General features: G+C 44.7%; 6 protein-coding genes and 1 long non-coding RNA gene across 12 annotated transcripts in view; 3 read left to right on the forward strand and 4 right to left on the reverse strand.

Annotated features, from left to right (window-relative positions):
• ndufs5 (NADH:ubiquinone oxidoreductase subunit S5) overlaps positions 1-351 on the reverse strand; it is a 1807-nt gene extending 1456 nt beyond the window's left edge. The window contains exon 1 of one of the 2 annotated variants that reach the window (XM_015974130.3): positions 224-351. The gene's annotated coding sequence lies outside the window, so the exon portion shown is untranslated. The remainder of the gene's footprint in view (positions 1-223) is intronic. The other variant, XM_015974128.3, reaches the window with a different exon arrangement.
• A 4259-nt stretch (positions 352-4610) lies between these two features.
• Positions 4611-21710, reverse strand: rnf19b (ring finger protein 19B). The gene is made up of 9 exons (XM_070547283.1): positions 20856-21710; positions 9266-9456; positions 7755-7899; positions 7498-7660; positions 6300-6414; positions 6081-6221; positions 5808-5997; positions 5337-5471; positions 4611-5244 (listed from the first exon to the last, which is right to left on the reverse strand). Exons 1-9 carry the CDS (start codon positions 21482-21484, stop codon positions 4812-4814), a joined length of 2142 nt encoding a protein of 713 aa, XP_070403384.1. The 5' UTR covers positions 21485-21710; the 3' UTR covers positions 4611-4811.
• A 16520-nt stretch (positions 21711-38230) lies between these two features.
• Positions 38231-47457, reverse strand: ak2 (adenylate kinase 2). Of its 3 annotated transcripts, XM_015974134.3 has the most exons (7): positions 47247-47456; positions 46480-46605; positions 44755-44865; positions 42915-43009; positions 41375-41447; positions 40549-40768; positions 38231-38401 (listed from the first exon to the last, which is right to left on the reverse strand). In XM_015974134.3, the coding sequence occupies exons 1-7, from the start codon at positions 47343-47345 to the stop codon at positions 38394-38396; spliced, it is 732 nt and encodes a 243-aa protein (XP_015829620.1). In that variant the 5' UTR covers positions 47346-47456; the 3' UTR covers positions 38231-38393. The 3 variants fall into 3 exon arrangements, with proteins under 3 accessions (XP_015829620.1, XP_015829621.1, XP_054601496.1); XM_015974135.3 differs by lacking the exon at positions 44755-44865 and having other exon boundaries at positions 47247-47457; XM_054745521.2 differs by lacking the exon at positions 38231-38401 and having other exon boundaries at positions 40296-40768.
• Positions 47458-52131: 4674 nt separating this feature from the next.
• On the forward strand, positions 52132-57935 carry LOC107394921 (C-type lectin domain family 4 member E). Its single transcript, XM_015974136.3, has 9 exons — positions 52132-52457; positions 52544-52603; positions 52713-52778; positions 53628-53753; positions 55240-55299; positions 55516-55599; positions 55707-55849; positions 55953-56077; positions 56153-57935. The coding sequence occupies exons 1-9, from the start codon at positions 52400-52402 to the stop codon at positions 56340-56342; spliced, it is 912 nt and encodes a 303-aa protein (XP_015829622.1). The 5' UTR covers positions 52132-52399; the 3' UTR covers positions 56343-57935.
• On the reverse strand, positions 53697-121449 carry LOC139064228 (uncharacterized). 2 transcript variants are annotated; one of them, XR_011517307.1, is made up of 5 exons: positions 121259-121449; positions 113018-113068; positions 112792-112910; positions 112546-112638; positions 53697-53950 (listed from the first exon to the last, which is right to left on the reverse strand). It is a non-coding gene; the product is annotated as an uncharacterized lncRNA (long non-coding RNA). The 2 variants fall into 2 exon arrangements; XR_011517306.1 differs by lacking the exon at positions 53697-53950 and adding an exon at positions 57621-58914.
• Positions 72030-77667, forward strand: LOC129164630 (hepatic lectin-like). Of its 2 annotated transcripts, XM_054745520.2 has the most exons (7): positions 72030-72100; positions 72405-72445; positions 74552-74650; positions 74757-74918; positions 75393-75544; positions 75650-75777; positions 75891-77667. In XM_054745520.2, exons 2-7 carry the CDS (start codon positions 72418-72420, stop codon positions 76081-76083), a joined length of 762 nt encoding a protein of 253 aa, XP_054601495.1. In that variant the 5' UTR covers positions 72030-72100; positions 72405-72417; the 3' UTR covers positions 76084-77667. The 2 variants fall into 2 exon arrangements, with proteins under 2 accessions (XP_054601495.1, XP_054601494.2); XM_054745519.2 differs by lacking the exons at positions 72030-72100; positions 72405-72445 and having other exon boundaries at positions 74386-74650.
• LOC129164541 (golgin subfamily A member 6B-like) lies at positions 113163-118582 on the forward strand. Its single transcript, XM_054744957.2, has 6 exons — positions 113163-113233; positions 113561-113604; positions 117780-117878; positions 117975-118079; positions 118184-118267; positions 118362-118582. The coding sequence occupies exons 2-6, from the start codon at positions 113574-113576 to the stop codon at positions 118580-118582; spliced, it is 540 nt and encodes a 179-aa protein (XP_054600932.2). The 5' UTR covers positions 113163-113233; positions 113561-113573.
• Positions 121450-143298: the final 21849 nt, after the last annotated feature.

Here is a 143298-nt window from a genome sequence, read left to right on the forward strand (position 1 = left end):
TGAAAATGTTATTAACTCTACTTTTTTGTCCGAATCTGACTTTAGATCAGATCTTTGGTCTGATTCTCCTTCAATGACAGTCAGCTAACGCTAGCTGTTAGCCTCTCTGTCCTCGCAGTACGCACACACATCTCTGACAGTAAATAAACTCCACGTTGTTGTTGTTGGGATTAAATGTTTTCTAAAACAGCCAAATTAAATCAACCACATTGTTTGTTTTTACCGGATTTTGTTGCTTTCTTCGAACTGCTGTAACCTTCTTTAGCTCCGCGTTTTACGACAGAAAACACGACCGTAAAGTAAAGCGTCTTCTTCTGGCATTAATGGCGTTCGTGAAACGGGCTTTGAATTGAAACAGCGCCACCTAACGAGAATAAAAAATATGCCAGCCAACCAAGAAGAAGGACCAATTCCCAGCTGAAGCGTTAAAATTTAAAATTCAAGCAGTTGGTTCTGTCTGCTGTTAAAAAATATGTAAAATAAAATAAACACAATTTTAGTGCCCTGAGGTCATAAAACTGTAACACAATGAAGAGGTCAGGAACTGGACCACAAATCTCATAAAAGTGAAACAGGTTTGCTGTAAAATAAACACATAATCAGAAAAGTGGGCTACGCAAATCCAACAACAACAGAGACGAAATCACTCAAGTGGGAAATTTTAATTTACATTTTAATTTTTAAACAAAAAAACAAACAAACAAAAAAGGGGTGGTGGGGGGGGGGGGGGATCAACATACAATATAATAAAAGAAATATTAAAGGCCAATTTAAAAACTATGAAGAGGGGGTGCTCAAAGACTCTACCTTTAGGAATGAGTTGTTCCTTGGAGAAACCTCTTAAATATTCCGATGTGATCATGTAAGTTATATTTTCTTACATAGCAAACAACCAAAATATAAAGGCAGTTACCATAAAAAATAAAAGGTCAGTTTTTGTTATTTGAAACAGTCACAGAGTCACAAGTTGGTGGTTTATTAAACAACAGGTCAATAATCTGAAAATTAGAACATGTTTTAAGAAAAGTTCACAAAACTTATTAATTCATTTTTTATTATAAGAACTTTTTCTTTAACCCTCTACTGCATGACTTTTTAATTTTTGGGGAAAAAAAAAAACACTTCACCCAACGAAGGGGAGCTTTGGGGTTCCTAAAAATGCATCAATAAAAAAATTTGACCCCAACCCCCCAAAAAACTCATTTTGATTCGTTGCTTCAAGGCAACGTTGTGCAACAAGGGTCGTAAAACACCAAGATGTTCTATGATAACATTTTATTAACACAACCAGCATAAACAGACAAACAAACAACAAATGATCAACGCTAACATTTAATTGAACAGTAAAACATCAGAATACAGTACTACTAAAATTTGATCAAGGCTCTCTTGGGGATTCGTTTTGTTCATTCAGTGTGAAATATCAGAAAGCAGTTGCGGTCGGGAGTGAAGCAAATGTGCGCATTGTTGAATGAAAATGAACACTTTTACTGTATAAACAAAACTAAAAATGTATAAAAAAATGTAATATTCTTCTTCACGTATTCATGCACCAGCAACTATTTTTATATGTATATATTTCAACATATGTACACAATAAAGTGATTTTTGTCTTACCTTCTGCTTTTAACGGAGATGGGAATCCCGTACCCCAAATAAAAGACACACAACCTTAAACTCATCATTTTATTGGCCAGAAATATCCCTGGTAGCATTATTTGAAGAAAAAAAAAATTTTTTTTTAAAGGGCCAGTGTGAGGTATGAAAATGTAGTTTGTTGCCTCAAGGCAACACTATGCTGTAGGGTTAACCTAAATATATAGTGCGAAACAGTTCAAAGAGGCAACATTAATTTGCCAACATTCGCACATGTTCTGCACTCTCGGTAAAACCTGAGCTGTTAATCTGGATCAGGCCCTGCTGAGTGCAAATCCTCCTAAGATGCTGGTCTGAATGGAACATCAGAAGGTAAACAAAACCATTTGTTCATGAGACAAAGTGGGACGGCTAAAAGAAAAGAAGTTTGGCTGCTTGGAAGACACGAAGACCAGATGAGGACTTCTGAGTTATTTTTAGGGATGGGACTCGATAAAAATGAATTAATTAGAGGCTTTGTAATTAATTAATCTTGATTAATCACAATTTAATAATTTTAATCAGTTAGCGATTTATTAAAATAAAAAATAATGTTAATAAGTCACAGATGACTAACCCACGCTTTAGTTTATTTCTGTGACCACAAGGTCTATGTGATTCCTTTGGTCTCGTTATAAAGGGAACCACCGTGGGATTATTTGTGATATGTAAATATTGGTGTTATTGATGAAGTGGACATGGAACATTGTAAATGTTGTGTAGTGACCTGAACACCAGGTGGCAGCCGAGCCCTGCTAATACATATACTGTAGAGGTGTAGCGTAGAGTTCAGGGGAAGTTCTGCTGAGGGTTTCTACCTGCCTGCTTTCTACCAACTACAACACCTAACAGAAAAATATTAGACTTTTTCTTCCTGTCTTTTCTTCATGAAGAGCGATGTGTCATGGTTCATTTAATTGTAGTTTTATGTGTTTGGAGCACGTAAAAAATGTCCAGTTTGGTATTTATCAACGTTTAGGTGAAACATTTTGATGCTAGACTGATCCGCCAGGGCCCAAGGGGAAATTTTTTTCAAACGTTACACAATGCGTTAAATTCCCACCCCCAGTAATTTCATTAAACTCTAAAGTTGTCTTCATTTGGCTTTTTCTGATAAGAAGGCCGAGGGTCAAATGTATCTACCATCCTAACCACTTCATCCTCATCAGGGTCTCAGGGAGCTGGCGTCCAACTCCGGCAGTCATCAGGCGCGGGACACCCTGGACAGGTCTCCAGTCCATCACAGGGACACCTGGAGATGGTCTACAGTAAACCAGGCTACAGGCGGGATTCAAACCTGCAACCTTCTTGCTACGAGGCAACTGAACTACCAATGCTCCACCATGCATAATTAAAAAGAGGCATTAACCTCTAGTTAATCTGAATAAATGATCACCGCTGACCCACAGACTTGGTGCAACATCAGTTGTGTTTATTATTTATTTGTTGTCCCCAAAAGCTTCCAGTCCTGCGTGAAGAGGCCCTTTGGGCCTTTACCGCAGACAGGAAAACACACGCCACATCGTCAAAACAACAATAACAACACTTAGATATTGCTGTCTACGGAACCACTGGCGCTCCTACCAGGCCGTAACACTCACACTCTTTCAGGAAGTTCCTGTCTGTGGTACATTCACGTGGTGTCGCACAGAAAGGTGTGGAAAAGCAGCGGCAAGCCACGTCAGCAGCGATATAAAGCTACTCCGAGATGAAAAAAGGCTCCCGATTTTGATCCCTTGGAGGTGAAAGGGAAACCTTTCCAACAGAAGCACAGAGGTGATCAAAGCTAAGAGGAAAAGCTTATCGGTGTCAGTGTTCGACTCCAAAACCAAAAACGTCACACCGGCGTAAAAATCACAACACTCAGGAAAACAAACAATAAATTAAGTCTTTGCATCGCAGCACAGGTAAAAACTTCACGTAACTGAAGTCAAAATACTGATTAAGTGGATGTTTTGAAGGCTTGTTTCAGAACAGGAGGGTTGATTTGGTACCACAGACTTTCGTTTGCAACTCGAGTGAACTGGGTCACAGCGAGAACCCAAAATAAAAAACATAAATACGATTCGCTCAGATAAAGTGCAAAAGTGCTCAGTCAAAACAAAAACATTCGCTCCCACGTAAACAACACCAAAGCCAGTCGAGGAGGGCGGGGTCAGCCCGCTGTCAGTCCACCACCTGGTCACATGACCCGCATCACGACCAAACCGAGAGTCCCGACGGCAGCCGGATTTACCGAATTCCAGGTCCGAATGTTCACAGCCGTTCCCCACACCGAGCTGGCCAGCAGGCACTAATCAGCAGAGTTCGACACGAGACCGATGCGATGGTTGTTCACCGTAATCACAATTATCACGGTCTGTGTGATAGTGTTGAATTAAACATTAATTCAATGGCCAAAAGAAAACTTTCACAACATATCGCGATAAATCCCTACAATGTCGCAATTTTATTTTTAAACAATATCGTCCAGCCGATCATCAGAGGACCTCGCGATAAAAACGTAATAAAAATAATACAGACCTCTCCTTTTAGATTCTGTCAAGTTTTTTTTTACGACAAAATCTGATAAATGCAGAATAAATACATCTTTCCCATCTTTATCAGAACTCTCGGACACTCCTGTTCCCGACGTTCCGACCGCCTTCCTCATTGTGCAGGACGGCGAGTTTCCAGTGCTGCTTTGTAAACGTGAAACAAACTCGCTGCTGTTTCAAACCAAACAGGCAAGAAAACGGCGCACTCTCGCTCACGAACGCACGTTCGTGCACGCCGCAGAACAAAAACGTTACGGCTTCCGAGCGTCTGGAGGAAAACCAAAGCCTCATCCAATCCCACGTCGTCACAAACGCCGGCTCTCATCTCCGTAGACACGGCTGCTGTCTGCTTTGACTTTGTCATCCTTTCATTTTGCACATTTTCTTACAATTTTGTACTGTTTTTGCTTAAGTAGCCAAGGCATTTTGCACCAAGAAGTAAACATTAGTCATCATCTTACAAATCTCAGAGGTAGAACCCTGACCATGACCCTGGCAGGTAGATCGATAAGACAGAATGGGAGTAAACAAACGCCGTCCGAGGTCCCGACGAGACGAGAAAGCTGCTGACGAGGAGGAAAGCTCTGAATGTGAATGTTCGGGTTTTAGTTCTTGTGCACTCCGAGAGCCGCCGCTCTCTCAGACGTAGAGGATGACGCTGCTGTCAGCGGGACAGAGGAGGCCGTCGGCGGGGGGGTTCAGGGCTCGGCAGGACGGGGCCTGCGACGCCTGACAGCTCTTCGGGTGCGGCGAGTCGCAGTCGTCCGACGTCAGCTCAGCGATGTCGTCCGACTGCGTGTCCGACATCTCCAGGTCGCTGCGGATGCTCTCCGGCTGAGCCAGAGTCACGTCTCTGAGCCCCTCCCTAATGGACGCTCCCTGGGACAGTCCCAACACTGAGCCGCACAAAGCTCCGCCCCTTCTGGAGCTGCAGTCCTGAGGCTCCTCCCCTCCTGAGGCGGTTGCCATAGCAGCAGAGCCCGGCTGTGGGGCGAGGTCCTCTTCGCTGGTCAGGCAGAGATGGCTGGGTTTGGTCTCGATGTCCACCTGGATCTCCAGGTTGGTGCACTCCCTGTGGGACGACACCAGAGACACCCAGGTCTTCTAAAACTTCATCTGGACTCAGAGGTGAAAAGTAAAACCAAACGAAGACTTCTTCCTCACCTGTCAGGTAAGGTGTAGGAGGAGATGATGGATCCAGCCATCCCTCTGGTGCTGGCACAGTCGCTTCCCGCTCCCAGGCTTCCCGTCTCTCTCTGGGACGATTCCTTATTGAGTTCTCCTGGTTGGACCTCCAACCTGGAGCAACAAAACACGGCGTCATCTCTCACTCTGAATATAGTTACAGACCCATCCGTCCCCAGACGATCCGCATCAGAGAAACATCCAATCACGTCACCAAAAAGTCGGCTTGCTGGAGACGCACCGACTGAGGGTCGACACCGATTTCTGATTCTTGAAGTAAAACTTCCTCATGGATCATTTTTCTTAGGCTGATTCCGATCAGCCAATTCTTTTAGTGCGTAACTTAGTTTAGCTTCAAATCAGCCGACTTTCTGATTGCTACCATTGGCTAGCTGTGGTGGCCATCTTCGCCCAGGTGTTTCGGAGGAATTTTAACGACAAACCACCAACCTGCTGTATTTGCTGGTGCGAGACCCCAGGGCACCGCCCGCCAGCGTGTTGAAGTGTGGCGTGTCGCCCAGATTTCCGGGCATCCCGGAGAGCCCTTCACTGGGAGAGGTGGTGCTCAGACCGCTCACCGCTCCGTCCAGGCTGCTCTCTCCGAGGCTCGGCGACTTGAGGGCTCGCCACGCGTCGGCCACTGCGGAATCAGACGGAGAGAACTTCCTTTAGAGTTCTGGAAAAGCATCAAAGTCAGGAGCGTCTTTGTTTCCAAGCTCTCACCCGTGATTGGACCATCATCCTCATCGAAGTCGATCCGTACGCCACGCCCCTTCCCTCTGCTCACGCCGCAGCCGCCTCCTCTACACAAAGAAATGGGAACGACGCCGTAGACGTACGCCAGCATGATGGGAACGCCGATTCCTGGAAACGACAGAAGCGTTTTAAAAGATCGGATTCAACAAATTAAACAAAAAAAAAACCAAAAGCTGTGTTTCTAACCGACGCTGACGGCCGCGATGACGGGAGCCGTGATAATGGACAAGGCCACGCCCCCTGTGATGGCCAGATTCCTTTTATGGTGAGAAGTTTTCTTCAGTTCGTAGTGGGCGTAAATCTGGAGAGGATTCAAAAACAGAAAACTTTATTTAAATTAAAACATTTCCAGTTTCTTGGATGTTTCACTTTCAGCCACACGTGGGCGCTAGAGGGCCCTAAACAGCACACGCTCTTCTCTTCCAACAAGGAACCAACAGCAGGACGAAGCAGATTTATCATTCCATCAAATCTGTGATGACAGTTTCTGACAATAAATCAGGAAATTAACTCTAATAAAGCAAAATCTTTACATAATTAAGGATATTTTAGACAAAATTATTGCGATAAAAACAGGAAAATGGAGAATTTTAGACTGTTTTTTATCTGCAGGATTGATGTTTGTAAACTTTGTTTTTTCATCTTCAGATCTAAACGAACAAAAACTAAAGATGACGACCGGATTGTTTCCATTCAGCGGTCTTTCTCTTTCTGCAGCTGAAAATGGGAATGTCCAGCAGACGGACCGCCAACACGGAAACGGCCTTCCGGGTGTCCGCGTCTGCTTTTAATGTTGGCACACAAATCCGAGATAAGGAGCAAATGCAGGCTCCGGGCACACGGACAACGCTTCACAACCAGCCTCATCACTTCCTCCATCCACGTTCAGACTTCCGGTTCCTTCCGACAACGTCTCAGAGAATAAAGAACAAACGAGTAAAAACAAACAAAAAGTCCCAACAACCATTTAAATTCCCTCTGATCAGCTTTTGGGTTTTAAGAAAAGAGTAAAAAGTCAAAAACGGAGACGGACAGCCGTAAATGGAATATTACACGATGTGTTTGAATACGCGTTTCTTTCACGTGACCGTGAGAAAAGAACCCGTCTAATTCCTGGGAAGGCTGAGACGTTCCACGGCGTTCCAGCCAGAACCGTTAGAAACTATTTCCTGGAAATGTTTACGTGACTCCTCATTTTATTAAACAGGAAACAGGTTTTCTCAACTTCCTCTTTACTCTCCGCATCACTTCCTGTCTCCTTCCTTTGCTCCCAGCATCAGTTTACATCGACTTTCACGTCCTGCAGGTTTTCAGCTCTAAATTATTATTTTTAAAAACTCCAAGGAAAGTGTTTAATTTGTTGTTTCGTGCCGCTGCTTCCTACCTTGCGTCCGACATAAACCGGAATTCCGATGACCATGGCGGGAACTGCGATGCCTGCGATGAGGGTGATGCCGACCGGAGCTCCGATCAGAGTTCCTAGTTGCCACAAGATCTTCTTCTTCCTGCTCCAAGGCTTCTTGCCCCAGAACGTGCAGCCAGATGGACTGATGGAGGCAAGGAAGACAAGAAGATGGATGAATGAATGAATGAATGAATGAATGAATGAATGACAGGTGTGCTGCAGGTGTGGACGTGAACCTGAGGTAGTGCAGGTCGGAGATCTCCTTCATGCAGAGCCAGCAGAACTCGCAGCCACAGACGGCGCAGGTCATGTGATTACAGCTCCCATCATTCATCTTGATGATGTAAGCGCCACAGCGAGGGCACGGCTTGATGTCATCAGCTGGAGACAAAATAATGATGAGATTGTTTACTTCACTATCGGGGTAATTACTGTCCTCTCAGCCAAATCCACAGAAATCCCAAATGCTAATCCCAACAGGTTTTCCTGTCATCGACCTTCACGAATGTCTGACTTCCTCAAACTAAACAAAGAGCGACGGGTCTTCCGTAAAACCGGCAGCATGTAGAGAAGCTCACACCGAAGCCCCGCCGGGCTTCCTCTTCTACCTCGGCTGTTTTACGTACGAGGATAAATGATCACAGCCAAGTTCAACAAGTTCATTAAATATTCCCAAAATCAGAATTCAGACCCAAAAAAGCCGAATCCAGAAAGTTTTTATGGTAGTTAAAAACCCCACAAAATAAGTCAGAATAAAACATGGTGGAACTTTTTATTCCTTATTTGTTTAGCAGGAATTTTTTCCTGTTAAAGGATCAAAACAGCAGTCCTAGCACCTTCTCTCTGGAACCAGCTGCCACCCTCAGTTAGGCTGTCCCCATCTCTGCCAGCCTTTAAGAGTCGCCTAAAAACCCGCCTCCTCCGCTTGGCGTTTCCTGAACATGTCTGATTCGGCCCTCTTTTATGTTGAATTTATTTCACAGTTGTCATTGGTTCACTCTCTCCCTCGTTTTACACATCTGTCCTGGACCAGAATGTTTCACCTTTTTTTGTAATTTGTAATTTGAATTGCTTTTATTTTTGATTTATTCACTACATTTGTACTTCTACTGAACCGTGTTCAGCGCCTTGGGCTTCCTGACAGGGTTGCGGAAGGAGCTTTATAAATAAAGCTTTGATTGATTGATTTGAACACCTTCTGCTGTTTAAGAGAGAGAGAGAGAGTGTGTGTGTGTGTGTGTGTGTGTGTGTGTGTGTGTGTGTGTGTGTGTACGTCACCGGTTCCTTTACCAACGCAGGAAGTTGTGAGGAAAGGAACTTTTTACCGTGACGATAAAAGGGAAGTGACTGAAGAAGTCTGACACCGTTCATAAGGAGGTACGTTCGGAGAACACGCTGCGGTTAAACGGCTGGTTTAAACCGGATCGTGCTGCTTTTCCTACAGTCTGAACTAAAGTTTGGGTGAGACCTGAGACGTCTGACAGGAAGCGGAGTTCTGTTGTTCTGAAACACCTGAGAGGAGATTCTGAGCTATAAATATCCTCTGATGATTGATTTAAAGGCTTCCCACTTCCTCCTGAGACGAGAATGCCGCAGCCCGACGGGCTTCCGACTCCGACAGACTGCTGATGAAGGAAACTTTCAGAAAGGTGTGAAAGCTGACTTTTTTAGGCCCTCTGCTCTCACACAGCATCAGTCAGACGGTTCTGCTCGAGTCACCGCCCGTCTGACGGCCTTCGGGACTCACCGGGGCCCTGGTCCTGGGTGTAGCTGGGGGAGTGGGTGTGCAGGGACTGGGCCCTCTGCTGCCGGGCCGAGTCGCAGGTCTGGTTGGGGTGCCACGCCTGTTTGCAGTGGTAGCAGAACTCCGCGCCGCAGCCCTCTCTGCGACAAACCAGCCGTGGACAGCTGGCACAGCCCGAGGCGATGACTGCAAACCTGAACGGGAAAACACGGAGGAGGCGACAATGAACGAGTGAGGAAAAAACAAACATTTTCCAGATGAAGAGGAAGCACCGTGCAGACGCCTCATCCTGAGCTGAGCGGAGCCGTTTCCTACAGAGCAAACACCTCCGGGTTTACGATGCAGCACAGCCGGACACCATCAGGGCTCTACGTGCTCCTTTTGGACAGGAAGTGCTTTGTCATCTCAGACCTCGCCCTGCAGCTGATCTCCCTCCCTGGAGATAAAACCTGTTGTCTGCTGTTTTCATGCGTTCATCTAAAGAAGTTTGTACCGACCGTCTCTGCTGAGAGACAAAGTCCGGTGTCCCACTTAGGACATCCGTGGGTCTCAGGATGAGATCTTCTTTAGAGTTCTGGGGCTTCTTCACCCATGGACGTAATTTTCACTTTAGAAGTGGGGGGGACACGGGGGGGGGGGACTTTACAGTATGCTCTAATGGGAAACAGTTTTCAACACAAACGTCTGTTTTCCGCTTTGTCTTAGAGCTCAACCAGTGTCCATTTAATATAGCGTAATATTGTTTTTGGATGGTAAAAAGTGCAGGGGTCAAAACTTGATTTTGGAAAAAGTGGGGGGGACATGTCCCCCCTGTCCCCCCCCAAAATTACGTCCATGTCTTCTCCTGAAAACAAACAGCTGATGCTTTTGAGGAAGACTTTCGTGAGACCTAAAACTCCACTTCTGTTTAATGAGACGACACTGGTCCACCCCTTGAGTTATGGAGGAAAATTCTTCTGGAAATGCTCAGGTTCCAGGACAGAAGTCCAAATGAAAACGTCATGAACTCCGGAGAACAGCTGATCGAGACTTTAACGCCTTTAATTCGGCAGAAATTCAAAATGGCATCCGCGTCACAGTTACTGACGTAGAAGACAGAAGCATTCTGGGAACATTGGAACAAGGAAGGAAGCGAACAGAAGCGTGAGAAGCTGAGCGTTGGCCAAAGACGTGGAATGAAAGACGGTGGGCGAGGGTTAGGCTGAAAGGGAATAACAACAGAACAGACGCCGAGACCGGCAAAGAAGGGTCGACCCGCAGCAACAGGCTGAAGCTGATGACCGAGACCGTACCAACAAAAGGTCGTCAGGGTCAAACATCTCCAGCGAGCGCTTCGTCAGATCCTTCAACCTCCCGCTAAACGGCGAGCCCATCAGACTCCCTCTCATCCGTGGCAACGAGCAAAGACGCAAACATGTAAACAACGTTAATGCGTGCTTTTGTAACCGCTTGCTACAAACCAGTAAACGTCTTTGTCCTCGCGGGCTCCCGTAGTACGAAACATAGCGTCTAAAACGGCGTAGACCCGCTCCACCGTCTCGTAGAACGGATTTTTACGGTTACGTGAACAACTACTGGACGCCGTTTAATTCACTTTCAACATTTCGATGGATTTTTCCAGAGATTAACGGTAAAAAATACACACTGTCTCTTTAATAGAACAGAGAAAAGCTGCAGCGGAAGTTCGGACATCTAAACAGGAAGTAACACAGAAAACCAGGAGCGCTGACGCCCGGAAGAGAACCACGTTTCTGGAGAGAAAACAGAAGTAAACGTTTAAAAAGATCGTTTTTATGATCGCTGGGAGCTGAAACACATGAAACGATCAACACGTTTAGATGCACGCTAGCATGAAGAGAAACACGAACTCCGTCGTGTTTCTGAGCTGTGATGACACAACGATGGTCGCCAACTCCCCATGGCGTTCCAGTGGGAAAACTCCGGAACAAGGTGACTCCATACCCGTCAAAGACAGAGACTCGGACACGTGGAGCCAAAAGTGTGACGACCAGAGGAAGTAAAACAGGAAACAAAAGCTTCGGGGGGGGGGGGGGGGGGGGGGGGGGTCATGAACAGGAAGCTAGTTTTGTGTTTTTAGCATCGAAGCTTTTGAATCGAACTTTCTCTGAGCTGAGAAACGTTTGCAGCTCAGAGGAGAGAAGCTGCGACACGACACACCCACTATCACCCCATCGCCGCGCCAGAGTCGTACGGAAAGCCGTTCTGCACAATTTCATCTCTTAGAAACCAGAGGATTCACTTCCACCTGCCCAAAAAGTAAACGCACCACGGCCAGTCCCGTTTGTGAGGAGTCGGGTCCTCAGCGAGACACCAAACTGTGAGAAAACGTGAAAATCTTCTGAAAGAATCGAACGGTTAAAAAATGTTGACGCCGAAAAGAATTAGCAAAAATTTCCGTTGCAACTTTGACCCAAATTGTTCCTTTAAGGTCTCGGTGCGTTCTCCGCCTCCCGCCAAGGTCGTCTTGTGTTGTTTTCTAACTCGTGGGAATCAAACTGAAACTCGTATTCCGGACAAAAACCAGCTGAGCTGAAGCTACAATCACTGACTCGACACTTCTCCAGCAGGTCGTATCGGACCGCCGAGTCGTCTGCCGTGTCTCAAAACAAAACTCAAATTGTGTCTCTTCATTATGTCTCAATTATTTGTGTTTTTACAATTTAGTGTCCAGATCCTCTTTCTGACACCAGGAAACTAAACTTAGGAAAGTTCCAGATGGCTTCCAGATTCCTCAGAGATTCCTGTGAAACTGTGAACTCTTGTATGTTTGTTGAACCCTTTAATTATGACCTCTGATCTTTGAGTCAGTTAAGCAAAACTCAAGGGCTGAGCCAGGTTTTACTACACCTTAACGGCACGGATGTTAACCCGGATGAAAGGATTATTGTGTTTTTCCATCACTAAAATGTTTTTAAAAGAAGTTTTAAGGCATGAAAATGAAACAGAAAAGGTTTGATCTAATTTTAATAAAGACTTCAGGGACTAAAACGCATCTGGGAACTTGAAGCACCATCTTTTGTTTTAGCGTGCTCACACAGCTTCCTAACAGGTTAAAGGGGACGATTTATTCGCTCAGACAAGATGAGACAAGAGGTGAAATTCCTGAAAAGAATCCGTCATTCCCTCCGTCTCCAAACAAACATCTAAAAAACTCCACAGAACACAAATGATTCAGCAGAACTTCAGACGGAGCAAATAAAACTTTTCTCCTGCTTCAGCAGTTCCGAACAGCGGGAGGAGCTCCTCCGTTAGGGAGTAAAATCCCAGTTTACTCTCCGGATCTGACTCTTGGAACATTTAGGAGTTTGTTCGGTGATGACGGAGCAGAAACAAAAACAGAATCATGTTTCTAACCCGTCCTCTAGCTTGTGTGCAAACGTTATGGATATTTAAGCGAAACTCATCTTCTGACATCATGAGTGACTCCTGGTCTGATCCAGGTGGTCCTGGGAGAGGAGGAGGAACGTTTAAGATCCGAGATGAAAAACACACGATGACAGAGACGGAGGAAGAGGAGGAAGCGTTAGAGCCAGAGGGAAGGCTCAGACAGTTCTGTCAGCGCTCGTCTCCTCTGAGAGTCACCAGGGAGCTGAAACGTTACGCTCCACGCTCTCCAGCACACTCTGACATGTACCAAAACACACACACACACACACACACACACACACACACACACACACACACACACACACACACACACACACACACACACACACACACACCCTACAATTCTCCACCAGGACGCTCACATAACTTTGTATCGATCGGTGTAATTAAGTCACGTTACCATGGCAACGCTCCCTCCTCAGCATTGATAGTTGCCATGGCAACTGTCAGCCAGACAGAGAGAGGAAAGCCTTTGTTCTCACTGGATCCTCGGTTCTGACGGTCAGACAGACTGGATGCTGATTGGTCGGGTCAAAGGTGAACCAGAACAAGGAGCTGACGCCATCGGCTCCTTATCTGAATGGCTCCGGGATGACCCGGACCACCAGGACCATCTGGAACATCCAGTCCAGAGTTCTCTCCGCTGTTGTGTTTAAAAGCTGTAAACATCTAATTCCAAGATGAGCTTTGATGCTTCAGAACAAACGTAGAAGCTTCATAAACACCAGCAACATTAACGTCTGGACCACCTCACCAGTAACGGATTCAGAACCGGGCTCATAAAACCCGTTTGGACCCAGTGACAGGAAACAGTCCAAACAGAAGCTCTTCCGTCGTTTCCTGTTGATGGTTGAAGCAACCTTTGGTCTCTAACGGAAATCAGAAGGTTCAACAGAACAGCTGATGTTATCAGTGGAAAACATGGAGATATCAGCTGATCACGACCCGGCGTCGGTCTCAGGAACCGAAAAACAACATCAGTGACCTCTAGTTAGAACAGTTCAAAGCATCCATCCATCCATCCATCCAACATCCATCCATCCATCATCCATCCATCCATCCATCCATCCATCCAACCAACATCCATCCATCCATCCAACCAACATCCATCCATCATCCATCCATCCATCCAACCAACATCCATCCATCCATCCATCCATCCATCCAACCAACATCCATCCATCCATCCAACATCCATCCATCCATCCAACCAACATCCATCCATCATCCATCCATCCATCCATCCAACATCCATCCATCCATCATCCATCCATCCATCCATCCATCCAACCAACATCCATCCATCCATCCAACCAACATCCATCCATCATCCATCCATCCATCCATCCAACATCCATCCATCCATCATCCATCCATCCATCCATCCATCCAACCAACATCCATCCATCCATCCAACCAACATCCATCCATCATCCATCCATCCATCCAACCAACATCCATCCATCCATCCATCCATCCATCCATCCAACCAACATCCATCCATCCATCCAACATCCATCCATCCATCCAACCAACATCCATCCATCATCCATCCATCCATCCATCCAACATCCATCCATCCATCCATCCAACCAACATCCATCCATCAAACATCCATCCTTCCATCCAACATCCATCCATCCATCCAACCAACATCCATCCATCCATCCAACATCCATCCAACATCCATCCAACATCCATCCATCCAACATCCATCCATCCATCCATTCATCCAACCAACATCCATCCATCATCCATCCATCAAACATCCATCCTTCCATCCAACATCCATCCATCCATCCAACCAACATCCATCCATCCATCCAACATCCATCCATCCATCCAACCAACATCCATCCATCCAACATCCATCCATCCATCCATTCATCCAACCAACATCCATCCATCATCCATCCATCCAACATCCATCCATCCATCCATCCATCCATCCATCTAACATCCATCTATCCATCCAACCATCCAACATCCATCCATCATCCATCCATCCATCCAACATCCATCCATCCATCCATCATCCATCCATCCATCCAACATCCATCCATCATCCATCCATCTATCTAACATCCATTCATCCATCCATCCAACATCCATCCAACATCCATCTAACATCCATCCATCCATCAAACATCCATCCATCCATCTAACATCCATCCATCCATCAAACATCCATCCATCCATCCATCCATCTAACATCCATTCATCCATCCATCCAACATCCATCCAACATCCATCTAACATCCATCCATCCATCAAACATCCATCCATCCATCTAACATCCATTCATCCATCAAACATCCATTCATCCATCAAACATCCATCCATCCATCCATCCATCTAACATCCATTCATCCATCCATCCAACATCCATCCAACATCCATCTAACATCCATCCATCCATCAAACATCCATCCATCCATCTAACATCCATTCATCCATCAAACATCCATCCATCCATCCATCCATCAAACATCCATCCATCATCCATCTAGGGCTGCAACAAACGATTATTTGGATAATCGATTAATCGGATGGGGTCTCGACACGATTAATCGATTAATCGGATTACATGGGGAAATTTTTAAAAACTGCTAGGGAAACGTTATTTCTCTCCTTCCTTCACTTTATTTAACACAACATTATTAGAAAACAGTTCAATAGCAGAAAAACAACATGCCATCACCTAAATTGTCTTATAAGGTGTATAGACAGAGACCCTAAGCTACATCTATCTGTGACCTAAAATGCTTGGTCCAAGTTAAACAGCTTAAGGGCAATTCTCATCTGTTTTGTTTGATCTCATCTGTTGACATTTATTTTAAATGTAATTAAACATAGGCCGTGAATTAATCAAAATTGATCACTATTTCCAAAAATGACTGAAAAAATACCAAATAAAACAAAAGTAAATGAATGCCATCCTCCTTGCGATGATGCCCTGGGCAACTGCCATAAAGTCACATCAAGAAATGCTGCTGATCATTCCAATGATCCCAAATAGACTCACATTAGGCCACATGAAAGCAACTGAACCCAAAAATATATTAACCAGTATATAACTGCACTCTCACACAACACGCCTGCAGCAACAGTTAGGACTCCTCCCTCCCTTTTAAAAGCGTTTTTGCTTCTGAGGACATTGTGGTTGTAAAACCACATGCTAGTAGTCTGGCCCCGGTGTGATCAACCAGTTTCTGCGGGAATGTGACGGCGGAACCAGGGCCAGATTAACACTTTGTTGTACCCTGGGCAACAATATTCAAGGGCTCCATCATCACGACCCAAGGATCACCATAATGTGGTCACATACAGAATATTTTACTGTAATATGCAGTAAATATACTCAATACTTGAATGCCTGACAACACGTAACCCGCCCAAAGTAACCTTTGACCCACCTCAAGTGGACTGACCAATGAGGAGAGGGTCTTAACTTGAGGCCCTCTCTTCATTGGTCAGTCTGCATGAGACTGACTCTCAACTGACGTTCAGTCATAGGCAGCGAAGCGTCTCTGTGCAGCGCAAAAGCCCGGGTGGACAGTTTGTTTAATATAGGGTGATCATATTTCCATTTCCAAACAAGAGGACAGGGATCTGTGCCTATGACGTCACACTATGGCAACGCCACACAAACCATGTTGGGACCCATTTTTTGTAAGAACTAAATTAATATCAGATTCTGCCAATAAAAGGGCTCTAAAACTATTCATATGTAAATATTTTGCATATTTAATGCAAAATCTAATTTTTCTGCTTTAGTGCTGCAACAAGGTTTTATTAATAATAAATTATTATACCTTTTGTTTTACTACAGCATCGGTAAGCTTCCTGTGCACAGATTATTAAGGATGCTTGTTTCAGCTGTGAGATTAGACGATAGGATCAATGATAAAATAAGTTGTCACACACTCCATGGAAACTTTCAGAGAATCCACAAATAGTGGCTTTCAAATGGTTTTGTTACTTTTTGCAAGTTTAGAAAAGCAGCAGATGAGACAGCATGTCTGATAATTTAGTTTTTCATCTGATAATATTAGAACATGTCAGTAATGTCTGAGGGGCTTTTATAAACACCATATAACTAACACTACTGGAGAGGGCATGAATTACACAGAGGCTTCTGGGGAGCCCAGTTATTGGGGGGGGGGGGGGGGGGGCATTTTGCCTTGGCCCCCAAAATGTCTTGAAACGGCCCTGGGTGTGTGACTGAGTTTTGAAGGTGATCTGAATTGTATCAGATGTATAAATATGACATGTGTATAACTTATTGTTTTATACAGGTAAAAACGTGTAGTGGAGATAAATCTACCTACATTTTACTTTTCAACACTTTGTTTTGTTTTCTTGTTTTTATTGAACTATTTTCCTGTCCTGTCTGTCTCTCATCTTCCTGCATCTCCTCTTAATTCTCCAGAAAAACTGCTGCCTGGATTCTTACTTTTTCACCTCATCAGTTACTTTTAAACAGATCAAAGGGATCTCCTGACCGAAAAGCGCAGAGCGCGTTTTCGATGCTGCGTGAGGTGAAATCACCGCAGCACAGGTGATGAGCTCCGCAGTAGCGCGCTTCAGGCACAAATAAGACAGAAAATAGAGAACATGTGCGGACATGAACGATCGTGTGCTAATTATAGTTTTTTGGTTGCGCCACTTTGAGAATGGACCGTGCGCTGGAAGCAGCTGCCTGGATCGCTGTGCAACAATGCGGAACCGGTTCGCAGCAGCGCAAGTCTGCCGGCTCTCCCTCGCGCTGATCTGACTTGCTCTGGTCTGCGCGCAACGGCGGGCGGGAAGGGGGGGCGCTTTTGGAAGAGTTGTGCGACACAACGAATCGATGACGCAATTCGTTGCCAACGCTTTTAGTAATCGATTTTCATCGAATTTATCGATTCGTTGTTGCAGCCCTACATCCATCCATCCAACATCCATCCATCCATCCATCCATCTAACATCCATCTATCCATCCAACCATCCAACATCCATCCATCATCCATCCATCCATCCATCCAACATCCATCCATCCATCCATCCATCCATCCATCATCCATCCATCCATCCAACATCCATCCATCCATCTAACATCCATCTATCCATCCAACCATCCAACATCCATCCATCATCCATCCATCCATCCAACATCCATCCATCCATCCATCCATCCATCCATCCATCCATCCATCATCCATCCATCCATCCAACATCCATCCATCATCCATCCATCTATCTAACATCCATTCATCCATCCATCCAACATCCATCCAACATCCATCAAACATCCATCCATCCATCTAACATCCATTCATCCATCAAACATCCATCCATCCATCCATCCATCTAACATCCATTCATCCATCCATCCAACATCTATCCAACATCCATCTAACATCCATCCATCCATCAAACATCCATCCATCCATCCATCCATCATCCATCTATCCATCCAACATCCATCCATCCATCTAACATCCATCATCCATCCATCCATCCAACATCCATCCATCCATCCATCCAACATCCATCCATCATCCATCCATCTATCTAACATCCATTCATCCATCCATCCAACATCCATCCAACATCCATCTAACATCCATCCATCCATCAAACATCCATCCATCCATCTAACATCCATTCATCCATCAAACATCCATCCATCCATCCATCTATCTAACATCCATTCATCCATCCATCCAACATCCATCCAACATCCATCTAACATCCATCCATCCATCAAACATCCATCCATCCATCTAACATCCATTCATCCATCAAACATCCATCCATCCATCCATCTATCTAACATCCATTCATCCATCCATCCAACATCCATCCAACATCCATCTAACATCCATCCATCCATCAAACATCCATCCATCCATCTAACATCCATTCATCCATCAAACATCCATCCATCCATCCATCCATCTAACATCCATCCATCCATCCATCCATCCATCCATCCATCCATCCATGCAGTCTCTTTCTAGTAAACATAAAAACCATGAAATGCTCTAATATTAAACCAGTTTACTTTCGTGTGTTCCAGTAAACCTACAATCCTGGAGGGTAAATTTAAAAACAAACATTTCCTGTTTCTCTCAGAAGGGATCAGATCTTCCTACCTAGCTGCAGCAGTTTCTGGTTTTCCTACAAATCAGCTTTAAAAACAGGCAAACGTTAGAAATCTGATCAAACGCATCACCAGTTTCCTCCTAGTTTGGTTTTAAACGCTTCTTTTATTTGGAAAGCCCCCCCCCCCACACACACACACACACACCCGTTATCTGTCTGGATGTTCGTGGTGAATAAAAACTCAAACTGAGTCTGAGTTAAGGAGGGCTGAGTCACAGCTGGCGTCACACAGGACCGTCCCGTTACATATTCAGGTCAGCTCTGCTCGCCCGTCCCTCCCATCACACTGCTCTCTCTCTCTTTCACACACACACACACACACATTTGGGTTTATTTTCTACAGGAAATTGCTCTAACTTACGTCTTTCCTCGGCTTATCTCTTCTTACAGGCTGAAGCGGTCCGTGACGACAGGCCAGAACGTCCTCACCAAACAAACGGAGGTTTTAACCCCGATAACACTCGGATACACGCGATACACACATCTGAACTCAGACTAGATCAGAAAAACAAAACACCAGAAGTCTGTAGGGAACCGAGGCGGCTCCACTACTGTTAATATTTACACACATGGGAGAAAAATGTCGCTCATTTCCATCCCGACTCGTAGATGACTCACAAAATACACAATCAGAGACAAAGAACAGAACAAGTGACGCGGAGCTGTAGGTGGAAACTTCAGATGTTTTCTGTGAAACTGATACGAAGCGGGATTACGGTTCAGCTGTGATTCGTAACAGCTTTTGTTTAGATTTGGGTCACTCCAACATGTGGAAAGATAAACAAATAAATCCAAAAATAAAACGGGAGTTTTTTATCTTTCAGGTTTAAAACTGTCTTTAAAATCCAAATAAGTCAAACTTCTGTGATTTAAAAGCAACAAATACTCATAAATTGTGTTTTTATTAGTGTAGAAATCCACCGATTTAGGTTTTCAGGGCTGATACCAATTTTGATTCTGATTCACATTCATTCTCCACTTTTAGTGACATTAAAGTTATGATTCTAGTAAAAACATACAATTATTTTTTTTACATCTGTAACTGCGAAGGTGACCTCGCTCCTGTTAATAAGCCATTTCTGATCATCAGCTGATTTTATTTGGACTAATTCTACCTTTTAAAAACAAAACGTGTTGCATCCAACTACAGCAGCCCCAAAGGGACAATTTTATGATTTTAAGCCACATTTAAGCAGAACTAAAAATGATGGGAATCAATTTAGTTGCAATACCGAGCTTTTGCCACTAGAGGTCACCACAGTGGGAAAATTTAAACGTTCTAATATTTTTTGAGCATAAATGAAAAAAAAATGGAAATTTTAAAACTAAAACGTAAACATTTATTATTGATTTAAATAGTTTTGATTTTAAAAACCAGACATTTAGTTTCCTGTGGCTGACGAAAAGCTGAATATTAATGATTAAAAACAGAAACTAAACACATCAAAGCAGCGACCACACATGGTTCCAGACAGCCCCCCCCCCCCCCCCCACACACACACACACACACACACCACACACGTTTCCACCAAACCAGGAGGGTTTCCCCTCCCCACCACACAGGAACTCAAACAGAACGAATCACTCCTGCTCCTCACGTCGACACAAACGCCTCTCATTTGTTCCACAAACAGAACGTTTACGGCTTTTCGCTCCCCAGCTTTTATCTGATCGGGTCGCGGCGTCTCCCGCTGATCAGAGCATTGGTCCTAAAAGGCCTAGAGGGCTGTTTGATTCAGGAGAGCTTCGCCTCCTCTCAGATTACGTGACGTTATTTCAGGAGAAGGCGGGGAGGCGAAGCTGAAAGTGGCACGAACGGGCTCAGACGAGCAGCTTCTTGCAAATTATTTATGTGATGTCATAAAAGCTCGTCCCAGCCCTCCAGCTGTTCCAGCGGGAAGAGCGGATTCATCACACCCATCCCAAAACTCCTCTGTGAATCATCTGCTCTGACTTCGTTGGAATATAATAAAAGAATTTTGTTTTTTTCTGACATTTTTGACGATAAAACAGCAAACACGTGAAGGGTTCTCACCCGCAGTCCGGCGCCGGGCACCATCTGCAGTCCGGGTCCGAGGCGAGGCACCTCCTCAGCAGGAACTCCTCGTACTTCTCCAGCAGGGCCGCGTCGTCCAGGATGTCGGCCACCTGCCGGGGGGCCAGCCTCTCGGCGCACTCGGGGCAGCTGAGCTGGACCCGGCTCTCCGTGATCTCGATGCGGAGGTACTGGCGCAGGCAGCAGAGGCAGGAGCGGTGGCTGCAGCCCAGCAGCTCGGGCAGCTGCTCGGGGGGCTGACGCACCAGGCACAGCGGGCACTCCAGGAGGTGGGACTCCCCTCCCCCGAGGGACGGCTGGCTGGAGGACAGCGGTCTGGACGGCGTGCTGGAGGCTGCTTCCTTACTGGTGGTGGTCGTGGGCGTAGCAGAAGCAGCGGTGGGTGTAGAAGTCAAGGCGGACGGCTGCAGCTGCTGGGTGTGTTGGTGGAGAGTTAAAGGGGGGGCCGCTCCTCCCTTGGGGCCCTTGCTACCCCGAGACCCCCGTTTCCTGTGGAAGAGGCTGTGGAAGGAGATCCTGCTCTGGTGTTTGCTGGCAGCGTGGCACTTCGGGTTCGGAACGCCGCTAACCGACGAGTGAGACGACTCCGAGTCCTTTTCTGATCCCATTTTCCTGACTGGTGTATTCCTTAAGATCCTCACTGATCCGTTTAAAAACCTCCAGACCGGGACTCTTCAGAAACCGGCTTCTGTTCCTTTTTACAGGAAACCAAACATGACGAGGAAAGGCAGAGCGAGATAAAACAAGCAGAAACTGAAAGAGGTGACGCAAGTGGAGAAAAAAATCCCCCTCGACTGTCGGGAGTTTCTCTCTGACTCGGTTCAGAAAGAGAGAAGAAAGAAGGAATTTGAGTCAGACTGAGGCGGAAGTCGGCTCCGGTCAGGCGCCCGATGATGAAACCCGGAGAATCCACAGCCTGATTACTGGAAGTCCTCCGCTTTTCTCCTCCTCACGGCTCCGCTTCCTCTGGCTGAGTGCCGGCCTCTCTGAACGCTGCTTTCTGTCAGGAAGGAGAGGGCAGGAAGTTAACACACAGAGCATGCTCAGTATGACTACCCCCCCCCCCCCCCCCCCCACCCGCCTCTCTGCTCTACTCCTCCCAGGTTGGTTTTAACCTCTGAACTGATTATCTGGCTGCATTTAAACACGTCCAGCCCCACCTCGGCCTGAGCGGCCATAGCTGGGGGGGGGGGGGGGGGGGGGGGAATGAAGCCGATTCTTCACGATTAGACACGTTACATGTATGACATCATCCTCTTATCCCACCAGTTTCCCTCTCCATCACGCTGAGCTCCACAAGCTCTTCCTCCACTTCACACGGCGCTGATGGTGCTGTTGCCATGGTGACCCTCACTATGAGCGAGGCGGACAGAGACTGAATCTGGCAGTCATGTAGACACACACACACACACACCTTGAAGTATTGGATAACAGTCACACTGCTGCAAATAAACAAAAACAATCAAAACAAACAAACAGACATATTCTCTCTCTCTCTCTCTCTCTCTCTCTCTCTCTCTCTCTCTCTCTCTCTCTCTCTCTCTCTCTCTCTCTCTCTCTCTCTCTCTCTCTCTCTCTCTCTCTCTCTCTCTCTCTCTCTCTCTCTCTCTCTCTCTCTCTCTCTCTCTCTCTCTCTCTCTCTCTCTCTCTCTCTCTCTCTCTCTCTCTCTCTCTCTCTCTCTCTCTCTCTCTCTCTCTCTCTCTCTCTCTCTCTCTCTCTCTCTCTCTCTCTCTCTCTCTCTCTCTCTCTCTCTCTCTCTCTCTCTCTCTCTCATTAAATATTACAGATCATTTGTTCGTGCATGTGCTAATGCTAGTTAGCTAACTGAAACTGCTGCAACATTAGCTTCACTTGCACTTTCTTGTTCTACAGTTTGTAATTCAAAACAGGTTAAATACAAATGTTTATTTATTTAAAATCTGTTAAGCTCATGGCTCCAGCACAAGCTAGCTGGTTAGATGGTATTTGATTATCACTGTAGTGTTTTACAGCCCCCCAGTGATTCACCACACAATCAGTCATTCACCCATTCACGCGCTGATGGCGATGAGCTACACTCGAACCTGCAACCTTCTGATTACTGGACATCCCGCTCTACCTCCAGAGCTACTGCTGTCCCAAGCTAGCCACAGAATTGATTGGAGAACATGCGTTAGCATTTAGTTTTAACAGGACTTTGCACAGATTAGTTACTGACTGACAGACTGTTTAATATTATCCGTGCTAAAGCCACCAAACAGGAAGTGGATGTGGATAGTTTGTTAAACACACAAAGTGTTTGTAGCATAGCTGGACTACAGTGAGCACCAGTTTGGTTTGTAGTGATACTTTTGTATGTAATAAAGTATCTTTGCACTCTAACGTCTGATTTAATGGATAATCTGCTGATGAATCAACATTAATTATATTTTATTACACTGAACAAAAATATAAACGCAACACTTTTGTTTTTGCTCCCATTTTTCACGAGATGGACTTAAAGATCTGAAATTAATTCCAGATACACAATATCACCATTTCTCTCAAACAGTGTTCACAAATCAGTCTATATGTGTGATAGTGAGCACCTCACAGGTGTGCCACATCAAGATGCTGATCTGACATCATAAGTAGTGCACAGGTGTACCTTATACTGCCCACAATAAAAGGCCACCCTGGAATGTGCAGTTTTGTCTCACAGCAAAATGCCACAGATGACACAAGCATTGAGGGAGTGTGCAATTGGCATGCTGACAGCAGGAATGTCAACCAGATCTGTTGCTCGTGCATTGAATGTTCATTTATCCACCATAAGTCGTCTCCAAAGGCATTTCAGAGAATATGGCAGTACATCCAACTGGCCTCACAACCGCAGACGACGTGTAACCACACCAGCCCAGGACCTCCACTTCCAGCAGGTTCACCTCCAAGATCATCTGAGACCAGCCACTCAGACAGCTGCTGAAACAATTGGTTTGCATAACCAAACAATTGCTGCTCAAACGGTCGGAAACCATCTCAGGGAAGCTCAATTGCATGCTCGTCATCCTCATCGGGGTCTTGACCTGACTCCAGCTCGTCGCCGTAACAGTCTTGAGTGGGCAAATGCTCACATTCGATGCCGTCTGGCACGTTGGAGAGATGTTCTTTTCATGGATGAATCTCGGTTTACATTGTTCAGGGCAGATGGCAGACAGCGTGTGTGGCGTCGTGTGGGTGAGCGCTTTGCTGATGTCAATGTTGTGGACCGAGTGCCCCATGGTGGTGGTGGGGTTATGGTATGGGCAGGCATCTGTTATGGACAAATAACACAGGTGCATTTTATTGATGGCATTTTGAATGCACAGAGATACCGTGATGAGATCCTGAGACCCGTTGTTGTGCCGTACATCCATGAACATCACCTCATGTTTCAGCAAGATAATGCACGGCCCCATGTTGCAAGGATCTGTACACAATTCTTGGAAGCTGAAAATGTCCCAGTTCTTGCATGGCCAGCATACTCACCGGACATGTCACCCGTTGAGCATGTTTGGGATGTGCTTGACCGGCGTATACGACAGAGTGTACCAGTTCCCACTAATATCCAACAACTTCGCACAGCCATTGAAGAGGAGTGGGCCAACATTCCACAGGCCACGAGTGACAATCTGATAAACTCTATGCGAAGAAGATGTGTTGCACTGCATGAGGCAAATGGTGGTCACACCAGATACTGACCGGTTCTGAGTCCCCAGACCCCCAATAAAGCAAAAAACCGCACATTCCAGGGTGGCCTTTTATTGTGGGCAGTATAAGGTACACCTGTGCACTACTCATGATGTCGGATCAGCATCTTGATGTGGCACACCTGTGAGGTGCTCACTATCACACATTTAGACTGATTTGTGAACAATGTTTGAGAGAAATGGTGATATTGTGTATCTGGAATGAATTTTAGATCTTTAAGTCCATCTCATGAAAAATGGGAGCAAAAACAAAAGTGTTGCATTTATATTTTTGTTCAGTGTATATTAAGCTATAATCCTGTGGCAGTTTATTTTTACCGTTTAAAAACTTTTGACTCAAAAGAATAAAAATCACAAACCTCCACATGAGGTCACATAAACAACACAAATAAACCTGACAACAAGCTGCAAACACACACGCATGAACAGAGCATTGCATTCATTCCCTGTGCTGTACGTGCACACACACACACACACACACACACACACACACACACACACACACACACACACACAGACACGCACGCATGCACGCACACACATGAAAAGTAGTAGTTACTCAAACACACACATGCTAATTATGAGCTGCTGCTAAATTACAGGCTGAAGTTCGCGGTTCATGAGCAGCTGGAGTTAGAATGTTCCTCTCACAAATAACATCTACAACAAATGAAGCTGCTGTGTTTCATGTCCTTAAATAACACCACACACACCCACACCCACACACACACACCCGCCCACACCCACACACACACACACAGCTGTGCAGCACTATGTTGTTGCTGATAGAGAAAAACCCACGATACACAACCGAGTTAAAAACGACAGACTCACTCACTCAGCCGTGCAGATGTTTTCTGTTTTCTCTCTCCGAGCAGCAAATAACCCACCAAGCCTCTGATTGACTTAACGTTCACTAATCTGATTACAGCCGCATGTCCAAAGGCCCCACACACACACACACACACACACGCACGCACACGCACACACACACGCACGCACGCACACACACACACACACACACACACACACAAGGTGAAGCTGACCCAGTAAGCGTCAGACTAATCATATGACTGTGATCTGTGGGGATTGTGTGTGTGTGTGTGTGTGTGTGTGTGTGTGTGTGTAAGGGGGGTGGGGGTGGGGGGTCATGGTCATGACGCACAGAAAAAAAAGAGATAATCTGACCAATCAGAGAGCAGCAAACAGATCTAAAATCTAATCTAGTCTGACTTCACATTTTTTGTGTTTCTAACTCGTCTGTTTAGTCCGCAGACCTGCGCCCTCTAGTGGTCACATGTATTTAAAGTAAACAATGAAACCTGCTAATTAAACTAATCTCATGGACGTAAACAGGCTAAAGCTGAGAGCTTATTTACTTTGTTCAGCTTTTAAATCTGTTCTCTTTATGGACGAGTTAATTTGTGTTTGATTATAAACGTAACTCCTGTAAAATATCATTTAAGAGGATTTTTCAAACACATTTAAATCCGTTACGACTCTGAATCTTTTACAGTGAATCTCGTGTTTTCATTTAGATGTTAGCAAGAAAATCCATCAAGGTCAGCAGGTATGGTGTCCCTTAGAGGACATCCTCGGTTCTCTGCAGGAAAACAAAATCACACTTTTAATCCACGCGGCTGCAGGCGTCGGACGGAAGCCTGCGTGCAGTCCTGGGACATGAATGTGGTGCACTCACGTAAACATCTAGCTGAAATAACTAAAGTCTGATGAATCAGGATCATTTCTCAACTCAGCATTTCCCATCTTCAGAATCAGGATTGATCGAACTAAAAGCTTCTGACTGGAAACTTTCTGATGACTCAGACTGAAGGTGAGTCGAGACAAAGAGGAAGTAATCCGATACTTCAAATATGAGAGGAAGATAAGATTCATCAGAACTCCAACACGCAGCAGGAGGAAGACGAGTAAATTACCTCAGGTGTTTTCACTCATGCAAATCATTAACCGGGGCGACGCGCTGAGGGTGACACAAGGTCAAACGTCAGCGAACTCACAAACGGGGACAGAGGACGTTCACTGCTTCTTCATCTGCGGTGGTCTCTGTGGGGAAACAAAGCTCTGGTGCTCCTGTTTCAGGAAGTAGCAGGAAGCCATCTCAAGAGAGCTGAGAGCTGGATCCAGCCTGGAGCCCACAAAAGTGCTGGCCTGGATCTGCTAAGCAAACCCGGGCCATTGTCCCTTACCGGGCCAACACCAGTGTCTGTTTTTCTGAATCTGGGCTAAAACTGGACCGGCACTGACCTGGATGCCGATCCGGCCCCACTGTGGCCCATTTCCAGGCCAAATCTGGACCACATCTGGCCTGAATCAGGCCCAGGTCTGTTCCAGATATCAGAGGTGAGCAAATCACACCAGGATCTGGAGTCTTACTTCCTGATATGTGGACATCTCTCCTCTGATTGGCTAACAGCAACACAACTCTACCACTGACTGTCTGCTCTGCAACGTTGAAGTTTTATCTCCACAAACAACACAAGCCTGGAGGAGTTCTGCTGTAAGGTGAAGTAGCTAATGCTAATGTTAGCTTCTACTAGCCGAGACGTTCTCTGCGGTTTCCTGGACGCTAAACCAACAACAGCTTCCCCGTCGTGAGTCCAGATGTTTATGTTTATGTTAATTCATTTAGCAGACGCTTTTATCCAAAGCCACTTACAATTTATAACCTATAGGGCGTGTTGTGATCTGTGGGGGAAACCGGAGTACCCGGAGGAAACGCAGGCATGCATGGGGAGAACACGCAACTCCACGCAGAAAGGCCGCAGCCGAGTTTCGAACCTGCGACCTTCGTGCTGCGAGGCAACAGTGCTAACCACTGCGCCACCATGCAGCCCAGATGGGTGATTCCATGAATGCTAGTGTCAGGGTGACGTAGATCTGTCAGGATTTTCTATCCTAGAGTTTCACCGTCTGTTTTCTATCAGAAGCTACTGCAGGAGGTAGGTGTAGGAGACTATTTCATGTTCAGCCTGCATGTGAAACTCAGTGACTGGTCCGAGATAAAAAAAAAAAGGTTTCTCAGTGAACTTGATCTTTAACCTCTAAACACATCCGCTGTTTTAAAATAAGTAAAATCTACTTTTAGATTTCTAGCTCTTGTCATGATTGTTGATTCGAGAGGAGGTTTTATCGAGCGTGTGGACGAGATAAACATCTAAAGCAACCTCAGGATGTTTCAGTCCTCCATCAGAACGTTTGGGTCTTTCACCTCCCTGAGTCTGAAGATGTAAAACAACCCTGAAACAAAAGATGTTGTGTGTTAACTCGTTACCATAAAACAACAACAACAACAACAACCAACTCATTTTGCTCTAAAGCTGCAGGAACAAGACGTTTCTCCAGAACCAGCCAGGAACCAACACCATCATCAGAGGATCGGATCCGTTTGGTTCCTGAAGACGTTTCCCCACATTCAGACGATGGAAGGATAATCATCTGAGAGCAGGAGTGTGTGTGTGTGTGTGTGTGTGTGTGTGTGTGTGTGTGTGTGTTATTTGGCAGATGGACCCGAACAGCCTCAGAACATGATTTGTTATCCACATGCTCACACCTTGTTCCACACTCCTCCTCCTACTTCTCTGCTGCTCTCAGACCAAACAGGAGAACCAAGAATTTGACCAGAAATCGGTTTTCTGCACTAAAGAATGTCGTCTTGGTTCAGTTGGAATCAGATGAAACCAACATGCAGCTCGTCTCTGAGCTTCCTGGCCTTCTCATCAAAGATGGCCGCTGGGTTTTAGCTTTTAACCCTCTGGAGGCAGGCGTTGCAGATGTGCAACGTTAAAACCTTCCTCCCTGGTTACTCCACGTAAGTATTTCATGAGCATTTTAACTCAGAAGTTCCCCTGAAGGACTTAGTTGTTCGTCCTTTTTGAGCCTGAGAGGGTGAAGCGGCTGCATGTGCCGCTGGGACGGTGACGCAGCAGGTCGTGTTCAAGCGACGGCCTCTAGAGGGCGCCAGTCAGACTTAAATCAGGCTTCTTCTCGCTTGAATGTTGAAAAGTGTCATAATGAGTTCTGCTGGTCCGAGTTCAGGTCCTCCTTAGAGGAGGAAAACAGATGAGCTCAGAGACTTCTACAGGTACCTGAACACACCTGTCCTGAGACAGATCGTTCTGTTTGATGTGAAGTTGCTGCAGGGCAAGGCTAACCGACATGTAGCAGCTAGCAGACACACGCACGCACACACACACGCACACAGCAGTTGTTGCCTCTTTGAGTGACTCTTCCCTCTCATTGGCTGCCTCTGATCGGCAGCCTCTCCTCTGTCAGCGGCTGCAGGACAGCTGAGGCGTTGTGTGTGAACGTATGAACAAACGGTTGTGTTGTAAAGGGCTTTGGGGGGTTGTAGAACTCTAGAAGGTGCAGTACAGATACAGGCCATTTACCATAATGAAACAGGTGATGTCTAGCATAAATGAATGCCTTTGAGTGAATCTCTGAGGAAAAGCCTCTGGCGCTCCTGTTTCAGGAACTAGAAGTTAGCCAGATCAGAGGTGGGCTGAACACGGCAGTATTGGCCTCTGATTGGCTAACAGCAACATGACTCTACCACTGGCTGTCTGCTCTGCAACATTGATGTTCTATCTCCACAAACAACACAAGCTTGGAGGAGTTCTGCTGTGTGGTGGAGTTGCTAATGCTAATGGTTGTTAGCTTCTGCTAGCTGAGCCGTTCTCTGCCGCTTCCTGGATGCTAAACCAACAACAGCTCAGAATTGTGTGTACTGAAACTAATTTCCCTCTGGGATTAATAAAGCATCTTTGAATTGAATTGAGTGATTTATGACATTAGTCTAAAGTAAACATTAAAGCACCCTGGGGGCTCCAGGACTCTAGAAGGCGCTATATCAAATACATAGGATGTGTAGGGTCGAGTAACATCCACCAGGTGTGGTACGCAGCAACATTATCAAATGCCAGATGTACCAAATATGCACAAAATTAAGTGCGTCTCTCACATGAATAGTGCACGTGAACGAGTAGTCGCCAGTAAATAAAAAACAACAAGGAATTGGTTCGGCCAGCCACCCCTTTTTCCTGATGCATTGGTTTAACCCAAGGTCTTGGCAGCCTATCAGCAGCGAGGTGAGCTAAACGGTGCTAGCTTAGCCTTAGCCAAAAGCACCGACATCACAAAAACTACATTTGAAATGACACGTGAACAGCATATTAACGACGTGTAGTTTACTTGGTATTTTCGTGTTGTTTGCTGGTTGAATTCTCACAAATTTTTCTAATTTAATTTGCGTTCCGCGTTCTAGATGCATTGGTGATGGCCTGTTGATGCGTTGGTGACGCGTAGCTGACACGTTATTGACGCGTTGGTGATGCCTTGTTGGTGCGTTGGTGATGAGCGGCAGCCTCAATGATTCCAAGACTGAACTGATCCTGTTTAATCCGGTCAGATCTAGCTCATTCCAAACCCCAGATCTTTCATCTATTTCTCAAAATCCGTAAAATCTTGTATTTTCCAACTCCGCCATCCGTCTAAATTAAGAGCTGTTTTGTCTAGAAAAAATTTGGAATCAGTTGTTCATGCCTTCATCACATCTAGGCTCGACTACTCAAATGCATTTTTGCTGGGTGTCAATCATCGGCATATACATATTGGACAATGGGTTTCCATAGGCTCCAATAACACGTTTTTGAGGCTAAATGGGAGGTGGCCACCACCGCCATTTTGACCGTGTCACAGGTTCCGTCAAGCCCAGACAATTCCACAAAAGGGAAGAGAGGAGGAGCTGAGGGTGGGGCTGTAAGGCTGGCATCAACTGACGACACCCGGTCGAACTAGCTACAAGCTAACCCAAAGCTAACGTGGAGGTGGGAGCTAAGCTAACGGAGGTGGCAACCTAGCTACAACCGGAGTTAACTGTGCACAACACCAGAGCTTCTGAGTCAGAGATACGCCGGGCTGACCGCTGGGTAAAACCGGGTGGAACACAGAGGTCTCCCGAGAGCTCCTCAAGCCGATAGTGGGAACCCAGCTCCACCAACATGTTATATTTCAACCCATTTTCTAAAGTGCAGCATTATGTTAAATGCACTGGGTTTACCCTATTACATTTACATTTCATGGTTAAACAGTACATGTTAAAATCTAAGCTCAGCTCGGCAGTGACCTAAAATACATAAATATAATTTTACTTACCGAAAAAAATGAAGTGGAGACTCCTTGGACGCTCTATTAGTGCAATTAATGCCACAGCAAGTCATTTTGTCCAACAATTGCACAAATAATATCCAAACAAGAATACACACACACAGAGACTCTAAATCCCGGAGCAGTTTCCAGGCCAGGCCGAGGCTCTACTGAGGCCTTTCCACGGAGCTAGCTCTGTGGTCACGTGGGTCGGATGCTCATTAATTATACAGAATTTTAGGCTTTTAATACACTTAAACAGAAGAGTGAGAAAACAATTCACCCCCCTCAGAGTTGTCATGAGTGTAAACTAGATCATTTAAACCTAAAACATGTTCTGGTACCAGGCTGTAAACATGTTTATTTCTGCTGTGAAATTGGTATTTTTAACATGGGAGTCAATGAGGATTTGCTCGCTTCTGACACCAGCCCCTAGTGGATGAGGGTGGAACTGCAATTTTTGAGCCGCATTGTGGGGGCTTGGTGTCAATAAGTCAACCCTTGCCCGACTTCAACTCGTTCAAAACGCAGCTGCTAGATTCCTAACGCGTACCGACAGGCGCCAGCATATAACACCAGTTCTCAAATCCCTTCGCTGGTTGCCCGTCACTCTCAGGGTCCAATATAAAATGCTACTGTTTGTTTTCAAATCCCTTCATGGTCTTGCCCCCCGTGTACTTATCTGACCTTCTTTTAATTTATACTCCTGGTCGCACACTCAGGTCCTCCAGCCTGTTGCTCCTCGAGGTCCCGAAAGCGTGTTACAAATCATGCGGACAAAGAGCTTTCTCTGTCGCGGGTCCTAAACTGTGGAACGAACTTCCAGTCACAGTTCGACCGGCATCAACCGTGGCAGGTTTTAAGTCTAGACTAAAGACAGACTATTTTACCCTTTCTTGTAACAGTTAGCTGTTAGTTTGGCTTTTACTGCTCTTATCTTATCTTCCACAGTAAGGTTTTATTGGTACTTTTTATCGGCTTGTCCTTTTTATTATCGTTGGCTGTATTTTATAGTACTGTTTTATGTTTTTATCTCTGTTATTGTGCGACTGTTCAGTACTTTGGTCAGCCGTATGGCTGTGTTTTTAAAGTGCTACATAAATAAAGGTGGTATGTAATGAGTTGATGATGCGTTGGTGATGCGTTGTTTGCTCGTTAACAATGTGCACTTTTCGTATGAGAGACGCACGTCATTTTGCACGTTTGTGGCACACCCGGCGTTTCATACAACATGAACACCTTTGCTGCTTCTTTGCACCTGAAACACTCCTGTGGAGTAGGAAGTTTGCTCGTGAAACTCGTCTATTGCGTTACACACCGCTTACGTTAAATTATTTATGAAGACTTTTTTCTCTGTAACAGTTTTCCATTCTAGTTACGCAGCAGGTTCAGGTTCGTTCTTCAGCTGCAACCATAAACATCCAGAGTTCACCTTTTCAAGGAGACTGCAGTTTTCTGTTTATGTCAGCAGGTGGCAGAGTTGAGCCGTTTAGCGGTGCAGAGGGCGGGGCCAGGCGGCGGACAGGGGTGGAGGGCTGATGGTTGAGCATCTGGGGCCTCCTGACAGAACAGGTGCTCCGCCACTAAACAAACAGCTGGTCCCTTCCAGCGTTTGTGCTTTAGAGCTCAGCTGATTGGAGACAATCGACTGAAAGCCGAGCCGAGGTAAACAAACCTGTTCAGAAACCGACGGGAATCAGCTCAGAGTTTAATAAACAAGCAGCTGTTTAATAAAAGTTAGTTTCTGGTGAATAACTTCCACCATCCTCTTGCTTTATTAAGTTTAACATCAGAGTTTGTAGAGTTTTTTAAACATTTTGTTTTTTACTTTTTTCCACGTTTCCCTTTTCCAAACTCATAAAGTCGGATTTATTTTCTGGTTGTTTAATTTCATTTCCAACCAAGACTCAGAAACAGCTCAGACTTCCCATTTTCCAGGGACAGTGAAGGCATCATGACATAAAGCTGGAGTGATTTCTCCTCCATTGAATAAATACCTAAACGAACCAGAACCAGAACCAGACACTTTAGATCTTTAGACACCTAAGGGGTTAAAGCCAGACTTCCCATCAGCTGTTAATCCAAGTCAGCATCAGGATCGTGTCCAAACACGAACAGATTCAGAACATCCTCTGGTTCTGACAGCAGAAAAAACAAGCATTGACCCGGTTGTTCTGGGCTTTGATGTTCCCGGTTAAAACCACTGAAGCTGCCGTTGTTCTGTTGTCAGGAAACGACGGTTTCACAAACAACAAACAAACAAACAACAGCTCCTTCTTGGATATTTCAGAGTTAAGTAAATGAAAACGGACTCGACTGGAACTCTATTTTCCCTTCGTGTCTGAAGGCCAACAGGAACATTTATGATCTAATAAAAGACTCGTCTGCTGATTCTGATTATTTGTGTCATCAGATCAGAAAGAGTTAGTTTCTGTTTTATTTCTTTGTGTCGTAAACAAAAGCAGAAACAACCGAGGAGGAAAGAACAAACAAACACGACGGTAAGAAGCTCTTTGATGGTTCTGAGGAAACACTCCATGGTGGAAGGAATTCTGTGGAAGGGTCAGCCGGGTGGAGTAGTTTTCCCTGGAAACCAGATCTGTGTGTGTGTGTGTGTGTGTGTGTGTGTGTGTTGCAGCCAAACATTGTATTGGCTGAATAATTTAGCTTCGCTTCCACTCCCCGTTCCCTGGAACCCGGCGCCGAGGGACCAGCTCTATTCCTCCCAGAAACATAAATCTTTTATTATCGTTTTATTTAAACTCGTTCTAAAACTGAAGCCGACGTGTTGTTTGGGATTTTTTGAGGTTTTGTGTGAAATGAACCCAAATGTATTTTATCTTTAACCTGATGAACCAGTCTGACCCTCAAACATGATGAAACCTATCTGGTACCTCTATTTCTATGTTCCTCTACCTCTGTAACAGAATTAGTACTTTCATCAGAAACTAGATCGACATGTCTGGCGGGTGTAGATAATCTAGGAGGTGTCTGACGTGTGATGTGAGGTTATGTTATAACGAGGAAATGTTAATTATATTATAAATAAATGTGTGCCAGCTTTAGGAGCAGCAGCAGTGCTTTCTGTGTTCTAGTATTTTAGCCCTTGAACCTCACGCCCCCTGCTGGGCAGAGCCGGTACTACAGCACTGGTAATGTTCTGCTGAGAAAGAGGAATCGCGTCAAGCGAAGAGGAAACTTCGGTTAAATAATAGAAATCCTGATCCAGGTCTTAAATATTCCAACATTTTTCCCCTTTCTTTGAACTCACCACCGCTACGTGCTATGCTAATGTTTTATCTTCCAGAATCAGAATTTAACTTATCAGAATAATTTTTTAAGTATGGTTTTCTTATAAAGATCATATTCACTAGTTTTCTCACCACATCTGCAGAGGTCTCTAGTGTAAATGAAAAAGCTCTGGAGCTCCTGTTTCAGGAACCAGAAGTTAGCCAGATCAGAGAGGGGCTGAACACACCCAGATCTGGAGTCTTACTTCCTGATATCAGGACATCTCTCCTCTGATTGGCTAACAGCAACACAACTCTACTGCTGGTTCTGCTTTGCACAATGATGCTCTATCTCCACATATAACACAAGCCTGGAGGAGTTCTGCTCAGAGGTGGAGTAGCTAATGCTAACGGTTAGCTTCTACTAGCTGAGACGTTCTCTGCTGTTTCCTGGACGCTAAACCAATAACAGCCTTCCCCGTCGTGAGTCCAGACGGGTGAATCCATGAATGTTAGTGACAGGGTGACGTAGATCTGTCAGGATTTTCTATCCTAGAGTTTCACCATCTGTTTTCTATCAGAAGCTAAAGCAGGAGGTAGGTGTAGGAGACTATTTTCATGTTCAGCCTGCATGAAACCCTCAGAGTGACTGACTATATTTCAAAAATACCAAGTCTGGTTTTTCAGTGAACTTGGTCTTTAATTTTAGTTGTTTGTGATGAATCAGTATCAGCAGATCAGAGGTGTACACAACCACTATTTAGCTCTTTATCTAAATATCTGGACACACACACACACACACACACACACACACACACACACACACACATACACACACACACACACACACACACACACACACACACACACACTGGGGCTGGGAGCTGCTATAAAAATAGAGGAGCGTTCAGGAGCTGCACTGCTGAGCTGCAGAATGTTTAATGTCCTGCCTGCAGGAGCCACGAAGGCTCGGAGCTTCATCCCTCCTCCTCCTCCTCCTCACAGAGACGAAGGCCCGACTGGTAACAGTGGTGAAGTGGACAAGAGGACTTGGGTTTCTGGGAGGAAACAGCGGCACAAAGCCACAAGTCAGGGTCAGAACGCAAGAGAACAGAGGCGGTGATTCACAGGAACCTGAAGCTCAGAGCTTCAACAGGAAACCTAAACCTGGTCTGGACCGGGCCCAGGTCTAGCACAACCAGAACCTGGAAAAACTCCAAAGTACGGCTTCAAGGTTCTGGATCTGTAACCTGGTCAGGAACGGTGTTTAAAGTGAGGGTCAAGGCATGGGTGGCGACGTGTTTCATCCACACTTCCTGTTGGGAAAACGCTTCTGAAAGAGGCGTCTCCTGGCGGACCGAGAGAGCGGCACTGAGGCAGCCGTAGACCGCACCCCCCCCCCCCTCGCGTGCTGTCGGAGACTCGGTCTAAAAACTAGTTAACGAGCGCGTGCTCACAGTAGACTTACCACTCAGGAGAAGAGCAGACAGATTCTGCAGCATTTCCTGTTAACCACCATTAGATGGAAAGGAGAGGAGGGCGTTTGAGCGGCTCCGAGCGCTAACGTGTCGTATCAGCAGGTGAGCGGCTGAGCCAGGTGGAGGCGTGGCTGCCTCACCTGGAGACCAGTGCAGTGCAGCCATTTGCTGACGACGTCACGTTTTTCAGCTCAGCCATCAGCCACAGCTGGTCCTACATGAATGTGGAGCCGTTTTAACCTGAAGATGGAGATGGAATAATGGTTTTGGGCTGAAGTATTACATTTAGAGTAAGCGGCCACGCTAATGATTACACACGTGTACAGCACCGTTAGACACTCGTCTGTGCAGGTCAGCAGCTAAAACAGTTAATGTAGGCGTTACTTGCTCTTTAAGGCCAGGAAGAAAACCACTCAACTTAAAATGATGTTTTTGGATTTGATACAGCGCCTTCTAGAGTCCTGGAGCCCCCCAAGGTGCTTTACAACACAATCAGTCATTCACACATTCACACGCTGGTGGGGATGAGCTACGATGTAGCCACAGCTGCCCTGGAGCGCGCCGACAGAGGCGAGGCTGCCGAGCACTGGTGCCACCGGTCCCTCCGACCACCACCAGCAGGTGGGTTAGGTGTCTTGCCCAAGGACACAACAGTACTAAGCCGAGTGGGGCTCGAACCCGCAACCTTCCAAAAGGATGATTATTATACATTTACTTTTATATTATAGACAGAAAAAGCAAAGTGACGACAGTATTTATGTAGAACGGATCTTCACCGGCTGGAGCAGATCATGGTGTGTGTAGATCTAATCTGAGAACGGCGAGCCGATACCAGATACCACCTAACCAGAGGTGTTCAGGGTCGAGTCGCAGGGGGACCAGACTTCCCTCTCCCTACATTTCTACATCTGGCCGCAGTAACACGGCATCTGGGTGTCCTAATCTCCATTTGTGCTAATCTTAATCCCATTTTGGTCTCCAACACTTCCCAAAGTTACATTTCTTGCACGTTCTCACCGTCAGTCAGAAACTAAACTCAGACAAGTAACAGAAAGTTTATTTAATGTTCCAGAGACGCGAGGGCGAGGCCCCGCTGGGACTCACGGGTGGAGCGGAGAACCCGGAAGAACATCTGAGAACCTACAGAAACTCCTTACTGCTCCACAGCCCGGTGAAGAGCTGGGCTTACTGGAACCTGGTTAAACCAGCGCAGAACGCCGGTATCGGCCCTAAAACCAGAACCAGTTCATTTTCATGGTCAGGTGGTTTCATACATTATTGTGAGACAATAATTTCATTAGAATAAACCTCAGCCTTAAGGGGAAATGTGTGATTCCGTTTAAAGCTGGGCCAAAACAATATGACCACTGGTTAAACAGGCCTGAAACGTCACTGATGAGATCAGAACCAGACGGTCTGGGCTCAAACTGCTGATTTAAGGTTAGAACTTTTCCTGAAGCGCTACATCGTTTATATGATGATGATGATGATGGCGGAGGCAACACCACACCCACATCAGAACTCTCAGCTGGCTGGACTTTTACTTCCTGCTGCAGCATCAGATCAGCTGGTCTACATTTCCGGTTTCTGAGGAGAATCACAGCACGTCCGCTTCTGGAGCGGTTTAACGGAGAACCGGAACTGGTTCTGGTCCATTATGAGTATTTGTAGTTCTGGGTTGTTTTCAGACAGCTGATTCTCCCGAACTGCCTGATACCGGACCGGTAACCATCAAACAGCTGACCCGGTCCTACGCGGCCTCGGCCCGGTGCTTTGGGTAGTTCTGACCCGGACGGATGCAGTAGACCGGTGACGTCAGTGGAAGCGGGTAACTCACCGGTCCGGACGGTGCCATCCCGGTCCTCGGAGGCCGGGTCCCTGCTGTGCGGTTCCGGGAGCTGCTGGAGGAAACAGCGGCCTCTGCTCGCCCCGAGCTCCGGTAGAAACTCTGCAGCGCGCTCCGCTGACGTCAAGGATGTAAACCCAGGCGGTGACGTCATGACGTCAGATGAAAACTCCACCCACTGGCATTTAAATTCGTAGAAATAACATTTGAGCTAAAATGAACCAAAAAGCTCAAAGAAAGGATAAAATATAAAGTTTTACTGTGAATCAAAAACAAACCAGAAATACATTAAAATTAGTCATTTTTACAAACTCAAGTTTTTCTGTAACTCAAGGGGTGAGCCGGGTTGTGTTGGCTAACCGATGACATAGAACAGCGCTTAACTGTATTTAATACATTTTGTCTCGTTATTCCGATTTATTTAGGTGAATGTTTGAAAATGTGAATAACAGTTTTCTGTCCTTTAAAGTGATAAAATTGTAAAACATTAAAGGTGTTTACTTGAACCAGAACACTAGGGCTTCCCTTAGCCATGTCACATTCAAGCACTCGTAAGGTAAAAAAAAAAGTTTTCCAGGATCTCAGATAGTTGATTAACATCAAAAATAACCCTCATTTCATTTCCTTGTTCCATAAGTTATATGGAGATATATCAGATACTGATCTGACCCACCAACACCAAAATCAACATTTTCCTATTTCATTCTAATTATTTACATTTTCCATATGTTGTTTGTAGAAAACATCACGATGGAAATCATGAACCGTTTTAAATTCATAGCTTTTTGTAATGAACAGATTTGTAAAGACTGAACCAGGATCAGCATCAGGTATCCAACTCACGTACGGAGGATGTGGTTCCTACGTTTTCATAAAAAGCTGAGATGTGCATCAACACATTAATAACCAGAAACACTTTAGTCACGGTCGTGGAAAAGCCAGGTGTTTATTGGTGGTTTCACTCATTTTCATCATAATCTGACGGAAATAAAAAGGTTTGGACCGAAGATAAAGTTCAACAGCACGACTAACTTTCATCTGCCTTTTCCCTCCGTTCGCTCGGCTCAGAGGAAGAGGTTCGGCTCGGGATTCAACCAGCTGCAAGAAAACGGGAAGAGAAGGTTCTGAGTCAGTGTCGTCAACAATCCAGAACAATAAACGGTTCTGTTGGGTCCAGTCAGCCTCCTCAGGTGGGGAAAGGCTTCAAACGTCAAAGAATTTTTTTTTAAATCAGGAAATAAAAACTTCAGAGGAGGCAGAAGGAAGTAGGAGGGTCAGCGAGGGGTCAAAGTTCACACCAAAACAAATCAGTTGGATTAAAGCGTTGGTCTTTTCTCAGTCGGAACCCTTTGATCCTGATCAAGGTGCCGCTGACCTCCAACAGTAGATGAAAACCACACGGAAACGCGCTTTTCACCATTTCCTGTTTCACTTCCTGTTCCGTTGAAGCAGGACAAAGGAAAGCATTAGCAGTTACCCTAGCATAAGCCGTCTTCCACGTGGAAGTTTCAACTTTCAGAATTAGATTTGTTTACATTAGATTATATTCTGGGAATTTTGGTTTGAGATTAGCTGGAATCGGCTACGGTGGTGCTGGAAGTCCCGCAGCAGCAGAATCACACACACCTAAACACACACACACACACACACACACACACATCTAAACACACACATCTAAACACACACACGTGTGTTCACCCCGATCAGCTAAAACCACGGGACAGCAGAAGAAATAAAACATTCAAATCTGAGATTAACTCTGGAGGTTCAAGCTGAAAAATGACTCAAATTCTACTAATTATGTAGAAGCCAAAAATCTTTAATCTGAACCAACCAGAGGCTGAAGAGCACAATAAACATCTGGAGCGCTGAGATTAACAGCCGTTTATGTTAGCATCAGCAGGCGTCGGGGGCCAAAACCAACAAGCAGGAATCGTTGGTTTTAAAAACGCTAAAGTGATTTAATCTGGTTTATTTATTTAATCTGCTCAGCAAAACAAGGTTTTGGTGATTTTCTATTAAAGCCAGTAAACGTTTGCCGCTGTGAGGCCTTAAAGGCCCCGGCGGAGGACGTCCGGATTAAAACAACCTGTTCAGGTTGCTATAGGCGAGCCAGATTATAATCTACCGCTGAAACGAACCTCCACTCAGACTACGAATCTATAAACACACGTTTCACACCAGTTTTTATAAACAGGAAGTGAGCAGCAGGAAATCACCGATGTGACGTCGTTTCTCAGGAAACAGAAGAAGATGAGGTCCGTTTCCTAGAAAGGCTCACGGACCTGAACATGAGGAGGGGTCACCTGAGGGCAGAGCGGGCAGCAGCAGACGGTGGACTACTCTGATCACTGCGCTGGTGGACGAACAGGTGGGACTCGTCAGAAAGGTTTTCACGTGCAGACGCGTCACAGCTCTGAACACCGCTCTCCAGCAGAACCAGCAGTTGAACCGGGCCAGAGTAACGCATCTGGGGCGGCGGCGATGTGACGTCGTTAACGAGGGGAAGGCGAGAGACGGCAAATCCACCAAAGAGCAGAAATCTACATTTTTAACTGTTTAGAAACGCAGCAACAACCTTTAGGGAGGTTTTAAATCCAGCAGCGGCTGTTTAAAGATCTAAAGGACTGTCTGGAAGGGCAGAATCGGGTCAGAACCGGCATAACTAACCTGCCTTAGTAGCAGAGCACAAACTCCGTTCAGCTACCGGTGTCCTTACTAAACTATAGCTTTAAGTTTTACTTTGATGTATTAAATACAAGTCTGACGTCGGGATCTAAAGTTTGCTTCTGTTGGATTTGGAGCAAAAACGAGTTTTAAACACATTCCGGTTCAAACCGGAGCCGACTAAAAGGGAAGGAAACTACTTATTTTTAGATTTCTAATGAAAACAGCTCCTGTTCAAGCTATCAGGAGCCTCACGAGTCACATGAGCGGGTGTAAACAAGTCACAGGTCACTGAAAACCGCTGCTGATGCATTCGAGTCTGCAGGAAAACACGGAGGACGGATCCAAACCCAGAGTCACCACGCTAAAGAAGACGACGTGGAAAAACCTTGTGAAGATGGTCAGAACCGTTAATCTGGACTACTGCCATCGCGCTGATCGATCGGGTCGACTTTCGCTCCTCCGCCGTTTTTAAAACAGGAAGCAAAAACACCACACCTCCATCCCAGAGGGAAAAGAGCCGGCGGAACAGGAAAGAGGAAGGGAAAAGGTTTAAACGAAGATCACACGGTCTTTACAGGCGGAGGCGCGAGCCGGGGCTTCTGCGGCGGCGCTGAAGGCGGCGACGATGGAGGCGAAGACGACGTTGGGGTTCTGCGAGGCGTCCACGGCGGTGTGCAGACCCCGGGCGCTGTAGTACGACACCAGAGGGGAGGTCTGCCGGTGGTAGGCGGACAGGCGGGAGCGCAGCGTCGTCTCGTTGTCGTCGCTGCGCCGGATGAGCGGCTCCCCCGTCACCTGAGAGCAAAACCAAAACACAAACGGGTGAAAAGACGCTTTAAAAACTCTAATCTAGCTCTTAACCGAGGCAAGTTTTAGTTTGATCTCACCCCTATCCAGATTAGTCATGAAGCACAGATTAAAGCGGCGTAATCTGAACCCGTGGGATGAACAGAACGAGATGAAAGGCCCTGAGGAGCAGCTCGAACCTCTAAAAGCTCTTACCGCTAACACAAATGCAGAGATCAACCAGCTGACCCGAAACGGCTCTTTAGAGTTGAGATCCAGTAAACTCAACCAGAACGGTTCTTCTAGAGACCTGCTGGGCTCCATCAGAACATCTCGCTGGTGGACCAGGACCTCGTCTAAACTAGAGAGCACCTACTGAAGTCTCGCTACATAAAACGTTCGGTGTTCGCGTCTCTCCAGGAGGCCCACAGAGTCCTGGACTCCCCGTGGGAAGGTCATCTCTAAGCTTGGAGTTAAACGAGGAGCAAAAGGACGAGTCGTGGCTCATGTTGTCCTGTTCTAACTGAACGCGGGTCAGCTGGGTGGAAGAACCTCCTAAACTCTAGAGGGGTTAGTCGACATGTCTCCAGGTGGGCTGATGCTGGGAGGACTTACGTCGTCCTTCATGGGCTGTTTGGGGGGGTTGAACTCCTCGTGGTAGGAGCGGCCGCTGGGCTGATGTATTAGTCTGAGGAGACACAGGGAGCAGGGTCAGGGTTAGATAACCAGCAGTGACTCACCAACTACTTCACTGTCCTCCCGCGTCCCACATGATGTCCTACTGAGACCTGAAGCAGCCGCTGACGTCGGCAGAGAGACGGAGCGCCGTTCTAACTGGGCTCAGATTGTGGAACGTGGTTGAGGAGGAGGACGGCGGCAGATTTCACATCGTCTAAAGAATCCGTTCCAGGAAACCGTCGGCCAGCCTCCAGTCAGGGACGGAGGCAGAGAGACGTAGACGAGGACAGAGATGGAGACAGGGACAGAGACGGACAAAAAGAAGGAGACGAGGACAGAGACAGACGAGGACAGAGACAGAGACGAGGACAGAGACAGAGACGAGGACAGAGAAGGAGACGAGGACAGAGAGAGACGAGGACAGAGAGAGACGAGGACAGAGAGACGAAAAGCAGCACCTGGTGGTTTGGCGTGAACCGTGCTGCTGAAACTGGACCAGAGCTGAAGCATGGAGGCGTGTCCCAGTGTGGGCGGAGCTACAGCTACAGGTGATGGGGTCTGATAAACGTCTGAAGATACGACCAGATCAGAATAAAACGAGCCGACTCTGGAGCTTTCTGTTCATCGGTTTGAGTCACCAAGTTAAAGTTGAGATTAAATAATCCAAACGTTATTGAGCAGCTTAACCAGACCGCTACCAGGAAAACCTGGAACCGGACCGCTGCCAGGAAAACCTGGAACCGGACCACTGCCAGGAAAACCTGGAACCGGACCGCTGCCAGGAAAACCTGGTTGGTACTAAACAAGGACAGATCTGGGTTTCAACCACTTCTGATTCCAAGTAATAAAAACATAAAAACCGTTTTTCTACTTTAATCTTCAGAACAAAGTCGAGTTCATTTTAGAGAAATTAAAGTATAAAATAGAGTAAATTCTGCCTCTTTGATGATTAAACCCATTTCATCATCAAAAACCAAACAAACATCTGACTCTCCACATCTCTGAAGCCTCACGAGTCACCAGCAGAACCAGAAGAGCAGCTGTGATGTTCTGATGGTGTCACCGAGGATCTGACGTTCACGCCTGGCTCGTCTCGTCTGCTATCGTTCCGTCCCAGACGCGTCCGCCCACATCAGCTCATCTAACGCACCAGTGAGTTGTCACTGACCTGGCCAGGTGTTGCTGGTTTTCCAGGTAAATCGTGATTGGTGCACACGCGCTGAGGTTCTGCCGATGGGAATAAAACTCAAACCTCCTCCAGAAATCTCCACAAAGTCACACAAAGGCAACATCAGCTGGGAACAGCCGTTTCTGAATCGGCTCCCATCTTCATTTTAACACGACGGCGACACCTGCTGGCCAGGTTAGAAACAGCACATAACTTAGTCCAACCAACAGCCGGTTTAAACACCGACTCTGGGACAGATCTAATGGAAAAGGCCCCGGAGCCGTGGAAACCTTCTCTGGTGCCTCCTACCTGCCACAGATCCTACGGACCAGCAGAGAGTCGTCCACAGAAAACTCGATCACAGAGTCCAGCTTCTCCTGTCTTTTGTCCAACATGTCGTCCAGCTGAGGGACAGAAACGTAAACAGGAAGTCAGACGGATCAGAAAACCGAAGAACTGAAATCTGTTCTGGTGTGTAGGGCTGCAACTAACGATTATTTTCATAATCGATTAATCTGTCGATTATTTTTTCGATTAATCGATTAATCGGTTTGTTATTGTTTAGCTATTTAACCTATACAAGTGATGGATGCATTTCAGTTAAGAACAAAAAAACATAAGAGAATTGTGCAGTTGACTGCAATCTATTTTATTGCACATGAACACAGTCAGCAGTATAAAATGAGCTAAACAGTGCAAAATATCAGTCCAGAATAATTTTTAGCATTAGCTGGAAGCCTGCTCCTTCCACCATGGATAGTGGCCTCATGTCTTTTACCAGCATGTTTAGAATAGAGTTTGTAAGTGGTATGAATTGCTGGGGGGTGAGTGTCTTCTTCCCCATGTAGTTGTCCATCGTTGCTTGTTTTTTTCTGCATAAGAAACACAAATAGACTGAAATAAGTACACATATAAAATAAAGCAGCACACACACTACAACACTAAATCAATATTATATTATTTGAATTAATTAACAATATACAGTGATCATTTATTTTGAGGGTTACGTTCTACAAAATAGCCCGCAACAGGAGATATTCAGAAAAAAAGTAAAACATTTTTACTATTAAAAAGCTCTAAGTAAGAAGCTCATGAGGTTTTTACTTTGAGTCGGGAGTGTTTAAATTAGCCAGAGAAATGTGAAAAATGTTTATTTTGTGTAATACTGTTTAAGAAACATGATAAAAATGTGTTGTGAGGCGTTTTACAGCGTTAGATAGTAAAACAGCCTTTTAATAGTAAAAAAATGACTTTTTCTGAATTTCTCCTGTATTTAAAAATTGAAAGTGTACAACTATGCCGCGTTATATTCACCTGGACACAGCTTGTCTGTATATTTTTCTCCGCGGAGTTGTCCTTTTTTGAATGAGGAACATAGTTATGGGTTTGTGCCGTTTTTCTCTTAACGAGAACATTCTTATAAACAGACGTGCTAAATTTGGCAAGCGCATGATACACAACACGGAGGAGATTCACGATTGCATCTAGTCAATCAGAAGTAGAACACCGCAGACTGACGCGGCAAAAAAACATGTTTAACATCCACTATAACGAACTCAGCTAAAACACTAAGTCCAGCTTGTTTATTTTCTGTTACTTACCGGGCTGGCTCTTCCAAATGACGGCTCACTTGACCGCGGTGCTCTTCCTCTGCTGCATCAGCCCCCACATGCTTTCGTCTCAAATGTGCTCCCATACTCGTGAGGTTTTTGTCCGGGGTTTCTCTTCAGTTTTGTCGCTTCTATTTTTCTTCCGTATTTCCTCTTGTTCCGCCATTTTCTCACAGCAAGATGAGCGTCAGTAACGTGATACGTCATGAAAACCGAGGGCACCCATTGGCTCATTTCTTCTTCTACGGCTCCACTGGTAGATCAGTGGCTCATTACTGCCACAGACTGGCGGCAAATTTAACAGCTTGTAACCGATGTCAGATTGTGGTAAAAAATAGACTTTATGCGGTAAAATATGATTATTAAACAACTAATCGATGACTAAAAAAGTTGTTAACTATTTTAATAATCGATTATAATCGATTAAATCGATTAGTTGTTTCAGCTCTACTGGTGTGCATCATTTATTAAACACCCAAAGGTTCCTTCTAACCTCGTCAGGTTAACTCATATAAATACATAAATACAGGAACACCGACCATCTCTGCTTGTTTGACCGTTCGCGGGAATCCGTCCAGCAGGAACCCGTTCCTGCAGGGGGGCGTGTCCAGGTTCTTCTCGATGAGCTCCACCACCATCTCATCACTGACCTGTGAGAACATTTACTCATCAGAACTCCTCTCCTTCGTCCTTCCCTACCGCCACCATCAGTGTGAGTGACTTGTGTTGTAAAGCACCTTGGGGGGTTCTGGGCCTCTACAACACGTTAAACACTAGCAGCGTAAGCCTCCATCCTGCCGAGGTTACCGGGTTCACACCTACTCAGAAAACGGGCCGGGTTTGAATTTAAACTGATAACCCAGATGTGAGAGTAGAAGAAACATCCAGCCAGGGAGCGACACCTATCCACGTTCAGCTCTTCCTGTCCGGACTCGTCGGGATCCACAAGAATCCTGTTTCAACATTAAAATAGATCCCTTTGACGAGTTTGGACTCCTGTTTTTCCAGCTTGGAGGACCTAAACACCCAGGCTGTGACGAAGCACTCACCATCAAACTAATTCTGTCTCTAAGAAATATTCCCACAAGAACACAAACAGGAAGTTTGAAGAGAGGGCAGCGACCCGCCGTCAGAACGGAGAGCGAATCTTTTCAATGGGCGAGTCAGGAACAGCTGCTGTGGCACACGGATATTTATTTTACGGTTTCTGAGGTTTTTAGGGACAAACTAAGACATCCTCACACTAGACCTGGGCGGTATGGCTAAATTTTAATATCACGGATTATTTTTTATTATTTCGGTTTTACGGTATTTGATGGTATTTTTCACAAGGCCGTGATTACTTCTATAAGAAAATAATTGCACTAGAGTGGCCTCAAATAGCCCATTTTACCTTCTTGTGCAGAATACCAGTTTGTCCATGTCCAGTAGTCACAGGCGGCTAAATGCATAGCTAACATAATAATACTAGCCGTTTAAGCCTTGGAGGTGGAGGGTGCAGATCGAAGCTTGAGACATTCTCGGTATTCCAAGACGTGTTTACGGTTGAGGTGATGAAGCAAGTTGCTGGTGTTACCCCCGCCGGCTACCACCGTTCCTCGACAGCATTTGCATATAATAGTCGTTTGCTCCACGTCCGAACTTCTAAACCCGAAAAACCTCCAAACAACAGACGTGGCTCCTCTTTTTGGAATAAGTTCTTCTGCGTTCGAAGTCGCCATGACAGCTCCCGCCAGCCGCCATTCTTGGTTTCACCACTCTGTGGTGTTTGTGTGTAGCAGTGAAATGAGTCCCCGCTGAAACACTTTCCTACTACAGACGTTCTGTACGTTGTCTAGGCCATTCAGCGGTATGTGAAAAATTCATATCATAACCAAAATAAACACTGGTTTTCAGTATGAACCGGTATACCGCCCAAGACTGCCTCACACAAACTTGTTCAAGGACTTATGTCACGAGGAAGAATTTGGCAGAAGGGAACGTGATGAAGCAAGCCACACTAGACGGTTCAGACACCGGAGCGGTTTCCACACAAGAACTAGTTTCAGAAAGCAAAACTCCCTCTGGAACTTTTGTTGGGAAAATTCCTAAGAGCCCGATATTGAAATGTCAGCGAAATCCGGAAGTGATGAAAGTAGCAGCAAAAGTTTAGAAGATTCACTAAATCAGATGTCGTGTTGCCTTAAATCAGCATGGTTCTCCGTCTCTGATACTATTAAACACACACATCGATCCTGCTTCAGCTGCAGCGGAGGGAAACGTACCAGCTTGCCCGAGTCCATCGTCTCCTTCAGCTTCTTGCCAAGTTCGGAGCCGGATGCCACCATGGCCCTCAGCATGTCTCCGGTGGCCAGGTGGCACACGCAGTACTTCTCTGCTAACCGAGGGGCCTGCAGGAGGTGGGACAGACTTTCGGTCACTGCTGGGTCACAAATATAACATTTAACTTACTTTGGCCTAAAAAAATACACAGATTAGCTTTAGGTCAAAGTTGGTAACAGACATTAACATAACAGACAGGAAACTAACATTTTAATGAAAGTAACTGGTGACGTTTGTTCTCTCCTGTGAAGCTACATCTCTGTAAAAGTCTCAACACATCCTGATGAATGCAACAGAGAACCTGGGTTCTTTAGAGTGGACTCTGTGCTTCGCCACCTTTCTGAAACTAAAGTTTGGGATCAGAACATCTCAAGCTCTGGTTTGGAATATAAATCCCAGATTTGAACATTAAAATGGCTTTTTGTGAAGTTTAAATTTCACGCATTAATTCAGATGTTAGTATAACCAACCTGTTACATCAATGAAACTAGCAGGGCTACAACACGGATTACATTAACTAACTTACTAAATTATTACAGCATTAATATTAAACCAAACCCAATCTCAGGAAGCAACAAACATTCAAGATGAACTAAATTCCAACATTTAAAAAGACAAACAGGCTAGCATTAGCATCAACACCGAGCATGCGCACCACTCTTCTCTAAGCTAACGGCTAAAAGCCCCATTAGCATTCCGCGAGCCTCACCTGAGTCCCCTTCCCGGCGCCGGGAGGGCCGAGCAGGATAGCGCGGATGCCCTCTTGTACGTCGGCTATCGCCTCTTTAAGTTGCGTGCTGGGGGCCATGACGGTGCTGGGAGGGGGGGACACCGGAGCAGAAACTTTACCGAAGTCTGTCGGTACCGAGCTGCTGACGGTTCAGCCAAGTTAGCCAGGAAGAGAACGTGCCACCTCCTCTATTAGATTAGGACGCTTTAACCCCGCCCACAAAGGGAAAATCTCGACGTTTTATTGGTTTGTTTTGTTGTCAATCAACCAGTGTGAGAGCTGATTTGACAAACAACTTTGTTTGGTCACTTCCGGATAAATCTTGGGTCTTGAAAGCCTGAGGAATGCAATATTTAATAATAATAAAGTTATAATTGATTGTTTTATGTTTTACTGGTAATTAAAAATAACATCAGACGCTTAGATTTTGAGAGCCGATGCTGATTTCTGATTCTTGTGCATGTTTGACCTGGTGACACCAACTTTGGCTGATTTCCTTTTATCTCAAAGAAATATAATTAACAGGACATTTCTTAAAGTTTTGAAAGTCTGCTTGGCATTAAAAAGTTACAGCAGCGACTTTAATAAAGAAAAAGACAAGAAATTCAGTTAAATTATGTGTGATGGTTACTCTCGTCTTAGACAGAAGCGACACATCACTCTCCACATTTCATTTAGCCCAAATAAAGAATGGAAAAACAATGTGAAAAATAAATAAAAGGGGGAAAATTCAAAATGACCAGTCACACCAAGTTGCACATAAAGGAGATCAGAGCCCTCGCACTATAAAACTGATAATGAACAATTTATTTATGTCGGCAATTTACCAGTTTGAAAATCATTTATTAGATTGTAGTGAAACATGCCTGAATCTGATGTGGGTTAATAAGTTATTTGCATCATTATCAATTCCTTAATAAATAAAGGTCAACGTGTGTGTGTGTGTGTATGTATATATTTTCTTTTTTCTTCAAATTATTCAGTGTGTGTGCTGCTGTAACAGCTGTGGGATCAATAAAGTCTATTCTATTCTATTCTATTCTATTCTATTCTATTCCAAACAACAGCTGTAGGAAAGCACTGCGTGAGTTCCTGTTTTGTACAGTAGAGGGCGGTGTCACCACATGGAGTGATATCCAGTAATTCTATTAATGTAAACTCACTTCAATTCAAAGATACTTTATTAATCCCAGAGGGAAATTAGAGAAATATAGATCAATGTGTAAATAAACATAACTCAAAGTGGAACAACAACAAAAATCACTAGGATTGATTTACAAAAATAACAAATATTAAATTCATAACAGAGGTACTTTGTTAAATGTGCTTCATTTCTTCTTTACAAACTTGTGAAGCGTTAGCACGTTTGTTTTGTACAAATCCAACTGAAATGCAGGCCAAACCATGAAAATATACTTTTTGAGTTTACCTGCTGCCTCCGTGGTCTCCTCTCACCTGAACCTTGGGTCCTGCAGCACAAGATCATAGTTTTAACCTAACCCTTACCAGAAAAGATGACTTAGAACCATTTTAATATCAATGATTTGTGGATTTTGCTCATCAAATCTTCTTTTCATTCATATTTGCAGCTTTTCTGAAACACAAAGAGACCCAACACAAACAGCAGCGACTGTAAACGAGCCAAGCTCTTTAATAAAACAGAAGTGATCCAATACGGAAGCAGAAGCATTTTATTATTTTATCACAAAGAAAAACTGAAGTGTCCCAACAGAGATCTCTGTTCATCATTATTTAACCAAATCTCCTGATTGGAAGTTCCTTTTAGTTGAGTCTGAACTAATATATCTGTTTTATTACCTTCTGTAAAAATCAGAGAGAACCAGACGTTCTGTAATATAAGTTTTAATATTTTAAATCACTTCTCGTCAATCCAATCAGACTCCTTTTCCGAGTTCTCCGGGAGCTTCAGTGTTTGATGGAATTATGATTTCTATGTCTGAACACAGACACAATAAAACATTTATGAACCATAATATTTAGTTCCATCATTAAACTCAGAACAGAGTCACAAAAACACAATCACTGATCTGGATGTTAACTGCTGAATGTGGTCGTCAACCGCTACTAAGATTAAATAAAGCTCAGAATAAAATAACCACAGTTGGCGGATGACTCCGCCCTTTTCTGCCTCATGTCAGACGGGGATGAGTCTGCATACAGAGTGGAGGTGGAAGGTCTGGCCTTCTGGTGCAACAGCAACCTGGAGCTGAATGCACAGAAGACAGTGGAGATGATTGTAGACTTCAGGAGAACGCCTGCTTCACTGCCTCCCATAACCCTGGCAGACACCCCCATCCCAGCCGTGGACTCCTTGGGACCGCCATCACTCATGAACCTGAATGGAAGACGTCCACCAGCTCCATCATCAGGACGGCCCAGCAGAGGAGAACAACTGAGAAAACTGCATAGCAACAATAGTTTTCTACGGCCATCATCGAGTCAGTCCTCACCCCCTCCGTGTCTGTGGGGTAGGCGGGGGCCACTGCCAGGGACAGAGACTGCAGCGTGCTCGGATGCAGAACACCTCCCGTACACCTCGAGGGTTCTGAGACCAGCGGGTCAGATGACAGCTGACCACTCCCACCCTGGTCATGGACAGGTAGATAAATGGTAAATGAGCCGCACTTGTGTAGCACCTTTCAGAGCCAGAGGACTCCAAAGCGCTTTACACTACAGTGCATCTACAATTCATCCATTCACACACACATTCACATGTTGGTGATGATGAGCCACGATGTAGCCACAGCTGGCGCCACCGGTCCCTCCGACCACCACCAGCAGGTAAGGCGGGTCGAGGTCTTGCCCAAGGACACAACGGCAGCATTCTCTGTCTAGACTAGAAGACGGACTAGAACCTCACGCCACAAAAACAGCTTCATGCTCTCTGCTGTAGGACTCCTGAACAACCAACAACCAGTTCAACCACACAGATCTGCACCAGTCGCCTACATTCCTACTTATGATTGTTTGTCTTACTGAGCTGATGATTTCTGATGTATGCTAACCTAGCTACAGCCTGTAGCATGTTTGCACCCTGCCACCAAAACAAAGTCCCAGTAGATGCGTCTCTCCTACAAGGCAACCAGCCTGATTCTGGTAGAGTCAGGAGAGTAAATGTTAACCAGGTCAACCAGGGGAAATAAACACTCACACTTTTAGTTTTAAATGCAACTATTAGCATCGAATCCTCCGTAGCCTTTAGCTTGTTGTTGTTTTTTCTACGTTCCTTCTGTGTTTTTATTTGTAATTTCTTGTTCTTTTCTTACACAGAAAACAACGGCTAGAGATACTGGCTGAAAGCCGTCAGGTAGAAACTCTGTTTTACTAAACTGTGCAAGGAAAGAACAAGAATCGGTTTAGCTTGCTGTTCGTCCTTTTCTGTCATGCTTTTGTTGGTATTTCCTCCCTCGTCTGTTGACAAAAGAAGTAAAAGACAGAAAACAATTCCCAAACAACAACAAGACTTTGGTGAAACAGGTGAGAACCTCGCCCACTTGGAGAACTGTAGCCCAGGTGTTCTCCACAGTAGAACGTTTAAATGAGTCCCACAAAACTGGACTTTAAAAAGTCAGTTTCAGTCCTAACTGGTTCCAGCAGAAGCTCCATTTGTAAACGTCACCATTTCTTCTGGAGTTTTCTAGTCATGACTAAGATCAAACACAGCTTAAATATTCTGGTTAGGTCTCCAGTTACCTGGTTAAACGGGGCGGCAGGGACTCAGTAGGTAGAGTGGGTAGTTGGTGGTTCAAAACCAGATCCCTCCTGGTCACTCTGCAATGTGCCCTTGAGCAAGACACTTACCACAGTGAGAATGAGTAATGGATTCTCTGTAAAGCAGCTTGGGCCTGAAAAGCCAAGAGAAATCGGATCTATACTTAATAATAATAATAATTAGCCTAAACAGAGCCAGCGTTTTAAAACTGATCACTAAGACTCTCATGCATGTTCCAATTTTATTCCAATTACACATTTCTTCCTGCAATTAATAAAGGACACGATGCACAGATAACAGGCAGCATGGTGGAGCACTGCTTGTGCTGCAAGTAAAAATATCACACCTTTGAATCCTGGATGCAGCCTTTCTGTGTGGAGTTAGCATGTTCTCCTCATGTGTGCATGAAGTTAGCATGTTCTCCTTATCCCCTTAGCATTCCAGAGTCCCGCCCATGGGACAAAACCTCATTGCATTCATTAAATCTGGAAATTTAAGGGGTTATGCATGCATGAAGTTAGCATGTTCCCCTCATGCATGCATTGAGTTAGCATGTCCTCATGCATGCATGGAGTTAGCATGTCCTCATGCATGCATGGAGTTAGCATGTCCTCATGCATGCATGGAGTTAGCATGTTCTACCAATGCATGTGTGGAGTTAGCACGTTCTCCTCATGTGTGCATGAAGTCAGCATGTTCTCCTTATCCCCTTAGCATTCCAGAGTCCCGCCCATGGGACAAAACCTCATTGCATTCATTAAATCTGGAAATTTAAGGGGTTATGCATGCATGAAGTTAGCATGTTCCCCTCATGCATGCATTGAGTTAGCATGTCCTCATGCATGCATGGAGTTAGCATGTTCCCCTCATGCGTGCATGGAGTTAGCATGTTCCCCTCATGCATGCATGGAGTTAGCATGTTCCCCTCATGCATGCATGGAGTTAGCATGTTCCCCTCATGCATGCATGGAGTTAGCATGTTCCCCTCATGCATGCATGGAGTTAGCATGTCCTCATGCATGCATTGAGTTAGCATGTCCTCATGCATGCATGGAGTTAGCATGTTCCCCTCATGCATGCATGGAGTTGGCATGTCCTCATGCATGCATGGAGTTAGCATTCACCTCTAGGTTCTCCGGTTTCCTCCCACAGACCAAAAACCTGCTTGTTAGTTGAAACTGAGTCGCTTTGTATAAAAGCAGCTGTAAAACAAAAATGGACCAGAACCACTGTTTTTTAAACTGTTACTTCTTTATATATTAAAATATTTGAAACAAGAACTCCTCCCTTTTACCCGGGACATCCTGCTCTACCTGTGAACTCGGCCCACATTAGGAAGTGTTTTTAAAGCAGAAGGATACTCCTGACTGCAGTTTTCTCTCAGAGTTGCAGCAGCAGCATGTTTGACGCTGAGGTCATTTACAGCGATGTCAAGTTCACCAAATCCAAGGACAGAGGTGAGTTCGCCTGCCTCGTAAAACTGGGTTTGTATGATTTTACTGAACGTTTGAGATTTTGTCCACGCGTCTCCCTTTCTGTGCAGAAGCTGTTTCTCTTTCAACCGACGACGCTTCCTCTGAAGTCAAGATTTTAAAAAAGCCAGGTTTGAAAACACAAGTATTTCTGACTTTAAACCGTCTGGAACGTCAGTGTGACTGCCTCAAAGAATCAAGCAGAGAAGAGTCTGAAGTAGTCGGTTGTTTTCTGTGCAGAAGCTGCGTCTCCTGCAGCCGACGCCACCACCTCTAGCATCAACCACTCAGATGAACGGCCGCCAGGTTTGGGAAAACATTTCTGCAGAAAATTCTCTTATTCGTAATAAACATTTGGTTTCTATTGGTGTCAAGTACTCTCTCTCTAACTGACAGCTCTTGGTTTTTGCAAATTTTGACAAAAAAAACGTCATTTCGTCACGCCTCAGCTGAAGAGGAGATGTGTGTTTTTTTGATTCAGTAAGGTGAACAGAAGTTTTCTCCTAACTTCCTGTTTGGTGGTTTGTTAAACAGTGTTCTGCTCGTCACGCCCTTCTTCCTCTGTGACAACCATGCCTCGGTTCACACTATGGCTGATCCTGCTCTAGTTTTGGTAAATTATTAACCCTTTGATGCATGAATTATGAAATCTTCAACCATGATTTTTTTAACAATTTTTTGCATTCATCTTTAGGTGTGAATGAAACAAATTTCATATTTACATAGTTTTTGTAAAATGTAATTCACAAATAATTTATTACATGTCCACCTCAGTGGACAGCGTGCAATCTGAACATGAAACATGTTGGCTTGACTTACTGAAGTACAAATGGAGGGGCTCAAATGCAATAAAGTCTTCAACAGCTGTGCTTAATAGCAAAAATAAATAAATAAATAATAATTTTAAGTACCTGTCTACTGTAGTGACCATTATGCATCAAAGGGTTAACGCTAGTCTTGATGATGTGATTAAAAACAAACTCAAGGCTTGAAGCTTCATCACTAAATGAATCCAGCGACTGCACGCCCCTCTCCCAGCCGGCAGTGGTTGTGAGTGATGGGTCAGACGCGGTGACGGCGCTTTTACGGGCCACGTGTGACTAAACTCGTACTAACCTGATTCAGTCTGTCTGAGACTATTTTGTCCTGTTTCAGTCTGTGCCCGCTGTTCAGCAGACAGTCAACTCTTTAAAAGCAGGAAGAGGTCAAAGGTCACCCCTACACTACTGGTCCTGCTGGTTCTTACTGTCTTGGGAGCAGCTGCTTATGCCGCCTATTTCAGTGAGTTTGAATACATTTCTTCGTACGAACTTTAAAAAACAACAGATTGGATTTACCTCTTGGCTCATGTTCCTGCGTGTCTACGCCTGAGTTAGAGAACCCAGCAACGGTCCAGGTTACAGGTACAGTAGCCCTAGCAGGGTATTCATGTTCCTGGTCACTTCCTCCAGCTCCTCCTGTCTGATCCCAAAGCATTCCTAGATAGAGAGATAGTCACAGAACAGGTAGAATACCTCCAACTAAATGGCATTTTACGCTCCGAGCAGGAAATGCCCAAAACACCTCCCCGAGGGGGGGGGGGCAACCTGACCTCACACCTAAATCATTTCTGCTAGCTGGGTCAACCCTGGGTCTCCCAGATGTCTGAGCCTGACTACTCAGAAAGAAACTTGCCTTGGCCTCTTGATTTCATTATCTCTTTCAGTTTCTACCAAAGATACTTAAACTTCTCCGCTGAGGTGGGGCTACCCTGTCCTGGAGTTAGAAACCCACCAGTTCTGAGCGAGAACCTTGACCTCAAGTGTGGCAGTTCTCGATCTCACCCCTTCTTCACAGCCAACTCTGCCCCCACCCAGCAGAGGCTGAAGGTTGTTTTATGACACTAAGTCAATCACATCATCCACGAAAAGCTTCCTCCTGCCACGATGCTCGACACCCTCGCCACCGCAGCGGTGCCTAGACATGCTGCCACGAACGGAGTCTGCGTGCAAACACAAGCCTACCCTACCCTGGCCCCTCGCCTCAGACAACTCCAGCAAAGAAGGGAGTGAATCCTTCAAAAGGACTCGGGTTTTTGAGCCATCGCTCTGTGTCAAGAGCTGGACCCGGTACCACCTCTTTGTAACCTTTTTCACAAGTGCTCATGTTTCCACAACAGGGGCAATGACATCAGTTTTTATGTCCAGGGTTCACCCTGCTAGCATGTCCACGTTGCCCCAGACCTTTCACAATGCTCTCCAAAGTTGTGGGTTGGTACTTTGACCCCACTGATACAGGCCCGACCTCCAGGGGCACACGCGTGGGTCGTGACCCCAGGTCAGGAGGATCCTGGGAACCGTCTGGACCAGATACCCTGGTTCGTTATCCATGAAAGTTCTCTTAAACCATGTCTTGTCTTCTCCTTTACCTTGGAATGATTGTTAGACCCTCCTTGAAACGGCTCCCTGTCCAGTACAGGACCACGGAACGGGTGCGGTACCTCGGTACATTTCTTTACTGTTACACCCAGGACTATAGAACCAGAGACTACCCGACCTTAGGCGCTTCGCTTCAGAGCTGGATTTTAAACCGAATCCGTTTCTAAAGTAGATGTTAACTTTTACCTGAACAGGCGCTGCGTCGACAGTTTCAGGTAGAACATATTTAGCAGAAGATGCACTAAAATAAGGACCGCACGTGTCTACAGAGATATCAGGCATGACTTTAAACAGTTTATGATGCTGGGAAAACTTGTTCTTTAACTAACAGTTCCTGTTTTATGAATCAGCTTTTCAAACTCTCCAAACCCTGAAGGAGGAGAATGAAGCTCTGAGGAGAAACATCTCAGGTGAGACCATCGAGTTTGAGAGAGTCCAGAAGGTTCAGTCTGGAGGTCTGATTCAGGACCATCAGGATGATTCAGTCTGAGACTCTCTGGATTAAATCAGTGTTTTATTTTAACAACCTTCTGTTCAGTGGACCCGATAACTGGTGCTGATCCGTTTTCTACAGTTCCTTCTTCCCCCTCTGATACCAGAGAAACTGTATTTTTATCTCTTTACAGAAACAAACTCAAGCAGCACAACGTCTTCTTCATGCCCAGTCTCTTCAACAAGCCCTCCACCTGCTACCTGCTCTCCAGCACAAAGTGAGTTCTGTCCTGTGATGATGTTACAGGAACAGGAAGTTAGATCGTAGCTGCAGGACACAAGGCGCCTCCTGCTGCCTCCAGATCCAGTCTGTTCTCCTCTCTAGATCACACGTGTGGAGAAGGCTGGGAGATACATGAAGGACAGTGTTATCACTTCAACACGAGTAGTCAGACGTGGCCCGAGAGCAGAAGGTCTTGTGAGGCTCTGGGAGCAGACCTGGTGAAGATCGACAGCAGAGAGGAGCAGGTATGAAACACTGCTGCAGGTTCATGTTCTCACAGATTTCATCATCATGTTTCTTCATCTGAGCTCAGAAACGTCTCGAGTCGTTCTCATCTGCTTGGTTCAGGAGTTCCTGGTGGGCAAGCTGGTGAACAGGACTACGGTGATTTGGGACTCGTTCTGGATCGGGCTGAGCTACTCGGTGGTAGGAGGATCATTTGTTTGGGTCGATAACTCTCCGCTGAACACAAGGTCTGACTCTTTTGAACATAGTTGATCCTTTTTAAATGATTAAAGCTACACAGCTTTAACGGGTTTATTATTCAGCCTGTGGGCTGGTGCACAGCCTGTCAACCAGACAAACGGGACTCACCCTAGCGGAAGCTGTGTGATGATGGAGAAGAAGAACAACACTGAAGATCTGAACTGGTGGTTTGACACAGACTGTAATAGTGTTCATAAAAGTATCTGTGAGAAACCAGCAGGAACTGGACCGAGTTCATCTGTTTGTGGCTGAAGTTCAGTTCAGTCTCTGGAGCAACCTGAGTCCAGGATCCAGGAGGAGCAGAGATGATGTTTGTAGAAAGTTCATCTCACAAACAGCTGAAGCTTCTTCCACATTTATTAAAAACCAGGGGCGTGTCCAGGGAGTGGCCTGGGGTAGCACATGCCACCCTTAGAATCTGATTGGCCACCCCAGGTGCCACCCCACTAAGTTCCAGTTTAAATTGACTTTACATTGTCGACAAAAGGCTTGGGTTGTAAACTCCAAAATAGTGTGTGGTTGCATGCACCTTTCACCTTGTTTTCCAGCCCAGGCATGTAGTATTAATATTATTTAATATTTTTTCATATTCACATACATAGTATTTAGAGTCCCACTCAACTCCAGTTGGTGGCAGTAATGCAACAAGAAGTGACTTGCTAACCACCACAAAGGTAGATGATGAAGAGGAAAAAAATGGTGATTGTGCAATGTGAAACTCAAAAATTCACTAGAAAGTGAATAAATAAATAAACCATTTGTGTAAATAAATAAATAAGCATAACCATTGGTGCCACCCATGAATAAACAAGTGCCCCACATGGGCCACCCCATTTTAAAAGTCCTGGACACGGCTCTGTTAAAAACGTGTAATTTTCTACTTTATTCTATCTGATGTGTTTTCTTATTAATCTGGTTATTAATGGCTGAAGGAACCAAAGTGTTATAAACATGTTTACAGCTGCTACCAAACATGTTATTAGCGTCACCTCCCTCCCTCTTAATCCTGTTTTCAGCCAGCTCTTTACTGCCCTCTAGTGGCGACAGTCAGAGAACACCATCAGGCAAATCTGTGTCACAATTTATTCCCATTTTTTTTATTTATTCACACTTGTTTCTTGTTTTGTTTTGTATTTTATTGCATTTGGAAGGATCTGTCGTGGGTCCAGGGGCACGGCTATGGGTGGGTCTGGGTGGTGCAGGGTGTTAGATAAAAACTGATATTAACATTATTGAACTAATATTAATGTCTTGACTGTTAAACATCTGGTGTCTTATTAAACGTAGCTTCATCCTGTCGATAGATACCAGGCTCCAGCAGGTCTTACAGGGAGGAGTAGATTTTACGAGGAGGACGACCTTGCCTTGGCACCGACCTTTAGCAGTAAAACTCCCTCGAGAAAGTCTAGCAACGGCTTTGTTGATTTAGGATGCACCTGGAGAAAGTTTAGTCTCCTTTTACTGCTTTCCCGCCTGAGAGTCTAAAGAATGTCAAAATGTGTGTGCGTTGATCTTTCTGTGTGCTTAATACCGCCCCCCCCCCCCCCCGCCTTCCTATATCATCATGTGATGTTGTGTGATGTCTGAAGTCTGTTGCATATCTGTGAGGGTAGCTGTGAAGTGCTTTTTTCTCCCTCCTCCCGAATCAGTTCCTCATGTAACCCTCTGATCTCTATTAAGGTAGCGCGACTCGGGGTTGCGAATGACCACAGTCACCAATTCTTGTCATGTGTCTTGCCCATGTATGTCTGATCTCTGAATTGTGTGTGCTGAAACTCTAATTTCCCTCTGGGATTAATAAAGTATCTTTGATTTGATTTTAATAAATGCTGTCGGAAGGCGTCAGCCTGATGAGAGTGAACTGCAACCCTTGACTGGTGTGTATTTTTCCTCTCCACTCTGCAAAGTCTAAATTGTTTATGGTATGGTACTGGTGTTGATCGATTGATAATTATAACCCCCTGTGCTTTAAACTTTCTCTAAGGTAATCTTGGATTGATGAAATTACCCAACATTTTTGGTGCCGTGACTCCGCCGTGCTGAGCCGAAAGTTGGGAGATCGCCTCCGGAGGGCCGACGTGGCGCCCCACTAAAGCCCGGAGGGCTGCGATTGCTCCTCCGGCCGGCTGCTTAGCTCCACAGGCGGTCTTCCGCTGAAGGCTCACGCGCGACAGACTGAGCGGGGCTCGAACCTGCAACCTTCCGATTACGGGGCGAGCACTTAACTCCTGTGCCACCGTCGCCCTCGAATACGTGAGCCTACCTTGTTAGTAAGGTGTGGCAGTGCCGGCAAACCAGTTCCATTTACTGGCCACAGAGATGTCAACATAAGGCAAAGTGTAAGCAGGTAAAATACCGTCATTGTTTATCACTCTCAAACCATGAAACACACACACACACACACACACACACACACACACACACACACTCGAGTCGCCCTGGCAGACGCGTCGCTGTCGAATAGCTTTATAAAAACATTACGTTTGAGGATAAAACTAAATCAGAACAGTTATGGAACGTTCTGCTCCTGATGCTGTTTAATCAGTCGTGCGAGTCTTTTTAGAATCATGTTGAGTCTCTAACAGCTTTAATAAATATTAATAAACATTAATAAATGGATCCAACATAGTTTCCTCTGCAGATGGAAGGAAGTTCAGCATTTCTTTAACTTATTTTAAATCATGGACTCTAGATTCATGACTGACGGCAGCGTCTGCTTCACCTTCCTGCTGTTTTATCACCACATTCATGTTCTCACCTTCTTCACAACTCTGTGGACGGATCATCATGGAAACGCTTCAGTCCGTTAGAAAAGTTCTGGTTTCTGAAGGGATCAAAAACGGTGAAATGGGTTCAGTTTGTTAATAATTTTCAAAGCTAAAACAACACGCTGCTTTTTAGAGACTTCCTGCTTCTTTAACCCTCCCACTGTCCTAATGGGTGTGACCCCGCGAGGACAGTTGACCATTGAGCAGGACTGATGGTTTATCCCTTGAGGTCCATTTGGCAGGAGTGAGGAGTGAGCACCACCTGCCAGGACCAAACTGTCCAGTGTTTCCGCTGGTAAGGGTACACGCTCCGATTTCATTAAAACCACTAAAGTCTGATTGTGTGTACCTTCCCTCTGAAGTGGTCTGCAAACTCCTCACAGAGAGAGTTTGATGGTGTTTTCTGAGATGCATCAGGAGTATTGTTAAAAACTCTATTGACAGTGGAAAACAGGACTTTAGGATTATTTTTATTTTCTGAGATGATTTGGGAAAAGTATGCATACCTTGAGTTCCTTACTGCGTTGTTGTATGACTTTAGTTTCTCTGTATATCTGATAGTTTATAGTGATTTGGTTTTTCCTCCATTTTCTCTCTGCCACCCTGCAGTTCCTCTTTTGTATTGTGAGAGCTTCATTTCTCCATAGGAATGTGAGTCTAGGCTGTATCTTTTTAATTATGTTGTGAAGCCAGATGGTCAAGGGTGGACCGAAGCTGCTAATAAAATCGTTCACTATATATATACATATGTATATATACGTATATATATACATATGTATATATATATATATATATATATATATATATATATATATACATATGTATATATACGTATATATATACATATGTATATATATATATATATATATACGTATATATATACGTATATATATATATATATATATATATATATATATACGTATATATATATATATACGTATATATACATATGTATATATACGTATATATATACATATGTATATATACGTATATATATACATATGTATATATACGTATATATATACATATGTATATATATATATATATATATATATATATATATATATATATATATATATATATATACATATGTATATATACGTATATATATACATATGTATATATATATATATATATATATATATATATATACATATGTATATATATACGTATATATACATATGTATATATATATATATATATATATATATATACATATGTATATATATATACGTATATATACATATGTATATATATATATATATATATATATATATATATACATATGTATATATATATGTATATATACATATGTATATATATATATATATATATATATATATATATATATATATATATATATACATATGTATATATATACGTATATATACATATGTATATATATATATATATATATATATACGTATATATATACGTATATATACATATGTATATATATATATATATATATATATACGTATATATACATATGTATATATGTATATATATATATATATATATATATGTATATATGTACATATGTATATATATATATATATATATATATATATATATATATATATATGTACATATGTATATATATATATGTACATATGTATATATATATATATATATATATATATATATATACATATATGTATATATGTGGGAATCGGTGGCTGACTAAATACTTTTTTGCCCCACTGTATATATATATATATATATACATATATTTTTTTTTTACCGTGTCCTGTCTGGCTGTGAAGCAAACAGAATTGATGTCTGAATGCTGGTAACAAGCCTTACAGATTTACTCTCAGGTGGAGCATCAAAGCGTCTGATTTTAATGTCACGCCTGATACTTAAAACTTTATTGTTGTTGTTTTTGAATGCTTTGTAATTCCGACAAGACACGAGTCAGAGGTGAAAGAGAAAGGAAAAGACAAATGGTGGGGAGATAGGGGGGAAGGGGTGGGGGGTTCCACAAAAATAAACAATAATTAACAAGAGTCTGCTTCTAGATCTGCAGAAAGAGAAAAAAATGGGACACACAACAATAGATCAGGAGCAAACTATCACTGCGTTAACCTGATGATGAAATATAAAATCAAACAATTTTTTACAGAAATCAATATGCAAGCAGCATTCCTTGTATGTGTGTGTGTGTGTGTGTGTAGCTGGGTTGAGCAGGTGCCAAAGGCCCATCTGTGTCATGACCTCAGTAACATGGCCGCCGCTAAGTTATCCTAATCCTAGAGTCCTACTGCCCTCTAGTGGGAGGAGTCTGATCACCTCATCACCCTTTTCTATTTAAATTAGTGACACACATCCATTCTCCTTCATCACTGGTTAAATACGTTTTCTGTGAACTAAAGATTCAGTCTGTCAGGATGGAGGCTTAGTGATGCTCTTTGACCTTCAGCACAGCTGGAAGTGGCTCAGATGTCACCTGTCTGGGGCACCTCCCTCTGCTGGCTTTGTGGATTGGGCAGCCGACTCCATGCAGGATGAACTAACGTGGAGTTCAAGGTTCAGAGCCAAGGTGTTCTTCATGCAACCTTCTCAGAAAGTCAGGTCTCAGTGACTGTGGACCTCTTCTATTCCCTCTGAGTAAAAGTCCAGTAAAAACAGCAGATCTGCTCTGATGTTACAGTCCTGCTGACACTCTAGCTACACGACCCTCTGCAGGAATTCATCTTTGGTGGCTTCCTCTGCGATCTGTGTGGGAAGAGATTCTTCAGTCATCTTCACATGGACACATGCATCCATCTCGACGGTGTTTTCACTTGGTGTGGTTTCTCTAAGCAGAGCATCAGCAAACACGTGTTTTCCTGGAGTGTAGATGAAGTCATGTTCATCAGTGTTTTGTAAGAGCGTAGAGACCATAGCTAGTGACTGAAGATGGACCAGACGGCTGAGCCTCCATCAGTAAACCCTGCCGGGCATCAGAGTCACACTGATGGTAGAAATCACAACATGTCTGCTTTCTTCCCTTTTCATACTTCCTGCTTAATCTGCGTCCGTCCCTGACTTCAGGAAGATGGTTAAAACCAGACAGCAACTTCTCAGACTCACAGCAGGAAGTCAGCTGAAGCTGATGCAACCTACTCTGGTGTGAAGTTCATCAGACCAGCGAGCACAGGTGAAAGGAGCAGAATAGGTCTAAACTTTAATCAGCATAAATCTGCAGCTCACTGGTTGTTTTGTGTTTATCCGGCAAACGTTCCTTCATCAGCCGACACCACCTACTCTTAAATCATGATATCCCACAAAGAACCAGGAGGTCGGTAAAAACCAGACAAGGAAACGCTCTGATGACCTCAAGCAGCAAGAAAAACGATCATCTCTGTTTAAAAAGATTCTTTAATCATACAAAAAATCTGATCAATAAGATAAAATAGAAACTTCACTAAAGAATATTTAAAACTAAAAAATATTTATTTTTTAACAAGAAGTTCCTCGTATTCCTAATCTTTCCTATTTCTACCTAATCCAATCAGAACTAAGCTGATTGGTTGGACCACTTCCGGTCGGTAACAAGATGGCGCCTGTGCTTGGCTTAGCCGCGGTCACCGGCCACTTTTTCTAACTTTTCTCCACTAACCTCCTCTTTTCCACCTTGCTCCTGTCTGCGATCGTCTTCAGTAGTGTCTCTGCTACCATCTCCTATGATCGCCAGACTCTTTTGTCTTTCCGTTCGTTCATGATCGCCCAAAATGCACCGAGGACGTACCATCCTGTTTGTTTACCTGAGTGGCGCACTGGCCTGGAGCCAAACGACGATCCCAACCAACGCGCCCCCAGCGATGTTTATCCGGTCCCGGGAAAACATCGGAGGAGAAGAGGTAAACGAGCAGGAATCCAGTTGAGAATAAGACTTCTCTTAAAGCGTGGTTTATCTAGTAAACATCGGCGTGATCTTCTAGCTTCTTTTCCTTTGTTTGGCGACTTGAGCGCCACTTCTGGATTCCCGCCAGGCTTCTCTGTCTAAGTTTTTCAAGGTCTGTTTATCCTCATTCCTCAGTGGTTTCTCCTCCTGTTCCCTCCATAAGTGGTTTTTATAAACACCGTGGATCTAACCCTGCTAATGTACGTCCACTAACTCCAGCTGTTTCTGTAGTTTCTGATTCCTCCTCCTCACTCAGCATGGCTCTATTAAATACCCGCTCTGTTAACAATAAGTCCTTCCTGCTCAATGATCTAATTCTCTCTAAAAACCTGGATTTTCTGTTTCTGACTGAAGTTTGGCAGCAAACATCTGATTATTCTGCTCTGATTGAACTCTGCCCGAGTGGTTATTCTTTTCTTAGCCAGCCCCGGGGTTCTGGTCGTGGTGGAGGCCTAGCTGTTGCTTTCAGAGACCATCTTCCATGTAGCTCTACAACCTCTGGTCACTTTGCTTCCTTTGAACTGCAGCTGATTAAAGTCGGGCGTAAGAACCCGTTCTACTGTGCTGTGGTCTATCGTCCACCTGGTCCAAACAGTTCTTTCCTTCAGGAGTTTAGTGACTTTCTGTCCTCCACTGTGAAGCTGTCCAGACTGGTTATTGTGGGTAACTTTAACATCCACGTTGATGATCCCTCCGATCTCTTTGCCCTGAATTTCTCCAGCCTCATTGACTCCTTCAGCTTTACCCAGCATGTTTCTGGCCCCACACACACCAGGGGGCACACTCTAGACCTTGTTTTTACCCTGAATCTAAATGCTGACAGTGTTTGTCCTGAGGACGTTTATATTTCAGATCACCATTGCATTTTCTTTAACTTGTCAGTTTCTGCGTTCCCACCTCCTGCTCGCCGTATGGTTAGTTCTCGTTTTCTTAATGAGAGCACAGCCAGCAAATTTTTCTGCTGCTTTTGATCCACCCTGTTCTTCTGATAACGACCCAGATTCCTTAACTTCTCAGTTCAACGAGCACTGCCTCTCCATTCTGGACAACATCTGTCCTGTCAGAACCAGATCAGTTCCTGCAGTGAACCCTACTGCCTGGTTTAATGACAGCCTTCGCAGCCTGAAGCGCCAAAGCAGAAAAACTGAGCGTTTGTGGAAGAAAACCCATCTCCACGTCCATCTGCTGCACCTAAAGGATCTTCTGACATCCTTTAACTCTGCAGTCAGAGATGCTAGAGTTTCCTTTTTCTCCAACCTGGTGTCCCAGAGCAAAGGGAACCCCAAGGTGCTGTTTAACACCATCAGCAGCATCGTCTCTCCTGCCTCTCCTACAGCCTCCATCCACTCTGTTACAGACTGTGAGAACTTTCTGTCTTCTTTGTGGACAAAGTCAATAAGGTTAGATCTAGCATCTCTCCTTCAGCCTTATCGCCACCTCTCCCGACTCCAACCAGGCACATCATCCTAGATAGCTTTGCTCCGGTTTCTTTGCCTGAGTTAACCAAACTAGTTAACTCTATGAAGACCTCTGCATGCCCCCTCCACATCTTACCCTCATCTTTGTTTAAAAGTGCTTTCCAGTCCATCGTTCCCAGCGTGCTCTCTATAATTAATGCTTCTCTGGTTTCTGGTCAGGTGTTACGAACTCAACCTGGTCTAGGATCCTGGGAGGCCTAACACAGAAAACATGAATATGAATAATTAACGTTCTGACACCAAGTCACAACCAAAGAAGTAGTTTTATTAACAAAAAGTGTCCCTAAGGGAGAAAATCTGGGTAATGAAACAAAGGGATTTTTAACCTAAGCTACGGGAACAAAACTGAGGACTTTAGTAACTTAAAGAGCACTAGAATGAGAACTAAAACTCTGGTTCCAAAAAGGAAAACCAGTAACAAAGAAGTTGCCCGAAGGCCTTACCCAAAAAGTCCACTGGTGATCGAACTCACCCACACAACCAAAAGCTCAGTCAAGAGCAAGGGACAACCAAGTCTCAAAACCTGAAGGATTTCCCATGCAGGTGGAAACTTAAACCATCTGGGGCCAACTATGAACTCTAAAGTTCTTTAACCCAAGTCTTTCTCTCAATAATCCTCTCCTGTCCTCCTCTCCAGTCCTCTCCTTCAGTCCTCCTCTCCATTCAGTGCAGCAGTGATTTCATCTGCTCCAGCTGGGGGATTTCCTGATGCGAATCAGCTGCATGAGTGTGGCTGGGCGCTCTCCAGGGTGCTGACCATGGTGCTGAAACGGAGCGGAGTAGAAGCCGGGCGCTGGGAACTCAGGGCTCATAACATCATGTCCCGGCTTACTTTAAGAACGCTGTATTCCACCCGAGTCTTGACGCCTCTCTCCATAGCAGCTTCAAACCCATCTCTAAACTTCCGTTTGTAGCATCACGGAAGGTCCTCTAATTTGTGGCAAAGGTCACATTTACCCAGCTGGGTCAAGCTGGGTCAAACAGTAACTTTCAAGTCCACAGATTAACAAAGGAGCCATGATGTCTGCTAAAGAACCATCTTATCTGCTGCTGTTCCGTCCCAGAAGAAGGACACTTCAAGTTCACGATAATAATTAAATCATAATATTAATAAAACTCTTTGACTTTATTACTATTTATTTTAATCATCATAAATAATCACTTGGTTCAGTATAAATGTATTTTAATTACATTAAATGAATTATTATGCTTTGGGTATAATAATGATTAATTATGATTATGGTTGGTGACAGGAATGTCTGCTCAGCAAATCAGAAGGCCAGCTTCCACCTTATCCATCTAACACAGAGTTTATCCAGAGTAAACAATAACTGCCAACACATGTTTTTGATGCATGACCAAAGCTTTCTTGCTGAGAGTGGGTGTGTTCTGAGTACTTTGTAAACTAACGTGCAACAGCTCTCACGTCTGTTCTTGAACCAACACCATCCTGAGGAGACGGGAACGGCCGCCCGGATCCTCTGCCAAGCTGTTCTGTCACGCCGACATGAATAGCTAAGAATAAACGTAAACTGTAACCAGCTGACGAAAAACTCCTTCCAGAAGTTATTGATTTCTGAGTTAAGTTAAGATGCAAAAACTCCTTCAGAGTTACGGACGCCAATAGTTCATCAGTCGAGTGACCCACAGACACAACCCAGGACTGATTTGGTCGCATCGAGGTCCTTCTACCATCCTTGTGCCCGGAGAAAATAATCTCCACTTGACTTCACGGATCCAAAAGGGGGTCTCCGGAAACTGGGTGAGGTAGACACTTTCGACAGATGACGTTTGATGCTGTTCTCTAAGTAAACAACTTAGGTAGCTGCAAAAACATCTCCAGCTCAGGATGCTTTCCTCTCTCTGAAAGAAACCTTCTGAGAACTCCATTCACGCATCCAAACTCGTATTTTTATTTAGCCTTCATCCAGCCACAGGTTTTCCCTTTTAAAACAAGTTTAAAATCAAAGCTGTTAAAAATTGTCATTGAATTGTCATCCATGAATTGTCATTTATAACTGTCATTCAAATCTTAAAGTTTAAAATTGTCAGTAATAAAATGTCTTCATTTTTAAACTTGCCTCATTATTGAAACGAAACACAGAAATGTAAAATTGTTTCTGGTTATTGAAAAGCAAAGATTCCTAGCTTCTGACTCAAAAATAAACTTTTGCTATTAAATTTAATTGTCTTAAACTAAATTTTAATCTTCAGATTAAACATAGACCAAACAGGTTGGGCTATGAACTTAGATCAATTATATAAGTATCCGGGATATTTATATATGATATAAGCTTTATAGATTAATCTGCTTGGTCATTCTCAGAATCTCCAACTGAATAGCAACAGTGTTGATTCTAGTATGTAGTTAACCCTACACGTTCATCTCCAAGATCTTGGAAAAGGTTGTGGCTAAACAGCTCACAGCTGCTCTTGATGAACATAACATCTATGATAGCTTCCAGTCAGGTTTTTGTAGAGCTCATTCTACTGAAAAAGCTCTTCTTAGGGTCTCTAATGACCTTCTGACTCACAGTGATGCAGGGGACTGTTCTAATTCCATTTTTTAGTTCTTTTTAAAACACAGAAAGGTTTTATTTACCTGCAACGTTTCGTTTGCGGCTGTAAACTTCCTCAGGCTGATGCTGATGGTGGCGCCACTTCCTACTCCGTTTATCCGCGGGCAGCAGAGGACGTTGTCGCCCTCTGCTGCCCGCTCTCCCCTCTCCGATGATGCAGTCCCATGCACGATCCAACGAGTAAACTCTATCGTCTCTGTTCATGGTCCCACATCCACGTCTCCTTATCTCGATAGCTTCTTTTATCCATCTTTTGTATTTCTGTTGTTCGGTGTTTATTATACTTATGTTGTCCCAGTCCATTACATGGTTTTCGCTTGTGCAGTGATCTGTTACAGCTGACTTCTTTATTGTGTTTTCTGCTTCTTCTTTTGTTGCTCTTGTGTGTTTTCGACTTGTTTCTTTCTCGCACTCCTTTCTATGTTCTATTGTTTGTGTGTTGAGTTGGCGTCCGGGTTCTCCTACGTATGTTTTATTGCAGAGTTTGCATGGGATTTCGTAAACGAGTCCGCATTTAAGTCCAGCTGGTATCTTGTCTTTTGGGTGTACTAGTCTGTTTCTAACTGTTGTGTACGGTTTTGTTGGTGTGTTTATGTTGTGTTTTTTCATTGTTGCTCTTAGTTTTTCCGTTATGCCTCTGATGTATGGTAGGGTTATCACTGGTTTTTGTTCTTGTCTTTTTGGGTTGCTGGTTCTTTGCTTTGGTTGTTTACCTTTGTTTATTGCCCATGTCGGGTATCCGCAGCTCTTTAAAGCGTGTTGTATGTGTTTGTCCTCTTGTTTACGGTCTCTTTCTTCTGTTACCATGTTTGCACGGTGATATAATGTTCTGATTACTGACATGTTGTGTATGGTGGGGTGTTCTGATGTCCATAATAGATATTGGTCTGTGTGTGTTGGTTTCCTGTATGTGTTTATGTTTAGGGTCCCGTCGGTCTGCCTGGTGATTTTCATGTCCATAAATGCTATGCTGCCTTCTGTTTCTGACTCATATGTGAACTTTATGTTGCCTGTGTCATCCATGTTATTCAAGTGTTGTGTTAGTGTTTCTGTTTGTGGTTTTGGTGTGATTTCCAGTATGTCGTCTACGTAGCGTTTCCATAGTTTTATTTTGCAGTTTGTGGGGGCAGTGGCTATGGCTTTCTGCTCTAGGTCTTCCATGAAAAGGAATTACAAACTTGATAAACAAATGGAGGAACTAATTAAAGGACACATGTTGGAAAAACAGGAAAAAGAGTTCATAAAAGTAAAAGAAAGACACATAAAGAAGTTAAACTCATCAACGAGAAAAGGAGGGAGGAAATACAAGATAACTCCACACAAAGCTCATGGGTATGTAACATTTCACAATACGAACTAACAGAAGCAGAAGAAAGCATATTAAAGAAAAATTTAAACTTTGCAGTAACAACAAAGAAAATACCATATGATGAGTTCATTGTAGCAGCAGAACTAGCATGTCAACAGATCACAGATGAGGGAAAGAAAGCAGAACTCAGAAATAATGTACTTGGGATATTAAAAAACAGCCACATTCAACACAGCAATATTACAAAAGAAGAACAATCAGCCATGACAGCATTATCTAAAAATGAACAGATAATGATTCTACCGGCAGACAAAGGAAGAACCACAGTAGTTATGGACAAAGACAAATATAAACAACAGAAGAAACAGATGTTAGAGGACAAAAATATATAGAAAATACTTAAAAAAGACCCAACAGAAAACATTAAGAAAAATATGAAAAAAATACTGAAGCCACTACAAGAAAATGGCAAAATAACAGAAAAAATGTACACTGGATTCCTACAGCAAACACCAAGAATCTATGGAACGCCAAAAATACACAAACAAAACACCCCACTTAGACCAATAGTTGACAGCATAGGTACACCAGCATACAACATGGCAAGAGAGATCAGCAAAATCATCAGTCCGTTATTAGGTAACACAGATCAACACTGCAAAAATAGCATAGAACTGGCAAAAGAACCAAAAGAGATGACAATAGAAGATAACGACATACTCATCTCACATGACGTCACATCCCTGTCGACAAAAACATCAACCCAAAAAACCATAGACATAGTAGTTAACAGAATCAGACAAGACAAGACTTTACACAAGAGAATAAACCTCACAGCAGATGACATAGCACAACTGATAGGACTGGTAGCTAACTCCACTTACTTCACATACGACAACACAATATACAAACAACTGGAAGGCTTCACCATGGGTAACCCGTTATCAGCCACCCTGTGCCAGTTTTTCATGGAAGACCTAGAACAAAAAGCCATAGCCACCGCCCCCCCAAACTGCAAAATAAAACTATGGAAACGCTACGTAGACGACATACTGGAAATCACACCAAAACCACAAACAGAAACACTAACACAACACTTGAATAACATGGACGACACAGGCAGCATAAAGTTCACATATGAGACAGAAACAGAAGGCAGCATAGCATTTATGGACATAAAAATAACCAGGCAGACCGACGGGACCCTAAACATAAACACATACAGGAAACCAACACACACAGACCAATATCTATTATGGACATCAGAACACCCCACCATACACAACATGTCAGTAATCAGAACATTATATCACCGAGCAAACATGATAATAGAAGAAAGAGACCGTAAACAAGAGGACAAACACATACAACACGCTTTAAAGACCTGCAGATACCCGACATGGGCGATAAACAAAGGAAAACAACAAACAACAACAGAAAGAAAAGAAGAACCTAAGCAAAGAACCAGTAACCCAGAAAGACAAGAACCAGAACCAGTGATAACCCTACCATACATCAGAGGCATAACAGAAAAAATAAGAGCAACAATGAAAAAACACAACATAAACACACCAACAAAACCGTACACAACAGTTAGAAACAGACTAGTACACCCAAAAGACAAGATACCAGCTGGACTTAAATGTGGAGTCGTTTATGAAATCCCGTGCAAACTCTGCAATAAAACATACGTAGGAGAAACCGGACGCCAACTCAACACACGAACAACAGAACATAGAAAGGAGTGCGAGAAAGAAACAAGTCGAAAACACACAAGAGCAGCAAAAGAAGAAGCAGAAAACACAATAAAGAAGTCAGCCGTAACAGATCACTGCACAAGAGAAAACCATGTAATGGACTGGGACAGCATAAGGATCATAAACACCGAACAACAGAAATACAAAAGATGGATAAAAGAAGCTATCGAGATAAGGAGACGTGGATGTGGGACCATGAACAGGGACGATGGAGTTTACACGTTGGACCGCGCATGGGACTGCATCATCGGAGAGGGGAGAGCGGGCAGCAGAGCGCGACAACGTCCTCTGCTGCCCGCGGATAAACGGAGAAGGAAGTGACGCCACCATCAGCGTCAGCCTGATGAAATTTGCAGCCGCGAACAAAACGTTGCAGGTAAAAAAAAAACCTTTCTGTGTTTTAAAAAGAACTAAAAGATGGAATTAGAATTTCAACAAAGCAAGAACACACCAAAGGGGACTGTTCTGTTCTGGTCCTGCTGGACCTGACTGCAGCCTTTGACACTGTTGACCATCACCTGCTACTGGAGAGGCTGAGAGACTGGGTAGGCCTATCAGGATCTGCTCTGGAGTGGTTCTCTTATCTTTCTGAGCGCTCCTTTTCTGTGGCCGTCTCCAAGTTTCGGTCCTCCACCACCTCTCTTACCCATGGTGTCCCACAAGGTTCGGTGCTGGGGCCTCTGCTCTTCCTCCTCTATCTGCTTCCTCTTCAGCACATCCTGAGCTCCTTCAAAGGAATCTCCTACCATCTTTATGCAGATGACATCCAACTGTACATCTCCTTTAAGCCCCATGAGATGTCTAAGCTGCAGCTGTTACACACCTGCTTAGACTCTATCAAAACCTGGATGGTGGGAGCTTTCTTCAGCTGAATGAAGATAAGACTGAGATCCTCATCTGTGCCCCAGACAAGCTGGTTCCCAAAGTCAGAGACTCTCTTGGTCAGCTTGCTTCCCACACCAAACCTTCTGTCAGGAATCTTGGCGCGACCTTTGACCCAGCTCTCACCCTGGATTCTCATGTCAGTTCTCTTGTTGGCTCTTCCTTCTTCCATCTCAGGAACGTTGCTAAGCTGAGTCCCATTCTGTCCCGCTCTGAACTTGAGACAGTTCTCCACACCTTCATCTCCTCACGCTTAGACTACTGTAACTCTCTTTTCACGTGTCTGAGCAGAACCTCCCTGAACCGTCTACAGGTGGTTCAGAACGCCTGTGCTCGGCTTCTGACCAAGTCCTCCAAACACACCCACATCACCCCGCTTCTCCTCCAGCTTCACTGGCTGCCAGTCAACTTCAGGGTTCATTTCAAGATCCTGGTTCTGGTCTATAGGGCCTTACATGGACAAGCACCATCTTACATTGGTGATCTTCTTAGTCCCTACACTCCCAGCAGGTCCCTGAGGTCCAGTGATCAAAGCCTACTGGTTGTGCAGCACCAGGCTAAAGGTCAAAGGTGACAGATCATCTGCTGCTGTGGCCCCCAGACTCTGGACCTCTCTCCCCCTGAGCCTGAGATCAGTGGACTCAGTGGTCTCCTTTAAAAAGCAGCTGAAGACTCACTTGTTCAAGCTGGCTTTTGTATGACCTTCTTCACCTCTCTCTCTTTATTCTGCTCTCCCCACCTATTCCACCTTCCTCAGGATCCACTGATTTCCCTCTTTCTAGTCACTCTCTCTTAACAAATTTTTTTAATCACAATTGTCTATTTTTTGCTCATTTTAATTATATTTTTAACCATTTTCTAAATTCTTTTTTTATATTTTTGCATTTTTTGTTTTTGTGAAGCGCCTCGTGATTTTTATCTTGCGAGGCGCTATAGAAATGATATTTTTTTTCTTCTTCTTCTGTTAGGGTCTGATAAAAATGCTGATTTGATTCCAAACATTTAGTTTTTTAAAGTTACTACTAACTAGTTCATCATGTGGTTCAGTTAATAAAGATAGAAAAGGTGTTAAAGTTTCAAAGAATGAAAAAGTGAATTAGCAGAAGTACAGATGAAGATTTTATCAATATGTCCACAACTAAGTTTGTGGCTCTTCATTCTATATGATGATGTCACTTCCTGTCTCAACGAAAAAGCTGTGTCCCACTTTAGAAAGTTTTTTTTTACCTTTCTAGATAAATGAAAACTTATCTATAGTCATCCTCTTCCTCCTTTAACACAAAGCTGTGAAGCTTGAAGGAAACCAACAGAACTTCTGCTTAAACAGAGGAGCGAGGACACGTTTTTGGTGAGTTTAGAGGATTTTCTGTCAACAACAAATAAAACCACTGATTAATATTTTCCTACCATTATTCTTGTTTTTTGATTTTAGTTCAGATTTTCTTGTTTTGGTTATAAAACATTGAACTAAACTACAAATTTATGTTAATTATTTGACTTTTACTGAGAAAATTTGTTATTATTTTAAAGATAAGATTTTAAAACTTTTGCAAGAAACAAACATTTATGTTTCTGTATTTTAAAAACTGGCCGTGTGTGTGTGTGTGTGTGTGTGTGTGTGTGTGTGTGTGTGTGTGTGTGTGTGTTCTCAGACTGACTGTGGTGATGATTTGTCCACAAAACTCTGAACAAGGTGAGAACATCTTCAAACCAACATACTGAACACATCTGGTGTCTTTAGAAAATCTTTAACATCCAGAAACATCAGACAGACTCAGGAGGAAAGATGTCTCCATGGCAACAACACATTAATGTCTGCTGTCAATAACTTCCTGTTTTTAACCAGAAACTAGAGTCACACCTGAGTTATTTTATCTAAAACTTGTGTAGAATTCATGCAGCAGAAGCTGTTTTCTGGAGACCATGATGGAGCAGATGTGGGTTGTATGTTGTGAGTGGGTCCAGATGTGGGTTGTATGTGGTGAGTGGATCCAGATGTTGGTTGTATGTTGTGAGTGGGTCCAGATGTGGGTTGTATGTGGCGAGTGGGTCCAGATGTGGGTTGTATGTTGTGAGTGGGTCCAGATGTGGGTTGTATGTTGTGAGTGGGTCCAGATGTGGGTTGTATGTTGTGAGTGGGTCCAGATGTGGGTTGTATGTTGTGAGTGGGTCCAGATGTGGGTTGTATGTTGTGAGTGGGTCCAGATGTGGGTTGTATGTTGTGAGTGGGTCCAGATGTGGGTTGTATGTTGTGAGTGGGTCCAGATGTGGGTTGTATGTTATGAGTGGGTCCAGATGTGGGTTGTATGTTGTGAGTGGGTCCAGATGTGGGTTGTATGTTGTGAGTGGGTCCAGATGTGGGTTGTATGTTGTGAGTGGGTCCAGATGTTGGTTGTATGTGGTGAGTGGGTCCAGATGTTGGTTGTATGTGGGGAGTGGGTCCAGATGTGGGTTGTATGTTGTGAGTGGGTCCAGATGTGGGTTGTATGTTGTGAGTGGGTCCAGATGTTGGTTGTATGTGGCGAGTGGGTCCAGATGTGGGTTGTATGTGGCGAGTGGGTCCAGATGTGGGTTGTATGTTGTGAGTGGGTCCAGATGTGGGTTGTATGTTGTGAGTGGGTCCAGATGTGGGTTGTATGTTGTGAGTGGGTCCAGATGTGGGTTGTATGTTGTGAGTGGGTCCAGATGTGGGTTGTATGTTGTGAGTGGGTCCAGATGTGGGTTGTATGTTGTGAGTGGGTCCAGATGTGGGTTGTATGTTGTGAGTGGGTCCAGATGTGGGTTGTATGTTGTGAGTGGGTCCAGATGTTGGTTGTATGTGGTGAGTGGGTCCAGATGTTGGTTGTATGTGGGGAGTGGGTCCAGATGTGGGTTGTATGTTGTGAGTGGGTCCAGATGTGGGTTGTATGTTGTGAGTGGGTCCAGATGTGGGTTGTATGTTGTGAGTGGGTCCAGATGTGGGTTGTATGTTGTGAGTGGGTCCAGATGTGGGTTGTATGTTGTGAGTGGGTCCAGATGTTGGTTGTATGTGGGGAGTGGGTCCAGATGTGGGTTGTATGTTGTGAGTGGGTCCAGATGTGGGTTGTATGTTGTGAGTGGGTCCAGATGTGGGTTGTATGTTGTGAGTGGGTCCAGATGTGGGTTGTATGTTGTGAGTGGGTCCAGATGTGGGTTGTATGTTGTGAGTGGGTCCAGATGTGGGTTGTATGTTGTGAGTGGGTCCAGATGTGGGTTGTATGTTGTGAGTGGGTCCAGATGTGGGTTGTATGTTGTGAGTGGGTCCATATGTTGGTTGTATGTTGTGAGTGGGTCCAGATGTTGGTTGTATGTTGTGAGTGGGTCCATATGTTGGTTGTATGTTGTGAGTGGGTCCAGATGTTGGTTGTATGTTGTGAGTGGGTCCAGATGTTGGTTGTATGTTGTGAGTGGGTCCAGATGTTGGTTGTATGTTGTGAGTGGGTCCATATGTTGGTTGTATGTTGTGAGTGGGTCCAGATGTTGGTTGTATGTTGTGAGTGGGTCCAGATGTGGGTTGTATGTTGTGAGTGGGTCCAGATGTGGGTTGTATGTTGTGAGTGGGTCCAGATGTGGGTTGTATGTTGTGAGTGGGTCCAGATGTGGGTTGTATGTTGTGAGTGGGTCCAGATGTGGGTTGTATGTTGTGAGTGGGTCCAGATGTGGGTTGTATGTTGTGAGTGGGTCCAGATGTGGGTTGTATGTTGTGAGTGGGTCCAGATGTGGGTTGTATGTTGTGAGTGGGTCCAGATGTTGATGTGGTTCTCCTCTAAATGCTCCTCAGGTGAAGCTGCTGCCTCTCAGCATGAAAAACCAAACAGGAAGTCAAATCTGCTTCTCTGGGCTCTGCTGGCTGCTGCTCTCATCATTATCTACAGACTCGGTGAGTTCTGACTGATTTATTTACTATTTCATGTGTTAGAGGACAAGAGGAGAACTCTGTTATTCTGATTTCATCTGATTTTAACTTCCGTCTTTTCTTTAATCAGCTTTTGATAAAATTAGAACCAACAAAACTCTCCAAACCCTGAAGGAGGAGAAAGGAGCTCTACAGGAGGACAATAAGGTTCTACAGGAGGACAATAAGGCTCTACAGGAGGACAATAAGGTTCTAAGTGAGGAAATTGAAGCTCTGAGAAAACACATCTCAGGTGAGAATGTCGGGTTTGAAAGAGTCCAGAAGGTTCAGCCTGGAGGTCTGATTCAGGCCCGTCAGGATTATTTAATCTGAGACTTTCTGGATCAGATATGATGTTTTTCTCTAATTCCTTACAATATACAACTAATAACAAGGTGTTATTTTCTTTCCCTGAGTGTTTAGACCAACCACTAACTAATATATTCACCACTGATGCTGTAAGAAAACATAAATACACATTTTAATGATCTTTCAGTTAAAACATTCTGAGTAGCACAGCCCACTGTAGATGACATGTAAATAGGTCTTCTCCTGACCTTTCTGTCCTGTAATGATGTTAAAGAAACATTGATGGAGCCACAGAAACAGGAAGTTAGATGGTAACTGCAGGACAGAAGACGCCTCCTGCTGCCTCCTAATCACACAAACATCTACAGAGATTTCTTCCTCCTGGATGAATCCAGTCTTTGTTCTCATCTGTTCTAAGATCACGTTTGTCTGAAGTTGGACAAAAACTGGGAGAAACATGGAGACAAGTGTTATTATTTCAGTGACCGTTACTCATCCTGGAAAGGGAGCAGAAGTTTCTGTGAGGATCTGGGAGCAGACCTGGTGAAGATCGACAGCAGAGAGGAGCAGGTATGAAACACTGCTGCAGGTTCATGTTCTCACAGATTTCATCATCATGTTTCTTCATCTGAGCTCAGAAACGTCTCTGAGTCATTTTCATCTGATTTGATTCAGGAGTTCCTGGTGGAGAAAGTGAAAACCTTTGTGATGCTTGACATTTCGGACGGTTTCTGGATCGGACTGACAGACTCAGAGGTAGAAGGCATCTGGACCTGGGTGGACGGATCTCCACTGGACAGCAGGTCTGATGGTTGTGTGAATATTTCAGTCAGTTTCACAAAATCAACTTGACAAGGCTTTTCTGGATCAGAGTCTCCAGTTTTAATGGATTTTGTTCTTTTTACTCATCTGTCAGAATGAAGTTTTGGTTAGAAGGTCAGCCCGATAACTCTAAAAAACGCAGTGCATCTGGAGAGGACTGTGTGACGATTCTGAAGAGAGAAGCTAAAGATCTGAACACCTGGAATGATGACACCTGTATCTTAGCTTTTAAAAGTATCTGTGAGAAACCAGCAGGAACTGGACCGAGTTCATCTGTTTGTGGCTGAAGTTCAGTTCAGTCTCTGGAACAACCTGAGTCCAGGATCCAGGAGGAGCAGAGATGATGTTTGTAGAAAGTTCATCTCACAAACAGCTGAAGCTTCATTTTAAATGTGTGGAAGAGAAAAATTTTATATTTTCTCACATTTTCTTTTTTCTCCTTTAGCTAAAATACAAAAGCCTAACCCATAAATAAAAACAACATTCAATCATAAATTAGCTTTTTGAACTTTGTTTATGAATTTTAAATATTTAACATACATTTTTAATGCCGCCCTACATGTGGTGCTGCTTTGATGGATTATTGGATCAAAGTTCTGGTTCCTTGATCTCTGTCAGATTTAGCTAAGTGGCTTTTTACTGTGAGCATAGATTTTATTTGTTCTGAATTTATTTTACGGAATCAAACCGGACCCAGGCCCGGAGCGGCTAATCGGGAGGGTCTGGACAATTCCCGGTGGGCCGGTCTGATATTTGGGTTCACAAGGGCCGGTGTTGTGTTTCTGGACCGGTGTTCCGTCATCATGCCACTGGGTTGATCCCCAAGGCCGCCTACCTGACAGGGCCTATCACAGTGGTGCAAAAAGTGGGTGTGCAGTGTATGCGGCGCATAGGGGCGCCAGGCTGGAGGGGGCGCCATAGCAATGATGCAAAAATATTTTAGTCTGCATTTCCTGTGTTTAATGGCACCTGTGTTTAGTCCGTTTGTGTATCTGCAACTTATTTACTTAATAACAGAGAAGCATGTGTGATTAGGCCAATCAGAAGTTCCCAGTGGGTCAGTCTGGTCGCTGTTTTTAGTTGTTGCTTTCAGGCCGGTGTTCAGATTACACTCTATAGGTCACCTGCTGCTGATGAGAGGACTTCTCCTGTCAGTGTGGAAGGAACAGGTGAGCTGCTGCTTTAGCTCCTAGAGACACTCTCCATGCCCAGACTGTAGTGACCTGTTATTTATAATTTTATAATTAATAATAAGTTAATAAATACACTAAAGCCACAGCACGTGATAGAAAGTAAGATTCAATAAGTCTGAATCTTTTCTCCCACAGCTCAGCTCTGTTATAGAAATAAGCAGCTGGACAACATCAAGTATAAAACGTGTTCACAGATAACTAATATTTTATAGAAAAAACTATATGAATTTTTCATTTTAAGATTTACTTTATTTAAGGTTATCTAAGGTTTGGATGTCTGTGAACATTACATATTGTTCTCATTGGTGTAAAAAACATAATAATGTCATGCATGATATTATTAATAACAGGTCATGATCTAGTCGGTCTGAGGTCTAAAACTCTGCCCTGGGCCTAAAGCCCTGCAGACAGATTTAGTTTCTATAAACAACAACAAATAAAAAACAGCTGCTGGATTCTACTTTGTTCCTGAAATTGAGTCACATAGTTTAACAAGTTCTGCACGCTATAGAAAATATAATCAATCACATATAATATTATAACGCCATAGATACTACATTCTAACTCTAAATGTTTCTTCTCAAAATGCACCAGACTGATGCTTTTAGATATAAAATATCCTAGAGTAGTTCAAGATTTATCCTCTTTTTCCCTCTGATCTTGTTCATGTCTGCTCTGGTCTTTCATGTCTTGTACCACACCTTGTGGTGGTGTATAAGTACTGGAGGATATTTCAAATACACTTTAGAAAGGCAGCTTAAAAGATAGAGTTCAATAAAGAGGTGTGTGTGTGTGTGTGTGTGTGTGTGTGTGTGTGTGTGTGTGTGTGTGTGTGTGTGTGCCTTTGTCTGCCTGCTCTGTCTTCTCGATCCCAAGTGAGTCGTGGAGGATGGCTGCTTATACTGAGCCAGGATTCTCTGGAGGTTTCTTCCTGTTAGAAGGGAGTTTTCCTCTCCACTTTCGCTGCATGCTTGCTCAGTATGAGGATTGCTGTATAGACACTGACACTAGTCAGTGACTCGATGCAATTTGCTGGGTTCCTATAGGAAACATTATTTCTGATTGGCTTAATGAACTGTGAATTGGAATGTTTATTATGTGAAGTGCCTTGAGACGACTTTTGTCGTGATTTGGCACTTTATAAATAAACTTGAATTGAATTGAATTGAATACACACAACATTCCTGACAATTGCATTCATGCACTGTGGTCCTGTCCACCTGTCCAGGAATTTTGGGGAAGAGTATGTGAAGACATGTCAAAGTCTCTGAAATGTCATATCCCAACCACGCCTTCTCTTTGTTTACTGGGAAATCTGGACGATGTCCCGATTGAAACATCTGTGGTTCACGTGGTTCTGACTGCCATATGCATCGCTAAGAAAACTATCCTCTTGAATTGGAAGAATAGAGAAACTCTCTGCATTAACCAGTATAGAAATCTTTTGTTAGATCATATTACACTTGATTTAGCCTCTGCTTCCACTTCAGATCAATCTCTCTGGGCTCCTTTGATCAGATCCATCACATTGCGGTGATGGGAGACCGTTGATGTTGTCCTGTGGGATGATGTGGGTGTGTGTGTGTGTGTGTGTGTGTGTGGGGGGGGGGGGGTGGAGGGTCTGAGTTTGTAGTATCCAGATGTTCCCTGGGGGTGGGTTCACTGGGGATGTCTGGGACTGGGGGAACGTTGCCCCCCCTCTGGAGGTGCTTGGGTTGCCTCGGGGGGTGGACTACTGGCGGTTGTGAGTGGGGCCCCTTGGAGGTCTTGGCGGCAGCCATGGGTCACTGCTTGGCGGCTGCATTGCCCCTGGGCGGGTCTGGGTGGGGGCTCAGGGTGTTGGGGTGGCCGGCCCGGTGTGGGGATCTGGGCGGGGCCTTGGGGGTCGGGTCCTGACATGTATGCTGCCGGGAAGAAGGCAGGAGCATGCAGCAGTGCCTGGCCCGGGTTCAGGGGCCTCGGATAGACCTTGGCTCCTCTGCTCTCCCATCACAGGGGAGGGGGAGGTCCAGGAGGGGGAGGATCCAACCTTACCTGGATGTCCTATGTCTTATATATTCTGGAAGTTGTGCAGATGCAGGGATGGGCATAGATATTATGCGGGAGTGGGACTGGGTTGGTGCCCTCGGACTCCGTGAGGCTCTGTAATGCTGCTGCTTTGGGCCCTGGCAAGATGGGCTGGGGTCTCTGTGCCCTGGGCGGCAATTTGACAACAGAGGTGCCTATTGGGGCCAGTGGGGGAGCTGGCTCCCTGGAGGGTTAAGCCCAACCAGCCATTCCTCCCCATCCCCGCATATTTCTCTCCTCCTGCTCCCTCACATCATCACACAAACATGCACATAGGACCTTGGGGGGATGGAAAAGTCAGGAACTGCGGGTATGGACCCCATTTCTGCATTCCTGTGGCAACCTGCCCCCCAATTTTATTTGCACCTTATACACTTCCACCGACAACATTCCACGCAAACACACACTTAGGACCTTGGGAGTGAGCACATTCAACGACACTTGGCAGGGGGATTTCTCAGCCTCCTCCCGAGTGCCGGTGCCCACTTCCAATTTTAAACTGCACTTAGACACCAAGGGCTGTGGGTGGAAGTGGGGTGGTGCGGTGGCATCAGCTGGCATAGGCCGGACGATGCCCGCACTGCCGCTCACCACAGCCATGGAATACACATCATCAACACACACAACACTATATTGGCGCAGGTGGAGGGAGACTAGGGGTCTTAGTACACCTCTGTTGTTGCTTGGCTTCCTGGGGCTGGAGGCAAGGAGGGAGATCTGGCCGTCTGGTTGGGGTCTGGGGTGGTGGGTTGCTGTGCTCAGCGTTGGGCGGGGGAGCCTGCTCATCAGCACCCCAGCAGAAAGGGTCATACTCTGGTAACTGGTGATGGTTGTACCCCATGTGCAGCAGTACCGGGACCAGAGTGAATAGAGTGTGTATGGGGAGCATGAGTGGATGTCCGGCGTGCATTTTTGTAAGTCTATGGTTGTATGTGCATGTGTGAGCATGAGGGAGGGAGTGTATGACTGTTTGTGTATGACTGTATATGTCAGGTGGGGCCTTTGACTCCTCTCTTCTCCTGGGACTTCTTTTGATGATATAGATCTTCGTCTCCCCTCCCCCTGCCACACCTGGTTTGGGGTGTGGTGCCTTGGTCTGCCTGAGTGTTCGTGGCTCCCGGGTCAGGGGGTTTAAGATTTTTGGCATCTGCCTGATCAATCCCGGTGGCGGCCTGGTGGGGTCTGGGTCTCTGCTGGGTCCCCGGGTCCAGGGCTCAGCCGGCTAGGGGGTGGGAGGCTGCGGGCGGGCCTGAGGGCTTGCCGCTGATGTCTCCCGGGACTCTGCCGGCTGCTGGTTGTGGCCCCCCGGGGCGATTCTCTGTGCCTCTCGAGGGGGGCGGGGGCCTTTCTGCTTGCAGTCTCCTTGGGGTTCCTGTGTTCTGGGGCAGCGCCTGGATCTCTGGGACTTGGAGCTTCCCCCGCCCCCTACGCATCTTTGGGGGGCAGGTCTGTGGTCTCTCGCACTCTCTATTGGACGCTCCTGTAGATAAACCTTACATAAACAAGCTCTCAAAAGTATGGACTTGGGCACGTTCAACACAGGTCTTAAGACTATGGTGGGCACTTAATGCACTGTGATTTATTATCGTGTGACAGTTCAGTTAAGCAATGTTGATTATATATTTCTTCATCAAGTTGACGCAGTGATAGCTTGATCTTGTTGTATTGTCCCTTTATTTATTTATTTTTTTTTTTTTTTTTTGCTTTTTTTCTTGTCTCTTTCTGCAGGTCTAGAAGCAGACTTTTGTTCATTATTGTTTATATTTGTGGATCCCCCACCCTCTTTCCCTCTCTCTCCCCACCTTTTGTCTCTTCCTTTCTCTTTCACCTCTGACTCCGTGTCTGGTCGGAATTACAAAGCATTCAAAAACAATAACAATAAAGTTTTAAGTATCAGGCGTGACATTAAAAGCAGATGCTTTGATGCTCCACCTGAGAGTAAATCTGTAAGGCTTGTTACCAGCATTCAGACATCAATTCTGTTTGTTTCACAGCCAGACAGGACACAATAATAAAAAGATTCATTACACACAACTTAAGTAGTTCAAGCCTTTTCTTGTTTCTAATGTTGATGATTGTGGCGTACAGCTCATGAAAACCCAAAATTCCTACCTCAATAAATTAGCATATCATGAAAAGGTTTTGTAAACGAGCTGTTAACCTAATCATCTGAATCAACTAATTAACTCTAAACACCTGCAAAAGATTCCTGAGGCTTTTAAAAACTCCCAGCCTGGTTCATTACTCAAAACCACAATCATGGGTAAGACTACTGAACTGACTGCTGTCCGGAAGACCATCATTGACACCCTCAAGCAAGAGGGCAAGACACAGAAAGACATTTCTGAATGAAGAGGCTGTTCCTAGAGTGCTGTATCAAGGCACCTCAGTGGGAAGTCTGTGGGAAGGAAAAAGTGTGGCAGAAAACGCTGCACAACCAGAAGAGGTGACCGGACCCTGAGGAAGATTGTGGAGAAGGACCGATTCCAGACCTTGGGGGACCTGCGGAAGCAGTGGTCTGAGTCTGGAGTAGAAACATCCAGAGCCACCGTGTACAGGCGTGTGCAGGAAATGGGCTACAGGTGCCGCATTCCCCAGATCAAGCCACCTTTGAACCAGAAACAGCGGCAGAAGCGCCTGACCTGGGCTACAGAGAAGCAGCACTGGGCTGTTGCTCAGTGGTCCAAAGTACTTTTTTTCAGATGAAAGCAAATTTTGCATGTCATTCGGGAATCAAGGTGCCAGAGTCTGGAGGAAGACTGGGCAGAGGGAAACGCCAAAATGCCTGAAGTCCAGTGTCAAGTACCCACAGTTACTGATGGTCTGGGGTGCCATGTCAGCTGCTGGTGTTGGTCCACTGTGTTTTATCAAGGGCAGGGTCACTGCAGCTAGCTATCAGGAGATTTTGGAGCACTTCATGCTTCCATCTGCTGAAAAGCTTTATGGAGATGAAGATTTCATTTTTTAGCACGACCTGGCACCTGCTCACAGTGCTAAAACCACTGGTAAATGGTTTACTGACCATGGTATTACTGTGCTCAACTGGCCTGCCAACTCTCCTGACCTGAACCCCGTAGAGAACCTGTGGGATATTGCAAAGAGAACGTTGAGAGATGCAAGACCCAACACTCTGGATGAGCTTAAGGCCGCTATGAAAGCGTCCTGGGCCTCCATAACACCTCAGCAGTGCCACAGGCTGGTTGCCTCCATGCCATTATTTTAAAGTTATATTTTATTTATTTTCTTTAGCTGTAACCAACTATAAACCACAACAGATTTCATTAAAACTCAGCAAAAAATCACCATCAGATCCAAGATGGCCGCTGCATCTCATTAGCACAGTAAACACAAACACGTCTGTAACTCAGTCTGTGTTCAGTGCTGAGTCACTCAGATCACACCAGTTTTCTTACATGAGATAATAAAATAATCTTAATTTGACCAAAACAACTGTAACTCTATCTCGTTCATGTTGTCTGGACTTCTATAGTTTTTACCTACAGCCTAAACAAGTGTGTGTGTGTGTGTGTGTGTGTGTGTGTGTGTGTGTGTGTGTGTGTGTGTGTGTGTGTGTGTGTGTGTGTGTGTGTGTGTGTGTGTGTGTAGCTGGGCTGAGCAGGTGCCGAAGGCCCATCTGTGTCATGACCTCAGTAACATGGCCGCCGCTGCTATCCTAGTCCTAGAGTCCTACTGCCCTCTAGTGGGAGGAGTCTGATCACCTCATCACCCTTTTCTATTTAAATTAGTGACACACATCCATTCTCCTTCATCACTGGTTAAATACGTTTTCTGTGAACTAAAGATTCAGCCTGTCAGGATGGAGGCTTAGTGATGCTCTTTGACCTTCAGCACAGCTGGAAGTGGCTCAGATGTCACCTGTCTGGGGCACCTCCCTCTGCTGGCTTTGTGGATTGGGCAGCCGACTCCATGCAGGATGAACTAACGTGGAGTTCAAGGTTCAGAGCCAAGGTGTTCTTCATGCAACCTTCTCAAAAAGTCAGGTCTCAGTGACTGTGGACCTCTTCTATTCCCTCTGAGTAAAAGTCCAGTAAAAACAGCAGATCTGCTCTGATGTTACAGTCCTGCTGACACTCTAGCTACACAACCCTCTGCAGGAATTCATCTTTGGTGGCTTCCTCTGCGATCTGTGTGGGAAGAGATTCTTCAGTCATCTTCACATGGACACATGCATCCATCTCGACGGTGTTTTCACTTGGTGTGGTTTCTCTAAGCAGAGCATCAGCAAACACGTGTTTTCCTGGAGTGTAGATGAAGTCATGTTCATCAGTGTTTGGAAAGAGCGTAGAGACCATAGCTAGTGACTGAAGATGGACCAGACGGCTGAGCCTCCATCAGTAAACCCTGCCGGGCATCAGAGTCACACTGATGGTAGAAATCACAACATGTCTGCTTTCTTCCCTTTTCATACTTCCTGCTTAATCTGCGTCCGTCCCTGACTTCAGGAAGATGGTTAAAACCAGACAGCAACTTCTCAGACTCACAGCAGGAAGTCAGCTGAAGCTGATGCAACCTACTCTGGTGTGAAGTTCATCAGACCAGCGAGCACAGGTGAAAGGAGCAGAATAGGTCTAAACTTTAATCAGCATAAATCTGCAGCTCACTGGTTGTTTTGTGTTTTTGCAGTGAGCGTTCCTTCATCAGCCGACACCACCTACTCTTAAATCATGATATCCCACAAAGAACCAGGAGGTCGGTAAAAACCAGACAAGGAAACGCTCCGATGACCTCAAGCAGCAAGAAAAACGATCATCTCTGTTTAAAAAGATTCTTTAATCATACAAAAAATCTGATCAATAAGATAAAATAGAAACTTCACTAAAGAATATTTAAAACTAAAAAATATTTATTTTTTAACAAGAAGTTCCTCGTATTCCTAATCTTTCCTATTTCTACCTAATCCAATCAGAACTAAGCTGATTGGTTGGACCACTTCCGGTCGGTAACAAGATGGCGCCTGTGCTTGGCTTAGCCGCGGTCACCGGCCACTTTTTCTAACTTTTCTCCACTAACCTCCTCTTTTCCACCTTGCTCCTGTCTGCGATCTTCTTCAGTAGTGTCTCTGCTACCATCTCCTATGATCGCCAGACTCTTTTGTCTTTCCCTTTGTTCATGATTGCCCAAAATGCACCGAGGACGTACCATCCTGTTTGTTTATCTGAGTGGCGCACTGGCCCGGAGCCAAACGACGATCCCAACCAACGCGCCCCCAGCGATGTTTATCCGGTCCCGGGAAAACATCGGAGGAAAAGAGGTAAACGAGCAGGAATCCAGTTGAGAATAAGACTTCTCTTAAAGCGTGGTTTATCTAGTAAACATCGGCGTGATCTTCTAGCTTCTTTTCCTTTGTTTGGCGACTTGAGCGCCACTTCTGGATTCCCGCCAGGCCGCGTTGCGGCGCGGTTTCTCCGTCTAAGTTTTTCAAGGTCGGTTTATCCTCATTCCTCAGTGGTTTCTCCTCCGGTTCCCTCCATAAGTGGTTTTTATAAACACCGTGGATCTAACCCTGCTAATTTACATCCACTAACTCCAGCTGTTTCTGTAGTTTCTGATTCCTCCTCCTCACTCAGCATGGCTCTATTAAACACCCGCTCTGTTAACAATAAGTCCTTCCTGCTCAATGATCTAATTCTCTGTAAAAACCTGATTTTCTGTTTCTGATTGAAGTTTGGCAGCAAACATCTAATTATTCTGCTCTGATTGAACTCTGCCCGAGTGGTTATTCTTTTCTTAGCCAGCCCCGGGGTTCTGGTCGTGGTGGAGGCCTAGCTGGTGTTTTCAGAGACCATCTTCCATGTAGCTCTACAACCTCTGGTCACTTTGCTTCCTTTGAACTGCAGCTGATTAAAGTCGGGCGTAAGGACCCGTTCTACTGTGCTGTGGTCTATCGTCCACCTGGTCCAAACGGTTCTTTCCTTCAGGAGTTTAGTGACTTTCTATCCTCCACTGTGAAGCTGTCCAGACTGGTTATTGTGGGTAACTTTAACATCCACATTGATGATCCCTCCGATCTCTTTGCCCTGAATTTCTCCAGCCTCATTGACTCCTTCAGCTTTACCCAGCATGTTTCTGGCCCCACACACACCAGGGGGAACACTCTAGACCTTGTTTTTACCCCGAGTCTAAATGCTGACAGTGTTTGTCCTGAGGACGTTTATATTTCAAATCACCATTGCATTTTCTTTAACTTGTCAGTTTCTGTGTCACCACCTCCTGTTCGCCGTATGGTTAGTTCTCGTTTTCTTAATGAGAGCACAGCTAGCAATTTTTCTGCTGCTTTTGATCCACCCTGTTCTTCTGATAACGACCCAAATTCCTTAACTTCTCAGTTCAACGAGCACTGCCTCTCCATTCTGGACAACATCTGTCCTGTCAGAACCAGATCAGTTCCTGCGGTGAACCCTACTCCCTGGTTTAATGACAGCCTTCGCAGCCTGAAGCGCCAATGCAGAAAAACTGAGCGTTTGTGGAAGAAGACCCATCTCCACGTCCATCTACCGCACTTAAAGGATCTTCTGACATCCTTTAACTCTGCAGTCAGAGACGCTAGAGTTTCCTATTTCTCTTATCTGCTGCTGTTCCGTCCCAGAAGAAGGACACTTCAAGTTCACGATAATAATTAAATCATAATATTAATAAAACTCTTTGACTTTATTACTATTTATTTTAATCATCATAAATAATCACTTGGTTCAGTATAAATGTATTTTAATTACATTAAATGAATTATTATGCTTTGGGTATAATAATGATTAATTATGATTATGGTTGATGACAGGAATGTCTGCTCAGCAAATCAGAAGGCCAGCTTCCACCTTATCCATCTAACACAGAGTTTATCCAGAGTAAACAATAACTGCCAACACATGTTTTTGATGCATGACCAAAGCTTTCTTGCTGAGAGTGGGTGTGTTCTGAGTACTTTGTAAACTAACGTGCAACAGCTCTCACGTCTGTTCTTGAACCAACAGCATCCTGAGGAGACGGGAACGGCCGCCCGGATCCTCTGCCAAGCTGTTCTGTCACGCCGACATGAATAGCTAAGAATAAACGTAAACTGTAACCAGCTGACGAAAAACTCCTTCCAGAAGTTATTGATTTCTGAGTTAAGTTAAGATGCAAAAACTCCTTCAAAGTTACGGACTTTGAGACGCCAATAGTTCATCAGTCGAGTGACCCACGGACACAACCCAGGACTGATTTGGTCGCATCGAGGTCCTTCTACCATCCTCGTGCCCAGAGAAAATAATCTCCACTTGACTTCTTGGATCCAAAAGGGGGTCTCCGGAAACTGGGTGAGGTAGACACTTTCGACAGATGACAAACAACTCAGGTAGCTGCAAAAACATCTCCAGCTCAGGATGCTTTCCTCTCTCTGAAAGAAACCTTCTGAGAACTCCATTCACGCATCCAAACTCGTATTTTTATTTAGCCTTCATCCAGCCACAGGTTTTCCCTTTTAAAACAAGTTTAATATCAAAGCTGTTAAAAATTGTCATTGAATTGTCATCCATGAATTGTCATTTATAACTGTCGTTCAAATCTTAAAGTTTAAAATTGTCAGTAATAAAATGTCTTCATTTTTAAACTTGCCTCATTATTGAAACGAAACACGGAAATGTAAAATTGTTTCTGGTTATTGAAAAGCAAAGATTCCTAGCTTCTGACTCAAAAATAAACTTTTGCTATTAAATTTAATTATCTTAAACTAAATTTTAATCTTCGGATTAAACATAGACCAAACAGGTTGGGCTATGAACTTAGATCAATTATATAAGTATCCGGGATATTTATATATGATATAAGCTTTATAGATTAATCTGCTTGGTCATTCTCAGAATCTCCAACTGAATAGCAACAGTGTTGATTCTAGTATGTAGTTAACCCTACACGTTCATCTCCAAGATCTTGGAAAAGGTTGTGGCTAAACAGCTCACAGCTGCTCTTGATGAACATAACATCTATGATAGCTTCCAGTCAGGTTTTTGTAGAGCTCATTCTACTGAAAAAGCTCTTCTTAGGGTCTCTAATGACCTTCTGACTCACAGTGATGCAGGGGACTGTTCTAATTCCATTTTTTAGTTCTTTTTAAAACACAGAAAGGTTTTATTTATTTGCAACGTTTCGTTTGCGGCTGTAAACTTCCTCAGGCTGATGCTGATGGTGGCGCCACTTCCTACTCCGTTTATCCGCGGGCAGCAGAGGACGTTGTCGCCCTCTGCTGCCCGCTCTCCCCTCTCCGACGATGCAGTCCCATGCACGGTCCAAGGAGTAAACTCCATCGTCCCTGTTCATGGTCCCACATCCACGTCTCCTTATCTCTATAGCTTCTTTTATCCATCTTTTGTATTTCTGTTGTTCGGTGTTTATTATACTTATGTTGTCCCAGTCCATTACATGGTTTTCTCTTGTGCAGTGATCTGTTACAGCTGACTTCTTTATTGTGTTTTCTGCTTCTTCTTTTGTTGCTCTTGTGTGTTTTCGACTTGTTTCTTTCTCGCACTCCTTTCTATGTTCTATTGTTCGTGTGTTGAGTTGGCGTCCGGGTTCTCCTACGTATGTTTTATTGCAGAGTTTGCATGGGATTTCGTAAACGAGTCCGCATTTAAGTCCAGCTGGTATCTTGTCTTTTGGGTGCACTAGTCTGTTTCTAACTGTTGTGTATGGTTTTGTTGGTGTGTTTATGTTGTGTTTTTTCATTGTTGCTCTTAGTTTTTCCGTTATGCCTCTGATGTATGGTAGGGTTATCACTGGTTTTTGTTCTTGTCTTTTTGGGTTGCTGGTTCTTTGCTTTGGTTGTTTTCCTTTGTTTATTGCCCATGTCGGGTATCCGCAGCTCTTTAAAGCGTGTTGTATGTGTTTGTCCTCTTGTTTACGGTCTCTTTCTTCTGTTACCATGTTTGCTCTGTGATTAGTTCTGATTACTGACATGTTGTGTATGGTGGGGTGTTCTGATGTCCATAATAGATATTGGTCTGTGTGTGTTGGTTTCCTGTATGTGTTTATGTTTAGGGTCCCGTCGGTCTGCCTGGTGATTTTCATGTCCATAAATGCTATGCTGCCTTCTGTTTCTGACTCATATGTGAACTTTATGTTGCCTGTGTCATCCATGTTATTCAAGTGTTGTGTTAGTGTTTCTGTTTGGTCTTTTGGTATGATTTCCAGTATGTCGTCTACGTAGCGTTTCCATAGTTTTATTTTGCAGTTTGTGGGGGCAGTGGCTAAGGCTTTCTGCTCTAGGTCTTCCATGAAACGGAATTACAAACTCGATAAACAAATGGAGGAACTAATTAAAGGACACATGTTGGAAAAACAGGAAAAAGAGTTCATATAAGTAAAAGAAAGACACATAAAGAAGTTAAACTCATCAACGAGAAAAGGAGGGAGGAAATACAAGATAACTCCACACAAAGCTCATGGGTATGTAACATTTCACAATACGAACTAACAGAAGCAGAAGAAAGCATATTAAAGAAAGGTTTAAACTTTGCAGTAACACCAAAGAAAATACCATATGATGAGTTCATTGTAGCAGCAGAACTAGCATGTCAACAGATCACAGATGAGGGAAAGAAAGCAGAACTCAGAAATAATGTACTTGGGATATTAAAAAACAGCCACATTCAACACAGCAATATTACAAAAGAAGAACAATCAGCCATGACAGCATTATCTAAAAATGAACAGATAATGATTCTACCGGCAGACAAAGGAAGAACCACAGTAGTTATGGACAAAGACAAATATAAACAACAGAAGAAACAGATGTTAGAGGACAAAAATATATAGAAAATACTTAAAAAAGACCCAACAGAAAACATTAAGAAAAATATGAAAAAAATACTGAAGCCACTACAAGAAAATGGCAAAATAACAGAAAAAATGTACACTGGATTCCTACAGCAAACACCAAGAATCTATGGAACGCCAAAAATACACAAACAAAACACCCCACTTAGACCAATAGTTGACAGCATAGGTACACCAACATACAACATGGCAAGAGAGATCAGCAAAATCATCAGTCCGTTATTAGGTAACACAGATCAACACTGCAAAAATAGCATAGAACTGGCAAAAGAACCAAAAGAGATGACAATAGAAGATAACAATATACTCATCTCACATGACGTCACATCCCTGTCGACAAAAACATCAACCCAAAAAACCATAGACATAGTAGTTAACAGAATCAGACAAGACAAGACTTTACACAAGAGAACAAACCTCACAGCAGATGACATAGCACAACTGATAGGACTGGTAGCTAACTCCACTTACTTCACATACAATAACACAATATACAAACAACTGGAAGGCTTCACCATGGGTAACCCGTTATCAGCCACCCTGTGCCAGTTTTTCATGGAAGACCTGGAACAAAAAGCCATAGCCACCGCCCCCCCAAACTGCAAAATAAAACTATGGAAACGCTACGTAGACGACATACTGGAAATCATACCAAAAGACCAAACAGAAACACTAACACAACACTTGAATAACATGGATGACACAGGCAACATAAAGTTCACATATGAGTCAGAAACAGAAGGCAGCATAGCATTTATGGACATGAAAATCACCAGGCAGACCGACGGGACCCTAAACATAAACACATACAGGAAACCAACACACACAGACCAATATCTATTATGGACATCAGAACACCCCACCATACACAACATGTCAGTAATCAGAACATTATATCACCGAGCAAACATGATAATAGAAGAAAGAGACCGTAAACAAGAGGACAAACACATACAACACGCTTTAAAGACCTGCAGATACCCGACATGGGCCATAAACAAAGGAAAACAACAAACAAAAACAGAAAGAAAAGAAGAACCTAAGCAAAGAACCAGAAACCCAGAAAGACAACAACCAGAACCAGCGATAACCCTACCATACATCAGAGGCATAACAGAAAAAATAAGAGCAACAATGAACAAACACAACATAAACACACCAACAAAACCGTACACAACAGTTAGAAACAGACTAGTGCACCCAAAAGACAAGATACCAGCTGGACTTAAATGTGGAGTCGTTTATGAAATCCCGTGCAAACTCTGCAATAAAACATACGTAGGAGAAACCGGACGCCAACTCAACACACGAACAACAGAACATAGAAAGGAGTGCGAGAAAGAAACAAGTCGAAAACACACAAGAGCAGCAAAAGAAGAAGCAGAAAACACAATAAAGAAGTCAACCGTAACAGATCACTGCACAAGAGAAAACCATGTAATGGACTGGGACAACATAAGGATCATAAACACCGAACAACAGAAATACAAAAGATGGATAAAAGAAGCTATCGAGATAAGGAGACGTGGATGTGGGACCATGAACAGAGACGACGGAGTTTACTCGTTGGATCACGCATGGGACTGCATCATCGGAGAGGGGAGAGCGGGCAGCAGAGCGCGACAACGTCCCCTGCTGCCCGCGGATAAACGGAGAAGGAAGTGACGCCACCATCAGCATCAGCCTGATGAAATTTGCAGACGCGAACAAAACGTTGCAGGTAAAAAAAAAAAACCTTTCTGTGTTTTAAAAAGAACTAAAAGATGGAATTAGAATTTCAACACAGCAAGAACACACCAAAGGGGACTGTTCTGGTTCTGGTCCTGCTGGACCTGACTGCAGCCTTTGACACTGTTGACCATCACCTGCTACTGGAGAGGCTGAGAGACTGGGTAGGCCTATCAGGATCTGCTCTGGAGTGGTTCTCCTCTTATCTCTCTGAGTGCTCCTTTTCTGTGGCCGTCTCCAAGTTTAGGTCCTCCACCACCTCTCTTACCCATGGTGTCCCACAAGGTTCGGTGCTGGGGCCTCTGCTCTTCCTCCTCTATCTGCTTCCTCTTCAGCACATCCTGAGCTCCTTCAAAGGAATCTCCTACCATATTTATGCAGATGACATCCAACTGTACATCTCCTTTAAGCCCCATGAGATGTCTAAGCTGCAGCTGTTACACACCTGCTTAGACTCTATCAAAACCTGGATGGTGGGAGCTTTCTTCAGCTGAATGAAGATGAGACTGAGATCCTCATCTGTGCCCCAGACACGCTGGTTCCCAAAGTCAGAGACTCTCTTGGTCAGCTTGCTTCTCACACCAAACCTTCCGTCAGGAATCTTGGCGTGACCTTTGACCCAGCTCTCACCCTGGATTCTCATGTCAGTTCTCTTGTTGGCTCTTCCTTCTTCCATCTCAGGAACGTTGCTAAGCTGAGTCCCATTCTGTCCCGCTCTGAACTTGAGACAGTTCTCCACACCTTCATCTCCTCACGCTTAGACTACTGTAACTCTCTTTTCACGTGTCTGAGCAGAACCTCCCTGAACCGTCTACAGGTGGTTCAGAACGCCTGTGCTCGGCTTCTGACCAAGTCCTCCAAACACACCCACATCACCCCGCTTCTCCTCCAGCTTCACTGGCTGCCAGTCAACTCCAGGGTTCATTTCAAGATCCTGGTTCTGGTCTATAGGGCCTTACATGGACAAGCACCATCTTACATTGGTGATCTTCTTAGTCCCTACACCCCCAGCAGGTCCCTGAGGTCCAGTGATCAAAGCCTACTGGTTGTGCAGCACCAGGCTAAAGGTCAAAGGTGACAGATCATCTGCTGCTGTGGCCCCCAGACTCTGGACCTCTCTCCCCCTGAGCCTGAGATCAGTGGACTCAGTGGTCTCCTTTAAAAAGCAGCTGAAGACTCACTTGTTCAGGCTGGCTTTTGTATGACCTTCTTCACCTCTCTCTCTTTATTCTGCTCTCCCCACCTATTCCACCTTCCTCAGGATCCACTGATTTCCCTATTTCATATTCACTCTCTCTCTTTCTTAACATTATTTTTTATCACAATTGTCTATTTTTTGCTCATTTTAATTATATTTTTAACAACTTTCAAAATTCTTTTGTATATTTTTACATTTTTAGTTTTTGTGAAGTGCCTCGTGATTTTTATCTTGGCTATAGAAATGACATTTTCCTCTTCTTCCTCTGTTAGAGTCTGATAAAAATGCTTATCTACTTCCAAACATTTAGTTTTTTTTAAAGTTACTACTAACTAGTTCATCATGTGGTTCAGTTAATAAAGATAGAAAAGGTGTTAAAGTTTCAAAGAATGAAGAAGTGAATTAGCAGAAGTACAGATGAAGATTTTATCAATATGTCCACAACTGTTTGTGGCTCTTCATTCCATATTTGGTCTTTGCTGATGTCACTTCCTGTCCTGTTGGATTTTGTTCTCTCCTTAAATAATAAAAACCATCATTTCAAAACTGCTTTTTGTGTTTACTTGTGTTATCTTTGACTAATGGTTAAATGTGTTTGATGATCCGAAACATTTTGTGTGACAAACATACAAAAGAATAAGAAATCAGGAAGAGGGCAAATAGTTTTTCACACCACTGTATGTTTCTGTATTTTAAAAATGGGTCGTGTGTGTGTGTGTGTGTGTGTGTGTGTGTGTGTGTGTGTGTGTGTGTGTGTGTGTGTGTGTGTGTGTTCTCAGACTGACTGTGGTGATGATTTGTCCACAAAACTCTGAACAAGGTGAGAACATCTTCAAACCAACATGCTGAACACATCTGGTGTCTTTAGAAAATCTTTAACATCCAGAAACATCAGACAGACTCAGGAGGACCGATGTCTCCGTGGCAACAACACATTAATGTCTGCTGTCAATAACTTCCTGTTTTTAACCAGAAACTAGAGTCACACCTGAGTTATTTTATCTAAAACTTGTGTAGAATTCATGCAGCAGAAGCTGTTTTCTGGAGACCATGATGGAGCAGATGTTGGTTGTATGTTGTGAGTGGGTCCAGATGTTGGTTGTATGTTGTGAGTGGGTCCAGATGTGGGTTGTATGCTGCGAGTGGGTCTAGATGTTGGTTGTATGTTGTGAGTGGGTCCAGATGTTGGTTGTATGTTGTGAGTGGGTCCAGATGTTGGTTGTATGTTGTGAGTGGGTCCAGATAATAATAATAATAATAATACATTTTATTTCAAAGCGCCTTTCAGGACACCCAAGGTCACTTTACACAACACACGTAATAAAATACAATAAAACAATAATAAAACCCAAAGAAGAAAAAACAGAGAGAAACATTTCAATAAAATCAGAGGTTGTAGGCAGATTTAAACATGTGTGTTTTGAGTTTTGATTGGAAAAGGGTAAAACTGTCGATGTTCCTGATGTCTGGGGGAAGTGAGTTCCAGAGTCGAGGAGCAGAGCGGCTGAAAGCTCTGCTCCCCATGGTAGCGAGACGGGCAGAAGGAACCGCAAGATGGATGGAAGAAGAAGATCTGAGTGAACGGGACGGGGTGTGAATACTTATAAGGTCTGAGATATATGGAGGAGAGAGGTTGTGGATTGCTTTGAAGGTATGGAGGAGAATTTTGAAGATGGGCCTGAATTTAACTGGGAGCCAGTGGAGCTGCTGGAGAACCGGCGTGATGTGGTGAAAGGAAGGGGTTCTGGTGATAATACGGGCTGCTGAATTCTGGACCAGTTGCAGTTTATGAAGGAGTTTGTTGGGGAGACCATAAAGAAGTGAATTGCAATAGTCGAGACGGGAGGTGACGAGGCTGTGGACGAGAATGGCGGCAGTGTAAGGGGTCAGTGAGGGACGAAGACGGTTTATGGAACGTAGATGGAAGTATGCTGACCGAATTAAGTTATTAATGTGAGCCTGAAAAGAAAGGGAGCTGTCGAGAATGACACCCAGACTCTTGACATGAGGTGAGGGGGAGACTGTGGCACTGTCAATAGTTAAAGAAAAGCTGTCAGATGTTGAGAGGGTGGAGTTAGTGCCAACTAGAAGAAGTTCAGTTTTATTGCCGTTGAGTTTGAGGAAATTAGAGGTGAACCATGATTTGATTTCAGAGAGGCAGAGTGTAAGGGAGGATGGTGGGAGAGTTGAGTTGGGCTTACTGGAAATGTAGAGCTGGGTGTCATCTGCAAAGCAGTGAAACTGGATATTGAATTTGCGGAAGATTTTGCCGATAGGGAGGAGATATACTATGAAGAGGAGGGGCCCCAGGACAGAGCCCTGGGGCACACCTGACTTGTAAGTGGGTCCAGATGTTGGTTGTATATTGTGAGTGGGTCCAGATAATGGTGGTATGTTGTGAGTGGGTCCAGATGTTGGTTGTATGTTGTGAGTGGGTCCAGATGTGGGTTGTATGTTGAGAGTGGGTCCAGATGTGGGTTGTATGTTGTAAGTGGGTCCAGATGTTGGTTGTATGTTGTGAGTGGGTCCAGATGTGGGTCGTATGTTGTGAGTGGGTCCAGATGTGGGTTGTATGTTGAGAGTGGGTCCAGATGTGGGTTGTATGTTGTAAGTGGGTCCAGATGTTGGTTGTATATTGTGAGTGGGTCCAGATAATGGTGGTATGTTGTGAGTGGGTCCAGATGTTGGTTGTATGCTGCGAGTGGGTCCAGATGTGGGTTGTATGCTGCGAGTGGGTCCAGATGTTGGTTGTATGTTGTGAGTGGGTCCAGATGTTGGTTGTATGTTGTGAGTGGGTCCAGATGTGGGTTGTATGCTGCGAGTGGGTCCAGATGTGGGTTGTATGCTGCGAGTGGGTCCAGATGTTGGTTGTATGTTGTGAGTGGGTCCAGATGTTGGTTGTATGTTGTGAGTGGGTCCAGATGTGGGTTGTATGTTGAGAGTGGGTCCAGATGTGGGTTGTATGTTGTAAGTGGGTCCAGATGTTGGTTGTATATTGTGAGTGGGTCCAGATAATGGTGGTATGTTGTGAGTGGGTCCAGATGTTGGTTGTATGTTGTGAGTGGGTCCAGATGTGGGTTGTATGTTGAGAGTGGGTCCAGATGTGGGTTGTATGTTGTAAGTGGGTCCAGATGTTGGTTGTATGTTGTGAGTGGGTCCAGATGTGGGTCGTATGTTGTGAGTGGGTCCATATGTTGGTTGTATGCTGCGAGTGGGTCCAGATGTAGGTTGTATGTTGTGAGTGGATCCAGATGTTAGTTGTATGTTGTGAGTGGGTCCAGATGTGGGTCGTATGTTGTGAGTGGGTCCAGATGTGGGTTGTATGTTGTGAGTGGGTCCATATGTTGGTTGTATGCTGCGAGTGGGTCCAGATGTTGGTTGTATGTTGTGAGTGGGTCCAGATGTGGGTTGTATGTTGTGAGTGGGTCCAGATGTGGGTTGTATGTTGTGAAGGGGTCCAGATGTGGGTTGTATGTTGTGAGTGGGTCCAGATGTGGGTTGTATGTTGTGAGTGGGTCCAGATGTGGGTTGTATGTTGTGAGTGGGTCCAGATGTGGGTTGTATGTTGTGAGTGGGTCCAGATGTGGGTTGTATGTTGTGAGTGGGTCCAGATGTTGGTTGTATTTTGTGAGTGGGTCCAGATGTTGGTTGTATTTTGTGAGTGGGTCCAGATGTTGGTTGTATGTTGTGAGTGGGTCCAGATGTTGGTTGTATGTTGTGAGTGGGTCCAGAGGTTGGTTGTATGTTGTGAGTGGGTCTAGAGGTGTGTTGTATGTTGTGAGTGGGTCCAGATGTTGGTTGTATGTTGTGAGTGGGTCCAGATGTTGGTTGTATGTTGTGAGTGGGTCCAGATGTTGGTTGTATTTTGCGAGTGGGTCCAGATGTTGGTTGTATGTTGTGAGTGGGTCCAGATGTTGGTTGTATGTTGTGAGTGGGTCCAGATGTTGGTTGTATGTTGTGAGTGGGTCCAGATGTTGGTTGTATGTTGTGAGTGGGTCCAGATGTTGGTTGTATGTTGTGAGTGGGTCCAGATGTTGGTTGTATGTTGTGAGTGGGTCCAGATAATGGTTGTATGTTGTGAGTGGGTCCAGATGTTGGTTGTATGTTGTGAGTGGGTCCAGATGTGGGTTGTATGTTGAGAGTGGGTCCAGATGTGGGTTGTATGTTGTAAGTGGGTCCAGATGTTGGTTGTATGTTGTGAGTGGGTCCAGATGTGGGTTGTATGTTGTGAGTGGGTCCAGATGTTGGTTGTATGCTGCGAGTGGGTCCAGATGTAGGTTGTATGTTGTGAGTGGATCCAAATGTTAGTTGTATGTTGTGAGTGGGTCCAGATGTGGGTCGTATGTTGTGAGTGGGTCCAGATGTGGGTCGTATGTTGTGAGTGGGTCCAGATGTGGGTTGTATGTTGTGAGTGGGTCCAGATGTGGGTTGTATGTTGTGAGTGGGTCCAGATGTGGGTTGTATGTTGTGAGTGGGTCCAGATGTTGGTTGTATGTTGTGAGTGGGTCCAGATGTTGGTTGTATGTTGTGAGTGGGTCCAGATGTTGGTTGTATGTTGTGAGTGGGTCCAGATGTTGGTTGTATGTTGTGAGTGGGTCCAGATGTGGGTTGTATGTTGTGAGTGGGTCCAGAGGTTGGTTGTATGTTGTGAGTGGGTCCAGAGGTTGGTTGTATGTTGTGAGTGGGTCCAGATGTGGGTTGTATGTTGTGAGTGGGTCCAGATGTTGGTTGTATGTTGTGAGTGGGTCCAGATGTTGGTTGTATGTTGTGAGTGGGTCCAGATGTTGGTTGTATGCTGCAAGTGGGTCCAGATGTTGGTTGTATTTTGTGAGTGGGTCCAGATGTTGGTTGTATGTTGTGAGTGGGTCCAGATGTTGGTTGTATGTTGTGAGTGGGTCCAGATGTGGGTTGTATGATGTGAGTGGGTCCAGATGTGGGTTGTATGTTGTGAGTGGGTCCAGATGTGGGTTGTATGTTGTGAGTGGGTCCAGATGTTGGTTGTATGATGTGAGTGGATCCAGATGTGGGTTGTATGATGTGAGTGGGTCCAGATGTGGGTTGTATGTCGTGAGTGGGTCCAGATGTGGGTTGTATGTTGTGAGTGGGTCCAGATGTGGGCTGTATGTTGTGAGTGGGTCCAGATGTTGGTTGTATGTTGTGAGTGGGTCCAGATGTTGGTTGTATGTTGTGAGTGGGTCCAGATGTGGGTTGTATGATGTGAGTGGGTCCAGATGTGGGTTGTATGTTGTGAGTGGGTCCAGATGTGGGTTGTATGTTGTGAGTGGGTCCAGATGTGGGTTGTATGATGTGAGTGGGTCCAGATGTGGGTTGTATGCTGCGAGTGGGTCCAGATGTGGGTTGTATGCTGCGAGTGGGTCCAGATGTTGGTTGTATGTTGTGAGTGGGTCCAGATGTTGGTTGTATGTTGTGAGTGGGTCCAGATGTGGGTTGTATGCTGCGAGTGGGTCCAGATGTGGGTTGTATGCTGCGAGTGGGTCCAGATGTTGGTTGTATGTTGTGAGTGGGTCCAGATGTTGGTTGTATGTTGTGAGTGGGTCCAGATGTGGGTTGTATGTTGAGAGTGGGTCCAGATGTGGGTTGTATGTTGTAAGTGGGTCCAGATGTTGGTTGTATATTGTGAGTGGGTCCAGATAATGGTGGTATGTTGTGAGTGGGTCCAGATGTTGGTTGTATGTTGTGAGTGGGTCCAGATGTGGGTTGTATGTTGAGAGTGGGTCCAGATGTGGGTTGTATGTTGTAAGTGGGTCCAGATGTTGGTTGTATGTTGTGAGTGGGTCCAGATGTGGGTCGTATGTTGTGAGTGGGTCCATATGTTGGTTGTATGCTGCGAGTGGGTCCAGATGTAGGTTGTATGTTGTGAGTGGATCCAGATGTTAGTTGTATGTTGTGAGTGGGTCCAGATGTGGGTCGTATGTTGTGAGTGGGTCCAGATGTGGGTTGTATGTTGTGAGTGGGTCCATATGTTGGTTGTATGCTGCGAGTGGGTCCAGATGTTGGTTGTATGTTGTGAGTGGGTCCAGATGTGGGTTGTATGTTGTGAGTGGGTCCAGATGTGGGTTGTATGTTGTGAGTGGGTCCAGATGTGGGTTGTATGTTGTGAGTGGGTCCAGATGTGGGTTGTATGTTGTGAGTGGGTCCAGATGTGGGTTGTATGTTGTGAGTGGGTCCAGATGTGGGTTGTATGTTGTGAGTGGGTCCAGATGTTGGTTGTATGTTGTGAGTGGGTCCAGATGTTGGTTGTATTTTGTGAGTGGGTCCAGATGTTGGTTGTATTTTGTGAGTGGGTCCAGATGTTGGTTGTATGTTGTGAGTGGGTCCAGATGTTGGTTGTATGTTGTGAGTGGGTCCAGAGGTTGGTTGTATGTTGTGAGTGGGTCTAGAGGTGTGTTGTATGTTGTGAGTGGGTCCAGATGTTGGTTGTATGTTGTGAGTGGGTCCAGATGTTGGTTGTATGTTGTGAGTGGGTCCAGATGTTGGTTGTATTTTGCGAGTGGGTCCAGATGTTGGTTGTATGTTGTGAGTGGGTCCAGATGTTGGTTGTATGTTGTGAGTGGGTCCAGATGTTGGTTGTATGTTGTGAGTGGGTCCAGATGTTGGTTGTATGTTGTGAGTGGGTCCAGATGTTGGTTGTATGTTGTGAGTGGGTCCAGATGTTGGTTGTATGTTGTGAGTGGGTCCAGATAATGGTTGTATGTTGTGAGTGGGTCCAGATGTTGGTTGTATGTTGTGAGTGGGTCCAGATGTGGGTTGTATGTTGAGAGTGGGTCCAGATGTGGGTTGTATGTTGTAAGTGGGTCCAGATGTTGGTTGTATGTTGTGAGTGGGTCCAGATGTGGGTTGTATGTTGTGAGTGGGTCCAGATGTTGGTTGTATGCTGCGAGTGGGTCCAGATGTAGGTTGTATGTTGTGAGTGGATCCAAATGTTAGTTGTATGTTGTGAGTGGGTCCAGATGTGGGTCGTATGTTGTGAGTGGGTCCAGATGTGGGTCGTATGTTGTGAGTGGGTCCAGATGTGGGTTGTATGTTGTGAGTGGGTCCAGATGTGGGTTGTATGTTGTGAGTGGGTCCAGATGTGGGTTGTATGTTGTGAGTGGGTCCAGATGTGGGTTGTATGTTGTGAGTGGGTCCAGATGTTGGTTGTATGTTGTGAGTGGGTCCAGATGTTGGTTGTATGTTGTGAGTGGGTCCAGATGTTGGTTGTATGTTGTGAGTGGGTCCAGATGTTGGTTGTATGTTGTGAGTGGGTCCAGATGTGGGTTGTATGTTGTGAGTGGGTCCAGAGGTTGGTTGTATGTTGTGAGTGGGTCCAGATGTGGGTTGTATGTTGTGAGTGGGTCCAGATGTGGGTTGTATGTTGTGAGTGGGTCCAGATGTTGGTTGTATGTTGTGAGTGGGTCCAGATGTTGGTTGTATGTTGTGAGTGGGTCCAGATGTTGGTTGTATGCTGCAAGTGGGTCCAGATGTTGGTTGTATGTTGTGAGTGGGTCCAGATGTTGGTTGTATGTTGTGAGTGGGTCCAGATGTTGGTTGTATGTTGTGAGTGGGTCCAGATGTGGGTTGTATGATGTGAGTGGGTCCAGATGTGGGTTGTATGTTGTGAGTGGGTCCAGATGTGGGTTGTATGTTGTGAGTGGGTCCAGATGTTGGTTGTATGATGTGAGTGGGTCCAGATGTGGGTTGTATGATGTGAGTGGGTCCAGATGTGGGTTGTATGTCGTGAGTGGGTCCAGATGTGGGTTGTATGTTGTGAGTGGGTCCAGATGTGGGCTGTATGTTGTGAGTGGGTCCAGATGTGGGCTGTATGTTGTGAGTGGGTCCAGATGTTGGTTGTATGTTGTGAGTGGGTCCAGATGTGGGTTGTATGTTGTGAGTGGGTCCAGATGTGGGTTGTATGTTGTGAGTGGGTCCAGATGTGGGTTGTATGATGTGAGTGGGTCCAGATGTGGGTTGTATGATGTGAGTGGGTCCAGATGTGGGTTGTATGTTGTGAGTGGGTCCAGATGTGGGTTGTATGTTGTGAGTGGGTCCAGATGTTGATGTGGTTCTCCTCTAAATGCTCCTCAGGTGAAGCTGCTGCCTCTCAACATGAAAAACCAAACAGGAAGTCAAATCTGCTTCTCTGGGCTCTGCTGGCTGCTGCTCTCATCATTATCTACAGACTCGGTGAGTTCTGACTGATTTATTTACTATTTCATGTGTTAGAGGACAAGAGGAGAACTCTGTTATTCTGATTTCATCTGATTTGATTCAGGAGTTCCTGGTGGAGAAAGTGAAAAACATTGTGATGCTTGACATTTGGGAAGTTTTCTGGATCGGACTGACGGACTCAGAGGTAGAAGGCATCTGGACCTGGGTGGACGGATCTCCACTGGACAGCAGGTCTGATGGTTGTGTGAATATTTCAGTTTCAGAAAATCAACTTGACAAGGCTTTTCTGGATCAGAGTCTCCAGTTTTAATGGATTTTGTTCTTTTTGCTCATCTGTCTGAATGAAGTTTTGGTCAAAAGGAGAGCCCGATAACTCTAAAGCACGCAGTGCATCTGGAGAGGACTGTGTGACGATTTTGACGAGAGAAGCTGAAGATCTGAACACCTGGAATGATGACGTCTGTAGCGTTGCTTATAACAGTATCTGTGAGAAACCAGCAGGAACTGGACTGAGTTCATCTGTTTGTGGCTGAAGTTCAGTTCAGTCTCTGGAACAACCTGAGTCCAGGATCCAGGAGGAGCAGAGATGATGTTTGTAGAAAGTTCATCTCACTAAATAATCTAATTTGCACCATTTTAATGTAAACTTACATTTTAGTTAACTTTGCTAAAAAACAGAATCGATTTATTAAAAAGTTTCATTTTCATAAACTCATGTTTACTTTTAGCAAAAATTCAAATATTGTAGTTTTATAAAATATTGTTGATTTAATAAATTTCAGTTTGCTTTGATTCTTTTTATTCTGCTGAAACTGACAAATTTTAGTTAATTTAACTAAAGTGTTTTGATGCTGAGATCATTAAAATGAAACATTGTCATCAAAATAATCTGAACCCAACCAGATGAGAGGACGGCACTACGCCCACATCTGTGTTCCTGATAGTTGGAGAAAATCTAATCCTAATTAGAATAGAATAGAATAGAATAGAATAGAATAGAATTTTATTTGCAGACTCGTGGTCCATAACTCACTAAAAACATACAAAGATGAAAACAAATACACAATAACAGGAAGAAAAGTAAAACTAGTGTTTCAGTTAAACCAATGTTTCCATAGTTACGTGTATCGTATAGCACTGTCAGTCAGCAGTGAGTTACACTGTTGTCAGATGTATTCAGTCGACAGATAAACGAGTACATAAAATTCCTTAAGACAGCATTGGATGTGCTGATACCAACAGGGACAGCTCACTTGCACTGGTCCATCTGGGCTTTTTAACAGGAGTCTCAGGGCATCACTGAAAGCCACTTGTAGTCTCTGAAGGCTGCTTTTTTTATAATTCCACTATAAGTGAGCTGTGTACAGCCAAGTGCAGCATGATCAAAACAAATTCACTTTTACGTCATTAGAATAAAAACCAAACCTCAGAGAAAGTAGGTTTGCTTGTGCATATTACACCCGGCACTGACGGTAAATGTCCTCATCAGTCAAGCGATCTGTGATCACATGACCCAAATACTTCACTTCATCTGTGACTCTCAGCAGATTGTCAGACAGCTTTAAACCTGGAAATAGCATGCATTTGTCCTCTTTGGTTCGACAGATCAGAATAACACTTTTAGCCGGATTGTACTTCACATCATGTTGTTCACCACAGACGGAGCACGCCTTAAGGAGATGCTGAAGACCAGCTGAACTTGGGCTAAACATCCCTACGTCATGTAACGTCCAGCAATGGTCAGTTTTTAGGTACTGTTTGACCATTCAACATCTGGTCATAAAGGAGACACGAGACTGTATGTGTTACCCTTCAAATCAGCCTTCCTCCATCCCACCAGCTGGAACTCAGAGCCTGCAGCTCTGACAGAGATAACGAAATCATAACATTCGCTCCTCAAGGTCCCTCACAGAGAACCCTTCTTATCTAAGTCTCTTTGCTCACAGAAGAAAGAAGAAAAGAAGATTTTTAAATTAAAGATGAACTTCCAGCTAATAAAGTTAAATAATCATTAAATGAACATTTGTTTAGTGCTACTTATAATAATTATAAAATAATGAAATGTTTCATTAATCTGTGCTCAATGACATATGTTTCAGCATGTTTACTTGATGAGGTCATAACCATAGTGCACTCACACAAGAACAAGTAAGGTAAAGTTAAATCCCATGACACATAAATAGCCTTTACCCCAGTTCAGAGCCTCCGGTCAAAGAAGGCGTGTGTTCTGAGATTCTTGGTAATATCCCTCAAACTTGTCAACCTCTGGTTGGCTACACAATCATAACATGAGATCCTTAAAACTGGATCACTCTGGGTGATTCAGCAGTTCTAGGGAAAGCTTCAGGCCGGCCGCCTGGAGTAACACCTCTTTAACCACCAAGGCTTTTGACACGTCGCCAAAATCTTTTCTCACCTGTAAAGCTAATAAAGCAAACGGTTCCTGCAGAGCAAGCTGATTTATCCAACTCCTTAAGAGTTCCTCCTGAGACACAAACTAGTTCCAACTGTCGTTACCTGGAGATGACTCTGGACTGACCTGGCTGACTCACAGCTTAACGCAAACCGCATTCTTTTACAACCAGAACTCAGCTGTCCGAGATACGGAAGTTCTGACTAACATCATTCACACATAGGGTCCATACGTCACATCTAGTTCCATCACAGTAAATGCTTAGTTAACTTGTCATGTTTTAATTGTTTGTGAAATAAATTCTTACTTTTACAAACCTGACTGTTTTCTGAATCAAAGCGAAGTGTGTACAATTTCTTAATAAAGAAAGAATCCTAGAATCTTCTGATTAAAGCACAATAAAGACCAGGCAGGGTGATATTCTATATTTAGATGAAGTATACCATACCAAGTTTACTTGTATAGCACATCTAAACACAGCATGAGAGACGACCAAAGTACTGAACAAAAACACACAATAAAAACAATCAAAAATACAAACTAAATCCACTAAAATCGAGTAATTCAAATCGAAAAGAAAAGGAGAAAGAGAATAAGTTAGACTGAATTAAAAGCCAACGAATAAAGGTGACTTTTTAAACAAGACGTTAAAAGGGAAAGAGAGGAAGAGAGTCTGATCAGGAGGGGCAAGTGGTTCCAGAGCGTGCACAAACTGAGAAGCGGGATTTACAGCTCCCGGGATCTCGTAGGGAAACAAGGGTGAATGAGCTCAGAGAAGTAGTCAGGTGCTAAGTTTTTGAGGGATTTAAACACAAAAACCAGGATCTTAAACTCTATCCGGAGAAGGATGGGGAGCCAATGGAGATTTGCTAAAACCGGTGTGATGTGTTCTCGTTGCCTGGTTCCAGTCAAGAATCGAGCTGCTGCGTTCTGCACTAGCTGAAGGCGAGCGAGAGTGGAGGAGGAGATACCATATAGCACTGAATTGGAGTAGTCAAGACGGGAAATAATGAAGGCATGGACAGCTGAATGGAGATGGTGTCCTTTTTAAAATGGGCTTAACTTTAGAGAGACGCCTCAGGTGGTAAAAGCAGGTCTTAACTACCTGGTTGACATGACTGTCCATTTTTAGTTTAGCATCCATCACAACCCCTAAGTTTGTGACATGGGTTTTCAACCCACTTGTGATAAAAGAAAGGGTCAGTTGGGGGACTTTGAGAAGTCTTAGGGCTGAAAATGATAGCCTCTGTCTTGGCATCGTTCAGCAAAAGAAAGTTTTCTGACAGCCAGCTCTTCACATCATTGCAGCATTCAACAAGTGGCTGTAAGGAGTCATAAGGCTTCACAGAGGCATATAATTGGCAATCGTCTGCATATTAATGGTAGTCAATGTGGTGTTTTTTTAAAAATGTCACCCAGGGGCAAAATATATAAATTAATTAAAAGGGGTCCAAGAATATAGCCCTGAGGAACACCACAAGTCAAAGCTGCAGAGGGGGAGGCAGCACTACCCATCATAACATTAAAGCTGCGGTCACAGAAGTAGGACCTAAACCAATTTAAGGCAGTCCCCTGAATGCCGACCAGCTGGTTCAGCCGAGTCAGCAGAATAGTGTGATCAACCGTGTTGAAAGCAGCAGATAGATCCAACAAAACCAGCAGTACATTAGAACCAGAGTCAAGGGTTAATAAAATGTCATTCAAAACATGAATATGAGCTGACTCGGTGCTATGGAGGGATCGGAAGCCTGACTGGAAGGGATCCATTAAACCACGATCATCAAGGTAAGAAATAATTTGGTTAAAAACAGCATGCTCTAGTAGTTTTGATAGAAATGGAAGCTTGGAGATCGGGCGAAAATTACTCATAACAGAGGTGTTAAGGCCAGGCTTCTTCAGAACGGGTTGAACTACTGCATGTTTAAAAGCACGGGGTACAACACCAGTGGATAAGCTGTTGTTAATAATGCTCAGCATACGGGGGCCAGTGACAAATATGTCTCTTTAAGGAGGTGTGGATGGACAGGGTCAACAGGAGAACCTGACGGCTTCAAGGCAGACAAGAGGTTCTCAAGAGAGGACAAAGAAAGTAAGTCAAAGTTATCAAGAGACCGATGCAGGAACGGTTCAGGAAAACTAGTGACATATAGGGAGAAGAAATCTGAGCCCGGACGCTAGCAATTTTTCCTAGAAAATTTAAAAAAATTGAGTGCATTGAGCATCTGAGGTAGTAAGAGAGTGGTGGTCACTGGCTGAAAGAACAGCATTGAGGGTCTGATACAGGACACGCTGGTTGCCAAAGGATGAAGTAATAATATTTGAAAATAATTTATTACGGGCATCTCTAACTACTTTCTGGTAACGAGCCCAGGTATCTATCATTATTTGGTAGGAAATCTGGAGCTTATCCTTTTTCCATCTACGCTCGGCTCTTCTGCACTCACGCCTGACAGATCTGGTAGTTGCATCAATCCAGGGATCCGACCAAACATTAGAGTGTCTAGTTCTCATAGGGGCTATCTGATCTAGCACAGTAAGGCAGGAAGATTGAAAAAAGTGCAACAAATCATCAGTGCTGGAAAACACCGGCAAAGTGGAAACAAGATCAGTGAACAAAGTATAGAATTCTGTTGCAGTAGATGGTGTAAAAGATCGGGCTCTGCGAGCAGGCATTAAATTACTTAGAGGCATTGGATCTATGAAGGCAAAACAAAACCGGAAAATGATCTGAAATATGGACAGCATCAACAAACAGGTCAGTGATCTTCAAGCCATGAGTGAGAACCAAGTCCAAAATATGAGAGCGTTCATGTGTTGGCATATTAACCAACTGGGCCAGGCCAAAAGAGTCAATAACATTTAAAAATTCTCCCACAAGAGGCTTCTCAGGGCAGCAAACATGAATATTAAAATCACCTAAAATAAGAACACGGTCATAGTGTGAACAAATATCAGATAAAATATCAGAAAACTGGGTTATAAAGTCTTTGCTGTATTCGGGAGGACGGTACAGCAAGGCACAGAGAACGGGAGGTGAAGAACACAGTTCAAAGGCAGTTAACTCAAAGCTGGTAAAATCAGGGAAGGTAATGGGTTTACAAGCAATAGTCCGTTTGAAGATGGTCAAAAGACCACCAGCAAGACCAGTTGTTCTTGGAGTATTAAAATATGCGCAGTCAGCAGGTAAAGTTTCAGTAATCGTGGCTAAATCATCAGGAGCAATCCAAGATTCCGTTATGAGAAGGAAATCCAGGTTATTGTCAATAAAATAACCCTTAATAATGAACAATTTATTGCCAAGAGAGCGAGTGTTCATCAGGGCAAACCTGTACGGTGGTACTGGATCCAACCTGGGTGTATTAGAAGAGGAGATGTGCTTCAGATCCTGAAGGTTTAAGAAATCCACGCCACGGTGGCACCAGCAGGGAGACGGAGCAGGGTGAGACGAGGATGCAGCGCAGAGGCCAAAGGCAGAGCCGGGAGCGGAGAAGAGCCGCCGGTCCACAGAATCTGGGTAATACCTCACAGAGCGGCGTCGAGCCGGCACACCCATTTGAGACTGCATGAACCCCGAGGAGAGTGCCAGCTCAGCTCGCACATGGACCAGGCAGCCGCCACGCTTACCGCGCCGACGGCGCCACTTTCTGAACCACAACGGGCCTGGAACTCTCCACAGAGAGAATGGAATAGTGGAGCGCAGCGTTTGCAGGGTCTCGCGATTGTAGTGGTGGTACCAGGGAGCCAAGGCGAATGAAGATCCAGGAGGTTGGCACGGTCATAAGTCAGGATAGCAGTCCCAACATTAACCACATAACACAGGAACAGCGAAAAAATAAAAATAAAATAGAGATCAGCAGACAGCTTGCCAAACACGCTGGCGCCATCTTGCCACACCCCCTCTCTGCGCGCAATCAAAATGATGTTATAGGTCAAAAGTAGAGGTAATATATCTAGTGAGCTCTTAAAGCACTCAATTTACGAAACCCTACAGTCATCAGCATACATTAGGTGATTTACTATTGCACTTCCAACCAAACAGCCAGTTATACACACGTTTAACTGCTTGGACAGTGGCCCAAGCGCAGACCACGACAGATGTATGAGATGACTTTTAAGTCCATTTCAGCCTGTTTGCTCATGCACACGCCAGTGCCGGGACGCTTGTAAACACAAGGACGGAGCTGCACTTGCTCCAACAACAGCTTTACGCGCATCATAAAAACGCCTCACGTAAGTTCCCTCCGGCCAGAGGTCTGGATTGTACAGCCACGTCACTGCATTCAGCGGAAACTTAAACGAAGCGTATCTGATATTAACTGAGGGGATTTTTTGACACATTATGTCATGCCCAAGTTTGTCTTTGAGATAAGCTTGCAGTGATTCCACATCTAGGTCGGGTGAGAATTTTGATGCAAAACCCCTCACCAGTTTGGATCTCGCCATTTTGATGTTCCCAGCCGCTCCCGTTCCCACAATAGATTTACAGGCGTTTCTCCGACCCTTTGAAGATTCACAGTGAGACGTCAGGTTAGCCGCAGTAGGCTCTCTGTGCTGTCGGTGACGCCGTTTCACAACCAGGCTCCACTTTGGAGATCCAGGCAGCGGTGCAGTGTCTACAGCACGCATCGCTGGTGGCTCACCCTCCGCACCCAAAAGAGGCGCATCCTCCCGGAGGCAGGGTCCCGCTTCCAGGGTTTTAAATTCCCCCGTCAAAGTGCTCTCCTCCATTGCGCTTTGCGCCCTCACTGGGGCAAGCTGGCTGCCATATCCATAATCGGTGCGCAGCTCCAGGGCACGCACCCGGCTCCTCACATCCGCTGTGATCACATCCAGGACCTCGCTGGTTTCAGCCTGAAGTTGCAGCGTATTCTTCGTGATCAAATCGGTAGCATGAAGCTGCTCCATTTCGCGGAGCAGACCACAAACGTCTACGCTAGTAAAAGTCACTGGAGGCAGCTCTTCCAAATAGTGAGACACAAATCTAGGGACATTGTCTACACATTCAGTCAACACTTGCAGGCAGGCTTTAACGTTGTTGATGTCTTTTTGCACACCTTTATGAGAGATGTTGCGCTGTGTGGTAGTGCAGAGCTCATACAGAGCTTTCTCACAGGTTTCAATCCAATCGGAGTCAAATGTGTTGACAGCCAACAGGACAATTTCATCCTGACAAAGTTTTCAGTTTCACATAGAGAAAGTGTAGAAATTCATCCTCCACAATAACCTCAATTTAACCTTCTCAGGCTCAGAATAAGTTTTGATAGAAGGACGAACAACCAAGTCCTTCAGGGGTACTTCTGAGTTAAAAAATGCTCATGGGATACGTGTGTGAAGTAACCAGGTAGGTACAGTCAGGTCCATAAATATTGGGACATGGACACAATGCTAACATTTTAGGCTCTATACACCACAATGGATATCAAATGAAACGAACAAGATGTGCTTTAACTGCAGACTGTCAGCTTTTATTTGAGGTATTTACATCCAAATCAGGTGATCAGTGTAGGAATTACAACAGTTTCATATGTGCCTCCCACTTGTTAAGGGACCAAAAGAAATGGGACAGAATAAGAACCATAAATCAAACTTATACATTTCAATACTTGGTTGCAAATCCTTTGCGGTCACTTACAGCCTGAAGTCTGGAACACGTAGACATCACCAGATGTTGGGTTTCATCCCTGGTGATGCTCTGCCAGGCCTCTACTGCAACAGTCTTCAGGTCCTGCTTGTTCCTGGGGCCTTTTCCCTTCAGGTTTGTCTTCAGCAAGTGAAACGCACGCTCAATTGGATTCAGGTCAGGTGATTGACTTGGCCATTGCAAAACAGTCCACTTCTTTCCCTTCAAAAACTCTTTGGTTGCTTTTGCAGTATGCTTTGGGTCATTGTCCATCTGCACGGTGGAGCACTGTCCAATGAGTTCTGAGGCATTTGGCTGAATATGAGCAGATAATGTTGGCCGAAACACTTCAGAACTCATCGTGCTGCTTTTGTCAGCAGTCACATCATCAATAAATACAAGATAACCAGTTCCACTGGCAGCCATGCATGCCCACACCATGACACTTCCAGCACCATGCTTCACTGATGAGGTGGTATGCTTAGGATCATGAGCAGTTCCTTTCCGTCTCCATCTCTTCTCTTCCCATCACTCTGGTACAAGTTGATCTTGGTCTCATCGGTCCGTAGGATGTTGTTCCAGAACTGTGAAGGCTTTTTTAGATGTTGTTTGGCAAACTCTAATCTGGCCTTCCTGTTTTTGGGGCTCACCAGTGGTTTACATCTTGTGGTGGACCCTCTGTATTCACACTGGTGGAGTCTTCTCTTGGTTGTTGACTTTGACACAGATACACCTACCTCCTGCGTTCCTTCTTGTTGAGAATGTTACAAACTGTTGTTTAGGCCACGCCTAATGGTTTTGCTGTCTCTCTGATAGGTTTCTTTTGTTGTTTTCAGCCTAATGATGGCTTGCTTCACTGATAGTGACAGCTACTTGGATCTCATCTTGACAGTTGACAGAAACAGATTCCAGATGCAAATAGCACACTTGAAATGAACTCTGGACCTTTTATCTGCTCATTGTAATTGGGATAATGAGGGAATAACACACACCTGGCCATGGAACAGCTGAGAAGCCAACTGTCCCATTACTTTTGGTCCCTTAACAAGTGGGAGGCACATATGAAACTGTTGTAATTCCTACACCGTTCACCTGATTTGGATGTAAACACCCTCAAATAAAAGCTGACAGTCTGCAGTTAAAGCATATCTTGTTCGTTTCATTTGATATCCATTGTGGTGTATAGAGCCAAAAATGTTAGCATTGTGTCGATGTCGGTTACGGCCAAGATGGCGCCGAGGATGGTCGCCCTGGTGCTAACGTGCAGCGTGTTTTTTTTTTGTTTATGTCTGTAAATTGTGTGTCAGCGTGCTCTTACACCCGTGAAGAGCTTCTAAACGTCAGATCATCAATGCCGACGGACCTATTTCCAGTTTTTTTAGTGGGTGTGGCAGATTTGGTTCACTTTTTTATTAAGAAAGTGAGACGCCGTAGAAGAGGAAAACGTGCGGGAGTGCTCGTGCGTCTACGAAGACGCGGCTCATGCACGCCCTTACCTGGGATTTTCCTCTCCAATGTCCGCTCACTTAGTAACAAGACGGATGAACTGGCGTTGCTGATGAGACGGAACAGAGACTTTTTTTCCTCCTCTGTCAAATGTTTCACGGAAACATGGCTCAGTGAGCAGATTCCGGACGGCGCGCTCCATTTGGAGGGATTCCAGCTCTTCCGCGCAGACAGACAGCGGGTCTTATCCGGAGGAAAGGCAAAAGGTGGAGGTGTCTGCTTCTACATCAACAATGCCTGGTGTTCGGATGTGACTGTGATTTCCCAGTACTGTTCTCCTGCTCTGGAATTCCTCTTCATAAACTGTAAGCCGTTCTACTCCCCACGTGAGTTCGCTTCATTCATTCTGGCCGCTGTTTACATCCCGCCGTGCGCGGACGTGCGCGAGGCACAACGTGCGCTCGCGGAGCAGATCCTAAGTGTGGAACAGACCTTTCCGGACTCTCTAGTTATTATCCTCGGCGACTTTAACAAGGCAAATCTGAGCCAGGAATTACCTAAGTACAGACAGTTTGTTAAATGCCCGACAAGAGAGCAGAACACGCTGGACCACTGCTACACCACAGTTAGTGGAGCTTATCGAGCCGTGCAGCGAGCTGCTCTCGGCTTCTCAGACCATGCCATGATTCACCTCATCCCCTCATATAGGCAGAGGCTGAAGCTCTCCAAGCCTGCAGTGAGGACTACTAAGAAGTGGACCTGCGAGGCTGTGGATGAGCTTCGCGTGTGTCTGGACACAACAGACTGGAACGTGTTTGGATCTGTCACAGACAACTTGGATGAATATACAGACACTGTGACATCATACATAAAATTCTGTGAGGACAGCATTATTCCAACAAAGACCAGGGTCATTTTTAACAACGATAAGCCCTGGTTCACACCCAGACTGAGACAGCTGAGGAGAGAGAAAGAAGCAGCCCACAGAGCCGAGGACAGAGAAAGCTACAAGGGCGCCAAGTACAGGTTCTCAAAAGAGTTGAAGAAGGTGAGATCTCGGTACAACAAGCGACTAAAGGAGCAGTTCTCCAACAATGACACCGCCTCTGTCTGGAGAGGGTTCAGGCAAATCACAAACTACAAGCCCAGAGCCCAACATGCTGCTGACGTTCTACAACTGGCTGAACAACTTAACTCCTTTTATGCAAGGTTTGAAATGCAACACCCATCCCCCACACCCCCTACTGCACAGGCTCCTTCAGCCTCTCTGGTGTCATATACCTCCCCCACCATCCTCACCACTGTGAATAGTTCAGTCCCCACTGTCCACCCCTCCCCCTCCATTACCATCTCAGTGACAGAAGAGGAAGTGCTTAGGGTTTTCCGTAAGCAAAATCCTCGGAAATCCCCGGGCCCGGACGGCGTCTCCCCCACAACCCTGAGACACTGCGCAGAGGTACTGTCTCCAATCTTCACGGACATCTTTACCATCTCCTTGGAGACCTGCCATGTTCCAGCCTGCTTTAAGCTGTCCACCATTGTTCCTGTGCCTAAGAAACCCCGTATCACTGGACTGAATGATTACAGGCCTGTGGCGCTGACGTCTGTAGTCATGAAGTCTTTTGAGCGCCTGGTCCTCCCTCATCTCAAGTCCTTCACCTCCCCCCTCCTGGACCCTCTGCAGTTCGCATACAGAGCTAATAGGACTGTAGACGACGCCATCAACCTGGCCCTCCACTTCATCCTGTAGCACCTGGACTCCACAGGCACCTACGCTAGGATCCTGTTTGTGGACTTCAGCTCTGCGTTCAATATCATCCTCCTGCTCTGCTCCAGGACAAGCTCTCCATGCTCAACGTTCCCAACTCCACCTGCAGGTGGATCACTGACTTCCTGACGGACCGAAGGCAGTGCGTGCGGCTGGGGAAGAATGTTTCCACCACTCAGACAATTAGCACAGGATCTCCACAGGGCTGTGTACTCTCTCCTCTGCTCTTCTCCCTGTACACAAACTGCTGCACCTCGAGCTATGACTCCGTTAAACTAATCAAGTTTGCGGACGACACCACCCTCATCGGGCTCATCTCTGACGGTGATGAGTCCGCCTACAGGAGGGAGGTGGAACGGCTGGTGTGCTGGTGCAGCAGCAACAACCTGGAGCTCAATGCTCAGAAAACAGTGGAGATGACTGTGGACTTCAGGAAAGTAACAGCCCCATCTCTCCCCCTCGTCCTGACGGACACCACCGTCACCACTGTGGACTCCTTCCGCTTCCTCGGAACCACCATCACACAGGACCTTAGGTGGGAGCCATCCATAAGCTCCCTGATCAAAAAGGTCCAGCAGAGGATGTACTTTCTGCGGCAGTTGAAAAAGGCCAAGCTGCCGGCCCAGATGATGGTGCAGTTTTACACGGCTATCATTGAGTCCATCCTCACCTCCTCCATCGCTGTGTGGTACGCTGGAGCCACGGTGAGGGACAAACACAGACTGCAGCGCATTGTGCGCTCTGCTGAGAAGGTGATTGGCTGCAGCCTTCCATCTCTCCAGGACCTGTACGTCTCCAGAACTCGGGGGCGTGCAGGTCGGATAGCAGCTGACCCTTCTCACCCAGGTCACAGACTTTTTGAGCCGCTTCCCTCAGGCAGGAGGTTACGGTCCATCCGGACCAGAACCTCTCGCCATAAGAACAGCTTCTTTCCATCTGCCGTTAGACTTGTGAACAGCTTATAAACACACAACCATGCTCGTCTTCTGTACTTGACATAACGTCACGTTATCGGCCATGTTACCTTTACCTGCCATTTTTTATAGCAAAGTTTTATGCTAGTTTATTATATTTTATTCTACTTTATTCTATTTTTAGTTATATTATTCATGTTATATGTAGCACGTTAGTACCGAAGCAAGTTCCTAGTTTGTGAATCGTTTGTTCACTGACAATGGCAATAAACCTTCTCTGATTCTGATTCTGATTGTGATGTCCCGATGTTTATGGACCTGACTGTACGTTTAACGTTGCAAATCTGCAACACCTGCCTCCAGAGGGTTAAAAGCCAGCATCAAAATATTAAAATAAATCCTGACCTTAACAGGAAGCCAGTGGAGGTCGTATTTTCTTGTCCCTGTCAGAAGGCGAGCTGCTGCATTCTGAACACTCTGCAAGCGACACGAAGTGGCCTGTGGCAAACCCAAATACAGAGCATTACAATAGTCGAGCCGAGAAGATATAAAAGTGTGAATAAAAGTCTAAAACAGATCATGAGGCACATAGACCTCAATCTTACTGAGTAACCTCAGCTGGAAGAAACTAGACTTCACCACAGCACTGACCTGATCCGAGACGGTGAGACCCGAGTCAAAAAACACTCCCAGAACTGTGGGAACTAAGGTGGCTGGGGAGAGGGAAGTCTGGGCCTCCCTGGTGAGGCTGCTGCCCCCGCGACCCGACTCTGGATAAGCAGAAGAAAATGGATGGATAGACTTGAGGATGATATTATGGTTTGGTTTGTTGATCTTCGTCAAACACTTTAGTGCTTCATGAATAAACTTTACTTACTGGTTCTGTTCAGGAACCGTTAGAACAGAAACATCATCTGTGACCTCAGCGCTGCAGAATAAGAATAACAAGTTTAATTTTCCTTTAATGGACAAACCAGAAGTAGATTTACTGCAGAGGAAGACTCCTCCTCTTCCTCCTTTAATACAAAGCTGTGAAGCTTGAAGGAAACCAACAGAACTTCTGCTTAAACAGAGGAGCGAGGACACGTTTCTGGTGAGTTTAGAGGATTTTCTGTCAACAACATATAAAACCACTGATTAATATTTTCCTACCATTATTCTTGTTTTTAAATTTTAATTCAAATTTTCTTGTTTTGGTTCTAAAACATTGAACTAAACTACAAATTTATGTTAATTGTTTGACTTTTACTGAGAAAATCTGTTAATTTAAAGATAAGATTTTAAAACTTTAGCAAGAAACAAACATTTATGTTTCTGCATTTTAAACACTGGTTGTGTGTGTGTGTGTGTGTGTGTGTGTGTGTGTGTGTGTGTGTGTGTGTGTGTGTGTGTGTGTGTGTGTGTGTGTGTGTGTTCTCAGACTGACTGTGGTGATGATGATTCGTCTACAGAACTCTGAACAAGGTGAGAACATCTTCAAACCAACATACTGAACACATCTGGTGTCTTTAGAAAATCTTTAACAACCAGAAACATCAGACAGACTCAGGAGGACCGATGTCTCCGTGGCAACAACACATTAATGTCTGCTGTCAATAACTTCCTGTTTTTAACCAGAAACTAGAGTCACACCTGAGTTATTTTATCTAAAACTTGTGTAGAATTCATGCAGCAGAAGCTGTTTTCTGGAGACCATGATGGAGCAGATGTTGGTTGTATGTGGCGAGTGGGTCCAGATGTGGGTTGTATGTGGCGAGTGGGTCCAGATGTGGGTTGTATGTGGCGAGTGGGTCCAGATGTGGGTTGTATGTTGTGAGTGGGTCCAGATGTGGGTTGTATGTTGTGAGTGGGTCCAGATGTGGGTTGTATGTTGTGAGTGGGTCCAGATGGTGGTTGTATGTTGTGAGTGGGTCCAGATGGTGGTTGTATGTTGTGAGTGGGTCCAGATGGTGGTTGTATGTTGTGAGTGGGTCCAGATGTGGGTTGTATGGTGTGAGTGGGTCCAGATGTGGGTTGTATGGTGTGAGTGGGTCCAGATGTGGGTTGTATGGTGTGAGTGGGTCCAGATGTGGGTTGTATGTTGTGAGTGGGTCCAGATGTGGGTTGTATGTTGTGAGTGGGTCCAGATGTGGGTTGTATGTTGTGAGTGGGTCCAGATGTGGGTTGTATGTTGTGAGTGGGTCCAGATGTGGGTTGTATGGTGTGAGTGGGTCCAGATGTGGGTTGTATGTTGTGAGTGGGTCCAGATGTGGGTTGTATGTTGTGAGTGGGTCCAGATGTGGGTTGTATGTTGTGAGTGGGTCCAGATGTGGGTTGTATGTTGTGAGTGGGTCCAGATGTGGGTTGTATGTTGTGAGTGGGTCCAGATGTGGGTTGTATGTTGTGAGTGGGTCCAGATGTGGGTTGTATGTTGTGAGTGGGTCCAGATGTGGGTTGTATGTTGTGAGTGGGTCCAGATGTGGGTTGTATGTTGTGAGTGGGTCCAGATGTGGGTTGTATGTTGTGAGTGGGTCCAGATGTGGGTTGTATGTTGTGAGTGGGTCAGATGTGGGTTGTATGTTGTGAGTGGGTCCAGATGTGGGTTGTATGTTGTGAGTGGGTCCAGATGTGGGTTGTATGTTGTGAGTGGGTCCAGATGTGGGTTGTATGTTGTGAGTGGGTCCAGATGTGGGTTGTATGTTGTGAGTGGGTCCAGATGTGGGTTGTATGCTGCGAGTGGGTCCAGATGTGGGTTGTATGTTGCGAGTGGGTCCAGATGTGGGTTGTATGTTGTGAGTGGGTCCAGATGTGGGTTGTATGTTGTGAGTGGGTCCAGATGTGGGTTGTATGTTGTGAGTGGGTCCAGATGTGGGTTGTATGTTGTGAGTGGGTCCAGATGTGGGTTGTATGGTGTGAGTGGGTCCAGATGTGGGTTGTATGGTGTGAGTGGGTCCAGATGTGGGTTGTATGTTGTGAGTGGGTCCAGATGTGGGTTGTATGTGGCGAGTGGGTCCAGATGTGGGTTGTATGTTGTGAGTGGGTCCAGATGTGGGTTGTATGTTGTGAGTGGGTCCAGATGTGGGTTGTATGTGGCGAGTGGGTCCAGATGTGGGTTGTATGTGGCGAGTGGGTCCAGATGTGGGTTGTATGTTGTGAGTGGGTCCAGATGTGGGTTGTATGTTGTGAGTGGGTCCAGATGTGGGTTGTATGTTGTGAGTGGGTCCAGATGTGGGTTGTATGTTGTGAGTGGGTCCAGATGTTGGTTGTATGTTGTGAGTGGGTCCAGATGTGGGTTGTATGTTGTGAGTGGGTCCAGATGTGGGTTGTATGTTGTGAGTGGGTCCAGATGTGGGTTGTATGTTGTGAGTGGGTCCAGATGTGGGTTGTATGGTGTGAGTGGGTCCAGATGTGGGTTGTATGTTGTGAGTGGGTCCAGATGTGGGTTGTATGTTGTGAGTGGGTCCAGATGTGGGTTGTATGTTGTGAGTGGGTCCAGATGTGGGTTGTATGTTCTGAGTGGGTCCAGATGTGGGTTGTATGTTGTGAGTGGGTCCAGATGTGGGTTGTATGTTGTGAGTGGGTCCAGATGTTGGTTGTATGGTGTGAGTGGGTCCAGATGTGGGTTGTATGTTGTGAGTGGGTCCAGATGTGGGTTGTATGTTGTGAGTGGGTCCAGATGTGGGTTGTATGGTGTGAGTGGGTCCAGATGTGGGTTGTATGTTGTGAGTGGGTCCAGATGTGGGTTGTATGTTGTGAGTGGGTCCAGATGTGGGTTGTATGTTGTGAGTGGGTCCAGATGTGGGTTGTATGTTGTGAGTGGGTCCAGATGTGGGTTGTATGTTGTGAGTGGGTCCAGATGTGGGTTGTATGTTGTGAGTGGGTCCAGATGTGGGTTGTATGTTGTGAGTGGGTCCAGATGTGGGTTGTATGTTGTGAGTGGGTCCAGATGTGGGTTGTATGTTGTGAGTGGGTCCAGATGTGGGTTGTATGTTGTGAGTGGGTCCAGATGTGGGTTGTATGTTGTGAGTGGGTCCAGATGTGGGTTGTATGTTGTGAGTGGGTCCAGATGTGGGTTGTATGTTGTGAGTGGGTCCAGATGTGGGTTGTATGCTGCGAGTGGGTCCAGATGTTGGTTGTATGTTGTGAGTGGGTCCAGATGTGGGTTGTATGCTGCGAGTGGGTCCAGATGTTGGTTGTATGTTGTGAGTGGGTCCAGATGTTGGTTGTATGTTGTGAGTGGGTCCAGATGTGGGTTGTATGTTGTGAGTGGGTCCAGATGTTGGTTGTATGTTGTGAGTGGGTCCAGATGTGGGTTGTATGTTGTGAGTGGGTCCAGATGTTGGTTGTATGGTGTGAGTGGGTCCAGATGTGGGTTGTATGTTGTGAGTGGGTCCAGATGTGGGTTGTATGTTGTGAGTGGGTCCAGATGTGGGTTGTATGTTGTGAGTGGGTCCAGATGTGGGTTGTATGTTGTGAGTGGGTCCAGATGTTGGTTGTATGGTGTGAGTGGGTCCAGATGTGGGTTGTATGTTGTGAGTGGGTCCAGAAGTGGGTTGTATGTTGTGAGTGGGTCCAGATGTTGGTTGTATGGTGTGAGTGGGTCCAGATGTGGGTTGTATGTTGTGAGTGGGTCCAGATGTGGGTTGTATGTTGTGAGTGGGTCCAGATGGTGGTTGTATGTTGTGAGTGGGTCCAGATGTGGGTTGTATGTTGTGAGTGGGTCCAGATGTTGGTTGTATGGTGTGAGTGGGTCCAGATGTGGGTTGTATGTTGTGAGTGGGTCCAGATGTGGGTTGTATGTTGTGAGTGGGTCCAGATGTGGGTTGTATGTTGTGAGTGGGTCCAGATGTTGGTTGTATTTTGTGAGTGGGTCCAGATGTTGGTTGTATTTTGTGAGTGGGTCCAGATGTGGGTTGTATGTTGTGAGTGGGTCCAGATGTTGGTTGTATGGTGTGAGTGGGTCCAGATGTGGGTTGTATGTTGTGAGTGGGTCCAGATGTGGGTTGTATGTTGTGAGTGGGTCCAGATGTGGGTTGTACGTTGTGAGTGGGTCCAGATGTTGGTTGTATGGTGTGAGTGGGTCCAGATGTGGGTTGTATGTTGTGAGTGGGTCCAGATGGTGGTTGTATGTTGTGAGTGGGTCCAGATGGTGGTTGTATGTTGTGAGTGGGTCCAGATGTGGGTTGTATGTTGTGAGTGGGTCCAGATGTGGGTTGTATTTTGTGAGTGGGTCCAGATGTTGGTTGTATTTTGTGAGTGGGTCCAGATGTGGGTTGTATGTTGTGAGTGGGTCCAGATGTTGGTTGTATGGTGTGAGTGGGTCCAGATGTGGGTTGTATGTTGTGAGTGGGTCCAGATGTGGGTTGTATGTTGTGAGTGGGTCCAGATGTGGGTTGTATGTTGTGAGTGGGTCCAGATGTGGGTTGTATGTTGTGAGTGGGTCCAGATGTGGGTTGTATGTTGTGAGTGGGTCCAGATGTGGGTTGTATGTTCTGAGTGGGTCCAGATGTGGGTTGTATGTTCTGAGTGGGTCCAGATGTGGGTTGTATGTTCTGAGTGGGTCCAGATGTGGGTTGTATGTTGTGAGTGGGTCCAGATGTGGGTTGTATGTTGTGAGTGGGTCCAGATGTTGATGTGGTTCTCCTCTAAATGCTCCTCAGGTGAAGCTGCTGCCTCTCAGCATGAAAAACCAAACAGGAAGTCAAATCTGCTTCTCTGGGCTCTGCTGGCTGCTGCTCTCATCATTATCTACAGACTCGGTGAGTTCTGACTGATTTATTTACTATTTCATGTGTTAGAGGACAAGAGGAGAACTCTGTTATTCTGATTTTAACTTCTGTCTTTTCTTTAATCAGCTTTTGATAAAATTAGAACCAACAAAGCTCTTCAAACCCTGAAGGAGGAGAAAGGAGCTCTACAGGAGGACATTAAGGTTCTACAGGAGGACATTAAGGTTCTAAGTGAGGAGACTGATTTATTTACTATTTCATGTGTTAGAGGACAAGAGGAGAACTCTGTTATTCTGATTTCATCTGATTTTAACTTCTGTCTTTTCTTTAATCAGCTTTTGATAAAATTAGAACCAACAAAGCTCTCCAAACCCTGAAGGAGGAGAAAGGAGCTCTACAGGAGGACAATAAGGTTCTAAGTGAGGAGACTGATTTATTTACTATTTCATGTGTTAGAGGACAAGAGGAGAACTCTGTTATTCACATTTTAACTTCTGACTTTTCTTTAATCAGCTTTTGATGAAATTAGAACCAACAAAACTCTCCAAACCCTGAATGAGGAGAAAGGAGCTCTACAGGAGGACATTAAGGTTCTACAGGAGGACAATAAGGTTCTAAGTGAGGAGACTGAAGCTCTGAGAAAACACATCTCAGGTGAGAATGTCGGGTTTGAAAGAGTCCAGAAGGTTCAGCCTGGAGGTCTGATTCAGGCCCGTCAGGATTATTTAATCTGAGACTTTCTGGATCAGATATGATGTTTTTCTCTAATTCCTTACAATATACAACTAATAACAAGGTGTTATTTTCTTTCCCTGAGTGTTTAGACCAACCACTAACTAATATATTCACCACTGATCAAGGGCGTCAGTTTGTTTTCAAAATTGCTGGGGACACTAACCATACACTTGAGTGGGGTTTAAAAATTGCTGGGGACAATATAGGCTAGCACAGGGGTCGGCGGCTCTGTAGCCGCATGGGTCTGCATGCGGCTCTTCCATCCATCTGATGCGGCTCTCTGTGCTCTTAAAATAATGAATTGATATTTAAATAAAAAGCTTTATATTTTACTGCATTAATTTTACATCTGTATGCTAATTCTAAATGTAAAGATTATCTGCATAAACCTGAACAGTTCCGACCCGGTCTTACTGTGAGACCGGGTTGACGCGTCACGCTTGTGCGTAATCATATGCGCTTCCTGAGCTGGAGGATGTCAGATTCTGGGATTCTCCTCAGCTCCTGGATGTGTCGCCACATTGGAGACAGGAACAAGCGCTATTCAGCCAAAGTTTCATAATCAGGGAACATTTTCTAAGTGACAAGTCTCTGAGAGACCGGGTTTGGAAAACACTCGCTTCAGTGGGAGGAACCTTCTCACATGCGCTCTGGTTCTGAGAGCCTGGATTTGTATTCTGAACAGTCTAAACATGTTTTAAAAAGAAACGTATGACAAAAGTGGCACCTGCTCAGTAAAACCACCAACAGGGTGAAAAATATCAAAATATTGTCGGCAGAGACGGGCTACAACTTCTGGATCCATGTTATATAAATCGTTTTATTGATTATCATCTTATGAACGATAACTTTGACGTACACGAGCGAGTCATTTCCATTTGACTGTATTTTGATGGATAAACTCAAGGATGCTGGCTGTTTTGAAAGAATTACCCCGACGCACACTGATGCGCATGGATGAGCTTGGAAAAATGTTCTTTTTATGAAATTATGAAACTTTGGCTGAACAGCGCTTGTTCCCGTCTCTAATATGGAGACGCATGACGCATCCAGTCTGAGGCAGAATAGCTCTTCAGCTCAGAAAGCACCTGTAGAGACATTTGATCACGCACAAAGTTTATGTGGAGCAGAAGCGGTCGGGCCACGGCAGGTGAAACGTTCCTAGCCTACATGAAGTGAAACTGTTTAATTGTAACATTAATATGTTACTGGACATGCTGGTCTGGTTGGTTAGACCAGTGTTTGAAGTGGAAAACACACACACACACACACCAATTAAAATAATGCTGATAGCATGGACTAGAAGACAGGTGATGGTTTTATTTAAATGATGATCAGGCTGCTGTAAAATGTAATCTCCATCCACATCCAGACAGAATGATCCTCTATTCTATTTGTTCTGCTCTTGTCTGGGCTGACGGAGCTGACGGTGCGCGCGGCGCGCCTAACGGCTGTGGTGCACATTTTACGCATTTGGAGAGGTGGACTGGATGCTTTGTTTTTACTGGAAGATGGTCCACTTAACGCACGGGTGTAGACTACATATTAATGACAAATGAATGAAAATTAAATTGGGAGTTTTTACTTCATATTTTAGAAATAAAAATGACAGGGTAAAACATTTATGACGTATTTTTAAACTAAATTTTCTAGCGCGACCTGCCTGCTTCACTAAGTCACTGCTTATTAAGGTCCGTCCAGAATTACCGTGGCCCACCCAAAAATGAAAACCTGGCGCTGCGCCTGTTATAAACCTCTGCAAATTGTTGTTCTTCACGTTATCAAACTCAGACTTTGTACAGCTAATGTCAAGATGTAAAATTATGAATTCAGTCGAGCTCTTCCGTCCCTCCCTCTCCTGCTCTCCTGGAAACCCGACATCGGCTGTCAGAAGAGGGAGGTGAAGAAGGAGATGAGGCAAGCAGAGTGAGTGCGACGTAAAGAAACCAGACTGGTGTGGAGGTGAGCAAAACAGCTGGAAAAGTGTGGGTGTTGAATCCCCCACGGGTGCGACGCCCATGCGAGCGACCGGTACTGGCTGCTGTCACCTGGTTGTGAGCAGCTCTCTGCTGTCTGAGGGTAGGCCCCGCCCACAACGCCGCGGCTGCTGCGGTGTTTTCTTTACTGTGGGAAATGGGTAATAATGGCTCTTTGATGGGAACAGGTTGCCGACCCCTGGTATAAGATCTGAGCTGGTAAAACAAAAATCCTCATCAGCAGGCTTATTTTAAAGTGGGGGGGGACACAACTGCCAATCACAAATTTTGCCGGGGACATGTCCCCGGCGTCCCCGGTTAAAATGACGCCTATGCCACTGATGCTGTAAGAAAACATAAATACACATTTTTAATGATCTTTCAGTTAAAAAATTCTGAGTAGCACAGCCCACTGTAGATGACATGTAAGTAGAGGTCTTCTCCTCCTGACCTTTCTGTCCTGTAATGATGTTAAAGAAACATTGATGGAGCCACAGAAACAGGAAGTTAGATGGTAACTGCAGGACAGAAGACGCCTCCTGCTGCCTCCTAATCACACAAACATCTACAGAGATTTCTTCCTCCTGGATGAATCCAGTCTTTGTTCTCATCTGTTCTAAGATCACGTTTGTCTGAAGTTGGACAGAAACTGGGAGAAACATGGAGACAAGTGTTATTATTTCAATGACCGTTACTTACCCTGGGAAGGGAGCAGAAGTTTCTGTGAGGCTCTGGGAGCAGACCTGGTGAAGATCGACAGCAGAGAGGAGCAGGTATGAAACACTGCTGCAGGTTCATGTTCTCACAGATTTCATCATCATGTTTCTTCATCTGAGCTCAGAAACGTCTCTGAGTCATTTTCATCTGATTTGATTCAGGAGTTCCTGGTGGAGAAAGTGAAAAACTTTGTGATGGATGATTGGGAAGGTTTCTGGATCGGACTGACAGACTCAGAGGTAGAAGGCATCTGGACCTGGGTGGACGGATCTCCACTGGACAGCAGGTCTGATGGTTGTGTGAATATTTCAGTTTCACAAAATCAACTTGACAAGGCTTTTCTGGATCAGAGTCTCCAGTTTTAATGGATTTTGTTCTTTTTACTCATCTGTCAGAATGAAGTTTTGGTTAGAAGGTCAGCCCGATAACGCTAAAGCACGCAGTCCATCTGGAGAGGACTGTGTGACAATTCTGAAGGGAGGAGCTGAAGATCTGAACACCTGGAATGATGACATCTGTCGCTTAGCTCATAAAAGTATCTGTGAGAAAGCAGCAGGAACTGGACCGAGTTCATCTGTTTGTGGCTGAAGTTCAGTTCAGTCTCTGGAACAACCTGAGTCCAGGATCCAGGAGGAGCAGAGATGATGTTTGTAGAAAGTTCATCTCACAAACAGCTGAAGCTTCATTTTAAATGTGTGGAAGAGAAAAATTTTATATTTTCTCACATTTTCTTTTTTCTTCTTTAGCTAAAATACAAAAGCCTAACCCATAAATAAAAACAACATTCAATCAAAAATTAGCTTTTTGAAACTTTGTTTATGAATTTTAAATATTTAACATACATTTTTAATGCCGCCCTACATGTGGTGCTGCTTTGATGGATTATTGGATCAAAGTTCTGGTTCCTTGATCTGTCAGATTTAGCTAAGTGGCTTTTTACTGTGAGCATAGATTTTATTTGTTCTGAATTTATTTTACTGAATCAAACCGGACCCAGGCCCGGAGCGGCTAATCGGGAGGGTCTGGACTATTCCCGGTGGGCCGGTCTGATATGTCGAATCTCTCAGAATCTAGTTTTAAGGTTTAGCTGTTATGAGTTGCACAGCCAATCAGAGGCTGACAAGTTTGGAGATGTTACCAAGACAACTCAGAAACACACCCTCTTTGATATCGGATGTCCTGACTGGTAAAAAGGGCAAGTTATGTGTTGATGTTTACTTAACCGTACTTGTTATTGTGTGGATGCAGGTGTGAGGACCTTGTCGTCAAAACATGGCAGGTTCTAGTAGACCAACATAATATAACATCCATTCAGTGAGCACAGATTAATGAAGCATTTCATTATACTATAATTATTATAAGTAGCAATAAACAATTGTTAATTTAATGATTATCTAGATTTTAAGTCATAGAAGAAGTTCATATTGATTTAATAAATCATTCATGAATTTAGCAACTGATTGGAGCTGGAGTTGTTCCTTCTGTGGAGGCAGGCAGATGGGACCTTGGGAAAGAAAGCTATTGTTTATGTTTCAGACTTGCAGTCTGTGAATCCCAGCTGGTTAGAAGGTAGACTCATTTAAAAGGAACACGTGCAATGTTGTGTCTCCTTTCTGACCAGACGTTGAATAGATGGTGGAAGGTTATGAAGTTCATTATTTTCAGCTCCACACAGCTGCCCCCTGTGCACAGTTACACCCGTGTAGAAAACGCCAAGGTCGGGTGTTCCTCAGACTGTTTACATTCCAGGAGAAGAGTCCGAAGGACAAGAAGAACGCTTTTCAATAATCAAAGTACTTAATTTGTGATTAAAGCTATTCGAAACAGATGTTGATCAATAATAATCAAGTGAATGATCTGTGAAATAAATATGTCATGATTTATGTTTAATGAAAACAGGACTACTGCACAGACATACTGATCCTCATCTCCATAGAAACGCATGACACATTGTTCCAACCAATCAGAGCTTTCGGCTGCCGCAAGATAATCTGGCTTGTTGACTTAAAGTATCCAATCCGCTTTACTAAAACTTATCAATAATTCAGAGATATAAAACAAGGCAACGCCATTTCAAGTCAGTTCCATTTTGACTTCAGTTCTATTCACCGACATCCCAAAGAAAAGCACAGACTGGCCAGATGTGTTTTCTTCTTTAAACTAAGAACTGTGAAGCTGGAGATTTTCGTCGTTTAACAACCAGACGACATCCTTTCAAAATAAGAGCACCTGCTGACGCCGTCGATTGGTACCGGGGTCAACCCTCCAGACGGGCTTTGAAACGCTGCGACCGCTGCGCCGACAGCTCCAGCGCACATCCGAGGTCTCCAGACCTGGCATTTCCTGATCTACCTGGGAGGCCCCCCACTGGGTACGTACATGGCAAAATAGCAGCTCATGTCATCACTTTATAAGCCTCGTGATATCTAGTCATAACAAAGACTACCAGATTCAATGACGTCAGCCTAAGGAGTCTGAACCAACCACACACACACACACACGCACTAACACAACATCCAAATCCATTTTCATCCATCACAGAGTTAGTCCTGGTAGATCGTTTAGAATTTATAATCAAGAAATTAAACATTCTCAAACGATCCCAACTCTCTCTCTTTTCTTGTCTCAAAGTCAATACAGAGTGTTTAATTAAACTCCCTGATGATAAAAACAGCCTATCTTCTGATTATTACAAGTGATCTACTTACAGTGTATTAAAATACAACTCTAGATAGTTTCATCACTCTATTCCGTTACAATGGTGAAAGGTCAGACTCTACCTAAGCTGACCATTGGTGGACACTACAGAACCCCCCTTTCCAAGGACACGGGGTCCTGGCAGAAACCACGGGTTGTTGAAACAAGTCAGAGGCCCTTGGGACTCAATCGAGGAAGCACAGGTTAGTTTCCAGGCAGCGGCCCCTGGAGTCAGGAACGCAAATCCCCACACCAGAGAATAGTCAATGTAGCTCCTCAAACTTAAAAAAAAAAGTTATCCACTTATCAGGATCCTCAGGGAAGGAATCAGACGATCAGGGACCGGTCCAGGCCCCAGGCGAAGCGCAGAGCTCCCGTAAGCACGGCAGGAACCACAGGACCTCCAGACCCACACGACCCGAACCCTCAGGCAGCAGGCAGCCGAATAAGGCGATGGTGTAGAGAGGTTCTCCCAGGAAGCGAGTGTGTGTGTGTGTGTGCAAGGAGGAAGAGGGGAGTGTCAATTTGTTTCAATTTGTTGACTTTTGTTTTGCATTTAATCCTGTATTGTTTTTTAACGCTTGGTTCCGAATCCTTTTTACGTTTAATTTCTAGATTCTTATGTTCAAAGTCTTGATATCCAGACAGGGGAGTTCATTTGATGACAAACCCACACCCGGGTGTATAAGAGCTGCTTTTGCAGTACCTGTTTGTATTCAAAAGTGCATATGGGGCATTTCCAAAACAATGTTTGTCATCATTTGAATCTCTCTGATATCTGATATTCTGTCTATATGAGATAACTCGTAAACTGTTTGGGATTATAACTAGAAATGAAAAAGCCACAGCTGATGTAACTCACTTTGGTTTTATTTTTCTCCTGTTGTTTCTTTATGGAGGCCACCTCAATCAATTGGTTTTGTCTATGTATTATTCAATATTTGTTACTCTTTTCCTTTTGTCATGGAAAACCTTCAAGCACCTCTAGGCTTCTCCAAGTATTTGGTATTTGGTTTGGTTTTAATGTTTATCATACGATTTAATTTTCCTTGGATCGATCCATTGTTCTAGTCTATGTATTGAGTTATAAATCAATTGTCTGGTTTCCTACTGGGAGTTTAGTTTTTAGTTATTTATTTTTCCGTGTCCTGTCTGGCCGTGAAGCAAACAGAATTGATGTCTGAATGCTGGTGACAAGCCTTACAGATTTACTCTCAGGTGGAGCATCAAAGCGTCTGCTTTTAATGTCACGCCTGATTTTTAAAACGTTATTGTTATTGTTTTTAAATGCTCTTTAATTCTGACCAGACACGGAGACAGAGGTGAAAGAGAAAGGAAGGGGCAAAGATGGGGGGGGGGGGGGGGGGGGGGGGGGGTCCCACAAAAATAAACAATAATGAACAAGAATCTGCTTCTAGACCTGAAGAAAGAGAGAAGAAAAAAAAGCAATAAAATTAAATAAATAAAAATGGGACACAACAACAATACAAAAAGATCAAGCTATCACTGCGTCAACTTGATGAAGAAATATATAAACATTGTTTAACTGAACAATCACACGATAATAAATCACAGTGCATTAAGTGCCCACCATAGCCTTAGGACGTGTGTTGAACGTACCCAAGTCCATACTTGATGAGAGCACCATGTGAGCACCTGTGTGTGTGTACACTAGGAAGGCTAGGCTCTTCCTGGCTCTGCTCTGCTCCCTGTGCTGCCTCAACCATGACCCTGGCCTGCTCTGCTGCTGCCTCTGATGTTGAAGCACTGGCCCTAGTGGTTCTTTCATCAGTGTAACTGGTCTGAAAATAAATAAAATAGAAAAAACTAGTTAAACATTTCTGTCCTTCACTCTCATTCACTCTCTCTGATGGACTAATAAAAAAACATGAGAAATACGTTTTCAGACTCTGGCCTGCACATACGTACAGGGTTACACACATGCAGCAGGAAACCTCTTTTTCCCCAATAAAAGTTAGCCTACCTGGTTGCGCTGCTCATGAAGTGCTGAAGCTTTTTCACATATTCGGGCATAGATGGACTCACGTTGTTCATCATTCAGATGGGACAGGCTTCTGAATCGTGGGTCAAGCGCTGTGCACTCCTGCAGCACGTCATTACAGTCCCCGGTGCATCGGTCCGAGATGTCGAGTAAGATGGCGCTTTTCATGTTGGCGATGGTCTGTGTGTCATTTCCGTTTGGTGACATGCTTTGCTCGATCATGTACTTCAGTGGCATTATCAGTGAAACAGTGGGCTCTTTTTCATCACAGACAACAGTTGTGGCTGTCTTCAGTGGCTTAAGCAGTTTCACTATGTCTTCTACATCTGATATATCAGTCTGATCCAGAGTGTCGATTTCTCTCGCATTCCTTCGGATTTCTGGGCAGCTCACCGAGACAAAAACCGAGACAAAACTTTGATTTTATGGATGACTTTACTGAACTGCTTGGCGAGCTGATTCCTAAGTATGATCAAGTGTTACTTCTTGGGGACTTTAACATACATGTGTGCTGTCAGGATAAACCTTTGGTGAAAGATTTCTTAAATCTCGCGGACTCTTTTAATTTGGTTCAGTTAGTGGATCAACCCACACACGTTAGTGGCCATATTTTAGACTTGGTGCTGTCACTGGGTGTAGGAGTCTCAAACCTGCAGGTCCAAGAGGCCTATTTTTCAGATCACAGGCCAGTATTGTTTGATGTGGCCTGGACTCACAAACGGGTGCAACAATATGCTCCGATGAAGCGTTGTCGGATGTTAAAAGACTCTACAGCTGCTGAGTTTGCCGCAGTGTTTTCTATGGGGTGTGCAGAGCAAGAATACAGAGATTGGACCACAGATGAGCTTGTTATACATTTTGACTCAGCATGCACCTTGGCGCTTGATGTGGTTGCCCCAGTACGGGTAAAGAAGCCTAAAGCTACAAAGGAGCCATGGTTAACTGAGAGTACTCGAGCACTAAAAAGGATGTGCAGGAAGGCTGAGCGGAGGTGGAAAAAGGATGGGCTCCAGAGCTCGCTTGACCAAGTGAGAAGTCTTTGGATTGGCTATCAGAAGGCTGTGAAGGATGCAAGAAGAAAGTACTTTGCAAACATAATCTCCTTAAATTCTCAGAATGCTAGGATACTTTTTAAGACAGTGGACTCTATTTTAAATGTCAATGAGCCCCTTGCGATTGAGTACTCCACTGAGTCATGTAACAACTTTTTAGACTTCTTTGTAGACAAAGTAAGGGTGACAAGGGCCTCTATTCCACCACTTAAGCATGCCCCCTATGCAGATCTATGTGTTCCTAAGGCACTGGAGGGTTTTCAACCATTAACTCTTGCAGAACTTGAGGATCTGGTCGTGAGACTTAAGCCGACAGGGGCGGTAACTGATGTTCTCCCGGCAAGGCTACTGACAGAAGTTTTTTCTGTAGTAGGTAACCATGTACTGCAAATTGTAAATAGCAGCTTGATTTCTGGGGAAGTCCCTTGTCCCCTAAAACAGGCGGTGGTACGACCGCTGCTTAAGAAATCAGGGTTGGACCCCACAATCTTGTCCAATTACAGACCTGTATCTACACTCCCTTTCATCTCAAAGATCATAGAGAGGGCTGTGTTTAACCAACTGACATATTTTCTTCAGGAACGGGAAATTGGAGAAGTATTTCAATCTGGGTTTAAACCCTTTCACAGCACTGAATCGGCGCTGCTTAAGGTCCTTGATGACATTTTATTGGCAAATGATTCTGGTGATGTTGTGGTTCTGGTGCTCTTGGACCTGTCATCAGCCTTTGATACCGTTGATCATAACATCCTGGTAAAACGGCTGGAGCGGTCTGTTGGCATAACGGGCAAGGCACTTCAGTGGATACGATCGTACCTGACTGGGAGGAGTTTTTGTGTGAGGTTGGGGGACTGTTCCTCCGATCTGGCTGAGCTGCCATGGGGAGTTCCCCAGGGATCGATTTTGGCCCCACTATTTTTCTCCTTATATCTCCTACCCCTGGGTGAACTATTTCGTAAACACAATGTGTCATTCCATCTCTATGCTGATGATTGCCAGGTCATTTTTCCAATTAAGCGTGGTGGTTTATGCACCATTCAACCTCTGTTGGACTGCCTTGAGGACATCAAGCAATGGCTGGCTCAGAACTTCTTGTGTTTCAACAAACACAAGACTGAAGTTATTCTGTTCACGCCACCAAAGACCCCAGGAGGTGCCCAAGGGCTTGATTTTGCCACTCTGGCACCGCATCAGAAGGCGGTGGTCTCTAACTTAGGGGTAAAACTGGACGCAGATCTCAGATTTGATGCTCAGGTGAACAGTGTTGTGAGATCTTGCTTTTTTCATCTACGCCGCATTGCGAAAATTAAGCCATTTCTGTCCCATAATCATTTGGAAACTGTAATCCATGCCTTTATTACCTGCAGGCTGGATTACTGTAATTCGCTATATGCGGGGCTTAGACAAGCTCCAGTAGCACGCCTCCAGGCGGTTCAGAACTCTGCAGCCCGGTTGTTAACATCTACCAGGAGGTCTGAACATATAACACCAGTCCTACGTGCCTTGCATTGGCTCCCTGTTTTTTATCGCATCAGGTTTAAGGTCCTCATGTTTGTGTTCAAGGCGTTAAACACAGGGGCTCCTAAATATCTTTCCGATGTCATCCACCAGCATGTCCCGGTGCGTTCCCTTAGGTCAGCTGACCAGAGATTACTAACTGTGCCTAGGTACAGCCTGAAGTCTCGTGGTAGTCGAGCTTTTTCAGTACTTGGACCAAGTCTCTGGAACGAGCTGCCAGCCGATGTAAAACAGGCCAAGTCATTAGAAACCTTTAAAGGAAGACTGAAAACACATCTGTTCTCGCTGGCTTTTGGACGTTGAAGTTAGGGGAAGTAGGCCGGATATGGAATGTGAACTGGCACTCAGGTTTTTGTACTGTATTTTAAAATGGATTTTTTATTGTATTTTTATAGGATTTATTACGGTATTTTACAGGGATTTTTTAGTGTATTTTAATGGATTTATTAATGTATTTTAATGGTCATATCTCTGTCCTATTGTGTGGCATTTTATTGATGTACAGCGCTTTGTTTGTCCATTCTGGCCATGTGAAAGCGCTCTATAAATAAAGTTGATTTGATTTGATTTGATTTGATCAACGCTGCTGAGACAGCTGCTTGCTGCTCCAGGTAGCGCGCCAGCATTTCCTACGTGCTGTTCCACCTGGTCTGGACATCGGTGATGAGTTTATGCCGAGGCAGTTCCAACTGGGTTTGCTTGTTGGTCAGGACTGCGGTGGCCGTGGTGCTCTTGTGAAAAAATGTAGTTATTCTTCGCACACGACCAAGAAGGCGCGCAACGCGGGATACAGCCGAGCCTCTCTTACTGGCCAGATTCACAACATGCGCCAAGCACTTGATGTGAGGGTGGAGACCGCTCTCTCTCACAGCAATGTCCATGTTGCTCGCGTTGTCTGTGACACCAGCAATGGTTGTGTGTGGCCTTGTTAGCTCCCACTCACTCGGTGAATTTCTCAACACTTGAGCTATGTTAACACCAGTATGACTTTCACTTAGCTCACGAGTTTGCAACACAAAACTTTTACTCTCCCATTTTTCGTTGACGACTTGTGCCGTAATGGTGACATAACTCTGTGTTGCACGCGAGGTCCAGCTGTCGGTGGTCAGAGCGACGCGGTCGGCATTTTTTAGACACTCTTTCAAGCTTTGTTTCGTTTCATTGTAAATTTCCGGGATTACCTTCTCTGAAAAATGTCCCCGGCATGGCATCTTAAACTTGGGCTCCAGCACCTTGAACATTTGGATGAATTTTCTGTTCGCTACTATGTTAAATGGAGCCATGTAGTCCGCTATGAACTCACCAATGAGTCGGGTTATCTGTTTTGCACGTGGACTTGACGGAGGTAGAGTTGGTGTCAGTGCTTGTTTCATGGTCAGCTGTCCTTTCGGTAGGCTTGTTTTCGCCAAGGCCGTCTTCACATTTTTATGGTAACGTTGAAGGTGGTGGTTCATGTTTGTTGTGTTGGAGGTGGTGTACGGAATGACAGCATAGCATAGCTTACACACAGTCTTGGTCTTTTCCGTTACTCTATTGCTGTCATTGTCTTTTTTAACCAGAAAGCCAAAATACTGCCAGACAGATGACCTGTATCCAGGAGGAGCATCCTCAATTTCGACCTCATTTGACTCCATTGTTCTGCTCTTTTGGGGCAAGGCAGTTGGTGGCACCAACTTGGTGCTAATGCTAATATTTGTTCATTCGCTGTAGCCTGCAGTGTTGTTGTTACAACATGCGCTGTGACTTGACGTCACGACGCACTGCACCGTTCCCCGGATGTTTTTATTTATTATTTAGTTTTACCCTGCTTTATCAGCAGAGATGGTGCTATCAGCTTGCCACCATAGACTGTATGCCTGCCCTACTACTACACAAATGATGCAGCAGTGCCGCCTAGTCTAATTTTGTGGTCCTTTTATTTTTACCTCGATGCATTTCGTCACGTTTTGCATCGCAAGTTTTTGCCAAACGATATTTTGTCACATCCCTAGTGTACATGCACTTGTTTATGTAAGGTTTCTCTATAGGAGCGTCCAATAGAGAGTGTGAGGGGCCACAGATCTGCCCCCTAAAGATGTGAAGGAGACGGAAAGAGCTCCAAGTCCCAGAGATCCAGGAGTTGCCCCAGAGCACAGGAACTCCAGGGAGACTGCAACCAGAAAAGCCCCCGCCCCCCTTGAGAAGCGCAAAGGATCGCACCGGGGGGGGGGGGGGCACAACCAGCAGCCGGCAGAGTCCCGGGTGATATCGGCCGCAAGCTCACAGGCCCGCCCGCAGCCTCCCACCTCCTAGCCGGCCGAGCCCGGTACCCAATGACCTGGGACCCAGGGGTGACCATCCCTGCTGGGGACCCAGCAGAGCCCAGGGACCCAGACCCCACCAGGCAGCCACCAGGATTGGTCAGGCAGATGCCAAAAATCTTAAACCCCCAGACCCGGGAGCCACGACCCAGGCAGACCAAGGCACCGCACCCCACACCAGGTGTGGCAGGGAGAGGGGAGACGAGGATCTATATCACCAAAAGAAGTCCCAGGAGAAGGGAGGAGTCAAAGGCCCCTCCTGACATACAAAGTCATACAAAAACACAGTCACACACTCCCTCCCTCATGCTCACACATACAAATACAACCAAAGACTTACAAAAATGCACGCCGGACACCCACTCATGCTTCCCATACACACCCTATTCACTCTGGTCCCGGTACTGCTGCACATGGGGTACAACCCTTACCGGTTCCAAGAGTTCGGCCCTTCATGTTCAGGGAACATTTTCTAAGTGACGAGTCTCTCTGAGAACAGGGTTTGGGAAACACTCGCTTCAGTGAGAGGAACCTCTCCGCATGGCTCTGGTTCTGTAACGCGCTCCAAACCCCCAATCTCCACATCTTCAGCTCGCTGTCCACCTTACGTGTGCACCGACAACGAGCTGCACGGATCTCAGTGTCCAGCTCAGATGTTCTGATGGGAATCTTTTCTTGATTGATGTAGCTACCTCCGCGATGTGCGTAACGATAAAAATATCAGAGCATCTGCAGCCCTGAGGTTTCTCCATCAAAATAAATGATCAAATATGGGAAATATCCAGTCATCGTGAACCTCGTCATGTAAATGTTTTGCCTTCTTGTGAGATTGTTGCAAACAGGAATATTAAACTTGATTAACACCAGAGCCATGCGCACTACGCGGTTATCTCCATCTCTGTAAATGAGGCAAAAACAAATAGATTGGATCCTTTTCTTACCTTTTCAAAATTGTTTAATGTAAAGTTTAGCTCAGCACAAAGCTTAATTACAACAATCCAACGAGACAGAGCCTGGGTTTGTATTCTGAACAGTTTAAACATGTTTTAAAACGAGACGTGCGTGACGCGTCAAAAAGCGTCACCTGCAGAACATTAAAACCACTAACAGGGTGAAAAATATCTAAGTACTGTCGACACAGACGGGCTACAAGTTCTGGGTCAATTTTAATCTTCTATTGAAAGATAACTTTAAGGTACAGGAGCGAATGGTATTGGTTGCTGTCACCTGTTGTGATCGGTTAAAGCAGCTCTCTGCTGTCTGAGGGTAGGCTCCACCCACAACGCCGCAGCTGCTGCGGCTCCCAGTGTTTTCTTTACTGTGGGAAACGGGTACTAATGGCTCTTTGATCGGAAAAGGTTGCCAACCCCTGAACTACAGAGTGATCAACAATGGCGGAGGAGAGAGGGGTGTGTTTTCTAGCTGGAAATATAGTCACTATTTAGAGTTTATAGAGCTCCGGACCCCACGTGACTCTCAGTTAGTGGACGCCATTTTGGCATGCAAAAAAGGTAAACAAACACGGATGTAACCATGAACATGAACGGGATCCGCTTGGATTTTACTTCGTCGGAGTTTACTTCACACTTTAAAAGAGAAGAAATCGTTTTATATAGTCAGAAATTAAATAGACTAAACATCTCTGACCCTTACCGTGCCCCTGGGATACTTTTTAAAAACGCCAGAAGCTGTCGGAGCGGGCTTCTTACCGGCACAACACCGGACCTGACCGGGGAACCCCTTGGGATTCCCCCGGCCGGAGGAGCTGGGGAGATGGTCTGGGACTCTCGACTCTACTGCCCGCTCAGACGCCAGAAGCTGTCGGAGCAGACTTCTTACCGGCACAACACCGGACCTGACCGGGGAACCCCTTGGGATTTACCCGGAGGAGCTGGCTCCGGCGGCTGGGGAGAGGGAAGTCACGCTACTGCCCCCGCAACCCGACTCCGGATACGCGGATGAAAATGGATGGATGGACGGACAAATAACAGATTTACACGTAAGTAGTCTCGGTGACACAGATAACAGCAATCCAAAGTGCTTTTTATGTGTGATCTGACAATTGATCAACCATTGCTTAAAAATGAAATACAGCTTAGCCGGTTAATTGCTGTCATCATAAAACACGGAAACGGCAGCACGCAGAACTCACGAGGCAACGTTTTACGTGATGTTTACTTGTTGCTATGAGTAATAAGACAGAAAAAGCCACACCAAAATAAGTTTAGGAAGCCCACTAAGAATCGTAATAAAAACATTTAAAATAAATACCATACACAGTTGAGGAAACGTTGGTTTAAGTACCTGATATGAAGTGGTCGCTGCATAAGTGAAAACCTTTACTCTCGGGATCCCACAGCTTCATTTTAGCCCGGTCACTAGCGCGTTTTATTACAACGATCCAACGTTTGCGGCGCTCCGGATCTTGGGGAATCCTGTAGATGGCTCTTCCCTTATCTTGTCCGCGTCTGTTCTGCATCCTGGGGCACAACAGGAATCTACCATATTTCCCGTTTGATTGAGTTTTCTGACAATAACAAATAGTCCAGCTGCCGGCTTCTGCATGCCAATATGGCGCCGTTTCGATTTGAACTGTTGCATGCCGGGAGAAGTGACGTCAACTCCCGGAGCTCTATATCAGCTAAAGATGAAAATATTAAGGTTCGTTGTACACTCTGTGCTGGCTCTGTGTGTTTTATTTTTTATGAATACTTTTTATTTTAAGTGAGGTCAAGAAAGACAGTTTTTATTTTATTTTTATACAAACATGCATTATGTCAAGAAATAGGTTTTAAGTTCAACTTAAAATGTAAGAAGACACGTTGTTGACATTACAGTTAAAAAGCATTTGCAATAAAGTGAGTGTTGGCAAAACCAGTTGTAGTTTTCATGTTGAGGTAGTGGAGAATGTTTTTGGTAGATGCTGAAAGTAACTAATAAAGTAACTTGTAATCTAACTTAGATACTTTTTAAATGAATGAATCAGTAAAGTAACCAAGTTACTTTTGGAAGGAGTAATCAGTAGTCAGTAATCAGATTACTATTTCAAGGTAACTTTGGCAACACTGCATATAATGGACTGGGACAACACAAGGATCATAAACACCGAACAACAGAAATATAAAAGAAGCTATCGAGATAAGGAGAAGTCGATGCGGGACTATGAACAGAGACGATGGGGTCTACACATTGGCATCGGAGAGGGGAGAGCGGGCAGCAGAGGGCGACAACACCCTCTGCTGCCCGCAGATAAACGGAGTAGGAAGTGGCGCCACCATCAGCGTCAGCTCTGAGGACGTTTTGCAGTCGGCAAACGAAACTGTCAGCAAGATAAAGAGAAACCTTTCCTGTGTTTTAACAAAGAACCAATAATGGATAAGTAACTAAGTCGTTACTTTTAAATCTCGTAACTCGGTACATAACTGAGTTACTTTTTTGACAAAGTAATCAGTAAAGAAGGGCGAAAGCTGTCTGATAACCAAGAAAGGAAACAGGTTTGACATCAATGAGAATGAAAACTATACTACTCACCCACTTCTGAAAATGACAATGACAAATGTAAAGCTGTTCATGACATCCAAGGTTGGCATGAGATAATGGGCCACTGTAATTTTGAAGATGTCAAAAAGTTACAAAGTGTGGTAAAAGGGATGGAAATCAGAGATCAGTATAAATCGCTGAACACATGCAAGGTGTGTACTAAAGGTAAAACCACTCAGACAAGAAATAGAGAGCCAGATGTGAAAGCTGAAAAACCACTTCAGCTAGTCCATTCGGATTTAGCTGGACCAATGCAGACTAGTTTAGATGGTTACAGATATGCACAGTATATCCAGTCTGGACACTTTTAAAAAACAGCTGAAACCCCTTTTATTTAACGCTGCTTTTAACGAAACCTTTTTAACTCAAATTTTTAATCTTTCGTCCGTTTATGAAAATCTATAATTTTATGACCATTTTTCCTGATGTTAATCAAATTCTGTTTTGAGAGCATTTAGATTTTATGATGTTAATCTACTTATGATTTTATGACTTAGTTTTATTTTGTTTTGATCTATGTGAAGCACTTTGTGATTCTATGTCCGTGATAAGTGCTGTATAAATAACATTTACTTACTGCTTACTTACACAGTCTTTTACTGATGACTACACAGGAACCATTTTTGTGTACTTTCTGAAAGCAAAGAGCGATGCAGTTGCTGCAACTGAGAGATTCATAGCAGATGAAGCACCATATGGTGAGATAAAGTGCATTCGTTCAGACAACAGCACAGAATTTACGAGCCAGGATTTTCAGACACTCTTAACTACAAATAAGATCAGACATGAAAAATCTGCCCCCTACTCGCCTCATCACAATGGCACAGCAGAACGAGGCTGACGTACCCTCCTAGAGATGAGTAGGTGTTTACTGATTGAAAGCGGGTTACCAGATAAACTTTGGAACTACGCAATACAGGCTGCAGCATATATCAGAAACATGTGTTATAACAGACGCACAAAGAAAACAGCCTATGCGATGTTGACAGGAAAGCAAGCAAACATAGCAAAAATGCATAAGTTTGGTACAACATGCTTCCCTTACAAACAAGAAAAAGGAAAGTTTGAGTCCAGGTGTGCTAGGGATGGGTACCGAATTTGGTACTTTTTAAGGTACCGACCGAATTCCACAGTACCGACCGAGCACCGATTCACGTCGTTTCAAACGGTGCCTCGTTTCGGTACCAGTCCATCATAACGAGAACTTGCCTAGACAGCTGCGCATGCGCAAGAGCGTTATGTCGTCGGTCGCTGCGAGCCAGTTGTAAACAGAGCAGCATGGTAGACAGAACGCACGCTAAAGCTTGGGTCCACTTCACTAAATGTGATGGGTAACTGGGTGATGATGAAACCAGCGACAACGATCTAATTGAGACATCCTCATCTTAAACTGCTGCGGTAGGTAAATAAAATGTTTAAGATAACGTTAGCTTGATATGTTAGCTTCCGTTCCGCTAATGGTGCGTTCGCTTTCTCCTCAGAACTCCGAATATCCGACTGGAAAAACATGAATGCGCTCTAAAGTTTGGCTTCACTTTACTAAATGCGACGGGTGATTGGGTGAAGATGAAACCAGCGACAACGATCTAAGTGTGAGGCATCATCGTTTTAATCTGCTCCAGCAGCTAAATAAAATGTGCCACCATTGTTATCAGCTAATGGTGCGTTCGCTTTCTCCTCGGAAATTCTAACTTCCCAGTAGGAAAAATCAAATGAAAAAGGACGGCAAAAGGAATGAAGATACACAGTAAATTTAGTTCACAGTAAAGATGTTTGCTTCAGTTTAATTATCAGCTTATAAAACTACAAGGACGATGTTAAAATACAAACAGTTGTATGTTATTTATCGTGATATTTATCAAATATTGTTATATATTGAGAAAAATATATATTTAATTTAAAAGAGAATTAAAATAATAAACACTCAAAAGTATCGAAAATGGGTACCGTTAAGTACCGGTATCAATTCGTAGGTACCGGGAATTAGTACCGGATCGATTCAAATGTCAAAGGTACCCATCCCTGAGGTGTGCTGAAGGAAACTTCATTGGGTATGATAAGTACAGCCCAGCTTACCTTGTCCATTACCCAGATGAAGGCAGAGTCCAGAAACATAGTTTAGTGAAGTTAATTAAAAAGGCCACCAGTGAGAAAGAGACACAGACCCCAGAGTCACATGCAGAGTGCGCTCAAGAAACGCTTCCCCTGGGAGTGAACAATGATGTGAACTCAGCAGAGGAAAAGGAAGGGTCTATATACTCAAAACTGCTGTCAATGGTGATAACAAATGTAAAGCAAGATTTGTGGCTAAGGGATACAGCCAGAAAGAAGGGACAGATTTTGGCGAGACTTTCTCACCCACTGCTGACATGACAAGTGTAAGAATAGTGATGCAGAAGGCAGCACAGGAAGGTCTAACCTTACATCAGATGGATGTTAAGACAGCTTACTTGCATGCTCCAATAGATCGCCAAGTGTTTGTGGAACAACCAGAAGGTTTCGAGAAGAAAACAAAAACAGGCCAGAAATTAGCATGTAAGCTAAGTAAGTCACTCTACGGCCTAAAACAACCAGGTCGAAATTGGAACTTATTGCTGCACGAATATTTGACTGGTAATGGTTTTAAACAGAATCCTGCTGATCGTTGTTTATGTTGTAGAGAATGAAACGATGAAACGGTGATCTTAGTGATTTTGGTCGATGATCTTATCCTTGCAGGAGACAGTGAACAAGCATTGAGTGATGTGAAGCAGATGCACATTGACAGATTTAAAATGAAAGACTTGGGGAGACTAAAGATTTTCTGGGAATCGATTTCCAACAAAACAAAGACCAAGTCAAAATGTCACAGAGTAACTGTGTGAACAAAATACTAGAAAGATTTGGAATGAGAGATTGCAAGCCAAGGGCAACCCCTTGTGAGCAAAAACTAAACTTTTCTGACAAAGGACAGAAAATGACAGAAGCGAGAATGTACAGGGAAGCAGTAGGAAGTTTGATCTACCTCTCAACCAGTACCAGACCTGACCTGAGCTTTATACTGCGTAAACTTTCTCAGTATTTTGGAAATCCCACAGAAGAGCACAGGAATGCTGTTAAACATGTGTTTAGATACCCCAAAGAAACCCAGGAAAAGGAGTTTTGCTTTAACAAAAACACATCAGCTGTGCTTGGGCTTAAAGTTTACTGTGATGCAGACTGGGCATCCAGTGAAGAGGATAGATGCACTCAGGTTACTGTGTTAGCCTGAGTGAGAACAGCTCACTCATTTCCTGGAAGACAAAAAGACGATCAACAGTGGCACTTTCAACATGCGAGGCGTCATATATGTCCCTCGCAGCCGCTTTACAAGAAGCTATTTATTTAGGACAGTTATTCTCTGGCTTGGGTAAATGTAGATATGCAAAAACAGAGGTTTATGAGGACAATCAAGGAACCATAGCGCTTGCAAAGAACCTTGTAAGTGGGCAAAGATGCAAGCACATTGACATCAAGTACCATTTCATCAGAGAGGTTGTGAAGAGTGGTAAGGTTCTGTTAAATTATTGTCCAACAGGGGAAATGATTGCTGATGTGATGACTAAACCAGCAACAAGGTTTAAGCTGCAGAAATTTTCTCTGTGTGTATTTGGTGTTTAATATGGGGTGGTTGACTCATTTTGTAAATTCATGAGCTAAGTTCGGGGGGGGGGGGGGGGGGGGGGGGGTTAAGTAGGAGGGCTGGAGAACTGGAAGGGAAAGAACCAAGCAGGAGAAAACGGTGAGGATCAGAATCAGAAGTTTTTATTGCCATATGTGTGCCAAGTCACAGCATTAGGAAATTGCTGCGGTATTTTGGTGCAGAAGGTAAGATAGAAAACAATTAATTAAGAGATAAGCAAATATAAGAACTAATAAAACACTCATGATAAAATTATTAATGTACAAAGTGGCAAGAATTAGAGAAGCAGCTATCTACTCCGTGTAGGTATTAATCTGAGTGTTTGTTGAATGGTTCAAGGACAGCATCGGGTCACGTGACTGGGACCAATCAACTTGAGTGGGCCGCCCTAGGATGTTCATTCAAAAGTCCAACTGCAGAGGGGAAGAAACTGTTTTTGTGGCGAGAGGTTCTGGTCCGAATGGATCTGAGCCTTCTGCCAGATGGGAGCGAGTCGAAGAGACTGTGTCCCGGGTGAGACGAGTCAGCTATTATCCGACCTGCACGCCTCAATGTCCTCGAGGTGTACAGATCCTGAATGGAGGGGAGTTTGCAGCCAATGACCTTCTCTGCAGAGCGCACGACACGCTGCAGCCTCTTCTTGTCCCTGGTGGTAGCTCCAGCGTACCACACGGTGATGGAGGAGGTGAGGATGGACTCGATGATAGCGGTGTAGAACTGCCTCGTTGACTGTGGTGATAGGTTGAATTTCTTCAACTGCCTCAGGAAGTACATCCTCTGCTGGGCCTTTTTTCTGATGGTGGTGGTGGTGGGCTCCCATTTGAGGTCCTGGGTGATGGCGGTGCCCAGGAAGCGACATGAGTCCACCATCATGATGGGAGTGTCAGACAGGTTTAAGGGGGGATGGGGTGTGTGTGTTTCCTAAAGTCCACAACAACCTCCGCTGTCTTCTGGGTGTTTAGCACCAGGTTGTTGTGGCTGCACCAGGACACCAGCCGCTCAGCCTCCATTCTGGAAGCGGACTCATCCCCATTAGAGATGAGTCCGATGATGGTGGTGTCGTCAGCAAACTTAATTAGTTTGACAGACTCATGCTTGGAGGTGCAGCTGTTGGTGTACAGGGAGAAGATCAGAGGGGAAAGAACACAGCCCTGTGGTGAGCCGGTGCTGATGGTCCGTTGGTCCGAGACATTCTTCCCCAGCCTTGTTGTTTCCTGTCTGTCAGGAAGTCAGTGATCCACCTGCAGACGGGGTCAGGCACGTTCATCTGGGACATTTTGTCTTGGAGGAGGTCTGGCAGGATTGTGTCGAATGCAGAGCTGAAGTCCACGAACAAAATCCTGGCGTAGGTACCTGGGGAGTCCAGATGCTGCAGGATGAATTGTAGAGCCATGTTGATTGCATCATCTACAGACCCGTTTGCTCTGTATGCAAACTGCAGGGGGTCCAGGAGGGGGCTGTGGGGGAGAACTAGCTGCTCAAATGACTTCATGACCACAGATGTCAGAGCCACAGGTCTGTAGTCATTTAGTCCAGTGATTCTTGGGGACAGGGACTATGGTGGAGATCTTGAAGCAGGCAGGCACATGAGATGCCTCCAGTGAGGAGTTGAAGATGCTCGTAAACACTGGGGCCAGCTCTTCAGCACAGTGCTTTAGAGTGGCAGGAGCCACGCCTTCAGGGCCCGGGGCTTTTTGTGTGTTAAGAGACCTGAACTGCTTCTTTACATCTGCTTTATGAATGTGTAGGTTTGTGGTGGAGGTGTGTGATGTGAAGTCCTCATTAGTGTGGAGTGAGGGGGAGGGTGAAGGCTCTGTAGTGGCTGACCAGTGTCTCTATTGTTGGGGCTGGACGAGGAGCGAGGCCTGCCTGGTGGCTCATCAAACCGACAATAGAAATTGTTTAGGTTGTTTGCCAAGAGCAGATTATCGGTGGAGGCGGGGCTTCTGGGTTTGTAGTTGGTGATGTTCCTGAAACTTTTCCACACAGAGGTTGGGTCGTTTTCAGAGATTTGCTGCTGCATTTTGTCATGATGCTGGTGTTTTGCTTTGACCAATTCTTTGCTGAACCTGTATTCAGTGTCTCTGTAGGAGTCCTTGTCTCCCCTTTTAAATGCATCTCTCTTTCCTAGCCACAGCTGTTTGAGTTTAGGGGTAAACCAGGCTTTGTCATTGTTATAACTCACCCTGCTGTGTGATGGTACGATGCTGTCCTGACAGAAGTGGATGTAGGAGGTGACGGTATCTGTGAACTCATCTAAACTGTCTGAGGTGGCCTTCATTACCTCCCAGTCTGTGGTCTCAAAGCATGCGCGAAGCTCATCTGTGGCGTCTGTGTTCCACTGTCTTGTTGACTTCACAACAGGCTTGGAGAGTTTTAAGCCTGGTTTATGCTTCCCCGTCAGCTCCGCAAGGGACAGACACGCACGGATTGACGGAAGCGTTTTGCTCTTTTACTTCTCCGTCTCCTGGGGAGCGTTGCAAAGCAATTGCCCGGCAGGACCACAGAGGGCGTAGCGCTGTTCTGTGGTATCCTGTCATGTATCGGTCCAAGATCGTGTGTTTATATTGTGTTTTTTGTGTATATAAGAGACTTTTAACATGGACATATTTGTCTCTCATTCTCCCACCGCTTCATGCGCTCCCCACCTCTAAACCCACATTTCCTGTCATTTCCGTCCACAAATAAAACGCTTGCTAAGCATCTTTTCACTCCTCCAGTCACTGGAGAATTAAATGTTCATATTTTTAGAGTTTTTTCGCGAGGTTATTCTTCAAGCTTCTCCATGTCTGCCACTAGTTGAACTCGGCTCTCTTTGCAATGGCGGCGCTGTAAACAACAGCGGCGTTCTGACCAATCACAAGCTTGCGTAATCCGTCTCGTTCGACGGATGTTTAAAAAAGTGGGCTCGACTCCGTACGTACTTGCATGCCTGCCGGATCCCTACGCAAGGACGGATAATGGCGTTGCGTGTCTCCGCGCTGACGCAGACGGAGAAGCATAAATCTGGCTTTAGCCTTTGTTTGTAAGCTGGGATCAGATGGATGGTCACGTGGTCAGAGAGTCCAAGCGCAGCACGCGCCACTGCATGATAGGCTCCTGTTACTGTGCTGTAACAGTGGTCCAGGGTTTTCCCCTCTCTGGTTGGACATTTGATATACTGTTTATATTTGGGAAGCTCCTGGCTCAGATTAGCTTTGTTAAAGTCTCCAAGTACAATGATGAGTGAATCCGGGTACGTCCGCTCCATGCACAGTATCTCTTCCGATGGATGGAGGAGAGGAGGAGCTGAAGATCTGGGGCCTCGTTTATAAAGCTTGCTTACGCACAAAACGGGGTCGGAAAACTGCGTAAGCAACTTTCCACGCAAACTTTGGGATTTATAAAAGCGTAGCAGAAAAATGTGCGCAACTTTAACCCTTTGATGCATAATGGTCACTACAGTGGGCAGGTACTCAAAACTGTTTGGTTTTTTTTGCTATTAAGCACAGCTGTTGAAGACATTATTGCATTTGATTGAGTGAAGCAGTGCGTACTCCATGTTTTATAGGTCACAGACCTACTTGGTGTAAGTACTTTTTGATTTGCTGAGCTTAAGTACGCTTTTAGTAAGGATTCGACGCAATGTTTTATAAATGAGACCCCAGTTCACTAGGCCAATCAGTAACAAGAGTCCTATATAAGGAACCCGGCAGGTTGCATCGAGTCACTGACTAGTGTCAGAGTCTTTACAGCAATCCTCATACTAAACAAGCATGCAGCGACAGTGGAGAGGAAAACTCCCTTTTAACAGGTAGGGATGCACCGATCAGGTTTTTTGCTGCCGATCACCGATACCAATATCAAAGAATGCTGATCACCAATACCGATCACGTGGATTGGCCAGAAAATTTCTACAACATTATAATGAGTGCAACAAACTACATAATCTGGGAATAAAGGAAATGTAACCTAATCTAAAATGGTCTGTATTAATTTTGACAAAAACTTGTTTTTATCTTTTAAGAGAAAAAAAGTCTTGCAGCACAGTCAGTGTTTTTATTTCTGACCACTACTTGTAAGCTTCCTGCTCAGAACCCAAGGTTTAGACATGAAGATGTCTCTTGGAGAGGTAAAATATTTTCAAGATAACCAGAAAACTCTAGCTGTTTTAATAAAATCTCTTAAGATGATCATGACCAGGAAAACTGAAGAAATTAAATGTAGCTCCTATCAGTAACAATCTAACTGATTCAAACATTAACGCCTCTGTCAGCGCGCCAGGGCAGCTGTGGCTACATCGTAGCTCATCACCATCAGTGTGTGAATGTGTGTGAATGGATGAATGATTCACTGTAGTGTCAAGCACTTTGGAGTCCTTACTCTGTAAGGTGCTATACAAGTGCGGGTCATTTATCATTTTAAGGTTCTAAACACTCTAAATGGTGCAGAAACGCAAATAAATAAAAACTCAACATTGTATGTTGAGGTTTAACATTGGTACAATAAAAATAACATTAATGACAGAGAGTTAATGAGGTGAGAGTAATGTTATGTGTTAGTTTTATTTTGAAGGGCAGTTCAGCGGGTGGAGAGGATCATTTCCGGTTCCAGGAATCAGCTGTTATGCTAAGAAAAGCCGCTCTGGTCTGAACTTTTTTGTAAGTAAATGGAGAAGTTGTGAGCTGTGGGTTAGTCGATAGTCGTCTGAATAAAAAGTCCCCTAAACGAGTAAACCAAAATCCAGATTCTCCAACATTGTTATTCGTTGTATTCTTAGTATGAAAAGTAGGAGATGACAAAGTATTGTGAACTTACCACCGCTTTATTGCTAGCTGAGCAATGTGCAATGTTTTATTTAGTCTACAGACTCTCTTAAGAGACAACTTAGACTCAGCTTACATAGGGTAAGTGTAGCATACTAGCTTACATTTTCTTGTAGCAATAACTATGTGTACAACGCATTTGCAGTGCAACAACACAAACACTTCACTCTCTTAGAGTTGATACAGTTAGTAAAGTGGAAACCTTAGTTTTCCTGTGGAAAAAGAAATAAAATCATAAAATGAGAAATTACTGATGTGCACAACACACTTCATGTGCACCAAACCATTAACTCTCTCCAGAGGCTTTCTTACAGACATAATCTGGAGTTTAGCTACAAGCTTTTTTGTGAAAAAATAAATGTCATAAATGAGAACAAGAACACTGACATATGTGCAACTGCAACATACAAATGTAGCTATCTCTGTCAAAAAATAAACTCAAAGTGC

This window comes from Nothobranchius furzeri, chromosome 19 (assembly GCF_043380555.1).
Source record: "Nothobranchius furzeri strain GRZ-AD chromosome 19, NfurGRZ-RIMD1, whole genome shotgun sequence".
Lineage (NCBI taxonomy): Eukaryota > Metazoa > Chordata > Actinopteri > Cyprinodontiformes > Nothobranchiidae > Nothobranchius > Nothobranchius furzeri.

Bases quoted from the DNA above. Each gene is read 5' to 3' on its own strand.
- rnf19b (XM_070547283.1), bottom strand. From the start codon at position 21,484: ATGGGATCAGAAAAGGACTCGGAGTCGTCTCACTCGTCGGTTAGCGGC. The intron at 7,661-7,754 runs GTTCACGTCCAC...TGCCTCCATCAG, and splicing joins TCCGACCTGCACTACCTCAG to TCCATCTGGCTGCACGTTCT. The intron at 6,222-6,299 runs GTTAGAAACACA...TGTCGTTTCCAG, and splicing joins CATCGCGGCCGTCAGCGTCG to GAATCGGCGTTCCCATCATG.
- ak2 (XM_054745521.2), bottom strand. From the start codon at position 47,345: ATGGCCCCCAGCACGCAACTTAAAGAGGCGATAGCCGACGTACAAGAG. The intron at 46,606-47,246 runs GTGAGGCTCGCG...CACCTCCTGCAG, and splicing joins GCGCCGGGAAGGGGACTCAG to GCCCCTCGGTTAGCAGAGAA. The intron at 41,448-42,914 runs GTAGGAGGCACC...GTGTCTCCTCAG, and splicing joins GTCCGTAGGATCTGTGGCAG to ACTAATACATCAGCCCAGCG.
- LOC107394921 (XM_015974136.3), top strand. From the start codon at position 52,400: ATGTTTGACGCTGAGGTCATTTACAGCGATGTCAAGTTCACCAAATCC. The intron at 52,604-52,712 runs GTTTGAAAACAC...TTTTCTGTGCAG, and splicing joins CAAGATTTTAAAAAAGCCAG to AAGCTGCGTCTCCTGCAGCC. The intron at 55,850-55,952 runs GTATGAAACACT...TGCTTGGTTCAG, and splicing joins TCGACAGCAGAGAGGAGCAG to GAGTTCCTGGTGGGCAAGCT.
- LOC129164630 (XM_054745519.2), top strand. From the start codon at position 74,398: ATGTGGGTTGTATGTTGTGAGTGGGTCCAGATGTGGGTTGTATGTTGT. The intron at 74,651-74,756 runs GTGAGTTCTGAC...TTCTTTAATCAG, and splicing joins CATCATTATCTACAGACTCG to CTTTTGATAAAATTAGAACC. The intron at 75,778-75,890 runs GTCTGATGGTTG...CTCATCTGTCAG, and splicing joins GGATCTCCACTGGACAGCAG to AATGAAGTTTTGGTTAGAAG.
- LOC129164541 (XM_054744957.2), top strand. From the start codon at position 113,574: ATGATGATTCGTCTACAGAACTCTGAACAAG. The intron at 113,605-117,779 runs GTGAGAACATCT...AATGCTCCTCAG, and splicing joins TCTACAGAACTCTGAACAAG to GTGAAGCTGCTGCCTCTCAG. The intron at 117,879-117,974 runs GTGAGTTCTGAC...TTCTTTAATCAG, and splicing joins CATCATTATCTACAGACTCG to CTTTTGATAAAATTAGAACC.